The sequence below is a fragment of the Centrocercus urophasianus genome, unplaced genomic scaffold (genome assembly GCF_019232065.1).
Source record: "Centrocercus urophasianus isolate 14NV4802_14NV808 unplaced genomic scaffold, USGS_Curo_1.0 seq_20, whole genome shotgun sequence".
NCBI classification, from domain to species: domain Eukaryota; kingdom Metazoa; phylum Chordata; class Aves; order Galliformes; family Phasianidae; genus Centrocercus; species Centrocercus urophasianus.
Window position 1 is genome coordinate 7,571,985 of NW_024884756.1, and position 142,485 is coordinate 7,714,469.

The following is a 142,485-nucleotide window of genomic DNA, read 5'->3' on the forward strand; positions in this document are numbered from 1 at the left end:
AAATGCAGCCTTTTGAACTGTCCGCGTATTCCCGGATGCCTATTGATAAGGATGGAGATATAGAGGAGCAGCTGGAGATACCTTGATTTAAAAACGGATGGCTTTTATACTGTGGTTTCAGATGTGCTACTGAAAGTGACTGCTGAGAATGAAAATGACCAAACTGCGGATGTTGTTCAGTGCTTGAGACGTACTTGTCTAAAAGCAGCTGCTACGTTATCTAAGCTTCTCCTGTCCTTGAATCATAGAATCATTAAGGTTTTGGAAAAGACCACTGAGATTACCTGGTTCATGACTGACCCACCAGTGCATGTCCCTAAGTGCCCTATCTACTCTTTTCTTGAAAAAATCCAAGAGGTAGAACATGGTTTGTCTTCATGGCTTGCCATGTCCATCTCAAGGCAGCTGTGGATGCTGGCTGAGCCTGCTGGGTGAAGTTCTCAGGGGAGGGAGCGTTCAGTGGGCATAGATAAATGTGTTGGGTAGTGTTCTGGACTTCTTTTCCTCCTGTTTTAAACAACAGGAAAGCAAACATTATGAAAATACACAGTACTCTCAGCCACGTATATTGTAGTTTTACCCAGACTTTAGCCCTGGAGGAGAATACAAGTGCATGGGCACTTGGACTTTGCTTTGTAGACCGGCCCTTGCACTGGACTCTGGGCATGTGATGGTGTTTCCCAGTCACAGCTATGCTCAGTTATCATGGGGGCTTGGTGACGGGTGACTGGGGACACCGGGACACCACCAGTTCTTTTGGGATCTGGATCTCAGTGGCGTTGTGCTTGACCATATTCTGTCTTAAGTCAAGTTCAGGGGTGGCTGGGAGGACTTTCTGTGGCTTCCTTCCCTTCAGTGGTTGGAGCTGTATGAAGCTGTGGCTTTACTTATTATGTTATTTTATATTTTGCATATTTTTGAGGCTTATTACCATGTTGAATGGGGAAAGAACCTGAACGTTTGAGAAGATTAGCATGTATTAGGTGTATTAACCCTTTGGTATTAAGGTATCTCTTAATACATCCTTACTGGCACAGCACAAACAGGTTTCTTTTGGCAGTACTGGGAGTGCGTGATTCCTGTGCTGCCTGGAGGGTACAACAGCTTGCTCCGTTCCTGCGTGCTTGTGTCGGAGGGAAAGAAATGGCATAATTGTAAAAGAAGGAGTGGAATCAGTATAGATGACTGCTGATTGCTGGATTGCTCCCAGGGGAGTGAAACCCTTCCTGAAAGAAATGCTCTGACTTTGTGAGACGGGTTGTTTTCCAAGAGTATTTTGTGAGGATCTGCTACAGGCAGATCTTTTGAAGACAAGCTGTGATGTGGCAGCAAGCTGGTGCTGTGTCACATGCAGCAAACAAAGAGGATCTCCCAAAAGAAATAAGGGCCACTTTGGTTTCCTTGTCCTGCTTCTGCAACAACTGTGCAAACCTAACCTTTGGACTGGGTGGGATCCCAAAAAATTGGCAGGAAGTTTCAGGCGGCAGCTTGAAAGATGAAGATAGTGGGTCTAAAAGGACACCCCCTGACTATCCAGTAGCAAGAGCTGGTTTTTGTTTAAAAAAAAAAAAAGAGGCTGTTTTCTTTCTGTGTTGGTGTTCTGTGCTGACAACCTTTAAAATCACAGAATTGTGGTCTGAAGAACACTGTCCATTTGAAATGTAGTAAATGTAGTCTTTAGGGGAAGAAGGCAGAACACGGCGCAATTTTTGGTTTCACAGTCCCGTTTGACTCCCTGTTTCGAGGAGGATTCAAGAGGATAGTAGAGAGGTATGTACAAAAGAGAGATTTCCCTTTCCTCCTGAGTATTTTATCCCTTTCTGAAGATGTGGACCTGGAATGACTACAGAACTTGGTGGTTAGACAATGACTAAAAAAGCCTAAATGTAAGCAGCAGCCGTGGATCCTGTTTCTGCTGAAATCAGCGGAAGTTGATCAAATTTTGGGCATCAAAACAGTTTTGTTAGTGAAGACCTTATTTCCAGATGCATTGAAATTGCCCTAAGTGTCCTCTCTATAAAACATAAGTAATTGAAAAAAAAAAGCAAGCACAAACCCCACAGTTTTCAGTTTTCAGGCTCTGGATAGCTTGATAGCTGCTTTACAGCTACTTCCCCAAAGCCTGTGTGACTGCATGACCCAGGCAGCTCAGCTTCAAAGCAAGCTGCCTTTGGAAACAGGTCAACCTGATGTGAGCTTACAGGTGGTGGTTATTGTGCCATGGTTACCAGTCATTGCAAGTAATTTGAAAGCTGGTACTGCTGGGAGTATAAAGTAGAAGCAGAATAGATGCACCCTGCAGGCTCTTACTGTAGTAGGCAATGTCCAAGCCGGTGTTTTGCTCACTGGTAGGGAAAAAGAACAGAAAACATACTTAGAGAAACATAAACCCAGCACCTTACCATCCCCAGGTGTCACATGTTGTAAGGGAGGAGGGTAAGATACATGCTGCACACTTGACTCCAGTAAATTTCTTTTTGTTTTGAGGTCCGGTGCACCTTTTACATGGCAGGGGTCACATAAAGCCAAAACCAACCCCAGAACAATCTGGCAGTGGCAACCAAACTTCTTTCCTTAGCACTGAGAAAGGACTGTGCTCTTGGAGCGTGGACGGCCAATGGTATCCTAGGCTGCACCTACAGAAGGGTGTCCAGCAGGGAAATGGAGGTGATCGTCTCCCTCTGCTGTGCCTTCCATCCCTGGAGGCATTGAAGGCTAGGCTTGATAGGCTTGATGGGCTCCTGGGCAGTCTGATCTAGTGGTTGGCAAGCCTGCTCACAGTAGGGAGTTAGAACTAGATGATTTTTGAAGTCCCTTCCAACCCAAGCCATTGTAGGATTCTATGGTTCTGTGACTTTGGTGCTGTTAATGAGGAGAGAGCTTAAGCTGCTGCCTGTGGAGAAAACGTCCCAGTAAACATCCTTCAAACTCCCAAATAGAGTCTAATTATAGCACTTCTCTAAGCTGCAGTTGAGCTTGTATCATTAAGCTCCTACAGGATGGTGTTGCTTCGCGTGACTGCCGTTGTTCAGCGGTACTGAAGTGGCCTGTTTGGTTCCTGAGAATTGCACAATCTGTAGCTAAATCCTGGCGTTCCACAGCACCAGCCCACGGAGTGCTCATTTCTGCTATTGAATTCTTCTGGGCAAATCTTTTGTCATCTAAATTGCAGTCACTGGAGCACGACTCTGCAGTAATCTGATGTTGCTAAAGAGCCATTCCCATTGGGCTGATGCCTGATGCAAACATTCCTGCAATCTAAACACAAATATGCCCCAGTGCTACATTTGACTGGTGCAATTTACTGGAGCTATTTGCTGTTAACTGCTGAAGAAATCTGTATGCATGGCTGATGGTCGGTGCCTACAGAAAAAGAAGTTGCACAAGGCTTTCAGATAACAGATCTTGCTTGGTAGTAAGCTAGTGTGAACTTTATTTAATTTTAAAGCTACCATGAGCGGCAGCATCGTGCTGTGCCCTGCACACTCTTGTTTTCAGCATTCTGATGGTGATGGGGAACATCCAGGAGCTAGGGCTGCAGGTTCTTCTGATACACAGCTGCTGGGCAGCAGATATGAGCTGCTAGTTGTGTCCTGCTGTGTCCAGAGACTAAAACACTATGGAGTCTGGAGGCAAAGGAAGTATTTTCTTTGGGTAGAATCAAGATCTTCCGATGTGTTGCTGTCAAGAAATGTGGCTTCATTTTTTTTCTCTTATTATTAAAAATGTAGGATTTCACAGTACCTCTGCTGTGACAGTTTTGGTGGGAGGAAAATTGTGCCCTGTTGCAATGCCACGGGAACCTTGCAAGCCCCTCTGCTGCCAGTGGTAATCCCAGTGCAGCAAATGCAAACTGGTGCTGAGTGAGGACTGTCTGGCTGCAGTTGTTCTTGTTCCTCTGTATGAGGACGGTGTGGAAAAACCTGGACAATTCCATAGCATGTCTATGCCAATAATGTGGCATTACTTCATTTCCCCTAAGAGGAATGTGAATGTAGTTGTATAAGGCTTTGGGGGTTTGCCTGTTCTCTGTATCATCTCCTATTTATAGCTGTCATTAGTTCTCATTTCAGATGGGCTGATGATAAGACTGTTGTGGCTTGGGAGTTTTTCAGTTTGCCATCTTTGAGGCCAGGAGGGACAGGAAGGATGAGATCCAGCTGGCCTCACTGGATGTGAGTGCAGGATGGAACTCCCAGCGCCTACAAGCAATAGATACCAAAAGCCTATGTGTAACAGTGTGCGGATAAAAGCGTGTTAGGGGTGTAGCGTGCCCAGCCCTTCTCCTGCAGAGCAAGTTGTGTCCAGCATAAAATAGGTCAAGCTGTGAGGGATTACTGAACAAGCTTTTTTTTTTTTTTGTTTTGTTTTTTTAAATTCCCTGGGAATGGAAAAGTGTTGAAACTGTTCTCACTTCATTGAGTTAAGGCCTAGACGCAGAACCAGAGCGAGGAGGAAGAGATTTGTCGAATGGATGGAGAAAAGAGAGATGTTCTGAAACGCTGCCAATGTGTGCTGTGGGGATAAGGAAGGTAAATTTGGAAGATTTTAAGTGGGTGTGGTAGGGCTCTGGAAACGTTTGAAGAAGAATCTAAGTTTAAGACTGTGTTAGATGGGTTTTGCTTTTATGCTGAGCTAATTGGTTGCCGTATTAAAAATTCAGTGACTGGCAGCTGTAGTCTTTTGTACAGTGTTGTTGTTTTTCTTCATGTCAACAAAATGACATGTTGTGGTCACAAAAGGAGTGCGTTATTTAAATCAATGGATAATTTCCAGTTTGAAATTCTGGACCAGTTCGCATAGAGCCTCAATTCCACCCCACAAAAAATCTCCTTTTCGAAAGCCTTCCTAGGAAAATAACTGAACATGTAATCATAATGGTTCATGTTGGCAATGACCTTAAAGATCATCTGGTTCCAACTCCCCTTCTACAGGCAAGGGCACCTCCCTCTGGACCAGGTTGCTCACAGCCCCATCCAGCCTGGCCTTGAATGCTTCCAGGGAGTGGGCATCCACAGCCTCTCTGGGCAACCTGTTCCAGTGTCTCACTACCCTCACAGTAAAGAATGTCTTCCTAATATCTACTCCAAACCTTTCCCCTTCCAGTTTAAAACCATTTCCCCTTGTCCTTTTGCATCATGCCCTTATACATAAAAAGCCTCTCCCCAGCTTTCCTGTAGAGCCTGTTCAGGTGGGGTGTCTTTGTTTTAAAGGATGTAACCCATTCTGACTCTTTCCTCTAACCTAATTTCCTGTCTGCTGGTGCTCCCCAACCAGCACAGCTGTGGTTGTAATTGTTTCTGGTCTCTGAGCTGCTGAGAGCTCGTTTTGGTCCCAGCCCTCTCATCGTCCTGGTTCTATGAACATCATTCTTGAGAAACTCTGAAAGGATGCCAGAATGTGTATGGAAGAAGAAGCAGGTTGCTTTGGTGTACAGTTGTACAAACTGTGGTGAACGAGCTCAGCGGGACTGATGAGCAAAGATTTCTATAAGTACTTGGGTGTGGGTTTGGATTGAGTTTCTGAGCTTGGTGACATACAGCTAAAAAGTCTTGATGGAAGTTTCATCTTGCAATTTCAGCAAGGTTTTTTATGTGTAGTTATAATTATGCTTTTTGAAGTTTGTGTAGCATGTCAACTTTTTGAGTTTTCTTAGAGCTACTTTTAAAATTAGCATTTTGTGTTTTGAGGGGGTTATATACATAGATTTTCTTTAATTGATTAACTGCTTCTACTAAGTTAAATTATTTATCACATTCAATCTTAATATGTTTCATGTAAATTCAGACGTTACTGTTGGCTTTCCTTGACAGTCCTGAAACACTGATGGCTGATTTTAGGGATATTATGCGGAACTTGAGCCACTATGCAATTCAAATGTTTTTTAGGCTTCACTGTTTAATGGGATATCTGTAGGTATATTGTCTGTTCTTGATCACCTATGCTTATAATATTTTCTGGCAGTCAGTGAAATAGTTTTACTGTAGCATGATATTAAATTATTGGGAGAAAAAAAAAATACCCAGGAAGATGAAAATAAGCCTTTGACTGCAAAATTGAAATTCTTCAATGTGTAGGTAAGTTCAGATTTCTATACAAATTTCTGATCCAGCTTTTAGAAGTAGATAGAGTGTCTTTGTGCATCTGAGGTCGGGAATACGCAAGCGTTCCTGATGGGTTTGGCTGCTCTGGTCTTGAAATTCCCAAGCAGTGATGTATAGAGTGTGGTAGGCGGTACGTCATTTCACAATGGTAGATGAGGTATGCTATTCAGAAGTTTAATTTTAGGTTGTGATTGCCCATATTAGGACTTTTTTTTTTTTTTTTTTTTTTTTTGGCTACAGACCCATTATTTAATAAGTTCCATACTCAAGGACTTTTTTTTCAGCCTTCAAAAATTATTTGAACTTTAGTTGTTGCTCTATCGATAGTTATGGGATCACAGAAACAAGGCTGGTAGTGTAAAGAATTTGTCTTAATGGGATGCAGAAATTGAAGTGATACCTCTGGAAAGATTTTGTGAATGTTTAAGATATTTTGGGGGCTTCAGAGAGGTGAACTTTTAAGAACAAAAGCCTTTTTCTCTTAAAAAAAAAAATAATATTTATCCAATGCTTATGTTTAAAACGAATGCTTTTTTGTTTGTTTAGCGGAGTTGACTCAGCTTTGGTTGGTTACCATAGTTCATCACTGTTTTTGCTTTTCCGTGTGAATTTCTAGCAATTCCCAGGCTTGGTTCAGGTTGGGGCCCTTGTTGTAGTGCTTCCCGTAGCTGCCTGGGGAGCTGTGCTTCTCTTTGCTGAATTTGGAAAAACATCAAACGTGACTTAAGCCCTGATCTGATGTCCCTCAAATGTCACTCACTGCTCAAAAATCAAACGGCATGTAGTGGTTGTGGACACGAGTGAGAGTTAAAAGGCTACACTTGTTTTAGATTAGCCGTCGAATGGGTTAGCTCCAATGGTGAGCTAACAGTGATTGTATGAGGCACTAATTGCTAGAAGACATTCTGGAAACTGAGAAAAAAAGTATTTAAAATATGCTGCCCTGATGCGGGGAGCAAGGACAGATTGGTAGTTTTCAGTAGCTGAGGAGTTCCGTTGCTGTGTTGTGTCACTGTAGCTGTGCAGTAGTGGGTTCCTGGTTTGTGTTGTCAGCAGAGTTGTTCCTGCTGCGGTGTTCATTCCCAAGCACACCATCATGATGCCTGAAATTGGTGACTGGGTGCTTGGAGCTCTCAAGAAGGCTCAGTGAATCTTCTCTAGCAGTTGGATGGGAGGGATAAGCACGTGGAAGGATCAAATAGGTGTTGACTTCTGGCCTCACCTTGACTTCTTCAACTGAATTACTTTATCAGCACTGGTTACGTTGATCTTGGCTCCCTGTTTTATCCCCGCTTCTGCCTTTTACCACTGCAATTATGTAGGTGTAGCCTCTTGTCATCAGGTGCCTTGTTACATCTTAAGCAATAAAATAACAAATAAATATGTAACTTCATCAAGTCTGGTTAGAAAATGAAATAATTTGATAGCCTCAGGTAAACAAGAGCAGCACTGTAATGAATTATATGCACTCTAGAGTACGTTATTCATTTCAGATAAAACAGGGGGAGCAACAGGGGAGCAAATTCAACTGCTTGGTTTCTGCTTAAAAGACGTTTGGTTTGGAGAAATGCAGGTAAGGTGAGAAGGAAATTCAGATCAGGATATGAACCTATCTGAGCTTTAATTTGAGGCAGTGTAGGGAAAAAATTTAAAGAAGAGTCTTTTGATGGGAGTTTTGTTTGTAAGCCTTAGTATTGATGGTTAACACCTTGAAAAATTAGCATAATTAGAATAACTTTGAGCTAACTTTGCTCTTCTTTTCTTCCTTTGTTTGCAGGAGGAAATGGCCAAAATGGAGGTCAAGACGTCACTTCTAGATGACATGATAGGGGTGGGAGATATGGTTCTTCTAGAGCCGCTTAATGAAGATTCATTCATCAATAATCTGAAAAAGCGCTTTGATCACAGTGAAGTATATGTGAGTATATGGCAACAAATAGCATCCTCTGGGGACCTGTGTTGTCATTCTTGAAATGTATGTGTATTTACAAGGATATGGATTGACTGAATACCTGTACATAGGCTGTTGCATTAGGGACAGTTTTACCTTTCTTTAATAAAATGAAACAACAACAAAAAGAAAAAACTAAATTTGTCTCAGAACTCTTCTGGGAGCTGTAGACCTTCCTATAGTGGACTACCTGCATTTGAATTTTTCCACCTGGTGATTTTCCTTTTTGTTTTTCCCTTTTGTGCAACATGTCTCCAGTTTTCATAAGAAACAGTTCTGGAACTGTTGGTAACGTTGATTTTGATACTGTTTTTGTCAAAGGAGGATGAAGTTGCAAATAAGCAGCAGGTAAGGTACTTCTAGAGCAGGCTGATGTACAAACAGTATGTGTCTGTAGTGTGCTAGGGCTGCTCTCAGTGGTGCCTGTTGCCTGTAAATTACTGGAAAAAAAAGTTGTATACCTTACAATGGCTTGATTTTAAGCTTGGGTATACATGGAAGTAATCATCAAAATCTTTGGGTATATTAATATCTGAATGCTGATCAGCAGGAGAGTTTGTGAACTGACAGCTGAAGCACAGGCTGGGAATGAAGGAGCAAATTGTGATTCCAATTAAGCCTTTCATTTCCTGCTTCGTCTCTTTGTTCCATTTTTGTTAAAATGTGCCTAGTGTTGCAAAGGCTGTAGGAACTTAATGATCTATAGAGACTTTGCAAGACCTCTGGTAAAAGATAAGTCTTTCAAGAGTGAAGCTGAAAAAAAGAGTTTAAGCCAAAATAGAGCTATGAGCTGCAAGCAATTGTCTGCAGCTTATTACAGTCTAATAGATGTGCTCTGTATTTAATTATACCCCCACTTTAATTTTCGGTGTGACTATATTTTTCCCCCTTGCTAAGCATTTAGATCTTCATGGTTTCATTATGCTTTTTCGTTCCATCCTCCAGCATGGGAGGATCTGTATTGTTTTTATGTTTGCTTCCTCTATTCCTTTTTGGTTTTATTTTATTATAGTCTGTGCTTTTGTACCTCTGTCTTTGTACCTCATTCTTTTCTGCATCTTTATTCCAACATAACTTTCCTACTCAACCACGCCTGTTCTCTCTACAGAAGCACTAGCCTAGCAAAATACAGTTGCATCTATCTGCTTTTGTTTCATCCAGTTCATCCAGTCTGTGGCTTGTGTAACTGACCTGAATTTTAGGGTTAGCACTGCATTCCTAATACCTACACTAAAAATGGGGGATATGGAATGATTCTACTTTAGCTCAAGAAGGAAAAGAGAAGGGAGATGTTTGCCTAAAGACTGAGCATAGAAGTCCTACCTTGCCCTATCTTTGGGTCCTGTTTGGAAGTTTGATCTAAAGCACTGAGGACAGAAACCTGTTTGGTGCCTGTGCAGTCTGTTAATGAGGATTGCCATAAACCACATGGGAGTGGATTGCTCAAGACGTTTTGTGTAAACTGCTATGGACCGCAACTTATTTATCTACATGTTTTTATATACTTTAGGGCAGAAATAAATCAGCTTGACTGACAATTGGGTAATCTGTTTTATTTTTATCACCTATTACATGCTAGCTGACAACCGTCTTCAAGCAGTTCTGTGAGGCAGTGACAGTGGAACCTGTGTTCCCTTCAGTCTCTCATTCTGGCACTGAAGTGCATTGTAATTAGCTGTATTATGTGCTTTGGCAGGTGATAGAGGGTGTCACTTTTCTCTAGCAGCGTATGCTCCTTTGCCTTGCAGGTGGGAAAGACTAATACTTAAAGGAGCTCTGGTGGGAAGTTTGAACTGTTGCCAAAAGCAAAGGATTTTGTGTGTGTGTGTAGCTGAATTGTAATTTGTTGCGAATCCAGCATGTTGCAGTGTCATTTGCCCTCTTTGTCTCTGGATATGTTTGATAGTGTGACGGTTTTTTAAGGTCTTACAGGTACTGTTTGTGAATACGTGCTGTAAAGGCAGAGTGCTGCAGATCTCTGCAACTATTAGAGCATTTGGTATGTTAGTGATGGAAGGCATCGCTATTCACATCCGTGCCACTGCTACCATGCTGCTACCATGTAGGAAGGTTATGCATGGCTTTGCTTCCCAAACCACTCGGGGAATAATATCTTCATTTCACATCAGTTGAATGCCCTGCAAATCTCTTACCACGATCGCTGTCTGAAGCACGAAGGCTCTCGCTGCATTAGCCAGGCATTGCTTTTCAAACTTTTCTCTCCCTTCCCCTTATCACCAGCCACTCTCCTCTTCCCAAGCCTCGCTCATGGAAACCACACTTTGTGTTTCTGTTTTTAGACTTAGAAGAGCACAACGGAGCCTTTGTTCCATCTGGAAGCAATGTTTGCTTTGCCATGTAAAATCTGTAGTTTGCATGCTCTCCTGGAGAAGCTGAGTTAAACTGATATAGGACTACTGTTGGTGCTCCACAAAGACTGCAGGTTTCCTCAGTTCTAACAAGCTACAGAAGTTGGCCCCTCACATCCATTTGGAGAGCAACAGTTTGAGCCTTTGGGATTGTAAGGTCACCTCTTATTTCATTACCCAGTTGTAGGCATTACCAAAAATGGTGTCCAAGTTTTAAAAAAAATGAAGTCAAACGGAAGCTGTATGAGTGGACTGAAATGTTTCTACAGCATCTGGCCGCAGCTTTTGCAGCATCAGGTTTTAAGCAGTTTTCTGTGAATCAATAGCTGTGTCTGTGCTGCATATGTTAGTTTTAAAACCAAGCTGCAGTTATAAACCTTCAAAGGGGTTTGTTGTGGGGAATGAGACCTGTAATGTGAGTAGTTCTGAAAAAGCTTTAAAGTTGGCCAGACGTGGCATAATTGTGTTAGCCAGCCCTACAGATGGATGTGAGTCAGATCAATCCCTCCGTGAACAGCGCCAGATCTCTCTCCATAGCCAAAGATGACAAGATAAATGGGCTCATTCCAGCAGAAAACAATACTATTTTTGTCTTTCCTAGTCTCTGTCATGATAGTTACATTTGACGCTGCATTTTTAATGTCGGAAATCCTAGTGCCAAGTCTTCTCTGCAACAGCTCCCCTTGAAGAGCTGGATCAGACCTGGATTCCCAGTGGTCCTCTCTTCAAACTGAGCACGGCCACTCTGAGCTCCTTCAAGAGGAACCGGTGCTTCAAAGTTGTCATGTGCAAACAAGGAAAAAAGTGTACTGCCAGTCAGAGAACAGACTACAACATGATTGCCTGTTGTTGGTTTTTATGTGTATTTGATGGAAAGTTTAATGGACTTGGGTGTTAGGTTGCATACTGGGCTGGAGGCCGTGCCTGTAAAAATAAACATGAAGGCTGGTGAAGCTGGAGCTGGGCCAGTTATTCTCTTAAAGACCATCAGATTCAGCTGTAATCTCGTGCTTTGGGGGAACGGCTTGTTGGGTAATGAATGTGTTAATTGGGAATGGGAATCTTGGAGTTTAGTCATGTCTGGAAATGCCTGGGGTACGTCTGACCAAGAAAAATCTCATTAAAAAGCTGCAATAGTCTATGATGTTATTTTTGCAGCTCTTAAACCTTTTATTGATAAAATCACTTTCTGTTCTGTAAGTATCAGTAACAAAGGGAGAGTTTCTTTAAGTTAGAGTAAAATGTGATTCATGACCAATGCAGCTAGCACATAGAATGTTGATTATTTGGAGGTCACAGGGAGCAGCTTGTGTGGTTAAAATGTGTGAGCAAGAGACCGCATATTAACTTTCAAATACCTTCATAAAATTCAGCTTGTATACCATGGATGAATTTTGACTCGTTCTGCTACACCTTCTCCCTGAACTTTTATTGTTTGCATTGATTTGACTGAAATGTGATCAGCCCATCCAGCCCAGCTGTTATTTTTCTTTTATACTTCGGAATGCTGACAAATGAGAAAGAGGGTTGGCATCTGTCTATCTGATCTATCTGATTCCCAGTGATAGTGGAGAACTGGGATAAGCTGAGGCATATATATTGCTCTGCAACTGATTTTCCTACTGGATGGGTTGTGTTGGAGGAGCAGTCTGGAGGGACTGGTGCTGCGTGGGCATATCAGCAGCCTTTAGGGCCAGACGCCGCTCTGTTCTGCTGCCCTGCACATTTTTCCCCACAGTTATGTTGTTTCTTGAAGCCTTCCCAGAGAAGCAGAGGTCAACATTTTGTTCATGACAACAAAATGTTTGTTTGCTTTTTGTTCTTGTAGCATAACAGAATCTTTCTCTAATGTCAGCGTTTAATTTGTATTTTCTGCACGTGGAGTTTGTGGGCTGCTTTGGGCAAGAACACTCTTATGGTACTGAACACATGTTGTTTTATTACTGAGCTATTAAATATTTGGCATTCCAGTATAATAACTCAGTGCTAGCTGCTTGAGGTAACATCCTTGTGGCTGCCTTTGGTTCACTGGCCTTGCAGTATACTTGTGTCGCAGGCGGGGGAGCTTCCTGGGATGCTGTTTGGGTGTTTTGGGGGTAGCCTTGTTGTTTCTGGTTTGACTTTACTCAACTGTGTGTGTTACTGATTTCCTCCTTTTTTTGTGATCTTGCATGGTTCAGGAGTTTGCCGAATGGCAGTCAAGCACAGTGGCTTTGTTTCTGCGGCGCCCGTGTCTGATCTCCCAGTTATTATGCTGGGAGGAAGAGGGTGGAAGATAGAAATACATAAATGAGACCGAAGTCTCAATATGAATTGGCCTTGCGAGATCACACCCCTCCATAAAACTTCACTGGTGGTGTGAATAAAAGAGTTCTGTGGTATTAGGATATATAAATGCAGGATGCTGGTAAATTTTTAAATGCAGTATGGTCATAGTGCTGGTTGAAGTTTAGTTTTATTCTCAATGTCATTGCTGTCTGAATTAGGTCAGCATAATGTCACCGACCTTTACAGGTTGTTTTCAAGGCTGGCTGGGGCCCTTGATCAGGTTTTCATGCAGGTTTGGAAGCGTTGTCTGAAGAGAGAGAAGGGACACTCACAGAGCCCCCAATGCTAAACATGGCAACGGAAGTGTAGGGCTCTATGCAATACCTGCTTAAAGAAACAAACAAAAAAAAAATTAAAAATCAGGTGAATGTGGTGGGCTGCGTGAAAGGGTCTTCTTCCCTACACACTGCTTGCTGCTTTGGTAGGGCTCCTTGAAAAAAGAGAGAAGTTGGTGTGGAAAATGTCTCCCATAGAGCCCCAGCAACTTCTGCAGCATTGGCTCTGCCCCAAAATCTTGTTCCTTCACAGAGGCAATGATGACATGTTGGACTTTTAGCAGTGGTTTCGGTGCATGTTGTCTGATATAAAGACACAAAAGATTAATCAAAGACTGGCACAGAGCAGAGAGAGCAACAAAAATGTCCGAGTGCTGTAAAACCACGGTCCTCACACTCAGCATATAGGCCAGCCCTGGCTGCAGCCTGCTGGGAGACTTTCTTTCCCCATTTTTTATCCATACAGATACGTTTTATCTATACAGAAATAATGGAGTCAAAGTACTCCATTAAGGCATGTGTCCCCTCTTTAATGTTTTCTGCTGTTGTTTCTTATTTGCATTGAGACAGGGGTTTTCTTGGCACAGGCACTATCCGATCCCCAGTTGCAGTTGCTTATGAAAACAAGTCTTTATCTTTTCCGAAGCTAGCAAGCACTTATGTTGCAGGATACTTAAATGCTGTCTTTAAATTGCTCATGTCTGCCTTGGGCTGACTTCCTCATCGCATGCTTTACAGGTTTCGCCTATCGTTCCATCCTCTGCAGGGATCCTCTGAGAGGAGTCAGCATTCAGAGTTGGAGAGGTGGGGGATTGAGGTGATTAATCATCTTCATTAGTAATACCATTGAGCTCTGTCAGGATGATCGTGAGGTTAGCAGTAATACTCAGTGAGCAGTGAAGTCTGTGCCCTCCAGAAACTCAGAAGAGAAACCTGATAATCTGTACACACGCATCCTCTTTGAGTACTTGCTTCAGCATGTTATGCTCGAGCACCTTTCTCTGCAGAATGCTCCGTTGTTACTTCAGGGCTCTGAAATGATTGCTGTGTGATTAAGGGCTTGATCCAGGCTGCTGCAGGTTACCGCAGCCTGTTGGGGCTGTTTGCACAGCAGCTTGCAGGACCCAGCCTGTGCTGAAGAGGATCTTGCTATCCTTTTTGACACGGGCTGCTGTGTTGCGGTTGGTTGCTCTGGGATGTGTGCAATTCTGCCTTTGTGTTACCTGCTTGAGCTTTGTTTCTTGAGTCATTTCCACAGCCACAATGTATGTGGTGCATGGCAAGGATATACACTATTACAACATACAGCCTGTTTCTGGCCTGAAGTGATGGGCTCAGGAGGAGGGTGGTCTTGGGGCAGAATATTTTAATCATCTTGGGATAAGTAGTGTTTGTTCAGAAATCCACCACTGCATTTCTTCACTTATACAAAGAGAATTAGAAATGACTAAGTTAGAGTGAGATATATTCAGGAGTACTGAGAAAGGGAACTTTAGAGGGCTCACTCTATATAGAGAGTAAGACCAAATATATCAGTTTGGTTTAGAAGTTCAGGTTACCACAGACTAGACATGCAAAAAATGAATTTTTAGCACTGGCTTCCTTTGCAGTTAGGTGTGTAGCAAAGTACTTCCTTATCTGCAGCACCTCACTGGTCAACACAGCTGCTTCAGAACTCAGCAAGAGCTTTGGGAAATGCTCTATTTGCTGGGAAAAGCCAATTTGATGGCTCCAATTGCAGAAATTGCTTTTGCTAACTGAGGATTAGTGCACGTGTCACATTAATAATAATAATAATTAAAAAAGCAGTGCTGCCCCAGTGTTTCATTCTGGATTCTCTCCAACAAAACCTGGTCACACTTGTCTTTGATCTTACTTGGACATTTTTCTTTTCAGTTGCTTGTCTTAGTGATCTGAAGCTGTCAAAATCTCAGGAACGCAGTTCACATGAGATTAATCGGTGCTGAAGAAATGCACACAGTGTGTATCTGGACTATTAAAATTGGCCTGTGTGTCTGGAAGGGCCTGTACCCCCACTAGCAATCTTACTTTATGAGAACTTTGTTTTCTGTTTCTGTGCTAAACATTAAAAAATGCACAAATAAATGGAGTAGACCTTGCTGGACCTTGGGAATTGAGCCCCCTATAGCGCATTTGTAGAGTCCTGTATCTATTGTGCATTTTACAGCAGGACGTGTTTTTGCAGCAACATCTTTTCCTGGCCAATTGCAGGCTACCATGTGTGAGAGACTGTTTTGATGCTGTAGTTTGAGCTGCCATGCGTGATGTGAAGCAGTGACGGTTTTTAGTGAACAGGTGAAGGCACATCATGATTTTAAACTCTGCAGAAGATTGCGTTGTGTTGGGTGCCACGGGTCCAGAGGAGGTTTCACAGATGCTGCTAAGGCAGCTTCTGCAGCTCCTGTTCTGCAGCTCTGACTACCGCTGGCAGTGTTCCCTGGCTTCTGCAGCTGCAGACTCCTCTCTTCTGGACCATTGGGATATTTCAAGATTAACTCTGACAGAGAAAAAACAGCTTTACTGATATACTGTAGTGGTAACTTCTTGCCCTGGGCTGCTAGGTTTGCATTCACTCCTCAGAGGAAAAAGTAGGCATCAAAGCATCTTACAACTTGCACCTCCAACATCTTGGAGGAGCAGCGTACTCAACTTTGCTTCCTTTTTTCATTGGGTTATAAAGTTTTCTTCTGCTTGGGCCTTAAGCCCTTAAATTCACAGGAAGGTGTTGTCTGTGTTTCTTTGTTCTTTGCAGTTCACAGCTGCAGTGTTAGTGCTTGGCACTATAGTCATTGCAGTGGAGCAGGTTCACTGATTCAAGTGAGAGTCGTAGCATCATTAAGGTTGGAAAAGACCACTGAGATCATCTAGTCCAACCATCCAATGAGTCCTTTTGATCCAGGGTCAGGATAAACACACAAAGGAAGCAGAATTTGCCTCTGTCAGTCCTTGCAGTAAAGAAGAAGCTCAGAGAAAGGTCTATAATCAAAATTCTCTCATTAATGAAAATTGAGGAGACAGCAGATCTCGTCCAAACTCGCATAACAAGGCCACAGCAAAGCCAAGACAGAAATCAGATTTCCTGCCTGCGCTCTGTGCTGTCATCACAAGGCTGTTCCTCTGGGGTTAGTTTTTATCCTCAAACAGAGAGGATGAAGGCTCTCTCAGTCCCTGGGGTGCTGCTGTATGTCTCCCATTGCCCCTCAGCATGCTCCTTCCAGCACTGGAATGTTACTGCTCCTGTTGCTTGCTCAAGGGTTTAAGCCGTTTAGTTTGTTTGTTTATCGTGGAGTTCTTCTGGGAAGGCAGATGTTATGTGGGAAAGCTATTTTCTGGATCTGTTTATCCCAGTTAGGCAGAATCTCACAGACCACTGCTAACAAGCAGTGGTGTCAGTTTTGAGACACTGGCATTCTAGAAGAGGGTCTATCAGTGTATCAGCTCTTGTGCCTTGCAGCACAACTGATGATTTCTCGGCATGCTGTGGGTTGGTGTTTAAAATGGGCATGTATACAGCTTTGTTTCTATACAGTCCTTTGACCTTTTGAAATATTGGTATTTTAGGAACTGAGCTGTATTCGTACATGTCTGACAATAGATAGCTGACTTGAATTCCCAAAATACATCGTCTGGGCAGTACTTAGCTATGATGACATGCTTCTAAATAAATCTCATATGAACGCCTGTATTCACATTTAAAAATGAAGCTTTTCACTTTCACCCATCTTTGCTTTGGCATGTCAGGGTACTTCAAGAATGCAGCAATCAAACTTTATGCTTTTATGGCAGCAGAACAGCTGGAAATGGCAGGTCTTTGAGTTGCAGGGAATTGCAGTTTCAAAATATAATCTTTCAGATCTGGTCTGCACGTCTCTTCTGCCGGTAGTTTTCAACATAAAGTTCAAAATGAGCTGAATTCAAGGTTTGTGAGGAAGTGAGTTAGCATACCCATGTTTTATCAGGAAGGAGTCCTAATGGGATATCCATGCACTTGTGAAGACCAGAAAGCTACTTGTTTTGGGGTACTTGTGTTTGTCCAAGCATCTGTAGGCTGCAAATTGCCAGCTCTGTGTATGCTGAGAGAGCAGGGCAAACTCTGTAGAAAGCTCATTTTGGGGTTTTCTTACAGCTCAGAGAAGGAGCGCAGACACAAGTGGAAACCACTTTCCTTGTTAAGGGGAGGATGACCATGAAACTAGAACAACTTAGTGTTTGAAGGAGGTGTACCTAAGCACACACGGCAGCATGTCTTTGCAAGAAGCAGAAATCTTAGTTATTTTGCAAAGGCACTGATCCACTTTGTGACTGAATGAGCAGCCTGTGTCGGAGAGCCTTTGTGGTGCTTCCCTCATTAAACACACATTTAATCGTCCCTCTTGTGAGCTGCCACAGCTGCTCTGGCCACTCAGATGCAAAGTACCCCAGGCTCTTTCCCCTCCCCTTGCTCTCTGGGTGCCTAGTCCAACCAGCTCAATCCGACTGGCTCTACTCTAGCTCAGATGCATGGGGGGAAGTGTTTTGCAGAAGATTCCTGGCCAGTTTCAAAGGAGAGGAGAAACTATGTGCTGTTTGAAAATGGTCAGCCTCAGCCCAATTAGCTGAGTGTTATGCTTCATTGTAGCAGCAGTTGCAGGATGAGCTGTCAGCAGTGGCTGCTTCTGTTTCATCTTTTGGGCTGCAGATGCTGTGAGGGTGAGCTGCTAGGCTCGGCAGCCTCATGCTGCTTGCTCTGTTGCTGCACTTCAGGTTGTTTAATATCAGATAGCAAGTGCTTAGTGGGCTCACAGCTTGTATGCATATGCATGCTGTGGAAGGTGGGAAGTGTCGCTCCCCTTGCTTTCTGCTTAGGGCTTGGTTTTTGTTTAACGTTTAGGAGAAAATTGCTTTAGACGTGAAGGTCAGATGGGGGGTGGTTATAGCAGTCAGCATTGTTGGTTTGTGGCTCCTCAGTGCTCTGCTGAGTAACTCGGGCTCCCCTCTGCTCCCATTTAGCAAATGCTTACTGTAGCACTTCCTTCCAGGAAAAGCTGTGGGGATAAGTCCAAGTGGCAATTGTGAGGTGCTCAGGTGTTGCAGGGAAGGAGCCATTTAAACTCAAAGTTCTATGCAAGAATTGTTGTTTTTCTTCAGCAGTTCCTATCAGGGGTAATCCTAGTGGGAACCTGTGGCTTTTGTGTGCAGCTGTCACACTTCCAGGAAGCCCTGCTTATTGGAAACCCATGTTTTGCCTGGTGTTCTTAATCATTTGATGTCTGGGCAAAGAGATACCAAATGCTGGGCTTTCACTTTGTGCTTGCTCAGTGCCTGCAGGCAGGATTGGAGGGGTTGTGGCACTTGCCCCGTGGATGCTAACCCACTGTCATTCCACTGGGTGCTGCATAGGATCGAAAGGAAAACCAATGCATTACCCACCATTTTCCTCCAGTAACGCAACTGTGTTTAGCATCTGGAAACCAAAGCAATGCTTTGTGTCTGCTGGGGCACCGTGGCAGGACTTCAACTGGTTTCGGCTTTGCCTTCAAATCTCTCAATTGACAGTACCCTATGAGAGGCCATCAACCTGCAAGTGTCTTTTCCCTGAGTGCAGGAGGGAGTGTGACCGCACACAGTGCTGCTTCTCTGCACTTCTGTACAGCGAAGATCATGCCGTTTGCCATGCAGATGGAGTGGGTCCTTCATGAACATCTATGTCCTCTCCCTTTCTCCTCCAGCTGAGAGAATCAGAGAAATGTTTGTATGGTAGGACTCTGTTTAAAAACGTTCATGAGGGGCATTCCATTGTGCAGAAGTAGCTACAGACATGTTCGATGAGACCTGAGAAGTGTTTCAGTGTGGATACATATTTATTCTTCGTCACAACTGGGCTTTTTTCTTTTCTTCTTTTTTTTATATTTTTACGTTTGTTTGTTATTCTTCCTTGCACGTTAAATAGAAATACAAGAAAAGCAAAAGTATTTTAAAAAGAAAACTCCATGATTTTTTTTTCCCATTGTTTTCCTTCAACAGACGTACATCGGCAGCGTGGTGATATCAATAAACCCTTACAGACCTCTCCCCATTTATACTCCGGAGAAAGTTGAAGAATACAGAAACCGGAACTTCTATGAACTCAGCCCTCACATGTAAGTACAGCGACAGCTTTCATTTCAGGCTGCCCGTGAGCAGATGGTACCAGCTGTCTTTCTCATCAAAAAGTCCGGGCCCTTAAAGCAGTCCTCTCATGATTAGTTCATACTGAAGAGAAGCCAAGAAGAGTTACACTTTGTATTTCATGTGTTTAGGCTCTAGTATGTGCACTTTGGAACATTTTCCTGTAACTGCTACCAGTAGCCTTCATTGCTGCATTGTAGTCTGGTTTCGAGGAAATCTTCTTGATTGATGGAATCTGTAGGGAAACAAAAACTTGGTCCCCTGTGCTGGGTGGAGATGAGCCAATTCTGAGAGGGTAACCACAGTGCCATCCGTGTATCATGCGAATCTTAAGACTAAAATTTATTGTGTGCATACAGAGACACAACCCTGCAAAGAGTGATTTCTATATGATGTAAATTCCAGGTCTAAATGTAGGAATGGAAGGCTGGAAAGTAAGTATAGTGTCGTATTCTGACTTTGGTTCACCTCTGGTACTCCCTCTGCAGGAGCGCACATTGCAAAGAAGTCGAAGGCCTTGCATGTGTCACTCACGGCTCCTTTCCGTGCTGGGAGCTGGCCCCACTGACCTGGCATGCCTTGTGTTATACAGGGCTGGTCTGAATTACTGAGAAGCCTGAAATGTGGTTAGGCCCTAAGACTTTTATTATAGGAGTGGGTGGTGTGGCTGAGAATGAGGTGCCTTGTCTTCAGAGTGTGCATGTTGAGGTAATTGGTTTATCTCGTTAGGCACTGTAGCGGTGAGTTTGCAGCACTCTGCTCCTTTCCTCTACATGGCTCTGAATTAGGGAAGCACACCTGTGTTGTGTCAGGCTGTCGCCCTGCTTTGCCATTACACATTCAGGAGGCCGTATGGAGTGATCTGCAATCAGAGAAGTATCGAAGCATTGCCATAAACTCGAGCATCTTCCTCCAGTGTTAGCTTCTACTTCAACAAGGAGTGGTGTGGAAACATGTCTGGAAGTTATTTTGTTCTGATTTTATTTATTTATTTATTTTTTGCCTTCATCCTTCACCTGTACCTTTTCCAAATATGTTGGCTGAACTGCTGTCACACAGTTACACGTATAAAGTGATCTTCTGGCCCTTCTTGGTCTACTTGGATCTGAACTCTCACCTTGTTCAGGTTTCCTTCAAGTTTTGTTTAGCAAGTGCAGTGGCTTGCTAAGTTAACACAATTGCTTGCTAAAATAACTTTCTGCTCAGCTAAATCAGCTGTTGTATGGTGGAGGATTTTGTAAGTAGGACCTGTGAGTAACAGCTTGTCTGACATTCTGCAAGTCGGTTCTTGGTTACGGTTAAATCAAGTAATACATTGATCTCTGTTTCTCCATCTCTCCTGAGAGGTGGTTTTCCAGAATGAAATTTTGATCATTTTGATCATTTTAATACGTATTTTTTCAGTGCTCAATCCTATCACATGTACATTCAGCTTTGATTGGAGAAATATTTGCCTTTCAATGTTAAGTTGGAAATGAGTTTCAAGGTGGTAAGGGGAAGTGTCAGAAGGTTAGAGTAAGAGACTTGGGGAAAAGAAATGTGAATCTGATCCGATTAGAAAATTGTTTCATAAATGTCATTCATTGCTAATGACAGTAATTGTACAGTTAGGCTCATGTCTCAGGGTGGGAACTTTATTTGGTATTGCTTCTGTATGATAGTTTTACCTTGTACCAAACTATCCTTAAAAATACTGGATTAGGAAATAGCATTTCCTAATTCCACTTTATTTTGAAGAAGCTGCGTTTCCATTTCGTGTTTCTTCATTTAAAAAGATCTCACCTTCTGGTAACCTTGCTTTCCTTTGCAGCTTCCCTGGTTGCTAAGGAGAGCTGTAGGATTAAGAGAGCCCCATTTGTCTCTTCCAAAATTGGTAAATGCTTCTCCCCAGGAACTGGTTCTGCGGTAGAGCCAGCATTGCCCCAGCTTGGAGCCAGCAGCTGGATTTAGGGCTGACAGATCCACATGTGGCAGGCTGCTGTTAAATGCAGGGCCCAGGCACAGCCCGTGGTGCACTTCCATGGAGACCTTGCAGTTGTCCTCAAGGCTGGTTTTTTTTGTTTTTTTTTTTTTCCACAGTCAGAAACTTAAATGAAGAGTTGTTGTGTAGCAGATTGCAATCTGTGGTGTTCCTTCTGATGTGGGGGGAAAAAAACCCACATTGGTTTGTCGAGATCTGCATACTTATTTCTCTTTGATGTGCAAATCTCCATTGAGCTGTGGCCTTTTGAGAAGACATGGTTGTAGGTAAGCCCACTGCACCATGTCAGGGGGCTTTGGGAAGAGACTTCTGGTTCCTATCATGTAATCATGAGCAAACCAAAATTCTTGGTTATTCTTTAGGAAACTAATGCATCTGACCAAGAAAATATGTTTATAAATGAAGTTATATTTAGTGTGTTTATTATTTTAGCATCTCCTTTGCACTAATTATCAATCTGATTCGTTACTTGTGCTAGCTAGAAAAATGCAAATGATTTAATGCATAAAAATACCTTGCAGGGGTTTAGATTGGGTGAAATTCTTCTGGAAACCACTCTGCTGTGTGACACCAAAACACTTAGAGTCATAGAATTACAGAATCACTCAAGTTGGGAGGGACCCTTAAAGGCCATCTAGTCCAACTGCCTTGCAATGAACAGGGACACCTACAGCTTGATCAGGGTGCTCAGAGGCCCATCCAGCCTGACCTTGCATGTCTCCAGGGAAGGCATCCACCGCTTCTCTGGGCAGCCTGGCCGTTGGTTTGAAGAAAATGTGCTGTTGCTGGATGGCTCTTATTCTGCAAGGCCTGCTGTTTCAGAGAGAACCTCCAGGTCTGCATTTCCCAAGTTTTACATGTTGGTATTTCTGGAGCAGACAGCTGAGGGCTGTTCTTGAGAGCTCTGTAGGAGAGATTCTGAGAAATGGGGATTATTAAATCACATTTTGCTCATTTTCTGTTAGTTTCTTATGTTCTTCTCTCTGTGCTTTGAGGCACGTGCAAGCATCTGGATGTGATGGATTGGGATGGGGAGCGCGTGCGTGAGAAATCCTGATGTCCCACTAAAATAGCTGACTGGATGAGAAAGGGAAAACTGAAGGCAAAGGAAGGAGCAGCATCTAATGACATGAAGGAAATCCATACCTGGAGATTTTTTATTCCCATACAGTGGAAGGCAATGTAAATTAGCAAGGTAGAAAGACAAAAAGAGAAATGCAAAACCATCGAAGTGGAAATCACGTGTTTTCTTACCCTTAATGTGAAAGATGAGGGGAGTGTTTGCCTTCTCATTTGCTTTGTGTTTCCTCAGCAGCATCTGTAAGAGCACCCAATGCTTTCAGTGACGCTACTTAACACTTAATTGCAGGTTTGGGGCGCCGCTTTAGTGCCTTTTGGAAATCGAGTGAGGCTGCAGACATGTTTTGAATAGGCAGCCAAACACAAGTTCTGGGAGAGGGTGCTCCTGGTCAGATGGTTTTGAATGATGGTGTATCAGTTAAAAATCAATCAAGGAGTTTAAATTTTAATGTTACATTCCTCTCTAAATTCACTGCTGCTGTTATGACACCATGTAACGCTCCTGGAATGCTTGCTTTCCCAGTCTCTGGCTATTTGCATAGCTGCAATGGGAAGTTCACCAAGCTCTTTATTTATGCATCTACTTATTTCCCCAGTGTTTTGTTACTCTTTCTGGTTTTGTTTTTATCTACAAGGCAGGATCAAGCTTGCCTCTGACTCGACAGCGCAGGGGATAACATTTCAGTGCTCCAACCATTAGCTGCTTGATTTGTGCAGTCCTTAAGTTTCTGTTCTGCTCTTCCAGTTGATGTAATTACCCTTTCAGTTGATGTAATTGCCGTTCTGCTTACCTGGTGGGTAGCCTAGACATGAGAGAGAACAAAGCTGTCTACCTTGCTAATTTACATTGCTTTGCACTGGTGACAAAAGTCGGCTTCTGGAATCTTCAAAGTGATGGCAGTGGGAATTAAACACTTCATCACAGGACTTACTTGTAGCTGCTGTGCCATATCACTTTCCTACCAGGAACAGATCTGCTTTATGGGTTTGCAGAGAAGATGTTGCTTGCATTTCCCATCTTGGCTACCAGCAGGTACTTGCAGGTAACACAAAACATGACTTTCTGCTCCTCTTCCCAGGCTGAAGCTCCTCAACTTCTTGCTTTAGATCTGCAAATTATTTTAAGCTGAGGGGCAAAAAGAATGTGGCAACGGTACTGCTAGCCACAAGTTGTAAGCTACTAAGTTAAAAGCTTTCAGATACATAGAGGCATAAGCTCTTGTAGGCAGGTTCTGAAAATCACTTGCCTTTACATGGGATGCATATGCAGAGACGTCAACCTGATGCCACGAGGCAAGTTTGAGAAACTTAATTAGATTCCCTACTTTGATTGTCATCGTGTTAATAATTTTTGGGAAAAAATCACTTTAATGCTGATATCTGAGTTACACTAACAATAGGCAAAAATTGCTTTCAGCTATTCACATCAGGACTGTTTTGAGCCCATGTGAGCAGCAAATACAGAAGTTACGGTTTTGCTTCTGGCTTTTTTTGCTGGCATTCCAGGACTGCATGCCTTCAGAAATGCTGAGGTTACAGTAACTCTTTCTTTCCTCCTTGATTTAAAGCAAACATTTTTGACTGAACGGATGATGAAGGCCTGCATAGTTGTTGCCTATACATAAAACTAAGCCATCCCCCATAGGCATCAGTGTTTTAAGGTACACGATAACACATTTTATTTGCTGAAGGAGAGGATGGTGGGGTGAGCACCTGGGCCATAGGTTGATGTCCTTCATTGATCAGGCATATCTATTCTATTATTTCCTTCTCTGCTAATCCTTTCCTAACCTCCTTTTCTCTTCTGACAAGCTCTTTACTCCTTATGGATTTTGTTCACCTTGCAGTGTCCCCTTTGTGCAGCCGGGTTGTTCTTATTCCTAGTAATTTCTGAATTCTCCAGAAATTTGGTCTCTTTGGACTTGCTCATGTGGCTCAACAGAGTGTCTGTTTCTAAAGAGATTTATAGGCAGGGAAGGTGATCACTTCAGAGGTTAGTTGGCAAAATTAACTGCTGGGCAGGGAAGGAGCATCTACGGCTGACAGAACTCATAAATAACAGTTAGGGAGGACTGCCTGTATCTAATTTTTAAAACCATATTAGGAATGAGTTGAAAGAAAAAAGGGGAAGAAGAAAACCTGCATAAAGCATTGCAGTCTTATTTTGGGAGGGGTCAGGCTTATGGCTCTTGACCTCTCTAGAGAGGCAGTGCTGGATGTGGCAAATCTGTGGTTGTCAGTCCGTCAAGCGTATAGATGAAATGGGGATGAAGGATCACATTTGCTTCCCGAGTCAGAAGGATTTCATGCCTGAGAAGGACCTGTTGCATTGCAGGCTGTGGGCACACCTCCTGTGGGAACACGATACCTTGACAGCTCTGCAGTCCAGAGAAAATGGAGTTTGAGGAAGGCCCTTGTGATTTGCCCCTCTTGAAATGGCCGTCTCATTTTTTGAAGAGAGTTCTTGAAAATATTTGTAAAGCTTAGAATGCAAGGGAAGATTTCTCTTGCACACAACAATTCTTTCGCCTTTTTCCCGAAATCCAAGCAAGGTTGGTTGGACAGCATATTATGCAGCCAGCTGACCCGAGTGCTGGAGAGGTGAAGGCGGTCTTACTGACGGATAATATCGGGTCGTGATTTTGTAATGTTGCATAGCAACACAGAAATGGGTTTAGAGCAGTTGTGCATTGTAAGGTGGCTCAGAAAATGTATCCAACACCTGAGGAGTACAAACAGCCTGGAAAGTATAAGGATGAATGAATGAGTGTACGGATGAAAGTTGTGCTTTACTGTAATTTCTAAAATGATTGAGAGAGGCACTAAGACTGGATTACACGGTTTGATGTGATGACCTTTTTCAGCCATCCATTTTGTCTGAACTGTTGGTAGCATCGTGGAGGCTAGTCACAAGAGCAGTGCCCATGTGGCCTGTGTGCTCCTGGAGAAGCCTGCAGAACATGCAAGGAGTGGGTGCCTGGAAAGCTATGAGTTTGTAAGGGATGCTCTTAACTGCAGATCTGTTCCAGATGCTTCTGTAACTCCATTGTTGCCGTCATGGTGTACAAAGGAAAATAACGTAAGGGGTTTCTTTGTGGACTAACTGCTGGTTTGGTCTCAGCAGAATAGCTTTGTTTTTAGTGCTGTTTTCAAATATTTACCCATGGCTCTGTACACAGCATACTTCTACATTTCACTTCAGTCATGTTGGGGATTAAGAATCAAATGGTTTTAGTTATCTGTAGCAAACTTTTTTCTTTTTTTTTTAATGTGAGTGCATTTGTCATAGTCTGTGTTTATTTGTAAGCATAAAAACACATGTTTTGGATAGGTCCATGTTCAAGCCAAGGTCAGTAAAATAATAATAATAAGCCTTACTATATGTTGGCTATTTGAAGATGCGTGCTAATGCTCCAATAGTCTAACCTATTGATGAATTTTTTGCCAGGTCCCATTTTTCTCATTTTCCTGACACTGGAACTGCCAGCTAGAGCTCTTATTGTGCCATTTGTATATTTAGAACATAAAGTACTGATATTTAAAGAAACATCAATTCGTACTGTCACATAAAGTCAGATCCTGCTAATTCACACAAAAGACTTGGGAATCCATCCAGCGTTACTGGCTCAATTTGGGGGAATGAAATGAGCCCTTCATTAAATAGGGGAAAGGCCCTGCAGTAATTTCTCAGATTTATAGCACAGTTCTCTGTTGCATTGCCTCCTACAGTTCTCCAAGTCTGTCCATGCACAGTTGCTCTTGAATCTCCTTTCAGTCTTGCAACTAGTTGCCTTTCCAATTCTTCGTGTGCGCATCTACACAAGAAATCAGACCAACCTTTTGTCTGCTCCTTAACAGAAGATGATTTTCCCCATTAGGAAATGGATTGATGGAGTGGTAGGACTTGGAAATGAGAGCACTTTTAACCACTTTAAGCATCTGTCAGTGTAACTGTGTTTTAAAGGAGGTTCTTGTAGCTTTGTTTTTGATTAATATGTTGGGACTTTCTGTACACTGGAATGAGGAATTCTGAAGGCTGTTGCCTTTGATTTTTGAAATCCAGACTTAGAAGTGAAGGCAGGTAGAGGCCCTATTAAGAATGAGCAAAATTCCAGTTTATGTATAGTCTATACATGGATCTAAATTTACATTTTGCTTTTCCTACACTGGCAGCATGGTGCTCTCAACAACTGGGATTTCAAACTGCAATTAACAACAGCTGTCGTTCTTTCATTGGAAATGTCTCATTGTGCTTAGTGGTGGTTTTTTCTCTCTCTCTTTTTTTTTTTTTTTAGCAATTTATGGTACATCAGTAAAGGCCCATCTGCTATGCTGGGAGCCTTTGTCATCATTTCAGATACAGCATAAACAAGGCTAATGTTAAAAGCCTTGAAACTTGAGCAAGATTCGAGCTCTCCTACTGCTTTCAAAGGCCCTTTTTTCATTCTTTCTCCTTCTGCCTGTGACTATGTCCAAAAGGCTTTGATTTCTGCAACTCAGAGTACATCATGGTTAATGCAGTTTGCATTACTAAAGATAAACTTTTTCATGTTACGAGTTAGGAAATATGCAGTCTTAATATTTATTGTCTAGCACACTGCATAATCTTTCCCTTATGTTTTGGATAGATAGGAGAGCTGGGACTGGGGTTTACAAATAGAGGTCTGAACTATAAAAGACAGTTTAATCGTGGTCCCTTCTGTAAGTTAGTTCAAATCTGTGTTTCTCTTGTGTGCGCAGTTTCCTTCTCTCTACCACTGAAATGGCTTTTATTTGGTAAACCCTGCGTGAGGTTCAGAGTGGAGCTGACCAGAATGGCTCCAAAATGATTTTCAGTGAGGATGTGCCAGAGTTCATCAGCTCTCAGGACTTGAGGTGTGCTTCAATCCCTGCCCTGCCCAGGGGTTCCCAAGTGATGCTTCCTTCAGGAAAGGACCTTTGTTTAGCCACGATCTTTAAAATCAATCCTTAAAGCCATGCTTTACAAATGAGGAAGAATTGTTTCTCAGCCACTTAAGTCAGGGTGAGTTATGGTTTTATTTGAGCACTTCGAGCACATTATTCACATGGTGCAACAAACATGTCTTGTTTTGCAGAAAAATAATGATTTTGTGTAAAATGTGGCCACAGCTGGCACAAACCGAATATTTGAGTTTTACCAGTAGGCTTCTCTGGTTTCCAGACAAGTTCTGTGTTAGGTATAGAAATTAATTCCATTTTTGCAAGCCCAAGCTCATGGATTGCAAAGCTTCACAAGGTCCACGAAGAAGAAATAAACTGCAGGAAAAACACTGCATCTATAATTAAAGGTATTTTTAGATAAAAGAACGGAAAACACTTTCTGTACTTCCTTTCAAATATTTAAGAGCTCAAGAAAATCATTATTGTTTTGTAAATGCAGGTGCCCTTTTCCCCCCAGGAAACTTAAAATCCTGCACGCATTGTCACTGCAAACTGGTTTGCTGCAGGTCTGTGGTGTCCTCCCTGTAATGGTGCAGGATCTGGCTGTCTGCCTGGCTAACGCAGCCCGGTGCTGGGGTGGGAGATGCTCTGGGTCAGGACCTCCTCTGCTCAGGGCCTTGGAACTGGGAGTTACCCGTTCTTCTGGATCCGTGGGAGAGTGATGGCTACGGGCATCCAGCTGATGTCATTTCTAGGAACGGGACTATTTGAGAGGGAAGCCAAGCCCAGCTGCTCTGCTGAAAAGTTCATGGTGTGGGGATATTTGCCTTTTTTCTTTCTTTGGTTTAAATAAATATTCCCTTTTGCTGACAGCAGGAACCTGCTCCAAATTGTAGTTCATTGTTTTAATTTCTTTCTGTATGCAAGCCATGCCTCAGATTGTACCTGCTGTATATTGGGTCTGTAAGCATTACTGTGTGTTCAACTGGTGTGCTACTCTATGGGGCTTTCCCCAGTTAACAGACATTAACAGGACCCTGGTCTGTCCTTCTGATTTATCAGCAGTGATGCAGTGATTTGCCATTGGATTCCCATGTTACTTTGGAGGGCCACTGCAGTGGCAGTTTGCTAGCTCATAGGACCAAGCTGTCGAATGGGATGTGAATGTGCTTATTGGGGTTGTTACTGTGCTGAAATTTAAAGGGAGGATCTGCAATATGGTCTGGATTAGAATGAGGCGCAGTTATCTTTGTCTTCAGAGTCCTTTTGTCCAGTGGCTGAAGGGAGGTTACATCGCAGCTAGCTTGTGCACTCCTTGTGCTTGCTTCTTTTCCATCACAGTATTGTGCAGCCCCAGAGGGATGCCTTAAGATGTTGCTGAAGTAGGCAGACAGTCACATGTTGTGTTTGTATCTTCTGTGCACGGTGCAGGGGAAAGACTGCTGCTCGTTTTCCGAAAAAAAAGGCATCTTTTCAATCCTCACTGAGTAAAAAGGAGGTGATTAAAACCAAGAAGGAAGAATCCTGCTGGCTTGCAGGGGAAACATGTCCTGTCCCCAGGGAGGGGAAGGGACTTGTCTGCCTGGCTGGGCCGGCAGTTGTGTTTGAAGTGCGCCTGAGAGCTGCTGCATCCTGAGGAAGAAGGGATCTCCAGAGAGCATTTGAGGGTGTATATTACATTCCCAGTTCACTAGAACAGAAAATGTCTCTGGTTTAGCATTAGGCTGTGTTTTAAAGTGCTTTACTCTTGAAAATCAAGAGTGGTTTTGTCTGCCCCTCTCTCCTGTCCCTTCCATAGATTCTGGCCGCTCCTCACAAATAGCTAGGCTGATTTATTCAGCTCTGGGCTTTGTTCTGTGTCTCAGAATATCACAGCTGCCAGCATGAATAGCCAAGTGGGGAAGGAAATGCAGGAGCTATGCTTCCCTGTGTATATTAGCCACATAGTATTGTTGATAAAACAATTTTCTGTTCTCACTGGGAAAACAAAGTAGGCTTAAAGATGCAGAAGCATTCTGAAGAGGAGAAAAGCCTTTCCATCTGTCTTAGTGCACCTCTTTATCCTGGTGCTTAAGCTCATTTCATTTTTCCCCTGGCTCATAGAGCAGCTGCTCGCCTGTGCGGGGCCGTCCCAGGCACTGCTCCATCAGCTGCTGCTCCATTCAGGCCTGTGGCAGGCTGACAGCCTCCTCTCTCCACGTGTGTCAAAGGGGCTGACAGGAGGCACCTTGTAATGATGGAAAATGGGGCCACACTTGTTATCCATGGGGCAATTAGATTCAACAGTTCTGTGCTATGAGCTAACGATGCAAATAATCTCTTATAGTTGTTTTTCCCCAATGGTGGTTCTTTCAGTGGGCTTCCGTGGTGCTGGGGGGGCTGGAATGTGATGAATAGTGGTGATTTACAGCATAAAGCCTGAAAGCTCTCTATAAAATGTGCTTCTATTTCTCCTGTCCCTGGTTATTGGTTCCTTTTTATATGCGTACATCAGGACCAACCAGTCTGATGCGTTTCCTTAACTCACTGTGAGAGGTGCAGACTGCTTTGTTGTCATCCTGTCGCAGAGCACTTCTGTGCACTCATAAAGGAAAGGAACTTAAAAAATACCCTTCTCCGTTAGACTTTGCAGAAAGATGTACATTACGTTTGATGTGAAGCTCACATTAAACAATATGTAAAATCCAAATTTAGCTGTAGCTCTTTTTTAGTGCAGCACAGTGCGTGCTTTGCAATGATAACGTCCTGACATGTCGTGTATACCCTGTCCACGTGTTTGGAGGCGGCTGGGTAGCAATGAAGTGGTCCTGGGGAATGGAAGGGCCAAGGAGGAAGGCCTTCTGAGTTTCCTTTGAAAGCAGTGATAGGGCTGGCAGGCCAGGATTGACCAGTGGGTGCTTTAAGAAAGGGACTGACTGAGAGTGGAAAGCAACCACCAGCAAGGATGAGACAGAGACAATGGCTTTCATGCCTGAGTTTCAAGTAACGTTAACTAGGGGTGCAGACTGCTGAGGGAAGAGAGAGGAAGGATTGAAGTGGTGGTGGGGAGATGGAAGTGCCGATAGCTGAGGAGCGCTCATCCTCATGTTTTTGGCTTCAAGGAAGATTGCGATGGAAGAGGGCTAAGTTTTTGCTTCGCACTGAGCCTTGCTTTGGGCTGACCCCACTGCTCGAGCAGAGGAGGTGCTGCCCGAGCCTCTTGGAAGCCCTTCTTTGCTGCTTCCCTGCATGTCCACGTTTTAGGGTTTGGACTAGTGATTCTGTGTGATTCTCTGCCGACCCATCAGGCCATCTGGAGTGGTGTGGCCAAAGAAATGGGTGCTATAAAAAGGCAGAGCCTGCAACTTGTGTAGGTGTGGGTGCCATTTTGACTTCAAACTGCTTCTATACTTAAATCCCAGCTAAAAGAGAACTCCAGTAAATAGTTCTGCGTTTACTGTGGTAGGAAAGTGTTGTCATCTCTCGTAAAAACCTAAAAATCAAAGGAGAGTTTATTATAAGGTATGGGAAATGACACTGCTGACACACTCACCATTTAATTCAAAACACATGGGTTATAACTACTTCTTAAATTATGAACTATTTTGAAAATTTTGCTTGGGCTCTGTAATTGTGAGGTGGGTCAGAGCACAGAATGTGGCCTAAAGCTGCAGCTGTACATGTTGGCTTCCAGAGCTGCACCTCTTCACATTGATGCAAGGCAGAGGGGGAGAGGGATTCTTTGCTGTCTCCAGATCAACAAAATATGTTAAGCTCAAATGGCCTTAAATGAGATTATTTAGTGTGTTTGTAGTAAATAAGGAGTAGTGTGACATAACGTTTTTGGAAGAAGTGGAGTTTAAACAAAAAGATTTGAAGCTTTTTTAATGCAACAACAGAAGAAGATAGTAAATATGAAGGACTGTGAAGCAGTGCCGTGCCACTGAAGTTGACATGACAAATGTGTTATTCTCTCTTTTTCTTTGAAATAATGTTATTTGTTCAGGCTCTGATGTAAATGTGCCTAATGCTGTTTATGCAATGCCAGCAAGACAAAGCCTTAAATGCTGTTATTTATATACTCTTTGCCTCCTCAAATTGAATTCTTGGAGCAGTGGTTGAAACCTCAGAGGTAAGTTTGAGGCAACTTCTAATAAGCACCTCTGTGAAACTTCTTCTAAAATGAGTTGACTTCTTTCTTTCTTCGGTCTGGAGTGGAGAGTATCTGATACAGTTGTGAAACTTCTGCTTTGATGTAGAACAGTGGAGTAGAAGCGAATGTATGCCCAGCATCCCTGGCTGGGTTGGGGCAGATCAGGGCTGGCTGGAGTCCCGCTCTCTCCCCAGTTTTTCATGTCTCTTTGTAGCACTTAATTTTCTGTTTCTTTGCTGAGGAGAAAAGGCACAATTTGGTGCTCTTGACTGTGCAGTGCAGGCAGAGTTAATAAATACATCAAGCACTGAAATAAATTTTGATGGGGGATGCTGGGAAACTAGAAATTTGGTGAATTAGAAACGACGAATGGTTTCTAATCTGATGAACTCATAACTCAGTGTATCAGCAGAGAGAATACTTTCTCAGTGCTTGACGCTGACTTCATTTTCTGCCAGGAAAGCTGTTCCAGCAGTGAAATAGAAGTTGATGGCTGGGATTGTCTGAAGGACAGCAGGCACAGAGCGAGCCACCCAGCCTGCGTGTCTGAGAGCACTGCAGAGCCTCACCTTCCTGCTGAAAGCCAGCTTGCAGTCAAACCCATGGCTCCATGGCACTGCCATTAATGGCCTCACATATGTCCCATGAATGCTTATTGCAGTTACATTTCTTTTCTTTCCTCTCTATCTCGCTGCTTTATTTTTCCTTGCAAAAAGGATGATGATTGAAGTTATGTGAATGTGTGCTGGGATGAGCCTGTCTGAACACCCTGCATTGTGCTCTTCAGTTCATGTATACTGCATGCATACAGTTCATGTACTTCAGTTCAAGTATATCTGCAGCAGCATTCAGCAAATATTATTCATTTCCTAAATATATCCTGTAAGAGAGTCTGGTAAAGTGTTTTTGCTACTGTAGCTTGGATTTGGGTCAGTTAAGCAGATGCCAGAAATTGTGTCATGGTCTCTCGGCAGCAGAAAAATCTTTTTTTTTTTCTAGTTCTCCAGTGTGTTGGCCATGGCACAGGCTGACTTTGTTGTAATGCTAAAAACATTACAGCCTTCTACTTTCTCGTAAACACATTTTCACCTCTGGTTGAACTACCGCATTGAAATGCTTCAATCACCACAGCAGTAGTAAGCTTTGAGAGATCAGTTTTAATTCTGGTTCAATGGTAAGTGTATCAAATGGAGTAGTGACCTCTCTTTGTGCTTGGTAAGTGCATAGCCCAGCTGTGTAGGGAGAATTGCAGTTTAGAGTCTGAGACAACGTAAGCTGTAAGGAAAGCAATGGAGGAGCCCTTGTGCAGAAAGGAGGACGGAAGGAGCACAAAGAGTGGGGAATCGATGGCATAAGCATCACTGGCGGGAGCTAGGGAGGAAGGGCAGGGATGATGTGTTCATAGGGAAGGAGGCAGAAGGCGTTTGTGACCTGTTTTCCAACCTTCTTGGAACGCTGCTCACCTGGTGTGCAGGGCTCTTGCTGGATGGCTGAGCTCAGAACATGATGCAGCTTTAAAAAGAAGAGAGAGATGAATCTAATAGCGATGAAGGATGAGGGAGTAGAGAGTGTGCACCTGGTAAATAACTGGGGAAGTATGACATTCTCCTGACACCTCTGAGGAGGAGTAGCCTGAAGGAAGAGCTGCCTGAGCTCAAGGGGCAATGTTAGGTAGTGAAAAAGAAATAGATACGAAATGATTTGAGCATACACAGGTTTAATGTTTAAAGCTTTTGAGCTGTAGCAGTAGTGTCTCTCGAAGAAGCTGAGCATGGATCACTTTGCCCATGCTAACCATAGCTAGTTTCATGTCAAAGAGCTGGCTTTTTTCAGAAAGCTGTGGTTTCCTGTGAAAACTCTGCATGGCTACATTATGCAAAACCAAGACTTGGTATCTCTGCAGTTGTCAGCAGAATGCAAAGCTCCTGAGCTGCTATAGAATAAGTTTCTAAAACATGCATCAAATCTGTAACCACTGTGTATTTCATGTTGTCTTGTGAGTTATTTGCTGTTTTGGAACCGTGGTTTGTTTGCTGTAAATAATGAACTATATCCGATTTGAAATATATACCAACACATCATTTTATGGGGAACAGCAATCAAACAAAGCTCTTGGTCTGATGAATGGATGTTTATTTCATGTAAAACTATGCCTTGTTTTGATAGCAGATTTGCTAGCATATTTCTTGAATTTGCTTAGTGCTGTAAGTGTGCCCTGTTATTTGGGTTTTGCTTTTATGTCTTTTTGTAGATACCGCTTAAGTTTTTGCAATGAGTTCTTGTGCTGCATCCAGAATGCCTTGTTCCATGAGCTGGAAAATGCAGCTGAACCAAAGTCAATGCTATTCTTTCTCTGGCTTAAAATGACAACTGAGGAAAGCCCGAATATAAAAAACACATTTGTATTTCTCCAAAATATATGTTGCTGCATGGCAACAAAGCACGTTTGGATCCAGATTGCAGCCCAGGAGTTTCAGACTTGCAATGTTCTGTGTTCCATTGAAAGATATTGTTGGTGTAGGAAAACTGCTAATTCTTGCAGTATTCTTTAATTTCACAGTATGACTTCACCCTTAGATTGCTAAGAACACACTGGGAAACACTTCTGCATATTTGCGCAGAAATCCAGTAATACCCCCAAATGCTTAAAATGCTCAATACTTTTTCAGGTTCAGAGATGTCTTCATACTTGTCAGGGTAGAAATTGAAGCTTATGATACTGTTAGTGTTAAGGATTCTCCTGTTTCCTTTTTCTCAATATCTTCAGATTGGCCATGTCCCATCGCATTGACATTTTGCTCATTGAAGAGTGTGACCTAAGTTTCCCTCAAACTTCATCAGTTTGAGTTTTCTATCTGCATAAAAACGTGTAGGACAGATTTTGCTTCCCCTTTCCTGGGGAAAAGCCTGAAAAAATGACAATGAGCCAAAGTATCCATTTTGCTTCTGTGGGTCTTTTATTCTGGAAATGGGAAGCCTCAGCGCTTACAGAACTCTCTGCTTGAATATTTTATTTTTTTCTGTGTGGATGTGAAGGACAAATCATACTTGTTGTTGCTATCTGTTATATCTCATTCTTAATTGGCTCTTTTCTCTTGCAGCTTTGCTTTGTCAGATGAAGCGTATCGATCTTTAAGGGACCAAGACAAAGACCAGTGTATTCTTATTACAGGAGAGAGTGGAGCTGGAAAAACAGGTAATAATCCGCTTTGACCTCATTCAAAAGCATTCACAATTGTCTGTTGCAAAGTAATGCTGGAAGCTGTAAGAACTGAGAGGTACTGATGTGTTTTTGTGTCAGGCCACTGTAGAAAATGAATGCGGTCATCTGTGTCGCTGTAGGGGTGATCTTCCCCAGACTCATGTTTTTCCATGCTCTCGCCATGACATAGTCCTGTCACGTGTTAATGAAGGAAAATTCATACCAATAGCTGATTACCTTGGAAATCTCATCAGTCTTTTTCCTGCTGGGCAACAATGTGAAGCATGGGTTTCATCTTCGGAGTGTTGAGATAAATGCCTTTGGCTTCTGTTTTGTTCATGAGTGATGTCTTGTTCTCCTTTGTCTGATTAGTGGCAGCCAGTTAAAATGTCTTGAAATCTTGTGATTTAATCCTTTTCTTCCAGTTCAATGGCATGAAAACATTTGTGTGTTCAAGAAGAGTGTATATTAAAAAAGCAAGTTCCTGGTAATATGATTATTATGGATTCTGTCTAGGATTTCACACATCAGAAGAGTTCTTTACCAAAACTGTTTAATTTTTTATTTCCTCAGGATCAGTAAGTTCTCAAACAGCTGAAGGGCACTTTTATTAATGTATTTATTCAATTGAAGGATGTAAGAGTGGTTGAGTTTCTGAACTTCTCTATTTGTAAAGAGGAGTCTGGTAGGTTCAGATTTGGGACATGGTATGAGTTATTCCTTCTTTATAAAGGTAAGTTCTGAATAGCATAAGAGCATGATTTGAAATCCAAGTCAATAATGAACTCATAATTTGTGATATTCTCTCTTTAATATTTGATGTAATCGTGGATGCTCAAGTTGAGCTAATAGCTGAGGACTTAAGTTTTTAATGCAAAGAAAAAAGAGGAGAGTGGAGAAATTCATCAAAGTGAAGAAACAGATTTGATAGTGCAGTTGCTATATAATGCTTTTAGAACATACAGTGTTGGTAGCCTGAACATTTGGTGTGTTTGGGCTGAGAGAATTGAAACTGAACTGTTGTCATTTGTTTTCTTTAGTTTGTTCAGGTTTTACTCGTTTCACTGCGTGTTTGTATCGGTAATTGATAGTAACACTGTGCAGGAAAACATGGAACTCTATCAAGATGAGTAGCATATTTAAGTGCTGTTAGATGCTAAGTTGATGATTCACTTCCTCGTGTCTTCATTCAGTGAAGCAGAGTTCCTAATAAAGGAAATTGTTTTTATTCTGTTTTTCAGTCATGTTCAAAGCCTATCTTAAGGCCACTGTATGTATTCTTATTGTATGTTATTTTATGATAGCTGATTTGCTGCTTCAGTGCTTTTTTCTCTCTTTGACTGAGTAGCTCTCCTTAGAGGTTTTGACTGCTTTAGCAAGTATTTCATACTGAACTGCTTGGTAACTCCAAGCTCTGAAGGAAAGGGATTTTTAGAAAAGACAGCTGGGCTTGAGGAGTTGTGTGGTTAAGGGAGACGGGAGTCTAGATGGACACCGCTGGTTTCTGCTTGCTTGTTTCCTTGTGTCACAGGCTTGCTCAGTTTTCTTTCCAGGGTAGAATAGACATTTAATACTGGCAAACAAGCTTGATTAAATAGCGAAGAATCAAATCCAAGGGATAACTTGTTTGTCAGTTTTTTCCTGAAATGAAACCCTTAAATTTGTAACAGATCTCTGAATAGCAAGTAATGGGTTTTTTTATGGCAATTGGGTTGAGTTGATAGGGATTCCAGCTGTTAGCCATTACATTGTATGTCAGCTGACGTTGCCTCAAATTTCACTGTCTTACATCATACTGAACTTCACAGATTCTGTTAATAAACAGAGTCCTTTCTCACCTGCTCTTTGTCCAAACCAACAAAAACATAAGGGTTGGATGGATTTCTCCTTCAGAAATCTTCATGTCTGTTTGGGTGAATGGCATCCTTACAAACCCAGTCCAAAAACTGTTCCAGACTTTCTTAAAAGTTTATACCTTCTAATTAGTTTCATTGTTTAAATGAAGTCTTGACTTTCTCTAAACTTTATACTTTGAAACTCGCTGCTTAATGTTATTGATGTTAAATTGCTGTTATTTATTTACTCGTAGCTTACTTCAGAGTTTTAATTACATTTGTATAGCGTTGCATGTTGTGTGCTTGCATCTGTGCTGTTGTGTATCTGGTGAGTTGGAAAATTGGTTGAATTTTGCGTCTTGAAGGTACTTGGGCCTAGTTTTTCAGGCTGAAACCTTCAGATTCAGACTAAGCACTCCATGATGTTAGCTAGAGATGGTTTTCTTTCCTAAGTGGCTGCTTCTCACGAACCTAAACAAAGAAGTAGCTGCAATGTGCTGTATCCAGCAGTGCCTTCTTTAGCTTGGATGGGCTCTAGGAATTTAAGTCAATGGGGGTCCTGATGTCACGGCGTGGCTCTAGTGGCATGGTGAGTTCCTTTGTCCTTCCCAAGCTGTCCACCAAGGGAGAAGAAAAGTGAAATAATATATGCCTATGGTTCTTGTCTGGTATGGTGAAAACAGGGTGGAGATCAAGTCTCCAAATGACTTTATGACCAGTTGTCAATACTTAACTGTGGTTTTGTTTTGCTCTTCCCATACAGAGGCAAGCAAGCTTGTCATGTCATATGTAGCTGCTGTGTGTGGTAAGGGGGCAGAAGTTAACCAAGTGAAAGAACAACTTCTGCAATCAAATCCTGTTCTTGAAGGTATGTTTGTTATGAGCATGCACTACCTCTATCTGTCAGCTTCCCTGATGAGCTGGCTTTGAAAGCACTACCCACTGTTGTTTTGTATTTACTCTGTTTCCAAAACTGTAGGTGCTTTCTGTGAAGGCAGTCACATGTAGTTGTTTGGTTGCAGAGAGATCTTCTTAAAAATGGAATTTTTTCCTCAGGAAGTAAGTGCTTAGGAAGTTAGGTCATATTTCCCATACTCCTCAGGCAGCTCTCTAATGGCATACCCTTTCCTAACCCTGGCTTGATGATGCTTGACTGTATCAAGAGATTTAACTTTGGTTCAGTCCCTCTGATTCATTTCCTTCCAACTTATATTATTGTAGGCCTAGTAAACAAACATTGTCTGCAAAGCATTATTTTTCTTTCAGAAAAAAAAAAAAAAATCAAGAAATGGATGTTAGGAAAAACTAACCTAATCCACAAGGATGCCCGTTATTCTCTAGAACTTATTGTTCCCTGTTGTATGGTGTCTGGTGTCTCTGTTAGCTTGTCTTCCTGACAGCTGCCTTTCCTGCTCTCCTATGAAGGACTTTGTGATTGTCTGGGTTTTTGTTTTTTAATTAGTCAATTTGAAGTGGTTGGCTGCCAGAAACAGGATCTTCATTTTTCCTGGTGATAGGATATGTGATCCTCAAAGCACACAGTTTTATCCTATTGTCTAATAATTGCCTTCAGAAGTGCCTTGGTTATTGTGGGCTTATTTAAGTCTATTGTGTTGAGTCCTGCTTTGGGTTTTGCCACAGTTCTCTGAGCTATTGTAATGCTGAGACAAACTCTGGTAACTGCTGTACAAAGAAGTTGTACTATGGCCATAGAACGCACAGTGTTTGCCAGATTGTTGAGTGTCAACATTTTATTTATTGCTTAGCTATCTATACACAAATGTAATGGTTTGTATTCTATAGGGAGCAAGTATTCATTACATGAGTAGGAACAGAAAAAAATAATCAAGAAAGGGAAGGGTAAATAAAAGCATGTTGAGAGCAGTGATGCACTGGGATGGGTAAAATGTGATCATGACTATACACAAAACACAAGTTGCAAGCAAAGAATTACAAGCAAAAGATAAAATGTTAATATTTAAAGACATGTAAAAATGCAGGGTAAGCCTTTCTTGATCATTGGATCTGTTCCCCTTAATTCTGAATGGAGAGCTGCAATGTTCTGTGGTTTGGAGTTCACAGAGAAGAGCCAAACTGCTCTTATCCCGGGAAGGCAGGCTTCAGATGTAGACAGAAATAGTGTAAGTACTGTGATGGCTTTTCTTGCCAAAGCGAAGTTGCTCCCCAGAGACTGCCAAATTTATTGGATTTCATGTTAGCTCACAAATCTTTGTTTTAATGCAAGAAGAATACTCGAAGCTCACAGAAAAGCGCTGTATCATTTAAAGGTATTCTTTGTTCTGCTTGGTGCGGTGGTAAATGCTTATATAGCTTTTTGGACCAGGAGGCTGCTGAGCAAGCCTGGCTTCTTATATACATTTTAGACAGGAATTAAGCATTTGTGGTTAGATTTGTTTTTCTTTGGTTACGTAGATCAGTTTCAGTCTAGCTGCAGTGCAAGAAAATGACATAAATGTTAAATGTGCATAATTTATCTTACGGGAAATTTATATTTTTTTTAGAAAAACCTACAGTCACAACTGTAAATTAACTTTCAGAAACAATGAACTTAAGGGAAAACTGAGGAACGTGTCTCATGCTTTATAAAGGAACGCTTGTGTTTGATTCCGTGTGGTTATAAATGACTCTACTGTTCAGCACTGTGTTAAGAAAATGCAGCTCAGAGATTTGGTTGTTGAAAAGATGATTTATTGCAGGCATAAAGATTTTAAAAACAATTCTTTCACTTAGCCTTAGCCTTCAGGAGCAAGAAACTTTTCCTTTTGGCTTCAGTTCTTTGATCAAGAATAAATCTACTCATGCAACTTTGCTGAAGCTTAAAAGAATGTATTTATTTCTATCCAAATAACATTGACTTGGTTTGATCTTTGAAGATATGTACACTATATAAATAAGTACTGGGAGTAAATAAGGGCTCCTGTTGGAGTAGGAGTGCTGTAATTAATAAAGCAGGAGATGCGCTCCTGGTTGACTCACCAAGCTTTGAGAATGTGTGAGCTTGAATGTCCTCCGGTCCCGTGTGTGTTCTGAGCTGGTGGCTGCCCATCTGAATATAGCCCTAGGAAGACACTTCTTAGAGAGACTGCTCTGCCAGGAAGCCTGAACTGAAGAGTTTAAAACCAAGCTTTATTCAAAAAGCTAGCTTAGATCGAACTGAAGAGGGTGTTTTAAAATCTTATAAATCAGACTCCGTTTTTTATCATTTTCTGTACTGGGAGATAACATGGATTTCTTTCTCTGAAGTGAAAAGAAAGAAGAACTTCCTATACAAAAAATTATTTCTGTCATCAGATTTTAAATTTGAAGATTCGAACTCAAGATTCACCTTAATCCAGGTGCAATTTTGTCTCGAAATAATTTGAGCCTATATGCTTTTCTTTCATTTTCTTTCATCAGCACAACTGCTTTGGACTTCCATAGGTGTTTTTGAGAAAATGTCACACTTAGTCTATCGTGAGTGAGTGTTATCAATGCAGTGAGTGGTGTATTGTTTCTCAGAAGTCTAGGATTCTTTTAAATGTATAAAAAGTCGTAGATGTTATAGCATTTTAAAGATATATGTATATATATTTTTTTAATTGATAGATGTGGTCTTATTTGTTCTTCTCTTTTGCCAGCTTTTGGAAATGCCAAAACTGTGAGGAATGACAACTCCTCTAGATTTGTAAGTATTTTCTGCAAGGCTAATTTGAATTCCTTATAGGGGAGAGCATGCTGTATTGTCAGCAGGTTTTATTTTACCTTGTATCAGCCATCAAGTCATCTGTAAGGAGTGAATGAATCATTTGGAGAGAGAACATGACTGTAGTTGTCCAAGGACCTGGTGCCTGGAGAGTGCTAGCGATCAGGAGCAATCAGTATGCCATTCTGTACGTTGTAGCACGTCCGGCCCAAATGTGTTCCTAGTATTACTACCACATTCAGACACGTTTATGAAAGATGTATCACCTATTTGTTGGAAATCTCGTTGGTTTCTGATGTGGGCGTAGACATCTATTGAGAATCAAAGGGAAATGAGCAAAAAAAAAAATAATTGAAATTTAGGATCTGACAGCGCGTCGGTGAATGAAAACATAATTGCCGTCACTGCCCTGCTTGCGAATGGAGCAAGGGATGCCCACTGTGGGCCCTGCACATGGCCGCAGAGGCAAGGTCAGGGCTGAAATCTGAGGCACTGCAGGACAATTTTTTGGATGAAAAGGGTAGAAAACGTGCAGCTGTCAGAGATGAGGTCCTGCAGGCTGGAGGAGGAGAGCCGTCAGAGAGAAGAGGCGGCATTTGCAAGCAGGAGTCTTTCCAGGACAAAGTGCAACTGAGAAGGATTTCGCCTTTCAAGTCCTTGCTTATAAACACAAAGCTAAAAATACTTCCAGAAACAGCCAGCTGGCCCAGTCCTTGGGAAATTAAGATTTAATTATCTGATTTAATTCTTTATCTCGAAAATTTGAATCAGCTCAGAATTAACTTCAAACAAGAAAGTACAAGTATTGTCCTGTCTCGTCTATTTCAGCTGCCAGCAGGAGAAGAATGGAGTTTCAGTAGGAACGTAATAAGCCAAACTTGACAAAATAGACAGCAAATTTAAAAATATCTTAGAGGCAGTCAATGTGATGTGCTTGATTTTCATGTTCTGTAATTAAAACAAGATATCTCTTCCTAAACGCAGTAAGGCAGGATAAACACAAGGCTTCTCCTTTCAAGATTGTTTTTATCCTCTGATCTCACCAGTGAGATCATTTCTGTGCGTGGCTTGGGGAGCTGGATTGAATTCCTACCAGCACTCTTTATCTTTCTACACTTCCCTGCTGGGGTGAGCTGTGCTTATAGCATGGCTCAGCCCATTCCGTCGCTGCTAAACGTAGCTGTTGCTGTGATGGGTGCTCCTTGTACAAATTAAAACGATGCCAAGAGCAGCACAAAGTGGAAAAAGTCATGCAGAAGTCAAGGCAACGCAGTGCGTCAGTATGGCTGCAAATGAAGTGGCTTTTGTGGTGACAGCCTGCTAATTGTTGCTTCTGCTCTCCTGAGTTACAAAGCAAAGAGTTGAACGGGAAAAACCCATCACTTGAACAGGGCCAGCACGCAGAGCTGGACAGGCACCCACAGTAACAGTGGTAATCGCTGCTGCTGAGCGCTATTCTGAGTGCTCAGGAGGTTTGGCACTGAGCAAATGCGTCTGCTTGGACATCCATTCTTCCTTTAATAAGTGTGGTAACGCCTACACAACCACAAGCACTGTTGGGTGGGGGTAGTGTTCTGCTGAATGTTTGTGCAGCTTACTTTTTGTTGAGGAAACAAAAAAATGACTGGGTTGCACAAGCCGTATTAAAGCAGTTGGCTTGAGAATCTCTGTGCAAATAGCAAAATTAGAAGCTTTGAATCATTTTCGGGCTTCTACAATTTGGTGTTGTGCACACGAGGTTGCATTTTGCTCTTTTAGCCTGTAAGAATGACCGAGGAACTTCTAAAAATGTCTCCAAAATATCCGTTTTTCTTTAACAGAAGCTATAGTCTTAAACTACGTTGCTTTTGCAGGGAAAATACATGGATATTGAGTTTGATTTCAAGGGTGATCCACTCGGAGGAGTTATAAGCAACTGTGAGTATTGCTCTTGATTTCAGCATATTAACAGCTAAAAATGTTTTGTTCAAAAAGGAAGACAGTTAAATTATTGAAATAAATAGCAGCATTTGTCTGACTGAATCTCATTAGGTGATAAATTAAGCTTTTTAATTTTGTTGTTTTGGTGATGAGTATATGAGAGTAAGTGAAGAGAGACTTGAAAGATGTGAATAATAAATTTTAGAGGGTAGTAAGCAGAGTGCATGGGTCAGCATATTGCCTCTGAATGGATTTAGTGTCTCTGAGGCATATTTCATACTTGGAACCCTGGGCTTGGCTGCATGACTTGATTTGATAAGTTATATGTTGATGGTAGGTGATGTTGGAGATACTCTGTTTTGTAATCTAGAAGTCACACAAAGAATGTTGAAGATCACAATGGAATGATAGTGCTTTCTTGAAATCAAAGCATTCTGATGCTTCCAATGCTAGTTTTGGCATACCTCACCGTATAGATAAATGCTCAGTATGAGAGAGCATAAAAACCTGTTGAGTTAATGAAGGAAAAGGTAGCCCTGGGTTTCAGAATCACAGAAACACAAGGTTGGAAAAGACTTCCAAGATCATCTAGTCCAATCATTTAACTACTACTATTTCCACACTAAACCAAAGTTTTATTACTGGAAGTAAGGCTGCTGCTCTGACAGACCCTTTAGCCATCTCTCTGCTGGGAAGAAAGAAACCATTAACAGAGTGCCAATTCAAGATGCCTTGACTTGCTTTTCTTTCTAGAACTTAAGTGCAGTTTTGTTGGTTGGTATTTTTTTAAGAAGTAGTTCTTTTGTGCTACAAAAGGCTATGCTTGTTTGTTTTCCTTATTTTTCAAAAAGGGCAGTGAGTGACTGTACTAGGTGTCAGTGACCTGGCCTCTGCCTCTCTCCCTGCTCAGCCAAATTCATCTCTCTTTCTAAAGCCTTCTGACCCCAGTGCCATTTTCCTGGTTGTGAAGCAATTAGTTTGCTCAGATATAACATAACTCAGATACAACATAAACTTTTAAAAGCATTGTGAAGAATTACACACACAAATTTTGTAATGCAATAAACTTGAAGCTCAGGGCTGTCACTCTGAGCATTTGTGGCTATCTGTTAACATTGACATTTGACAATCAATGAAATTAGATGCCAAATGTACTCAGTGCATTCTTCAGTAATTAAATGTGGACAAAGTGTAGTCATCAGTAATTTAATCTGTTCCAAAAAAAAAATCAGCAGTCTAGCTGTGGTTTTATGTTTGTTTTTTAACTTCACATTCCAGGTAGATAAATAAAGGTAAATAAAAATGAACTCTGCTTTGCAGACTGGACATTCAGCGATTTGTCTTTGAAAATACCATGCTGAGTCATCTAATTAAAATACTGTGTCATATTAAAAGGTGATCCAAATAGTTACTGTGCTGTTTATCTTCCTTCTAAATCATAGCAGATTGTAATTATGGCATTGCATCTAATTATCTGATGTGATGACATATGTAATCAAGGGCTGACCTATTTTTTGATCTTCCTATAAGATACCTATTTTAGGTATTCTCTTCTCAAGTTTAGGAAGTATCTGATAGTGAGAAGAGGAATACTGAATTTAAAAAATAAAGCCTTTACATATAGACCCTACTGTGAAAAAGATGCTACTGGCTGGACCACAAAATACCCTATACTAACACTGGATGTCTCAGTTAAATACTGTGTTCTGTGTCTGGGTGTTAATGTATACCACCTTGAAGTTCACAGAGTTTCATCATCCAGCCAGCTCATTTAAAACTTGGTTTCAGTTATGTACAGTGTTAACACAAATGTGTTGCCCTACCTTGTATTTTTCCACACTTCCAATGCCTGCAGCGTTGTACTGATTTGGACAAGAAATGTTTCTGTTGTGAGATATTGTCATTCATGATTTACTGGGGGCTTAAATTCTTCTACACCACTTACAATTTACTCTGGTTGTAGTCAAATTTAGGATTTGCCATCTTAATTCGTAAAGCCGTGCTGAAGTTTCCTATCCTTAAAAGGGAAAGGGTGATTAGTTTGTTAATAAATATTCTTCACTTTCTGACCATTTGTTGGTTCAGTGTTAACATCATGTGAAGACAATACCATAATATTTTGATTAAACTTTACTAGTTGAATCTGATGAACTTGATTCCCAAACACCTATGAAGTTGAAGTTGGGCTTTTTGGGTCACGGTGTATGTCACTGAGCTGCATTTCATGCTGTAAAGCAGACGTGTTGAATATCTGGATTATTTTGATGGCAAGAAGGCTAATGAAAACACACCATTATTTTTATCAGGCTGCTAAAGATTAACAGAGACCAGTCAGTCTGCCAGTCACCCTTCATGTTGTGACAGATGCTGTCTTGACCTTCCTTTGAGCCATTCCTATGCCCTCAGTGAACTCTTGCTCTGTAATGACAAGGATTCACCTACAAGTGAACCTTTCATGAGCTAGAGGAGCTAGAGGGCAAAATTACCATGACAGTGCTTGCTGCCTGTGTATTGTGTCCAGTTTGCAGTGAACAAAAACATCCCCTAGCTTTAGTGGCAGCTGGTAGATCTGAAATGTTTATGTGCTGTAGATGGAGGAGTAAATCTTTTCAGTAAAGACAGAATGCAGATAGTAACGTGGAAGAGACTGTAACAGAATAGTTTTGCAGGATTTATTAAGATAGGCCCAGCGTGTTCCCAAACTGAAGATACTTTTATGTTTGGACACTGTAAAATACACACAGGCTCATTAAAAGTACATTACGTAGTCGCTCACTTCTGCCTGCCCCGATTTGTAAGGCATTCATGTAATGTACAGTTATAAAAGAAAAGAAACCAGGAGTGGAAAATTTGAGATGAACGTGATTTATGTAGTCGTTAAGTATATGACTTCAGCTGGGAATTTTTTTTTTCCCCTGTAAAGTAGTTAGGAGTGTAGGTAAGAGTTCAGTGGAATTGCGCTTGTTTGACACTACAAAACCATAATAACTGAGTCATGAGGATGAAGTAAGCTGCAGTATCTAGCAAGTCTGAATCCTCTGAGTCTTCCTTTTCTGCCTGTTTTCTGTGAAGGCCCCAGCATTTCCAGCAAGGTAAATGGCATCTGCGTTGTCTCAGTGAAGTAGATAGTATGTGTACCTTCCCATGCTGCATGGTGTGTACGGGTACCACTGCTGCAGATGGTGCTCTTCTGAATGCTTGTGTGCTCACAGACTTTTCCCCCAGTGCTTGTGGGAAAAGGCAGTTTGTAGGGCTGTGTAATTCTCTTGCTTTCACCTGGGAGTAATATTGTGGAAATAAAATACTTGACTTAGTTTTCCTTTTATTATAACTGCCATGTTAATAGGAATGGGAGTATAAGAAGATGAATAATAGCTCTTCCCCCCCTTCCTCCCCACACTCCTTGCTGTAGAAGATAAGCAGTAGCTTATCCAGCTGTAACACACAGCTTCATCCACATGTGTCTGTCTTGTTCCTAAGATGATATCTGTGTGTGTACATTCCCAGAATCATCTAGGCTGGCAAAGACTGTGAAGTTCATGGAGGGCAACCATCAGCCCAACCTACCAACCACCATCCATGTCCCTTAGTGCCACCTTCCAGCAGTGTGTAGTGCACAATGCAGATTGGGTGTGCTCAGTTTCTCTTGTGCCTCTTGATGTGTACAGTGATTGTTTCGTCTGAAATAGCTTGTGCTACAGTCCAACATGTTTCACGTGGGCACTTGTTCGGACCTTTTCTAAAGTGGGGATCTTAAAATATCTTACCCAGAATGTCTGTAAGCTTTACATTTTCATATTTCACCTGGGATTCCCTGCTGAAACATATCTGGCTTTTTAGCATGATGTGATCTTCCCTAATCCACGTAAGCCCTGCAGTGATTTAATGATTAACAAGCAAATAACAGCGGTGTATGTGAAATGCAGTATATGTAATGCCTGCTTTTGAAAAGCCGTTTTTAACCAGCACAGACAGTGAATGCATCTTTAAAAAAGAACTGATAGCTGCTGCTTTGTTAAGGTAAATACCCAGCTTTGTCAGCAACTGTTTCTGGAGCTTTTTTCCTCAATTATGAAGGCAGGCAGACGATGGAGTTTTGGGACTTTGGAAAGCTGGCTGTTAATTAGTAACCTCCTTGCTTCTAAAAATATATCATATAAATAAAGTAAACCACAGGGGAAAATTCAAGACAGCTATCCGTATAGCATAACATGTTAAATTCGACATCTGCTTAAGGAAACTTTTTTGTATCTGTGGAAGGCATGCATGTAAACTAGGAGGCTTACATTTAATATTTTGCCAGGATGTGTAGCTAAGCTTTTATGACAGCGTTTGAGTCAACTTATATATAGAATGTTTTTCAACACAGCTAAGCCAAACCGCTTCGCAAACTGCATCACTTCAATATCCTTTGAAAACACAGCCGTTTCCTCAAGTGTGTGCAGCCACTGCGGGAGCTGAAGTTGTTTATTTCTTTGAGATTAAAGTTGGCTGCCATCTGTTCCAACACTTAACTCGAGAAGTTGTGCAGCCAGCGTGACTCAGTGCTGCCTTACCTTCACCATTCCTTCCTCATTCCCAGCGTTACCACTTGAAGGGGAACGTGCTTCTCCTTTGGGCTGTGAATTAAAAGTGAGGGAGTTGGGTTAGGCACGGGATGGCTCTGAGTTCCAGCCGTGGCTCAGTGAGGAGAGCTCCAATTTCAGGAGTGGGAAGGTGGTACCAGCTGCTGATGAGACTTCAATGTCTGATCTTTGCCTTTCCAATGGAGCATCCTGCCAAGTGTTGGTTGTCTGTGAGTTAAAATTTAAAAAAAAAGTCCTTAACCTGGAAAAGCACAAGGGAAAATCTGTACCCCACCCCATCATAATGTCAAGGTGGAACTGCTGGTGGTGTGGGACAGCTTCTTGCTTGGGTGTACTTGTACTTTGTCATTGGGCGTAGAAAGAAACTAGGATTATTGAATTATAGAAACACAAACGTTTGTTCAACAAGGTCCAGAGTTGGGTGTGCTTGGGTGTAGCTCCAAAGCTCCTTTCTTTGGTGCCCAAAATGCTGCTCTCAGGCAGTGGTGTTTCGCTGGCTGCTGGCTGTTGTGCACATCACCTGAGTTTTCTCAGTAGTTCGCAGTCTGCAGCCTTTATTTGCATTTTACAATATTTTGCATTTACAAGTGCAGTGCGCCTTACATTTTTTTCTTATTCACTGGTGATCACAGAAAGAAGTAAAGTGGGCCAATATATTCATATGAAAATGTTTTGCTAAACCTTTCCCTGACCTGTGAGGTTTTTGTTTGTTTGCCTAGATCTGCTGGAGAAATCTCGTGTTGTTAAGCAGCCAAGAGGTGAAAGAAACTTCCATATTTTCTATCAGATCCTGTCTGGTGCATCGGAAGACTTCCTCTGTAAGTGTGACACTTGTGCCTGTTCCAGAAACAGTTCCTTAATGGACCATTCCACACGTGTCTTATTTTCTGGGAAATGCAGTATGCTTTCATTTTTCAAATTATTGTTGTCATGTTATTAGCAGTAGCAATAGCAATACCTGCAGTAAATGTATAGTTTGATGTTTTCCAGACACCTCAGTCAGAATGGAAGACATTTGCAATTCTAGACAATTTGCATTCTAGACAAAGAAAGCAGCCTGTTCTTAACCAAACCTCTTGTAATTGAAAGATCCCTAAAGAAAACAATGTTTTAAATAAAAATCGTTCTTGACAATACTGACTCTGGGGGACAAAAGAGCTGCTAACAAGCATGCTGTTACAGTGGTGTTTTTGCTTGATTTATTAGGCAAACTCAAGCTGGAGCGAGACTTCAGCAGATACAACTACCTGGGCCTGGACTCTGCCAGAGTGAATGGAGTGGATGATGCTGCAAACTTCAGAACAGTTCGGGTAACGAATAACAGGGGCTGGGTGTAAACCCCAAAGTACTCAACAGAAGTGCAGAGTTGTTACGCCTGCAGTTTGACCGTTTGCTCTGGGCAGTGCTGGCAGGGTCATCTTTGAGTCGTTTGAGGGTTGTTGTAGAAACGTGGTTTCTAAAAGGTACTGTCCTTTTGAGCAACTGTATGCACTTGAGAAGACAGCAATGATCTCTTTATTTGATTATCTATCGTTTGGTTGGATTATAAACTTAAGTGGCTAAAAAAATACTGCTTTTAAAAATCCATGAACTGTTCTCAGCTGTCTGATATGGATCCTAGAAATGGGCTAGACTAATATGCCAGCTCAATTACCAAATCCTCTGTAACCCTTCATGCTACGAATGTACTTATCTATAAAACGTTTCTAATTTCTGCTAATGCTTCTGCAAGTATGATCCTTTTGAATGTAGTTTCCTTTATCTCGTTATCTGTTTCCTTTTCAGAACGCCATGCAGATTGTTGGTTTCATGGATCATGAAACACAGTCTGTTTTTGAAGTGGTGGCAGCAGTTCTGAAATTGGGAAACATTGAGTTTAAGCCTGAATCTCGTGTCAATGGCTTAGATGAAAGTAAAATCAAAGATAAAAATGGTAAGATGAAATCAGCGATGGGAAGAAAAGCATTGATTGTCTGAAGTTCATTATGGATTTTGTAATTTCTGTAGGTGTACAGTATTGTAGAATCATCGAATCGTTAAGGTTGGAAAAGACCACGAAGATATTTAGTCCAACCATCAGCTCATCCCCACTGTGTGCACTAACCATGTCCCTCAGTGCCACATCTCCATGTTTCTTGTACACCTCCAGGGTCAGTGACACTACCACTTCCCTGGGCAGTCAGTGCCTCACCATTCCTTCTGAGAAGAACTTCTTCCTAACATCCAAACTGAACCTCCCACGGCCCAGCTTAAGGCTGTTACCTCTCGTCCTATCACTGATTGCTTCCAAAACTCACCTGCAGGCAAACATGACTCGAATTTTGTGCAATTTCAATCGCTCCGTGTTTGAAATTCTAAAAATGACTTTTTTTCCCCTTCGTTAATGATTTCTTCTGAAATGTGGAGTGGCACTTTGCATTTCTGTGAGCGCTTGGTTATTCTGCAGCAAAGGCTTTTTGTTTTGTTCTGTTTTGTTTTTGCAGTAGGGTGTTTCTTCTATAGCTTCCTTTGGTGATCTGATGTCGTGTTTGTGCAGTTGATACATTTTGGAGGTTGAGCTATTTTCATTTCAAAGCTTTTCATCAAGAAGAGTAGCCTGTGACAAATGGCAGAAAAGTTTCTTTGCAGAAATATCCAAACAGAAAGTGCTTTCAAAGCTCATAACTCACTGGATCCCGCTTCCTCGTACTGTGCATTTTTTAAAAACTGTGCTTGGGGGAGGAGGAGGGAGTGTGGATGGGAAACATTGCAGTTGAGGAAAACCTGTTTTGGGAAAACACTGAGCTATTTTAAAGCTAATCATTTGGGGGAATAAAAACAGCACTATGAAAGGATTCATTATACTTACACCCTGCTTTTTCACCTTAGAGCTGAAGGAAATCTGCGAGCTGACAGGTATAGACCAGTCAGTGTTGGAGAGAGCTTTCAGCTTCCGGACAGTTGAAGCCAAGCAAGAAAAAGTTTCAACAACGCTGAATGTGGCCCAGGTATAAAGAGGTCCCGATTTTAACAGAAGTAATTGTTTTAAGTGGCCATTTATGCTACCTAAATCCATGACTGCCCAAGTAAAAGCCCCAACTAATAGGCTGTATTGTATAACCACTAGCATAAACGTGTTCTGATTCGGCAGTTCACATGGGCTGGATGTGTTGTTTCTGTGTGTTAATTACTTCAGAAAGATGGAAAATGTTGTGGAGGATGAAAAACTGAAGCAGTTCTGCACAGAGCACATGTTGAAAGTATTGTGGTGAAGCACTCTGTTTTTATTTAGAGCATCTGGAGTAATCTAAGGGATCGTGTGCCCCAGGCAGCCGAAAAACTTTTGCTGCCAGTGTGAATTTATCTTCCTGCAATACTGCAAAGCCAGTCTGATTGCCACCTGTGTCTCATCAGCCCAGGCCAGCAGGAATGCAATTTCACAGACTGCAGTTGCTTGAGTCCTTTGCTTAGGATCAGAATGGGGGATGCAACTTTTGCCTGTGCCAGTAGGGTGGAAGGGTGCTGCTGAAAACTCCTGGCAGCCCACTCTGGCTCAGGAGCCTGCTCTGGCAGAGGCACCACTGCCCGAGTCACACGCACTCTGTTCAAAACTTGTGTCAAGTCCTGCATTTAAAATGTTTTTTTCTTTTTCTTTTTTTCTTTAGGCATATTATGCTCGCGATGCTCTGGCTAAGAATTTATACAGTCGCCTCTTTTCTTGGCTTGTTACCAGGATCAACGAGAGCATTAAGGTATTGCTGTTTTATGCCCATAAGAAAATCAATAGAACGGAATCAAATTAAAGCGGATGAGAAAACTGTTTGCCAGTTTCATTTTACCTGGTTGTATGGTCTTAAGGTACAGGGGAATGTTTGTGTCACAGCTCCAGATGTTGCTGTCTGCTCTGTTGTAAGCTCATGGAAAAACTCACCTGAAGTGTATTTCGAGAAGCAACATATAGCATTTTTGTTTACACAACCTGACGGCCTGCTTGTGAGATGCACTAGTTTTCCTGACTCCCCCATATGAAATGTACAGAAGAGTAACATATTTATTGCTTTGTATTTTTTAAAGGCACAAACAAAAGTGAGAAAGAAGGTGATGGGAGTGCTGGACATCTATGGCTTTGAAATTTTTGAGGTAAGACCTTTATAATAGTAAATGTTTAACATGAGAGCTGTTATTAAACCAAATAGTTTTTGAATGTGTAATGGGAATACATGTAATTTGAATCAAGTTTGTCATATTTAGCCAAAAAAACGCTTTAAAATAGAGAGATGTCTTTGCATGTCTGGCAACCAGACCAGAAACTCATGAAAGCCAAACTTGTGTTTTCACACAATAGGTAAATAAATATTCATGGTAACAAAATAAAAGCATTTTGTTTGTTGTGACATACATTCTGAGCATGAGAGAAGCCTGGCAGTTGTGCCCTGAGGTGTTTTGTGGATGCCTTTGAACAAATTTTGCTCCTTTAAAAAAAAAAAACAAACAAAACACCAAAACCTGCACTTTTTTTTTTCTCTGTCAAAATTGAATGAAGAGTAATATTCCATTTCATCTTGCTTCTCCTACATAAATATTCTGTACTGATTCCTAGCTCATGACCTGTGGCTCTCTGCTGTTTGTTTATGATAGTATTTTTGGCCTGCTGATATTCTGAAACAAAAACAATCAACGAGGAATTATTAATTGGGTTAAGGAGGCTTCATAAATCTTACTCTGCCCATTTATTTTGAGAGATTTAAGCCTTGGTTGGAAAGAACTATTGAAACTGGGAACTGTTGAGGAGAAAGATCAGCAGAAAACTTTCAGCCCTTGCCTGCTTCTCTACATCTCTCTTGAAAATCCAGCAAGCACCTTTAAACAGTGTAGAAGATGGGAACAATTTAGAGAAGAGTAATTAAATACGGGTGGGTGGTGTAAGCTTAATTTCAGAAGCCTAACATCAAAGTGTGTGCAAATCAAAATGCCTCTATGGAGAGGAAAAACAAAGATGATACTTGATTCAAGGGTTTAGTCAGCGAGGTTTGTACTGTTTGTGTTAAACATGAGGGAATATTTTGAAAACACACTGCGAGCGGTCATGTGGCTGAATGCAGGCCTTGGTGCAAGATCTCTGGTGCTGGTCCTTGGTGTACTCTTAGCAAGCTGGAGAGTGCAGTGGTAGTGCTGGTGGCTTGGGGCAGGACCCCTGCTTGCATCTGTTTTCTGTTTGGTTTGAGGATAGGCATGTAGGGGAGGTAGATGCTAGAAGCTTGCACTAGTGCACAAGCCAACCAAGTAATGGTGTTTGGGGGACGGCGCTGCAGAAACAGGGTAAATTAATCTTGTTGCTCCTATGCCACTTTCTTTTTTGTAGTTCAGCTTCTCAGGAGGTCATCAGTAAGTCATTTTCCAGAAGAAAAAAGAGAAAAACAAGGCTTTTCTCTTTTACCTTAAAAGTTAGCCTTGGCAATTCAGGCAAAAAGTGTCACAATAACATAGGAAAGTTTTTGTTCATACTTTAGATGATGAGAATGGGTTCTACTGGAGGAGATGGGAAAGGCAATTCTGAAATACACAAGATGGGAACGTTCTGCTCATGACCTAAGGAATGGTGGGAGTGCTACTCAAGCAGTTTGGTCCAGCATCACATAAATAAGTGGAATTCTTTCTGCACATTGAAAATGGGATTCAGACAGTATGTCAGAAACATTATGCCATATTTTATCGTTGAGATGCCTGAAGGAGAAACTCATTATTTTAGGTTTCTGGAGTTATTACAGTCACGGAGTACAACTCTCAGTATCAGGACTGTGTGGCAGTGCTGTAATTCAAAGGATAAGTGATGGGAAAACAAACCATCAGAAAATCTTGCATCAGCTGTATTTCTAGTATTACCAGTTTGGACATTCCTGTGTTTCCAAACAGGTTAATTTTATAATCAGAAACTGCTGACTTATTCTCAACTGAATCAAAAGCAAAGATACTCTTTCAAAGTAAAAGAAAACTCATTTTCTATGCAGCTGTTGTTGCAGCTAAGATGATGCAATGTCATAATCCTTACACTGAGTAAAATAAGTCAGTAATGAGCACTGCATAAACAAAGTGTAGTTGCTCTTGCGGTCACTTGAATGATTGCAGGTGTATTAATGTCATCGTAGAAAGAGAATGTCAGGCAAATACTTCTACACTGAGCCTTATAACAAATGCTCAAGTCTCACAAAAATTATTAAACATCTTCAGAAAACACTTAGAAACAAACAGTGATTGTTGGGGATTCAAGTGACCACTTCACAGAAGAAATATAGCGTTAAAATTAACTATATTGAACCCATCATTAAATGCATGAGATTTAAATTAAATCTCATTAAATTAAATGCTGGACAAACAAACCAGCACCTTGAGGGAAAATCAATAATAGCTTGAGATCTGTTTTGTAAGAAGTGTAGAGGAATTTCAAGTTTTTTGCTGTGTGGTGCATTTGTAAACATGACTGCTGAGTGTTCAGATGGCTAGCTGAAGTGTAGCTGGTGGCAGTGACTTTTATACATCTGCTTATAAATGGCTCATAACCACAAACTGAAAGAAGTCTGTAGGTTTTAAACTAGTAAGTTGTTTGATATGCTGAAGATAAAAAGGCTTGCTTTAGATGTGATTTTATTCAGCAAGCAGCTAGGCTTATCATTGTTGTCTGTTTTTTGACCTGTAACTCCATAAAGGAGCATAAAGGCACCTAAGAGACTCACAGCCTGAGACATATTTTCTCCCTCTCTGTCCTAATTCACAATCACAACTAGGAAGAAACAGATTTGGGGTGAGGACAAAAATCATAGCAGGGTTAGGAAGAGTTTTTCATATGCTAAATATTTGCAAATGAAGATTAATGCCACTGCAGTAAGTAGCAAGATGCCTGCTTACTGACTTTATTTTACATTTTGCTCTTATTATAGTTACCCATTAGGATCACTAGAGACTAAACTAATGCTATTCTAGTTAGCTGTTTTGCCGTGAAGCTCTTGCTCAAGTTACTGGAATGCCTTATAGAGTGATCTGCTTTTGCTGCAGAAACATGAATCTGTTACAGACTTTTTCAGGAAGGCCATCCTTATTTCTGATCAGGACGATTCCTTATATCATCTAATAATTCCTGCTGTAAGATGAGTGAAAAAACAAACAAACAAACACCAAAACCAAGCATCCTACACTTCACCTAGTGATAATGACTGCAGTCTTGTTTGTTATAAGCAATTCTGGCTCTGAGGGACGTGGCTCAACAGGCACAGTGGGGATGGGTGATGGTTGGACTAAATGATCTTAATGGTCTTTTCCAACCTTTATGATTTTATGATTACCTAATTTAAATGATATAAAAATGGCATTTCTTTCAGCTGCTTTTGAAAGCTGACCGTACTTGCTGTCCCCGGTTTTTCTGCATTTAACTTAAGCTGACGTTTACCTACAGAGTAACTGGAAGGCTCTTCAAGCCTAGCAAAGGCAAGATAATGAATGCTGTGATGATAGTGCTGGCTTCTACTCTTTGGGCTTTGGACACGGTTGGTATTTTTGTCAATCACAAGAAACCTTTTTCAGACAAACCTGAAAGCTATCCAAGAACACAGATTTAAGGACTCAGCTGTCCAAAAATTCAGATTAGGCAATTTAAATCTATTGATAATCCTCAGCCTCTGTGGGTCTGGCAGATTTGAGCAGCAAGCTTAGCTAAATGATTGCAAAATAGGTGCTGCAAAGCTGTGTTTATTCTTCATTTCTCCCATACCCTTTGTGGTAAGCCATTTGCTGGGTCTGAGTGTTTGGAGAACTGAATGCTGGAATGTTGGCATCTCTGTGCAAAGGGTCTGTGGGCAGGTATTTAGGGAGTAGAGTCAATGTGAAAAGGCAGGCTGCAGGGCTGGGGGTGGTTGTGTGATGCTGCAGGAGCTTGGGCGTTGTGTCAGAGCTTGGCCATAAGGGCTGTCGGACTGTCAGTCCACATTTTGTAGCAACCACACATGTCCCGAGCCTGCAGCCTGGGCTGGGGTTTGGTTGGGGTGGGGATTACAGCCTCCTACAGGGTCGGTCGCGACTCCTTCTGCATGGATTGAATACTTAATTTGAAATTGAGGTGATATCCTGTACACTTCTTCAGTAGATGAAGGCTAGAGTATGTAAAACTGAATGTTGTGGAGCAAGTGAGAATATGTCATCCTGCCTGGCTTTTAGAGATAAAGATGTCTGTGCTAGTTGGCTTAAAGGCTTTACTCCAAACTTTCAGGCACTGCTATGTAGCTGGTCCTCCAGCTGAAGCTAATGATTTGGAGCGCAGCTTTATGAAGGTGCCAAACGAGGCTTATTCTTGAGATGTGCCAGAAAGTGCTGTGCTTGGCCCTGCTTTCAGCTGGGTGAGAAGGGGGGCTGGGGTACATGCTGAGAAGTGTATGGGAGGGCTTCATGTGGCCCTCAGGGATCCTCTGAGCGTTGGTCTGGGGCAGTGCAAAGTGCCTCATCTGACTGCTGGGTAAGTGTTGTTGGCACAACAAAGCCGGGTTGAGGGGTGGAGCAGGTCCAGCTTGTTTTGATCCATGTCCCAGAGAACGTGTGAGGACATAGCATGCACCAAATTCTGCATAAAAATCAATGGTAAGTAGAATTATCTCTAATAAAAAAAAATCAAACAAGCCCCCCAAGCAGCAAAAGCAGGTCCATTTCTTAGTCTGTGGCACACTATAATAGTGCTTCTATTTATTTAATAGGATACTAATGTTCAAAAGACCACTAAGATCAACTAGTCCTCCCATGCCTGTGACTGCTCTACACCTTGTCCCTTAGTGCCACATCTACCCTTTTCTTGAACACCTCCAGGGATGATGACTCCACCGTCTCCTTGGGCAGCCTTTTCCACACCTTACCACACTTTATGAGAAGATTTTCCAAATATCCAACTTGAACCTCCCCTGGTGCAGATTAAGGCCATTCTCTCATCTTAGTGCTGTTACCTGGGAGAAGGGGCTGACCCCCACCTCACTGCAGCCTCCCTTCAGCACATAGCAGAGAGCAATGAGGTCTTCCCCAGAGATTCCCTTTCACCAGACTCAACTGTCTCAGTTCCCTCAGCTGCTCCCCATCAGACTGGTGCTCCGGACCTTTCACAGCTTTGTTGTCCATCTCTGGATGCTTTCCAGGCCCTCCTTGTCTTTCTTGTATTGAGGATCCCAACACTGAACACAGTACTGGAGGTGCAGCCTCACCAGTGCTGAGTACCGAGGGATGATCCTTTGTGCACAGTTAGCTTGTTTTTTGTCTGTAAAAGTCCCACATGGTGATGTAAAGAAGCCTGGTCACCTTGCTTGGACAGCTGCATGTGTGCTGATGTCTTTATAGAGGAAATGTCTTTAGAAACACGAATACCATTTCATTATATTAACATATTTGCAGTTGTGATAATTATCTTTTTTAGAGGGAGGCAACCAATAAAGGAAAAGAGTAAACATTGCAAAGATATTTCTGAGATTTTTGAGGCGTGAAAAAAGTGGGAAGGTATTTCCGCTTCTACCATAAGGCTGCACAACAGCTTGGCTCAGTTCCTTTGCCTGCTGGTGTCCTGCTTATTAAATGAAAGGGCAGTTGCTGAGCTTGGGGACATTGCTGCTGGCCTGCTGTTTTTCCCTAAGGATGATTTTACTGGAGAAGCACCAAATAACTAGAAAGAAGACTTAGTAGAGAGAAAAGCACATGGACAAAACGGGCTTATTGGGGTCTTCTGTTATCTTCAGTTTTCTAGGCTCTGGGGACCCTTTCTCCACATCTTAACTCTATCTCAGCTGCAGATATCTGTTGTCCTGCTGCTTTAATAATCTCCAGAACATAATTTCTTCTAGGCACTATACCTTGCACTGAAAGAAAAAAATGGTCTTTTTAATCTAGAATTGATCAACTGCGTCTGCTGGCAAATGTGGAATAGGGAGCTTTGCAGAGTGACCCTTGGGTGAATTCCTGGGTGCTGTGGGGACCTTAAAATACAGTTACAGCAATCATTTCCTTGCATACTATCATGTTCTGAAACTGAAGTTAGTTGCCATTTAGTTAGTCACTTTCTACCTTAAGTATTTAGAGAGGCTTATTTTGTGAAATGCAGATTTATAAAGCAAATCCCATTGGCTGTTTGCTTTCAACAGAGGAAATATTTGAAATGCTGATGCAAACATACACAAGCGCTCTGCTTGAGGCTCTGGAAATCACAAAACACAACCAGGATGAAATGCTGTGGCCCTAGTGCTTGCTGGTTTGATGGGTAGCACAGTGTTCTGCCACGTCTTTAGCAATTGCAGTCTTCTGCTCTGCAAGGGAAAAGTCTGTGGTTTTGATGACTTGTCATTCCCTTATATGTTGGCTGCAAAGAGAACAGCAATATTAAGACTCAGAAACATGCATTTGCAGCTTTGTGTGAATGTTCTCGACTACAGAGTGGTCAGACTTACATGGTCCCCTAATGTGACCTCATCTTGCTGCTGCTGGAGGCAGAAGACTGAGGCAGGTGGACCACAGACTGACCTAATAGGTCACATCTTTATGTCCTCTTTGTGTGACAGATGCAAACACTTTTTCTTATGTGACTTTTGTGTGTGTGTGTGTGTGTGTGCGCGCCATTAGCACTATGGTAGCCTTGCAGAGGAGTTTGAGTTGTTCATAAGCACTTGTGCCCAGACTGTCACAGCACTTCTTCAGTAGGGGATTGATGGCATGTTCTCATTAACCTTAATTTTTTTTCAAACACCTTTTAACTGGGTCACACGTAGCACATTGTTTTATAAGATAAAGTGTCTCTGTTCTCATTTTCTTTCTGTGCACGGTATCCATTTTGCTCATTTTCATTTCCCATCATTTATATTTCTTAGTTTCTTGTCATTTACATGCCTCTGTGGTCATACATAAAAATCTCTATCCCCAGATACCACAGGAGGATGTAAATGAAATTTGCTGGCTGATTTCACCATTCATTTCACCACTCATATCACTGAAGCAAGCACACAGATGTTTTTTCATTGCATTTGCCGTGTGGCTGTTGTATAAGGAGCCCCTGTGGTAGCACATGGTCTGAACTACCTAGGCTCGCCCACCTGTGGCTGAGGGAGCTCAGGAGCTTCTGATGCCCGAGGGGTGCATTGGTTGAAAGCTACCTTCTGTGGCTGTGTGTGTTATACCAGAAGCATCTTTTTCTTTTTTTCCCCCCAATATTGATCTAAAGGTTTATTTAATGTCATCGTTCCTGCTGATTTCAGCAGACAATCTCAAAAATTCAAATGTTTGGGTTTTGGTGCAAACAGTGCTTTTCCTTTAAATACCATGTGTTGTTTTTGTGGTTGTTTTTTTTTTTCATTTTATGTGTTGTTTGTGTAAGGCGTCTGAAGAAGTGCTACTGAACACCTTCTGGTCAGCATGGATGTAGGCTGCCCATATGCATCTTTTGGGATTGGCTCTCAGTGAGAACTGGTGGGGTGAAAGATTAACAAGGAAGAGGAAAAGTTGAGAAACATCCTGCAGATGGATGATACTGGTGATATTGGTGATGTAGCTGAGTCTGTGCACTGTGATGAACGTAATCTTGATTTATGGAAAACAGTGGAGAGGATCCAAGAAAATAGTATGTTCACAGTCAGACTTCATTAGGTAGGGAACCTATTCCTACTTACTAATGAATAAAGAATAAAATGGGGAGCAAGGTGCCATTATTGGTGAGGTGAAAAGCATGCTGAAGCAGGTTTGATTTCTGTCGGTGCATTTTTCAGTTGTCTGAATTTATTGTTGCACCCATTAAAAGGTTGATGGAGTGAACTGTGGGTGGTTGCTTGATCTGTATCTTCTTCAGGTGACATTTTGTTACCCAGCACCTTTAATTTCAGTTGAGAGACTGAGTGTTTTTTTCTTCCTGAAAGGTTATGTTTTGTATTTTACAGTGGCTTCAAAGGGATGCTATGAAATGCTGCTATAAAAAAGCAGCGATTGAAGTGATGCTTGCAGCATTAAAGCAGTGAAATTACAGCCTGGAAAAGAAACTCCTCAGTATTTGGGAAGTGCTAGCCTAATTATTTTTTTCCTGAAATTTTTTTTTGAGTATTGAAATTTACTGTTTGTGAAGGCTCTTTCTCTCACTTGAGGAGGATGTTCAGCACAAGCAGTAAATGGAGTCTCAGGTCACAGAGCCCTCCCAGTCTGTTTCTCCTGGCTGGGTTTTTGGTGTGCTGTCCCTGGTTCCAATAATGCCTTCTCATCTTCTGAAAAAAAGAAAGTTCTTTAGACCTCTTCCTATCTTTACTACAATAATCAAGAAGCCATCATTAGAATAGTGATGGACAGTTCTTTACCATTTGCATGCAACCAGCATATGGTTTGTGAAGCCCTTATACAATCAAAATCTATAGCTCTACAATAAGAGGGAATAAATTCACAGAATCTCCATCTTTTTATTCACATTTGCCCAGAAACAAACACTAAAAGCAGTTCTTCACAATGCTTCTTAAAATCCGTGGAAGGAAATGCCTCTTTCTGAACAGCAGTTAGCTTACCAAACGTCTCTTGGTTTATTCAGTTAAGTGTTTTCAGAACTTCAGTAATTCCAAACATTTTCCCTCATTTTGTGCTTAAATAACTGCTAGTTTTGTGTCGCACACAAAAGCCAAAATCACGACTGATCTTCAGTGCCTGTTTTCCTGGAATAGCAATTCTTGGTGGCTTGGCAATGTCAGATAGAATTTCCGTGCTTATAGTAAGTGATTTCCGAAGAGCTCTGTGGATTTTGGTTTGCCTTTCTGTGACAGGCCATAAATATCACAGATACACAGCAAATGAGGAAAGCACCTAGCAATTACTTTAATATATTGTTAATGACCTTGCAGTGAGGTGCTTTAGCTGGATTTGCAGTCTGCTTTCTATCCTCTTCTGAGGACTACTTGTAACATGTGAAATATAAGCCCTGCTGTCCTTGAAATCAGAATAACGTGTGCTTTTGGGGTAACAGTTCTTCTGAATCAGTGGTGTGTACCTGGCAGGAAGAGGGGGGTGCTCAACCCTTCCTCTTGCCAAGGTGATGTGTCAGTTGGGGGTCTTTTCATGTCAGACTATATCTAAAGCAAAGGCCTTATCTGCATGTGTCACGTAAGTTTTGACTCATTCTTCAAGTGTTCTCTCCCACCTCCCCCATTCCCCCTTCCTTTTACAGAGGTTTATTTATCAAAGGCTGTATTTGTGGCTTTGTGAGTCGAAAGGTCTGCTCTTATTTAGAGATGTGACAGTGCAGAAGAGCTGCTCTGTGTTACGTGCTGATGCGCCTTGATCCCTTGATTTACTTTGGAGTCTTTGGACTGAATATAAACATATGCATCTACACAAACATCATATATACCATCTATGTAGCACTTCATGTTTTCAGTGAAATAGAAATATGATTAAGAAAAACCAGGCTGTTTTGCTATTTTACTTGTACAGCAAATAAATGCTAATAGATATTTTTGCTCTGTGTTTCTTTGGAAGTGATTTAAGTATTGACTGCAGTTTATGTAATTTCTTTTTTCAACAGAATGCAGTAAGTACAACTTGTTTGCAGTGCTGGTTTTGATGCATGCCAAATTTTGACTTTATCATCTAGAGCTGTGCAAATTTGCAATCTCTGACTGATAATTGCAATTGATGTGGGGGGGGGCAGAATTTACTGCGGCTGAGAATTTGGGGTGATCAGCTGTGATTTTGCTTTACCTAAAACTAAAATGATAGAAGTAATCTGTGCTACCTAAATATTTTCTAATCTGCTTGTGTGTTTTTAATCTTATTTTAGTGACCAGATCCTTAATTTAAGGTTTTAAATGATTGCAGTTGCCTGTAGTCATAAAAAAAAGTAATTTGAGCTTTACAGATAATGTACAGCAGACTTCTTTCATATTCTAAAAACGCATAGTAGTTTATTATGCAAAATTTCAAGCTTCCTAAATAACCAGAGGGCTCTTGATGAATAGCAATTCAAATAAAGAAAGGAGGGGTAACCCAACCACAAAGCCCAGAAGGGACCAGGAATAGATACCCAAAATAGCTGCTGATTGCAATTATTTCTGCAGACATAATTGCAGGGAATTAGGGAATTGTAGGGAATTCTTACAATATTAATGACTCTTGTAAGCACTGGAAAAAAACAAAAACAAAAACAAAACAAAAAAAAAACAACCAAGGAGGCTGATGTTTCCTTTTCCTTTGGAAATGATCCTCAAAATGGGCACCTGGCCTCCCAGCTGTGCTCATTTAACATCATGGAGATGTGGCGAACCCCAGCTTTATCCTGCAGGCCCTGGGGATGTTTGGTTGAACCTGAGGGCCCTACCTAGGGCACTTGAGAGTCACTGTTTCCAGTCCTGCCATCTGTTCTCCTGGAAGTGTTTTGCAGCGGTGTCTCGCCTTTGCCACCACCTTTTCCTGGGGCTCTTGTTCCCCATTTCCTTCTGCAAAGGGTTACATTACATGCTTTTCCCCAAGCCAGTTTTGTAGGAGTCAGCCTTTTGAAGGTTTTTTTTGTTTGATAAAGCCCAAATTCCCATCATTTTAGGGGGCAGTTTGTCAAGAGATTGGTTGACAGGGAAGAGGTGAAGTTGACCTCTGTGAAGTTGACCTCTGAAGGCCATCAGATCTTAGCAGCGTGCTCCTCAGTCTGCAGTGAAGTAGGATACCTTGTTTGATGCTGGCTGATCCTGGTTGGAAAAGAGCCAATGCCATTTTACTTACTGGACCTGCAGGAGACCGTGTGTAATGTATGGGGACAGATTAACACAGCAGAACTGCTTGTACCCTGGCACTGTAGTTGTCCTTATGACTCGTCCCAAGGAAGTAGTACAGAGGCATCACCAATAGAGACCTACAAAGCCAGTAATTTCTTCTAGTGGAGGAAGAAAGACTGAGGGAAGGGTTTGGTCTAAGTTTTCCAAACTAATTTCATTCTCAGTAGAATACTGCAAAACTAGGAGTGAGTAGAGCAGTTTGCTGACGTGCAGCTGCCGCAGGAACTTACTACAATTCAACACCAGTGTGTTCACTCTGCAAACGTGTGTCATCTGACAGGACAACAGCTTTGAGCAATTCATTATCAACTACTGTAATGAGAAGCTGCAGCAGATCTTCATTGAACTCACCCTCAAAGAAGAGCAGGAGGAATACATTCGAGAGGTAACGTTTAAACCATCTCTCATTATCCTCTCCTCTCCCCATCGTCTCCATTCAGCCACACTGATGCATGCTTGAACCTCTTTTCAGGGGAGTGGCTTTTTATATGATACTATTTTGCTGTAGTGACATTTCTGAAAATGGAATAAAGTTCCTTCTTCGTGCTCTTGAAGATAACGTGAAGCTTTGACATACCTTTTTTGTTTGTTTGTTTTTGCATTCAGTGTGAAAACTTGTGAAGCATACTCACTGCAATTTGCTTTTTCAGTGATATTTTGAACACTGAAAAATTTAAATTGTAAGATGTCACTGCAGGATGCAAGTTAAGAAATTTTTTTTTTCCCAGTCCTTTACCTGTGTTATCTCCAGGTGTGTTAACATCTCGTCCTGGAAATGTTGCTGATATTTGTAAAATAATTTGTAAAATGTAAAAAAAAATTTGGATATTAGGAATATCTGAACAACTCCCAGAGTCTGGATTTTTTCCAGATGGTCTCATCTAAATTTAGCCTTTTTTCCTTCTCCCATTAAAAAACAAACAGCAACAACAAAACCCCTCAGAGCTTAGAATGTTGATCTCAGATGCTTGCCCTGAGATGGGCTTCTTCCCTTCTAAGCAGTGGGAGTGAGCAGTGAGCAGTGCTGAGCCGGGGCTGGGCAGGAGAGAGCTGGCCCTGCTCCAGGGGAGTGCATGGGAAGTTGACACCGATGGGGGAAAGGAATGGAGAATGGCTTTGGCTGCTGCTCAAGGGCAGCCGTTTTGCGCAGATAATGTTAGCGGGAGACGACTGCGTTTCTTTCTTAATAAATAAGATGTTGGTAAGCATATGGAACTGAATTCAAAAATAGTTAGCTGGAAAATAATTTAAGTTGCCTAGGGGAAATGCTCCATCCGTTGTTTCCTTGTTCAGACTTTTTTTTTTTCCCTATAGGGAATTGAGTGGACACATATTGAGTATTTCAACAATGCTATAATTTGTGACCTAATAGAAAATGTAAGTTATTTACAATAATCTTTTTGAATGATTTTTATGCATGTGAATTTAACCATAACATCTGTACGCGTCCTCACTGTACTTTGCTTTGGTAAATAAAATTTAACCATAGCATCTGTATGCATCCTCGCTCTACTTTGATAAAACAAGCCCTTGTTTGTATTAATAATCTTATTTTGAATGGTAAACATTCATTTTATTGTTTTTTTTCCTAAGTTTAGATGTTTTTCTGTGTCACAAATGGTCAGCAGAACCTACGTGAGAGAAATAAAAAGCAAAACTTAAATGTTTACGCTTAGCAGCAGTGTTTTCATTGAAAGATATCACATGCTGTATTGTAAATAATAGCTTTTTTTTTTTTTTCCCTGTGGAAACCAGAGATCTCCATGATTTGTTACTGATCACTTTAGATACAGCAAATCCTTGTATCTGATAGGAGGAGTTCCTGTGGACTTAGCACAGCAAATTCCTTAACATTCAGGACAGTTTTTAGCTATCCATTTAAAATGTGTGCTGTTTTTACCCGTAAACTAGCTACTTTCATTTAAGTTGGAGTTTCTGTGGTCTGAGTAAAAGACACAGAATTGCCAACTAAGATGAACTTGGAGGATTCCAATCTATAAAGCAGCCTTTCAAAAACTGAGATGCTAAAGGTCTGTTGGGAATAAGGGTGAGGAAAAGAGAACTGGTCAGTGGAGATGGTTTGGAGGGACGTACTTCTGGTGTAACAGCAAAGAGCAATCTCATTTTTGTGTGTTGATATAAATATGATGAAAACAGACACTCATACTCTTGTGTTGAAACTTCAGAACCAAACTGGAATCCTGGCCATGCTTGATGAGGAGTGCCTGAGACCAGGAACTGTCACCGATGACACCTTTTTAGAAAAGCTCAACCAAGTCTGTGCCACCCACCAGCATTTTGAGAGCAGGATGAGCAAGTGCTCCCGGTTCCTTAATGACACCACCCTGCCCCACAGCTGCTTCAGGATTCAGCATTATGCTGGCAAGGTACTTGTGACCTGGACTCTGGTGTTTGGAGAACGTTGGTCCTGTGTGAAACTTTGGTATAGTGGCAAGGCTCTTGAAATTATTAAATTGTGTTATGGTCATGGAGGAGGTTTACCTGAGTCAATAGTGGATCAGAAAATCCAAACCTCTTTTAATCTTTTCAGTGTTGAACCTAAGATACTGGTTTTGGCTGGAGGTTTTCAGAGATCACGCTGCTCTAGCCAAAACCAAAGGCTGGGCTTTTTTTGTTGGATGTCCCATGGGCTTTGGTGATAGAACAATTGTGCTGCTGGGTCTATGAAAACAACAGCGTTGTTTAGAATGACAAAAAGTCACGCGTATCTGAAGGCAAGATATTTTGGAAAGCGTGTTCTTTGTCATTGAGTTAGCTGGAGTTGTTAGCTATGGTGACAATCTATAGCTAGGGTGATGAGAAGGTTGAGTTTTTGTACATGTGAAGGAACTGAGTTTGTTTTGAAAGTCTGTATATTGAAACAGTTGGAAGAGAAAACTATACTGAAGGCTTGTGAATGCTTTTTGCTTCTTACAACATAAGCTATATGAAAAAATAGAATTCTGATAGATGTTTTAATGCCAACTTCAAATGACTTTGTTAATGAATATCAAAACTATTCTTTGTAGAAAGGAGACAAACTTGTTTTTTTTTTTTTTTTAAGCAAAAATAGGTTTGAAAACACTACTGAACTGTTAATTTCACAGACTAATGAATTTTTGGAAACTGTTCCGTTTTCCTGATTCTCTTTAATTCTCCCTCCAGTTTTCAGTATTTTTTCAATTATAAAATTTGGATTAGCTTGATGATTTGTCATTTCAAAGTAGCACTAGAAATGCCATGCTTTCAGCCTTCAAGGCAGTCATTCATTTTCTGACTTTCTATCATCTGTTAGGGATTAATACTTAGATATTTCTTTGGTTGTCAAAATTCCAGGTGAATTTGAAATATCACAGTGCTTTGGGAAAGATTGTAAGCAGATTGTGTCTTAGTGGCCAGGGAGGGTCTTCAGTCATTACTGATATTGATTTACACAACAGAGCAGTCAGTAATTCCAACTATTTGGGGATTGTTTTTCCATCCTCAGCTGAGAACATTTTGATCTGGTCACTAGACAGCAAAAATTTGACCCTTCTGTTGTGAAATCTAAGCAAGATCAGGCAAAGAGCTTTGTCACTAGTGGCATTTACCACACCTGTCAGAAACATGAAATGTGTTCTCTAAACAAAAAGTCATCCAAGTTCATAGTCCTTTGCTGTTGTGTAAAATATGACTACAGCAGTAGAAGATTGATGGTCAGCATTCGTAGCACATATTTGCAAAGAACTAACTGTGAAATCAGAAAGCTGATAAATCTGTATTATCAGCCTGATGACTTGTCATGACTAATCAAATTAAATTTAAGAAGCCAGTCAAGCTCTGAGATCTACATGAAGTTCATCAGGGTGCTTCCAGCATCCTCAGCTGCTGGTCAAGGCTTTGCATGTGTGATTGTTGTCATTGGACTGTTTTCCTGGTGAGAGTTTTGTAAATAAAAGTCCCCTGAGGACTGCATGGATAGCTAGTTGCTGCTGGGATCTTTAAGTTGTTTTGAATAGTGAGAAAGAAGAAAAATCAGTGTTGTGGTGTAGTTTGGAAACGGCCTGCATCCGACAGTCCAAACCATGGTCTGATTAGACTTGTCTCTGTTGTTCAGGTTATGTACCAGGTGGAAGGATTTGTTGACAAAAATAATGATCTTCTGTACCGGGACCTCTCCCAGGCTATGTGGAAGGCCAGTCACTCTCTTATCAAAGCACTGTTCCCTGAAGGTAACCCTGCCAAGATCAATCTCAAAAGACCACCAACAGCAGGATCACAGTTCAAGGCTTCAGTTGCTACCTTGATGAAAAATCTCCAGACAAAAAATCCAAACTACATTAGGTAAATGACCCTGCGATGAAGTCGGTGAATTTATATTTGGCTGAGTTAAATGATGTTTTGGCACTCAAGGATAAGTCTGTTGAAACCTACGATTCACAACGGTAGCTGTTGACTTGCAGGGCTGCGGTCCAGTGTCATTGTTCATTTCTTTTCCAGATGCATCAAGCCCAATGACAAAAAGGCTGCGCACATTTTCAATGATGCCCTGGTGTGCCACCAGATCCGCTACCTCGGTCTTCTGGAAAATGTCCGGGTTAGAAGGGCAGGGTATGCCTTCAGGCAGGCATACGAGCCATGCCTGGAAAGATACAAAATGCTGTGCAAGCAGACCTGGCCCCACTGGAGAGGGCCAGCCAGGTAGGAGAACTCCAGTTTTCTCAACTCTCCCATTTCAGTGAATACAATGATTATCTTCCATACATTGGGATTTTTGTCTTTTTTAAAAACAAATATAATTTTTTCTTTTTTAATGAAAAATCAAGTATTTGAACAGTAAATTGACAAGCAGCTCAAGTGTTTTACTTGTTTAATTCCCTTAGAATCGTTTTGGACTTTGTGTGAGTTCCTTCATTGGAAAACCTACCCTTTTCAGGGATGTAAAAATTACTGTTGTTCAAAGTCATTATAGAAGTAAGCGAGGAAAAAAATAGGCCATTGCTGATGCTGCTAAATGAAAATTGCCTCTTCTTCATCAAACGATTTTGAATCTTTACCATGATTATTCTTGCCTTTAGCTAAATAAACAGCAAGTAAGTGAGCTAGGTTTCCAAGCTGCTTATGTCAAGCAGTGTTTAAGAATTTAAAATAAGCTTTCATCTATTTTCCAGAAATTAATCTATGAATATGTAAACTAAGAAGTTTTAGAGCTGGGGGTCGTGTTTGTTAAGCTCATTTACTTCTTACTAGGACTGGCGTAGAGGTACTGTTTAATGAATTGGAAATCCCTGAAGAAGAATTTTCATTTGGTAGATCAAAGATATTCATCCGCAACCCACGAACGGTAAGTGAAAAATGTCTTCCTACACAAAATCAAGACATCTAGTATGAGGATAGCCTGCTATGGACTGCATAATTTGCCAGCTCGTTCCTATTGATTTTTCTAGATACATTGGTTGGTGGAGAATATAGCCTAAAAAAAGGCTAAAGGTTCAATGTTAGACACGGTAAATTGAGATAAATGAATGTTGATGAAGACTGAAAGAGAGTCAATTCTCTACAATAGCTGTCAGCCTGAGTTTAATCTAGCTTTCATGTGCTGACTTAAAGCAACATATCTTTCACAAACCTGTTGATGTGTCTGCTGGTGTCGCAGGAAAAGGTGTGTAAAGGGGGAACTTGAATAAAGGAGAGATTTTGCTTAAAATAACTGTAATTAACAGGCTGTTTGGTCTTTCTTTGCCTTCTGATTTTCTTCCAATGTCAAACAAAACCCTAAAAAATATACCCAGCTCTTCAAACTAGAAGATCTGAGAAAGCAGCGGTTGGAGGACTTGGCTACTCTCATTGAGAAGATTTACAGAGGTTGGAAGTGCCGCACACGCTTCTTGTTGATGAAAAAAAGCCAGATTGTGATTGCTGCGTGGTTCAGGAGATACGCGGTAAGACAATCCTGACTAAATTAGTGGCAGGGTAAGGGAAGCAAATCTTATTATTGTTTAATGAGTTTTCATAACCTCCTTTCCTATGTGTGGAGGACTGTAGAAAGAATTCAATTTTATACTAGTATTTAAATACTAAAAATATACATTAAAGAAATTTTTAAGTGTTTCCTTTTTGCTTTTGCTTAAATAATTAAAAGCTCCTTCAAGTCCATTAGCTCTGAGAGCAGGATTTTGTGGCCTAGCCTTTTTTATTCAGCTGAACCAAATGCTGTGCCACTCTCAAAGCATATGGCTTATGTGTAAAATAAAAAAAGTTTGGTAATATACATGTGTGATTCTGTAGAATTCAGTAATTCCTAAGTGTTTTTGTATTTCCCCTTATTTGGGATCTTTGCATTTGAGGCTCAAGAATGCTGCCTGGAAGAATCTCAGGGATTTATTTTAATTGTAGCCCATAAGTAACATAGCTCAGTAGTTCACACCTGTACAGTTTTCAAACAGATCTTTTTGTAGACTGGGTCTTCCGTGCCATTATGAGCTGTCTTTTTATCAGTTAGTTAATGGCATGTGGTACAACAGATAGATTGTTGTCAAGTGTTAAAGTCTCAGATGTCAAAGTGCATTTCCTTACCTATGTTAGAAAGCTTGATAAAATATCACCTGAAAGAGGGAGAAAGCATCTTAAACTGGAAGTTGGAGAACTGACAGTCGCTCCTTTCATTTGACAAGCACTTTCATTTGTCATCTTGAAAGCCATTCATGTTTGGTTCGATTATCATGGATAATGAAAGCAAAATATGGATTATTACAAAAAAGTGTAGTTATTTACACCTGAGAAGAAATGCTTTTACACTGTAAAACTCCTCTCTGTGAATTTTTGCGATTGAATACACTGTTTCTACAAGCAACATCAGTACAGAATTGCAATGCCCCCGTGCTTCTGATTTGAGATCTCATATGATCTTAACAAATGGAAAATGTAGTTGCCATACATAACCAAGTCCACGTCATTGTTGATTTCCTAGCTGTAGACCCTTGCTGAGTCTTACCAGTCTCTCTAGCTCACTCACCGTGATGCTCCCTGGTACTGATGGGGCTGAGCATGAAGCCCAGAAGCCATATTGCAGAGTCAATCAACTGTTATTCACTGTTATAGTGGCCGGTAGCCTACTGGAGAGCTGCTGTTTTTTAGTAAGAAAATGCCTGGTGTACTTGGATAATATCCCAACGTGTCATTTAGGAGTGCATTTGTTTTTTTTTAGTTTTGTTTTTCCCTAAGTTAATAGAAAAAGCATAAAAGGCAATGAAAAGCTTAGCCAACAAATTTGAGTATTTCTGAGAGTTTGTATGCTGCCCTACTGGTGGGAAAGACAAATAAAGCTGTTACTGTTAGTATTTAATCCATGTAACTTTTGTGCTGCTGACCATGAACTGTTTCTGTACACAGAGAGTGGCATTGTCCATGTAGCATTGTTGATGGGTTTTGTTTCCTCTCCAGTTTAACAGACAATCTGTGCTTTGATCTGCTTGTTCAGAAATTGTTCATATTTAACATTTATTACTTCTATCCCTAGTGATATTTTCAGAGGTTAGTAACGCAATATTCTGAGCATCATATATTCATTTTTATACAGCAACAGAAGAAGTATCAGAAGATAAAGAGTTCAGCTATTATAGTGCAGTCGTACATCAGAGGGTGGAAGGTGAGTTTCCTCTTCCTATGGCTGTGCCTGTGAGTTACAGAGTGGGAAAGAAAACACAGTTGAAGTGCCCCAAGCCTCCTGGCTTTCACGCTTCTTGGCATGAGTTTGGGTCACTGTAAGCAGGTTTAAATAGTCTGGATCACCTGAGCAGAACATTGCTTGGGTTATGTCTTCAGTTCTCTGCTGTTTGCTAAACGGAGGGGTGAAAGTGTGTCATCCCTGCCGTAAGCAGCTGTCTTGCCATTGCTTGCTTGTCTTCACTTTGTTACAACTTTGCATCTCAGAGGTTTGTACTTTGCAAAGGGAGAATCCTGCAGCCAGTGTTCTTAAGCCAGACTTAAGGAGTGATGCAGTAGTGAGAGGCAAAAATGGGGTTAACAGTTCCCATGAAAACAGTGCTTAAAGCTGTTCAGCATCAGAAAAAAATGTTCTGGGCTCCTCTGTTTTCTTATTAACCTTTCTCCATCCCACAGGCTGTCATTTTCTTCTCTCTTTAGGGAGGAGGGGGCTGCCTTTGATTTTGGAGTCAGTTCCCTTCTTATTGGACAGGGAAGGGGCTTTAGTTACGACCTATAGGTGTCAGCAGCCCTCTCCTGCCCAGCGGGCTTTGAACTCTGTTGTCAATACGCTAGCATAATTTGGTTTTGTTGTTTCTTATGAGTTGTACTCCATCTTTTTTAAAAATGTGAGTTAGAAGTATTCTGACAGTCCAAAAGTTGTTGTGCTGTTTTTTCCCTTGTGTGTTATTTGGAGAGAACTCAGTCAAATCATCATCTCATCTTGAATTATGTTTTTTTCTTCATTTGTCAATGGAGAACATAATGTTTGGTGGTAGCAGTGCTGGGGATAAAAGCCTGGTTTGACAGCAGCCTTAAGTGTTGCCTGCAACAGTGCAATTTACTTGTGATTTATTTCTAAAGGGAAAAGGCATATGCTGTGAAGAGGGGAAATATAGTTGCCATTGTGCAGATAGTCATAAAGAGATCTAGGGTCAAGCTACTTTTTATTTTCAATTGTTTACAGGCTCGGAAACTTCTTCGGGAGCTTAAGCACCAGAAGCGTTGTAACGAGGCTGCCACAATAATTGCTGCTTACTGGCATGGTACCCAGGTGAGAAAGCGGTAACAAATTCTGCACCTCACTGTCTCTTGACAGAATAGGGTCCTTGAGGGCAATGCTAGCTGAAACTATTTTCAGTGGCTTCAACTACTGATTTTTTTCCTCTTTGCTGCTAACGTGTTTTAGCTGGTGCAGGCTAGGAAGCTGGGATGTGCTTTAATATTTGCTCTTTGTGGTGGCTGGTTTCTTTCTCTCACCGTTGGGAACTTGCAGTAACCTTTTCTTCCCTAAGCTTTTCTATATCCCATTTTCAAACACATCGCAGGCACGAAGGGAACTGAGACGACTGAAGGAGGAGGCTAGAAATAAACATGCTATTGCTGTTATTTGGGCTTACTGGCTTGGATATAAGGTACTTCATGCACATGTCATATGCCCCCCTTCATTACCCGACAATGTCAACATTTAATCAGTAGTAAATAGTGAGAATTAATAACTAATACGATTGACTTAAAAATAATAGCGCATGATCATTGGTTCCCTCCATTTCCATTCATGCCATCCTTAAATCTGACAACATTCTGTACATCAGTGTTTTGTAGAGTAGGAAATACCATGCATGGCAGCCAAGTAGTGATTTGCACTAACAAGCCATTAGACCGGATTAAAAACGACTAGACTCCATTATTCTCAAATTAGAAAATGCATTTAACTACTTGTAAATGTGCAAAGCATGGTTTGTGGTGGGGAGAGAAGGTTGTGGTTTTTCAGTGTTTTTTTTCCCTCCCCTAACAAGTGCTTTCAGTGACACTGTCCTAGAGATCTAATTGACACTTTCATCAGGCTGTGTATTCTGCACCCTGAGCAGTCTTCATTTGCAAGTTCAAACCAACGCTATTCATTTTACTCAGTATTCATTTTAATTGGTTTAATTCACTCTCTGGCTGTGATTGGAACCAGTAAGAAAATTTTAGTAGCTGCAATTAAAGCGCGGCTTCATGACCAGATCTTTTAGCAGAAAATGGTGCTAGTTTGCAATTCTAAACTTGCAGCCCTAGAAAAATCCCAGGAATTCCAGCATCAGCTGTTTGTTTTCAGAAGCAAAGTCCCACTGAAAGATTCTTGCTAATCCCCAGCCTGCAGTTGTGGGTTTTGTGAACATTTGAAATGCTTTTCACTGGAGGTCAAAGTTGTATTGGTTTCAACTGGTAAAATCTTAACTTATTTGAAAATTATGTTCTGTTGATTCATTTTGTTTAAAACATCTCCCAGTTATTATTTAGGATGAGGTGGGAAGTGCTGTCTGATCATCTTGCCAACGAGATGTAGAAATGTGCTCACATCACATCTGAAGTAGAATGCAGAGTTTGACTATTCCTGTTTTGATATGAAGCTGTTAGATTTGCAATGGAATGGCAGCACTGCAAGTCAAAGCAAACGTGCAGTTTCCCTCCCTGCAGAGAGACTATGCATCTAACCTGACATTTAGGTGGCTACTGAAGTTAACAGTTTCGTCTTTGTTTACTTAAATGCAACACATGGGTAGTTTATTTTTTATCCACAGTTCCTTTCACCTGAAAAATTGATCAGTACTGCACAGGTGATATTTACTTTCTTGAGTTTAAGATGTTCTTCGGAGTTAGAAAGGACCAGATGAGAAATGGATGTGATAGTATTAATTGTGTTAGAGCTCATCATTTAAATGCTTAGAAGTTTTCAAAAAGAAGAGTATATTATCTTCAGAAATCACTTGCTTTTAAAGAAAAGCTTAGACCTCAAGTGCTCGGTTTCCTTCCTTTTCACAAGACGAAACTTTCTGACTTTGCATAATCCTTACTTTTCCAGTACAGTGTGGTTGAAGCTTTGGTCCCATTCAGATGAGTAGAAGCGTTTTTGTGAGTGCCTGCATCCCATGCTAGCTCCATTACAGGCACAGGCTGGACCTGCAGCTGCACAGTTCCGTTTGACAATGTATAACTTGATGACATTGGCAGAGCTGCTGTGCTTCTCTGATGTTATAGCACTGGAACTCTCTGTTCCGTTTGATTTTTGTAATCACATACTGAGTAACAGAGGTTTGGATATCCTCTAAAGTACCCGATTCTGTTAAATTGCCCATGTATGCGTTTGCTTTGCAAATTGCTTTCCTGAAATGGGAATTATTGAGGAATTGTAGGTGGGCGCCTATCTCTTTGCATGCAGGAAGGCACAATGTTGGGGGGCTTACCTTTTCATTCCATAGAGAAAGGAATAATTTACCAGGCTGTAGAATTTTATTTAAGTACATAAAAATCAAAATCACCTCCAGAATAAAAGCCCTTAGTGCAGTGCCGTCATTGTCATCACACACAGTTTCAGGGTTATGATCCAGCACTTGCCAGTGGAAGAGCTGCTGAGATGGTGAGGTTTCGGTCTTGGTTTCCATAGACGTCATTCCGATCACGGTACTGACTGTTGATGGCAAGGGTGTGCACGTAGGATGAGATGGAAACGTTGGCAGCAAATGAGAGGGCAGATAAAATTCTCATCTGTAAAATAAAAGATGAAATTGAGGCTTTTTGGACCTCGTATGCGGTTTAGCACCAATTCACACCACAAAAGGGGTTTTGGAGGTTAAACACTGTTCTTCCATCTCTCTGTACCTTGATTGTATGTTGGCTGTTCTGTTTGGGAGAAGCCTTTCCTGGTCATTGTGCTGTCTGCATCGGGCTGTCTCTTTTGTTCACTATCTAAACCTTTTAGGCTCGAAGGGAATTGAAACGCTTGAAGGAGGAGGCTAGGCGTAAGCATGCTGTTGCAGTCATTTGGGCTTACTGGCTTGGACTGAAGGTACTTCTTAAACACTCCCTTCTGCCTACATGAACTCATTACAGCGTGGCACCTTACTAACGCTTAAATCAGCAGGTGTGGGGGATTGATACTAAGAATGTTCTTGCACAAAATTATGTTGCTTAACTTTTTCAGTGAATTGACAGAAAAATTTGTAAGCTGAATGTGCCTCATTCAATTTAAAAGGACTCTAGTATGGCTCATAAACATGACCTGTGTTGGCAGAGGTCCTGTCTGGACAGATTACAAGCATTTATTTTCTTCTTGTGACCTCTGCTTGTTTGAATGGAGGCGGAGAGGAACTGCAGACTCTCACTGCTGCTCACGTCACAATGCTGAGCCCACGGCTGATACCACTGAGCTTGTGTAGGGCACGGCATTGCATGCGGTCACCTATGGCTGGTGGCATCATTGACCTCCCAGCAGAGCTGTGATGTGCAATAGACTTTCGTTGTCTGTCCCTTGCTTTCAAGGACTGGTTGGCAAAAGAAAACACGTTTGTAATCTGGAAAAATGTAGTTCTGCTCTGTAAATAGACTATAAAAATGGCAACTTGGGATATTTCAGGTCTGCGCCCAAATGATTTGCATGACACATGACATGATATACATGGTTCTACTCACTGTAGATTTTCAAACGTACTTTTACAGATGCAGTCCTGAGGAACTGCAGAAATCTAAATTGTTGTTTGGCTTGGGTGCCACCTTAGCTAATGGGGTACTGTGGGCTACAGAAGGCTGAAAGGAAACAACCACAACCCGATAATGATGAGTCCAGCTACCATGTTCTCAAATTTATTTTAACAGTGATGAAATGGGTGTAAATACCTAGGAAACTTTTAAAATCGCATATAATATGGGCACACTATGCATATAAAAATTACGTTACAATATATACATGGAAAGCAGAGCTAGAAATACAGAGGAGCCATTGTAAGAAGTCATTCTACAGATCAGAATCACACATTAAGTGCTACTGCCAAAGTGGGTCTGTTTTTGTCATTTTAAAATGAGAACTCAGAGGCTGTTGCATATCATACAGCAGCATTTGAATGAAAACTGATGAATCCAAAACTTTTAAGGCACATTGCAGCCAGAATGTTTCTCTGCCTGTCGTGTGGTTTTCCAGCAAATTTTTAAATGGTGTAAGTGGCACGTTTGCCTCACCTGAAACACACAGAGCTTTCTGAACAAGAACCCACTCTGTAATTCCACTTCACCACTGTTACCACAGGCAATTCTTTTCTGTCTTATGTTGTAGAAGCTTCACCCAAAATATACATAAGTGAAGAATTAATACAAGTGATCAAGATTAATCCAGTAATTCTTGAGGTTTTTTTGTTTTAGTTTTTTTGTTCTTGTGTAATAAGTAGATTTTAATACCATCTGTGGTGCTTTCCAACTTTCTGGAGATAGGCTTTTCTGGAACGCTTGCATTGATCAGTGCTTGCTTTGCAGCCTCCCCGCAGTTCCAGTAGACTCTGTGGACGTGTAGCAAGACCCCGTGTTCCAAATTAATGTGCACGCCTTGCAAGGGAATGTAAAGCACCATTATTAAAGAGAATCTCTGAGAAGAGCCAGATTTGGGGTGATTGTGGCTGCAGTGGTTTCGAGTTTCCATCACTGAGTAATAAATAGAATTGTAGAATCGCCAAGGTTGGAAAGGACCTCCAAGGTCATCCAGTCCAACCATCCACCTACCACCAATATTTCCCCACTGAACTTATGTCCCTTAGTACCACATGTACTCATTTCTTGAATACAGTAGTATTAGTAGTATTAAAATACAGTAGTATTAGTACACTAGTTTTACAGCACCAAACTTCACAGAAAATCAGTGAATAACTCTAGTAATTTTTCTTATGAAGGGAGCCTCCCAGCCTCTCTGGGCAGCCTAACAGAGGCTCATCTACAGCACCTCACCACTCTCTCAATAGAGAACTTTCCCCTGATATCTGATCTAAATCTTCCATCCGTTAGTTTAAAGTCATTGCCCCTTGTCCTGTCACTGTCTACCTGTGTGAAACGTTGGTTTCCCTCATGTTTATGAACTCCCTTTAAGTATTGGAAGGCTGCAGTGAGGTCTCCCCACAGCCTTTTCTTTTCGATCTCACTTTATTTTTCGGTTGCAGTGAATTTAGCAGCACATGGCAAGTTCACTGAAACCGCTGGATTTGCTCTGGGGTAAATTATGCAAAGCCACGATGTTTTCTCTGGTTTTTGCTCCAAACTCTTACCAGGTGTGTCCCCGGCTGCTCCAAACTTGGAGGAAGGCCAGCGGGTGCTTCAGCTCTGACATGAACATGGGCTTCCCGTTCATTCTCACATTGGATGTCCTCAGTTTCACCTTATGAAAAAGCCCAGGAAGATAGAATTCTTTGAATCCAACAGTATTGAGTGTTGTGTTTTCAAAGGAAGATAGTTAAAATTCTCTGTCACACTTGCAGATGACTGTGCTGAGGTCATCTGAGGTAACTTTCTGACCTCTTAATCTGTAGCCTGGTTCATATGTTTTAAGTGTATCCACTTAGAGTTTGCATTTCAGGGAACACTTTGCATGTTTGTCTGCTTTCTGACTGTTTTCTGCCATAAAGATTTATAAGAGTACCAGTGAGAACACATTCATTTTCATGCTCACTTTGGGGGGTTTGTTTAACTTTTTAGGTCCGTAGAGAGTACAGGAAATTCTTCAGAGCCAACGCTGGAAGAAAAATTTATGAATTTACCCTTCAGAGACTTGTATGTATATATCTGTACAAAGCATATGTACATTATATATTAGTTTTTGTATATTTTCTTGTAAAAATAACAGTTGTTTTGTGACCTTTGTGGTCTTTGTAAGGAAGTGTCCAAGCTAAGCAAACAGAAAATGAATAAATTTTCTGACATTGTAAAGAAAGAATAACAGTAATAGTGTTTTGAAGGTGTGGGAGTGGCACTAACTATGCATTTGTCATACTCATGACATCTAAATCTGCTTTTTCCAATATGGCCAGCTTTTTAAGAATCTGTGCTGGTGTTTATTAAAGCTGAGAGTTGCAGTTTGGTAACGGTGCTTTTAATCACACAGCATCTGCTTTGCCATATGTATTTCAGTAAGTCTGGTATTTGAACATTAATAAAACATCTTGCTTCAATTTTATCTCAGATGCAGAAATACTTCTTGGAAATGAAGAAGAAGATGCCTTCTTTATCACCAATAGATAAAAATTGGCCGGCGAGACCTTACCTTTTCTTGGACTCAACTCACAAGGAACTGAAGAGGATTTTCCATTTGTGGAGGGTAGGGCACGTTCTGGTCCAGCCTGTACAGAAATTCAGTGTATGACTGTCAGCAGATTTGTTTCCTTCCTGAAGAGCCTATTTTTAGGAAGCATTTCTTCCCATTCCAGCCAGGATGATTTTCTTTCTTTGGAAGATCATTGTCTTTGGCCTTCAAGGGGTATAACTATCCTGCCTATTTCTTCCTGGGGCTAGGGAAAGAGGATCGCTTCCTGCTATTGGCTTTTAACTAGATATTGAAGCCACATGCCTGTTCCCTGTTAATTGGTACCTTATAGTCCTCGTGTCTGTGGCCAGGGCTGGGACTAGCTCTCAGCCCAACATTGGAAGTACTTGGTGGAATTTTTTACTTATGAGCTGAGGTTAGCTGAAATTTATTTTGGATCTTTGAATGGAGAGAATGGTGAGAATCAATGTAAGTGCTGATGAGACATTTTACTGAGCTCGTGGGCTGTGTTTTCTGTGCATTATCAAGGAACCATTTTCACTTTTGTGCTTGCAAAAGTCATCCTCTCAGCTGTGTTTTGTTCTTTCTGTGTGCTTACATAAGCATCCCCAATTGTGCATCTGCATGTTCTGTGAACCCTTTTAGCTTGGCATTCCAGTCATGCTGTGCTTAAATGAGATGTTGTAGAGATTCTTTTTGGTGTAATTGAGAAGAATGGGGAATGGGTGAGGAGGAAAACACCTCTGCAGCTTGTTACTGTGCTAGAGACATGTAGAACGGAGCTGAGTCACCTCAAAAGCATACAAAGAATGTACAAATCAAGCAATAAGCAAACATTAGTCTGTGGTGCTGCTGCTTCAGATCAGAATTGGAAGGATAATTTTTGGTTTGTTTGACATATCGTGTTTTGCAGTGTAAAAAGTACAGAGACCAGTTCACAGATCAGCAGAAGCTTATATATGAAGAAAAACTGGAAGCAAGCGAACTTTTCAAGGACAAGAAGGCTTTATATCCAGCCAGGTGATTACCTACTCCTCAGGTTTTCCTGTATAATAAATTCAATATCCTTACTATCCTTCCGCACGTTTAGGAAGCTGTGCACGATTTTGCTTTTTATCTTAGGCAAGAAAGAGCTTTTCCTTGTTTCACTGTAATGTTTTACTGTAGGGGCTGCTGAACGATCACGTTCATCATCAACCATCAAATCAACATCAAATCAACCATCATTTACTTCACTGACCTCAGTTTGCCTCTAAGTTAGCTTGCCTGCTGTTGCAGCTGCTCATCCTGTGATACTGAGCACTTCTTTTCCGAAACCATGACATTTTGTTGTTCTGACCCCCCATGACAGACTTGCACAGTAAAAATTTGGAGAAGTTGAACTCATTCTTTCCCCTAGTTTCCATTGTGCTGGTTCCTGCAGCCCAGAAGTGCAAAGCCGACTGAAGGGCTGTAAGTGACCACATCATTCCCAATGAGGCGTGCCTTATCTTCCTAATTAGTGCAATCAGAGTAATGTTTGGATTGGAAGGCTGGGGATTTTAAGTTACGTGCATTGGCATGTATGTATTTTTTTCTGAAAGGAGAATTTTCTAAAAAGTGCTCTACCATTAATTTAAATTCTAGAATTTTTTACTTTTTCTGTTGGAAACTACTGACGAATGTGAAAGGTTCTTTGATTTCTCAGGTTGCTGAGCACCTAAAATCTGTTAACTTTTAGTCTTTCCTTTCCCTGCAGCTAACATTGCCCAGGGAAGTGCAGCAGTATCTGATTTTACTTAAGCAATATGCGTGTTTTGTGCATGCAATAAAATGACAGAATAGAGGTTGGATGTCTTTGAAAGAAGTTGAATTGCACTTTTTAAGAAAATATGAGCTGCGAAATAATGTTTTCATTGAAAACAAAGGCATCGTTCATCTTGACAGAGGTTTCTATTGTGTGCCACAGTTTGAAGAGAGAGGAGCAAAGCAATGTTAAATGAGGCAGGGCCAGGATCTTGCAACAGTTGATGGGGCCAATTCCATGCATGGAGAGGCTCTGCTTCAATGTCTGTGCATTTTATTGGTTTGTTTTCTTCATTTTTTACTGAGGCATTTCCTTTATTTCCTGTAATGGGCTCGGTTTCTTGCCTTCAGCAGATTACTTATTTAAAGGCTGTGTATGTCAGCTTGTGGTTTGCTCATTTATTTGCTTTGTGATCCCTTTTTATGCTGTTGGGAAAAGAGAAAGATGCTGCCCCTGGACTTCTTGTCTGATCAGTGTGGGAAGGAAGGAATTTTGCATCCCTCTTTGGTACTTACACACAGAAAAGTCCAAGGCTGAACAATGCAGTATTTTGCTGCAACATGTAGCAGAGTGATCTCTATCCAAGTGGTAAATGTGATAGAAAGTAACTGTTGATTTGTCACTTGATCAGGGACAAAATCTACAGGGAACCTATGGTTTTGGTGACTATGGTTTCATACTGTTAATTAATAAAAACCAAAACAGAAAGCATCAACTCAGTGGAAAGTTAGAATGCGTTCCCCACTCCTCACCCCTCTCTGATTTAGAAACATTTCCATCTCCTTTTCCCTTGTGAACTGTATTCAGAGCTGATTAACTCCTGTTGAATTTTTTATTGGCCTAAGGGTGGAGGAAATATTGTATAAAGTTTCTGATTAGTTGGAATGATAGTGATTTGAAGGACATGGCTAATTTTCTGCGTGCAGTGTAATTATTGAAGAGCAGAGAGGAACTTCTGGTGATTACTAAAAATCCAGTGCCCTTCCTTTTCTGTCCCTGTGTGCTGGTGATTAGAAAAGGCAGTGCTTTTCCAGATAATGTAGCGGTTCCTTTTGGGCTCTGCCTTGGCAAAGCTTTGCATTTACTACTTAGACTGTAATTTAATCAAAGTGATTAGTTAAAGTGACTTCCAAACAAAACAAGCAGCGACTGATAGGGGAGCTGTCGTTACACGACCCTAAGGTAACGATGGGGTGAGCTGCAAGGACAGCAAGTGGTGGTGAAGGGCTGCTACACATCTAACGAGTGAATCCTCAAGGGGAATTACTGTCTCCCTGAAATGCTGCAAAGAGACAGAGCTGCTGTTCTTTTGGAAGTTGGATTTCTTCTGTTTTCACAAACAGGCCGTTACTGGGAGATTTTACATCAAAACTGATTGCATATACAAAGAAATGCATGTGCCTGGTATTGGTAACCGTTTGGCCCGTTTATTTGGAATTGCTTCCAGAGCAGGAAAATAAATATCCTATTACTGTCTTGAAAGATGAATTTCTCGTTCTCCATTGATGCTTTGCTGTTAATATATGCAAGAGAGCATGACTAAAATGCTTACCATTTAGCACCCCTCTCTCTTTTTCTGGGGATAGTGTGTTGTGGGATATAGCCACACTTCCCAAATTTTTCTAATGGATGTGGTGTGCCTTCATGGCATAGATTCAGTGCTAACACCTCTGCACTGCATTAATGCTGGTGCCACTCATGTTGTCTTGGGGAAGCAGCTCCCATCTCCTCAGCAGCAGTGAGGAGAAATTATGTTGCATAATAAACACTGAGATATTGACATGTTTGCATTCGTCAATGTGTTGCTGTAATTATTCTGTTACACAGTAATGTAGCAGTCTGCCTTGCTGTTGTTTCAAAGAGGGAGAAATTGAAAGCAAAGGTTTCTGGGTCGCTTGGCTCTGGATCTGGGTCTTTTGCTAATGACGAGGTGGAAGATGACTTTCTCTGGAAGATGATGTATCCAGGATTAGGGAAGCTTCCATTTGGAGCAAATCCTGACTCCATAGAGCCTGGAGCAATACCTGTTTTGTATTAGATTCGTATTCAACTCTGATTCTCTTTGTTTTGCAGCGTTGGGCAGCCATTCCAAGGGGCTTACCTGGAGATCAGCAAGAACCCCAAGTACAAAAAACTGAAGGATGCTGTGGATGAGAAGATCATTATTGCCGAAGTTGTGAATAAGATCAATAGAGCTAATGGCAAGGTAATAAAATGATGTTGCTTTATCCAGAAGGGTAGATTGATTTTGTTGTTTTTAGGAAGATTTAATTTCTGTCATGTAATAGTACCAAGGTGGGAAAACAAACAAACAAACAAAAAAACACCGCAACTTTTTTAAGGGCAACACCTGAAGTGTTGGATTTATGTAAATTTTTTATTCTAAACACCCACTGTAAATTTACCTCATGGATGCTAAAAGCTTGCTTGGGCATACGGTTTTCAGTGGCTTTTCCAAGCAAAAATGGCATCTCATCAACTGGCAACAGGCTGTATTGATTCACAACTAAATGCAGCCTTTGTGATAATCTTTTCAGTTGGCCAGTTGAATGAAATAAATATTTAGAAAATATTGTTTGTGTTGAAATATTTGAAAAACTTACAGCTTTCAAATTCATGATAATCACGTTCTAATATGTTTTAAAACCATGAGCGGCAGACGTTGCTAAATGTGCCCACCTTCTGATTGATATCAAAAGCCTTTTTTTGGAATTAAGAGGCAAGTTGATAATATCATTTAAATAAAGCTGTTAAATATGCAGCGTACTTTTTTTCTGGCAAGACAGAACTTATTTTGCATTTAAATTATAGTAACTGAAACAGGAAGCACTGTTCTCCTGTAGTAGATATAATTGTTGTCACTGTATCTGTCTAAATATTCCAACTAGTAGATCTCAGCTTCTAAGATGTGTCATTTATGTATTTGTAGGAGAGAAATTAGGTTGACTGTTGTTGATGCCATATCAATTTTTCAGTGTGGAAGGGAGTAATTAAATGAAGACAGTATCTTTCCTGAATTGGCACGGGAGACAGCGCTCACATTTAATAATAATAATGAGCTATGGGTCTATGTGCTTTAGACAGAGATGTCTTAATGGCTAAGATTTTTTTCTTTGAAGTTTTCCAGGAGAAGAAACTACGTAATTGAATCATCGTGATATTTTACAACAGGTTTACACCAAACATAAGCTGTCCTATTTGAAGCTTTGATTTTAAATACATTCTTAAAACATACATTTTTGTATCTGTTGTATTTTTAAGGATTTTCTTACATGGCTCTCTGCATGAGAAATGAGGTTATTCTGATTTGTGGTTCTGGACTTTATTTCCTGGTTTTTATAACTGTAAGCTGGTAATTAAAGAAACTGTTTATATCTAAGCATACGTGCCAAAATGAGCTAAGCTGCTCTATCTGTAATTAGACACACAAATAAATTTGACCTAATTTTAACTCATCTGCAGTTTTTGCTGAACAACAAATGTTGGTGTTTACTTAAATGGGCCAAACTTCTCAACTCCATGAATGATTTGTAGTCTAAGTGGGTGCTCAGTAAAGCCTAAATTCCCGTTTTGTGTAGACAGTGGTGTGCGATTTTGTATTTTCACAGGCTACATCCAGGATTTTCTTGTTAACCAAAAACAACGTTCTCCTTGCGGATCAAAAGTCAGGAAATATCAAGTCGGAGGTTCCACTGGGAGATGTTACCAAAGTGTCCATGAGTTCCCAAAATGATGGCTTCTTTGCAGTGCACCTCAAGGAGGTTGGTTGTGACTTTGTCATGTAGTGATATGCTTGTTTGATGCGTAGCAATATAAAAATGGCTTACTGGTTGTCTTGTGGCATCTGGTCAAATGGATTAGCCTGAAGGTTGAGACTGCTATTTTTTCACTTTGCCCCATCTGCAAAAATGTTGATTTAAAACTCCTGGTTTCAAACAGGAACAGTTACATCCTGAATGATAATTTAATTGTGAACGTTTTTCACTGTAGCCTCTTTTGGATTAACATTTTCCGTTAGTATAATGAGCCTTTGATCTGCTGCTTAATACCTAGTGACAGTGTTTTCCTTTTTAGCTGCTTGTATAGTTCTTCCTGACACACCAGCAGAATGTTTCTCTCTTCTTTTTGTGATTCCAAGAAACTCACATTATGGCACAGCTCACTTGGTTACTCAGTTCCAAAGAACTTACTTCAGTGCTATATTTACTTCTCAGCGCTGTCAGTACTGCTCTGCTAAAATCATTAAGCTAGCACTTGTCTTCTGGCTTAAATGGGTTTGAGGAATGCTATATATAGTGTCTTTTCATACTGACCACCTTCTTCCAAATGCTGTGGCATTAATTGGTTCTTGTTCCTTCCTGGAAAAGAAATGTGATCTTGCAGTGGCATGGCCAGAAGAGGGAGACAGAAACAATACAGTGTTGTTGGACAAGGGATGGTGACTTTCCTTTAGGCTGAGGAGGAGTTTTTATTATTATCAACAAATTTACTGTTTATTTGAGACTGAATTGTATTTTGAGCCTCAGCACTGCACAGCATCTCTATTTAATTTACAAGACTTATATGACTGCAGTGGGAGGACTCATTGTAAAGCATCCTGCTTTGTTGGCATTTAATGCACACTTCAGAGTTTGGTCATCCTAACCACTTTTCTTTGTGTTCCAGGGCTCAGGAGCAGCTAGCAAAGGGGATTTCCTGCTCAGCAGCGATCACCTTATTGAAATGGCCACTAAACTTTACCGCACTACTCTCAGCCAAACCAAGCAGAAGCTCAACATTGAGATTTCTGATGAGTATGTTTCTTGTTTGCATTTCTTTCATTGCAGTGTGCTAAGAAGTATCTAGTGTTAGAGAAACAGAACACTGCTTCGCAGTTACTATTTTTCTCTCTACCGAGGGCGTATATACAAGGATCCAATTTTCAATAGATTCTCATCCCTAATATTCCTTATGGTTCCTATTTCCTCAAAAGTCAATAGCAAAAATGTCCGTAACATAGTTTCAAGTAGAGCTGTGAAGCAGAAATGCTGCTTGAGAGACAATGAAGAGATGCTGCATTTCAGGAGACTCTTTCATGTGTGAAATGAGAGCTTCACATACTCCTATGAGATGTTTATCAATTAATTAGAATGGACATCGTGTGCCAGGTTCCTGTGAAAACAACAAAAATTCCTTCATATGGAGTTTCGGTCATCAGTTGTTGGCCTTTTGGTGTGGTGGTTGTTAGAGGGCTTTTTTTTTTTTTTGCTTAGTTGTTTCATTTTGTTTCTTGGTAGATTTTTTTTTTCTTTTTCTGTTTTATGAATAGATTGTATCTCAAATTAGAATTTATTTGATTCAGTTTCGTATTTTGACCTGAAGTGAGATGTGAATTTGCAGTGTTTATAATCATGGACTAAAGATATTGCTTTCGTGTGGACTCATGAATTCTGTTCCATGGGAGTCCATCACTTACCCACCGTTGTTCTGCATATAGTCTGTTGTGTGAAGCACCTCCTGATTTCAGTGGTGTTGATTTAGTGGATTTATTCATTTTTAATAAGGAAGAACGTTTGGAAACCCTTAACATTAGCAAAATAATTTTTTTTGCAGGTGAAAATGTAATTTTTTATCTATTGTACAGCACTGATAGCATTCTAGAGCTCAGGCGGTGATAACAATTTGTATCTGATCAGCTTTGAGGGTTTATATAAAGACTGATTTCGCTGTTTCCTTGAAAATGACATCTGCCCTTTTCCAGTGTTCTGCTGCCAGATGTGATTTATCTCATTTTTGCTGAAGTGAGTGATTTTTTAGCCTCTACAAGAGTTGTGACTGTCCCTGCTCAGTTACTAGTTCAGTGATTGCTATAAAGGAATAAACTGGAGTTAAATCTAAGTGTGCAGTGCTCTAGTCTGGCCTTCCAGCCAGGATTAGGAGACCAGTTTGCTTTCTGGAAGTCTTGTATTTTGGGATGTGGTTTGGTTACTTGCTTTGGAGACTAAAACCATTCAAGCGTGTATTGCTCTTGATTTTATCCAGACTAAATAGTTTTCAGTTTTGTTTGTTCTCATTGCTGTCAACAGAGATGACTGTTCAATGCGTTACTCTTGTTGTATGCCAGAGTTTAGTTACAGGCCAAACTAGGAATTGAGGAGAAGGAGAGGCCACGCTTTGACTACTGTGCACAACTTTTTGCTTATAAAACCAAAAGTGCTGTTGATCCAGGAGTGTGTTGAGTCAGTGTTGACACATGTTATTGGAGCAGTGATTCAGGAGCAGAGCCAGCTGTATCAGAAGATGCATTTTGCCTGCCAGCGCTACCGGCACACTTGCTGGCAAGGCTTGGAAGACTGATGATAGTCAGAGGAAAATGCATTGTTGATGACAAGAGGTGGTGGCTCTGAAACCAGCTCCCATTTTGTGGCTGCCTGCATGGCAGGAAGTGCTGAACAAGTTAATTTTGGAGCCTGCTGGGTTGGGCAGGAAAGCAGGGCTGTGGGGCAACATGGCACGGCCGCTTTCTCCCCTGGGCCACGCTGTCAGCTTGATTTGTGGCTTCCGGATGGAGGACAAATTCTTTGAAGTTTTTGGCCTCTGCTGGAGGACGTTTTAAGGATGCAAAAAGGGAAAATCTGCTGTTACAGAGGACTTCTTAGGTCAGTGACTGCTGCATGTGAGCCAGAAAGCAGCGCTGCCCTGTTTATTGCTTTTAATTTGCTCTCCCGATCAGTGAGAGGTGTGAGGCTGTTGGTGAGCTTGTTGGTTTTTTTTAAAGCAGTTCTTCAAATGCACTGAAACTTCTCATCCAGTATGTAACAAGAAGTGTCAAATCCAGATTAACTTTCCCTGGGCTATAGGATATTGCTGAGGAGGAAATGAGTTTTCCTAATTGCCGAGGTTGTGAGAGCTAAGTAGTTATAAGAAAGAAGAAGGCAGCTAAAATGCTGGTTTGTTTTGCAGCACGTTTCCGACATGCCAGCAGGAAGGCACTCTGTGGGCCTGGGAGTCTCAGCTATAAAACAGATTTAACAGCGTTTTCCCTGTTTATTGAGATATTCAGAGACGCTGGGTTAAGGATTCAGCATTCACCTCAGTTTCTGCTGAGCTTTTGAAATGCTGCTCGGCTCAAGCAGTCATCCTCAGCTGAGTGTTTGTGGCTTTTTGTGTGAACGAAGCCATCTCCTCGTGGGATGTGGCTTCTGCTGTGCTCTGCTGAGCTTCTCAGTCACAGGGATGTTGGTCTTTGAGGGAATTAACAGATGTCTGGAACTTACTGCAGTTTATAGATATACAGATATATCTATATACATATAGATACTCAGTTTATCCACTTCTAAGTGGGAGAACTGTTTATTTTTTGTACAAAGAATGTAAGAATGTGTAGCTATGATTTAATTTCCTTATTGTATGGTAAGAAAGTAACAAGAAATTATATCCCTATTTGTTGCTTTCAGGTTTTGTATGTATTGCTTTATCAAACAAACCCAAAACCCCCAGTTTGAATTTTTTCCTTTGATTACAGGGCTGCATTATCTAGTTTTCAAAGGTGCCTAAGTCACTGGCATATTGTAGATAATTGAACATGGGGTATAAATAACGGACCAAAAATGGTAAAATACTGTTAATTATGCTTTCTTCTAATTATATTTTTTAATGTGTGTAGTTTTTAATATGCTATCTTCCAATTATATTTGTTCTAATTATATTGCCTCGCTTAGTACAAATTCCCAAGGATGCAATATCCAGTGTCATAGAATCACAGAATGGCTTGGGCTGGAAGGAGCCTCAAGGATCATCGAGGTCCAACCCACTGCCACAGTCAGGGCCACCAAGCTCCATGTGTGGTACCAGAAGAGGCCGCCTGGGGTCCCGTTCAACCTGGCCTTGAATACCTTCAGGGATGGAACATCCGCAGCCTCTCTGGGCAGCCTGATCCAGCACCTCACCACCCTCTCTATAAAGAACTTCCCCCTGACATCCAGTCTAAACCTTCCCTCCTGGAGCTGAAAGCCATTCCCTCTTGTCCTGTCACTGTCTACCTGAGTAAAAAGTTGATTCCCTTCCTTTTTGTAATTCCCTTTTAAATACTGGAAGGCTGCAATGAGGTCTTCTCACAGCCTTCTCTTCTCCAGAAGCCTTCTCTTCTCTGGTGTCTTTTTGTAGTTAGAGCAGTGAATAGAAGAAAGGCCTTCAAAAAGACTTCCTGTGTATTCCTTCCACCTTTCACTAACATGCGTTTTATTCCCTCTCCTAGGTTTTTGGTCCAGTTCAGACAAGACAAAGTGTGTGTGAAGTTCATACAAGGCAGCCAGAAAAATGGCAACGTCCCAACTTGCAAACGAAAAAACAATCGGCTTCTTGAAGTGGCTGTCCCCTAACTGCGGCTGGTGACTCCCTTCCATGGACTTGTTTCTTTGTAATAGTGCAATTTTAGTCGTTTGGTTTTGCTGGTTTTATCCCTTTCTGGAGCTGTTGATGGCTAATAGCTTTAGAAGCCCTTGGCAAAACATTGGATCAGTTGACTTTTTAATCTTATCCGTCATGCCATAGTTTTAACCCTCAACATGCAGATCTTTACCCAGTGGGGCATTTTTACCAGCTGGCAAGTTACCTGTCATACCTGAATCATTCTCTTTGTTTAGTGGCCATATTTTAATGCAGCATACTGTAAACCCACATATTAATGATGAATTACTCATATTTCTTAGTCTAGAGATCCACATAACAAAAGCCATACATGACCTTGAGGCTTGGTGGCAACTTGTGCCCAGTTTCTTTATACCAACCCACTGTGGTGTTCTGATGGGCTCCTCCTCTGCCACCACCACTGGAGAGATGGGGGGAGCTGAGACCAGGCACCGACCCTTGTAGCTAACACTAGCACCTATGTAGCTCAATCCTTCAGTATGTACAGCATGGGAACACCTAATTCTGCAAAACAAAAGGAACGTGTCATTACCCAAGCAGCTACGTGCATAATTTTTTAGTAAAAAGCAAAAGACAAAAAAAAAAAAAAAAAAGCAGAAATTTTCAAACAGGATTTTTAATTAGGTCAGATATTTGTAATGCCTTTATACAGCAAAAAGAAGAATAAAAATGAAGAGGCCTGTTTCACTCACACAAACACGTGGTTTGAAACATTTTCTGTTCTGCTTTTTTCTTTAAGTGATCAGTTAAGATTAGAGCCTGAAAAATGCCATAGTATTCATGACACAGTACTGCTAGGTATTTAAACTGCTTGGTACCAAGCGAAGGCTTTGGGCCTTTCCTTTAGATATTGGCATGTACGATGTGCAATAAAACACACACGACATTTTGTGAAAAATTATTTATAATACATTTTTGTGTGCAAGAGAGGGTTGGTGCAGCCTGCATAGACAGTTGTAGGGGTTAAAGTGTAGAGTTGTGTTGTTAATTTGCAGTTTTTTAGAGTGTACACTACAGTTTGGGAAGAATACTTAAAATTACAAGTTCCTGAATCTGAGGGTCTGTATATAAATTGGTATTACAGTAATAAAACTGTTTTAATTCTGTGCTGTTTGGTATTCCTATGTTGTAGCCGTATTTTTGTACTCCAAGCTATTTTATATAACTTGTGTGCCTGATGTAAATGTGTGCACAGAAATACAATCCAAGAGCTACGTTATAAACTTTCAGTGTAACTAATTGCACTTAATCTTTATAAGCCAGAAGCGTTAGCTGAAATCCTTAAGAGGAGCTGTGTTTTTAAGATAGAAGCAACTACTCACGTGAAGGGCTTGTTGAATGTGACTGTTTGCTTTGTTGATGTGAGGACAGCGGAGAAACCATTGTATTTTTGCAGTCTGAAATAGGACAGATGAAGACCCTGGGTCCCTGATGTGCAGTGCTGGAAGTCCAAGCATAAATAAAGGAAAGAAAAAGAAAAGTTCAGCGTCTCGTTACTCTCCTGGTGGTGACGTTGCGTAGCGCTACTGGCTGTGAAGGCTCCTCTGTTGCTGTTGGCGCTCCGTGTTCAAACCGTGTGCAGCAGCTGATACTCTGGTATTAATGTTGGCTTCCTCATCAGTCTGAAACAAAACAAAAATAAGGTTGTTCTGGGTTGTATTGCATCTCTCTTTGGGATTAAAGTAGATGAGTTTGCTGTAATGTCAATACAAAGCAATTGTTTTAGCTGGTTACTTAGTGTTGCTGTTAGAAATCTGTACACAGGATGTGGAAAGGTGGGAGTAATCAACAGACACATTTCCCAAACTATGACAAAATCATAGAGTGACAGAATTGTTTGGGTTGGAAGGGACTCTGAAAAGTCACCTGGTCCAACTGCCCTGCAATAACAGGGACACCCGCAGCTCCATCAGGTGCTCAGAGCCCCTCCAGCCTGACCCTGAGTATCTCCAGGGTTGGGGTCCACCTCTACTTCTTCTTTATGATCCAAATTTGAACCCTTTTGTAAAAATTTTACTCGGTGATTTGACTCAGCCACTTAAAATTTGAAGCATTTCAGATGTTTTATAATTACTTAGAAGGGAAGTCTTATCATCAAGTTGTAATGCAAAATGAGGATACCTCAAAGTAATTATTCCACTTAAGCCTTAAGAAGACTGCACGTAACTGCAAGATTTAAATCTCCTAAATCCTGTGTTAAGATTCCTGCCTGGTAAGGACTGAGGGCTTGTAGAACTGTTTTGAAGAACTTTTAACACCTTCCAGTAAGAACCATGACTTTTAAAATGAATACAAATAGAGGAAAACAATCGGTCAAAGCCTTATGTGCTCCTGTAGTTTGCAGGTAGGAAGTGAGAGAGTTTAGATTAGATACACTTGGATGTTTATCTCATGAAATGAGGCTATTGCAGGGTAGCATTAGGGTAATTGACCCATGAAATGAACCCCATCCCAGCCAGGCCCACACAAATCCCTTTTATTTCTCCAATCTGTGCAGCAGGTTGTGATAGCCAGACTAGTGTCCTTGCTTTGTTTTTTGTTGTTTTATTTCTTTTCCTGGAGCTTTACCATTTTGGCCCTGCCTATTAGGCTGTATGTAGTGATAGTTGCCATTTGCCACCGAAATGTCACATACTGTACAGACTGAGTGTTGCTGAACGATTTGGATATGCCAATTGAGCTGTGGCATTTCGATGTTCAGATTTCAGTATCTAGGATGTTGAAGATTAAAATGCAAGGTCAGCTTTTCTTTCTTTTCCTGTGTATTCTTTTATCACCTATCAAACGGATCTGTAAAGAAAAGACAATTACTCCTGTGGTGCTAACCTTACACATCCAACATTTTATTCCTAAATTTCCATTTGCCACCTGAAAGCTGGGCAAGGATGCTTAAAAAAAAAAAGAGATTTGTTTTTTGGTTTCTTGAAAATTTCCAGAATCAAATAAAAAAAAGCAGTTCCCAGACCTATGCTTTCTCTCTATCTGTATCTTCCTTACTGGCTTACCAGCTTCACAGCTTCACTCCTGCTCCCCTGTGCACAGGGGTGAGCTGGGTGTGCAAACTTCAACTTACAATGAGCTAGGAAAGTGTGGGAGCATCGTGGTTGCCTCTGGTTATGATCAGTGATGAAACTGTCCTAAAAGATTTTAAGAAACAGTTTCCCTCTGTCCTTCACCCTAAACCTTTAAGACACTGACATCTGATTGTGAGCCGACTCGTTTCCTCCTGTCCTCCTTCCTTCCCGCTTTGATGTTCTTTGGTAATGGAGAGAGGTGTATGTCTGAAGTGTAAAGCAGCAATTTACTTTCTTCGGGTTATTTTCTTCCATTATCTGCCTCCGCATGCTGGCATCTTGGTTTCAGCTGAATATATAGGAAATGTTCTATTTCCCTTCTAACCAAGAGCTGTTTCTAATGAAAGGTGCTTTGTTCCCTTTCAAGCTGATTTGCTGGCTCTATCAGTATCATCAGTGTTTCCCAAAACTCTGACACAAAGCAAAAGCAAAGCCTGAAACATGAAAAGCTTCTGTTGCTGTGCGTTCTCTCCCTGTTCTGTCTCTTTCTGTTAGAAAAGCACTTGAGGCACAGCTGTGATGAGGTCCCTGCTGGCCTGATGCACTGCGCGGCTCTCAAGCTGCTGTCTGCCTGCCCTTCTTGTAGTCTGCAAGAAAGAAATACGTTGCAGCACAAACCATGTGGTTTTAAACCCCGGTGCCAAAAGGAGGGAGCTCGTGTATACACAGACACAGAGAAGCTCAAAGTAGCTATGGATGCTCTCACTGTGACTGTTACTTACGTGCATGCTGCCATAGGTGTGGAATGGGACCTTGGTGTAAGTTTAACCATGAAGGCTCGGGTTTGATGCTGTCCGATCGAAGCCACCATCACTCGTGGATTATCATCTCGTTTTTAGTAACGGAGCCCAAAAGTTGTGGATGAGCTTTTAATTGCAATGAAAGGTCCTTCTGAGTGATTGCATCCTGTATCTCTTCATGGAGATTTCTTATATGAGTGTGGGCTTGTGATGGCAATTCTCTGAGTTTTCATTAGCTTTATGGCAGTCCTGCAAGAAAAGAAAAAATCAGCTGTTTCTGATATAGAAAAAGCTATTGACTTCAAACCAATAGCTGAAACTTACTGCAATGTGAATACTTCATTGTTCTCAGCTAGCACCCAGCCTGTTACTGGCACAGATGTGTTCTCTCCTGTCTGAATGCAGCGTTTTGGAAGTGTTGTTAGATGGACACCATGTGGTGTTCATCATGTGCTGGGCTCCCAAGAACTGTGTCATTCTGGGATGTGGTTCTTGATCCTTCCCGAGTGTTTTTTTTTCTCTGATGGTAGAAGGTAGGATTTCTCAGGGTAGAATGAAGCAAATGGGAAAAGAAAGAGGACTGCAAGCCAGGAAAATGTCAGTGTGTAAATGAAGAGGACCACATGCATCCATCCACTCAGCACCTTGTGCCAGGGATGCCCTGCGGGGCCAAGCGACCTGCTTGGGACACATGGCTGAAGGATCCAGCTCCCTGCCCAGAGCAACAAAGCAAAACCTTCTCCTCCTTAGAGAGCCAGAGCTGCTCTGAAGTGTTCAGTTTTAAGCTTCAGCTGCATCTTCAGGCTCTTCTGTAGAAATGGGGTGAGGAAACCCTTTCCAAAAACAACGGCGTTTCTTCTTCAGCTGCCAGACCCTGGGATGCTGTGGGTGGGGACCTGCAGTGTCCTCCAGGAAGAGCAAAGCCCTTTGTAGATTGGCTCTATTTTTGTTTCTGTGCTATAGAAGACTTGCACAGTGCTAATCCTGGCCTGTGGCAGTACTGGAGGCATCCCTTGGTGTGGCTTTCTCCTCATGCTTGGCATTGCGTTGCCAGATGTTCCCTTCTCCCATGTCACCCAGTGAGTCCCACAGAGCTTTCATGTGAGACCCATCCCTCTGCTAGGGCACAGGGAATTTCTTTCAAAGTAGTGTGTAAATAAGCATAAAAAGGAAAAAAAAAAGGTTTTGAAAAGGGATTGGAGCAAAATGGGATTCAAATCCAGGACTTTGAAGTGCTCTGTCTTGCTTAAGCACAGGGCCACAGTCCACGTACCCAGTGCAGTTCTGGTTCTGGTAGTGGGGGCTGCAGGGCGAGCTGTCCTCAGTGGTGAAGGAGCTGCTGCCCATGGAGGTAATGCCCAGCACCTGCCTGTGACTGGCAGGGGAGAGATTTCCTCCTGCTCCTATGCTGGCTGAGCTGTCACACCACGGTGTTTGGTGTTTGCACGGGGATTGGTTTGGGGTTAGCACCACAGCATCTGTCCAACGATCGCAGCTTTGGCCAGCTGCGGGGAACCCAAACTGGCAAGGCAGAAGGCAGTGGGAACGTGGACTGCTGTGTGATAGCACTGCGTATGTGAGGATTATGAAAGAGAAGTTAAAGAGGAACACAGAATTAATGACTGTGCAAAACCTTCCCCCCCCCACTGATGTTAAATCCTCGTCGGCTCCACAGGAGCCTGAATCTCTCCGTTCTCATGCAGGTTTCTATGCAGACACCAAACTGATCATTACAGCGCTTCCAGCTGGGATCATAATGTCATTTCCTTTGCTATTTGCTTGGATTCCTTTTTCATATCTTCCCGTCCCCTTCTCAAATTCATTGAACAACTGCTCCGTGAATTTACACGCTACCTACAAAGGCTGTCTGGCGAGGTTTCCTACGATGGCTGGAGCCTCCTGTGCACCGAACATAGATCTGGTGCACACGGCTGGAACGTAGCAGAGGAGCGTGCACCTCCTTTCCTGATCTGCAGATGCAGTATTGATGTGAGCGTGCTGCTGGCACTCCTCCAGGCCCAGATCCCATCCCCTGTCCTTAGGGATGTGACGTACCAATCGAGGCAGCTCGGCGATGCCTGGAATGCGCTACCAGCAATGCACTGTGCTCTGCTTCCAGCGGCACGACATCTCTTCTCCCAGCTCCTCCAAGTAAGTGCAAAGCGTAGAGGTATGGCTGTAGCTTTTGAGTCTGAATCTGCTTCCTACGTGCGCTTGGACAACGGATGCGAGGATGGAAGCAAGAAGAAACGCGCTGCTGGCATGCGTTGAAAGCTGCCTCTGCGGGTCCAGATGTTCTAAATCACATGTGGAGAAGTGTTTGTGGTCAGATCTGTTTGAAACCGATTGTTGATAGCCTCCTGAGACAGCCTGTGACAAATTGTATAATAAAAAAGCTAAAAATAGCATAGTTATTCCCTGGAAAAGCAAAAGTTCCCACAATTCAGCGAGCTGGGAAAATTGTTGAACTTGCTTTGGACACAATGTGCTGTTTTTTTGTTCTTCAGCCTTCCATGGCTCCCTGGGCTTTTTTATGACAGTCCGTCCTTCTCCTACCAGCTCCGAGGAACGTTTCCGGCCCCTGCTCCCATGTGGCAGCTGGATGGATGGCCCATTGATGGAGTCTCCCCATGCGCTGACCTTATGCTTTGTTCCCCGCTGTTCCTGGCCGTTGTGGGTTTGTCTCTGTGGAAGAGATTTGCATTTATCTGTGAGGAGAGCAAGCTCTCAAGGCACGTAAGTGATAGAACCAAGGTGGTGTCCATTCACCTACTGTTGGAAAAGTATCCCCATGACTAGAACTACCTTTTGCGTGCTTTTAGTTTGTGTTTCTTTGACAACAATTACAGTTTGTGCCTTATTTTGGCATGAAATTGCAGCTTGGCACCATGTATTCTGTAGGGCTGTGGTGCTGACTCGCCGAGCATCTGACGCACTGCTGTGCTCTCCTCTTTGCAATCTGGGGCATGCAGCAAATTTGAGGGTAGAATAAAACCAAAGAGACGGAGCAGAGTGCAATTGAGAACGCGGGTGTTTTATGAGTGTTGCAGATAAAATATGTGCTGAGTTGCAGGTCTGAAATTTGGATCCCGCATGACGTCTTGAGGATAGCATTTGTAATAGATTCAATCTGCTGACAGGGTGGCTCTCCATTCCAAACCACCAGTGCAGTTGTCTCCACAAGAGCCTTCCTGCCAGGCGCTGCCTGCAATAGCATCTACTGAAAGATAGCAACTGATGTTCCTTTTTCTTCTGTAAAGATAAAATGGAATGTGTGGTGTGAGGGGAACGGCTGCAGTCACCTCTATGTGCTCCTGCAAGGAAAAAGATGAGGAGCACAGCAGCAGCACCCAGCCCAGCTCTGCACTCGTGGCACTGCTTCCTTCCAGGTTCTGGAGCAGGAAGAAGCAGAGAAATATCTCTCACTAACCATATGAATAATGTAAATACATATGTATTTCTTTGTGGGTTTCCAGTAGGTCCAACCGTCCCATGGGTCCTTCCTCCAGCAATTCTCTGGGTCCGTCGCTTGTAAATAAATGTGGCTCTCAATGTCAGGAAAGTTAATTGTCTGCATAATGTGCAGAAAGCAAAATTGTTTTTCCAAGATTTATTCATCAATTACAGTTTGCCCTGGATGGTGCGGTTTGAACCATTCTCTGGACAGGGGAGAAGCATGTGAGATAGAAAGAGAGGCAACTTGTTCTCATAAATGACCTGCTGCAGACGTGCATGATGGTGTGTTTTAGGTGTTCCAAGACAGGTATCCTATTAATAAGCTAACAAACATGCAAATGAGGAGCCAAGGACTATCACTGTATTTGAGACAGCAACGCATATATTTTGCTTGTAATTAGTGAGCGTTGCCCGGTGTCTCCCGAGTGAGGCTGTTTGCTCACCATCTCCAGTGCTAGTGAGCTGCATAAACCTCTCCCTCACCTCTCCCTCTCCTTTCCTCCCCTCCCATTCCAATGCCAGAGTTCAAGCTAAAGCTAAGTCAGCTGCAGCGAGCCCTCAAGCCGTATTTTTAATTAAGGTTGTAATGGGAATGGCGTGTTTGTTCCCCTCTGGAGAGCATGCAGATCTGAGAGTGCTGTGCAGTGCACGACCGACAAAGCAGCGATGCCAGCTGTGCTTTGAGAGGGTCAACGTGGGACACGGAGGACAGGCAAAGTGACCACACGGAGGAGCTGCTATCTGCTTTAAAATCGTTTAGCAGGACTGAGAGCATCTGGTGGGATCTGACCCCTTGGAAAGACACTCCTGTGAGGAAGCACGGGGCTCTGTGGGCTGTCAGCTCCCATGCTGGCTCTGATGACGCTGTTGTTGACCTTGTCTCATTACTGCTGTTTAACTGCCTTGCTAAGAGGCATTTAATTACTTTCCTATGTGTTAGCAGGGCTTGCTCTTGTTGTAGAGCGCAACGCGAGCTGTGCTGCCCAGAAATACTTCTCGATGCTAGGAAATGAAGGAGGTAAACCATAGTGTCCGCTCTCAGTGCTGCCACCTACAGATTGCCTGGCTCCCCAGGAGGTCTCTGCTGTGCCCTCAGCATCTCTCCCTGAAGGGATGAGATCTTCTGAGGCTGGGAGATGAATGCCAGCCATTGCAGGCAGCAGCTCTCCCTCCCAGCAAGGCCCTGGGAGCTGCTCCTGGGATGGCAGCACTGGAAACAAACAACTGTCTGCTGGTAGGAGCTCCAGAGGATGGATCCTGCCCGGCCTCTGCAGGCAGCCATGTCCTGTGCTGTGCGTGCCCTCCTGGCTGTGCTAAGTGCAGTTAGGAAATCTGAATCCTTTATTCAGCACTGGGAAAAAGCCATCTGCTTGTGTAGTAGCGTATGCCCTTTTATTCATTCATGAGATAAAATGAGATGGACTTGGAAGCAGTCGGAGAGAGAATTCACGTCTTTCCAGGCCATCAAATATTGTTCAATTTCTTATCATCTCAAGCCAAATCCACGATCTGATCTGAAGTCTGGAGACCAGGGAAGTTTTGAACTGTAATGTGAAATGCAATCCTCTTGGCTGAGGTAAGGCAGTCAGTCTGCTCACTGTCACACAAGAGGATAAGATGTACCACCTGGTGCCCAGATTAATGTTTGCTGTGAAAACGAAAACGTGATTCATGGAAAATCATGCACATGGGGAACTTCCTGTTATTCAATGTGAAACTACTTTTATTGTTATTAATTATGCTTGATATAATGAAATGGCTCAAGATATGAATGTGCTTGCCCCCTTTCTCCTTCCACTGTCTCCACTCCTTTCATTTGTGTGGAATGAAGCCCGTGTTTCAGGCCAAGTGCTGCTGGATTGAAACCACAGAGCACCAGGAGGAAATCACTGCAGCGCTGAACATGGGGATGATGTCTCTGGAATGGTTAGTTCACTGATTAAATGGGGTAAAATTTCTTCAAGACACCAGAGAGCCGCTCACAGGGATTCTAAGACACAGGTGTCACAACGTGAGCAGATCTCTGAGCCCACCTTGTGGAAACGTTGGAAAGCCCATGAGATGGCAGTGCCTCAGACCTGGAGACATTATTTGCTGTTTATAAAGGTAAGTTTTATGGCCTAAGGATATCATTCACTTTTCTGCGTTGCTAGAGAAGTTTTCACATGCTCTAGTTTCAGGGGGGAGCTCTTTGGCGCAGCTTTGGTGTAAGGTAACAATGGGCTGGTAACCATGGAGTTGTCATCTTCAAATGGCTGCACAGCAGCACCTGGGTGGTGCCTGTCAGAAGGAGGCAGGCAATAGCCCTGTTTCAGTCACTGCAAGAGAAAAGCAAGGCAGGTGTTGGAGATGAGGGCTAGCAGGAAAAAGAGCCTTGCTGAAAGTCTCACCACTGCGAAATCCATGCTTCCTGCATTCCTTTGATTTCTCTATTCTTTCCCATCCCTATCACCCGCTCCTCTTTCCAAGCCTGTTTCCCCAGCCACAGGCCTCAGGGCACCCATCCCGTCCCTTACTCTGTGATGGGCTTTGCTGCTGCAATGAAGTTTTATTTTGCAGCTGAGAATAAAATAAATCTTCAGTCTGGTGGTGGCAAAATTCACTGCAGCCCACATACTGAAAAGCCCAGGGCTGACTCTGCCACCACATCTTGTTCTACTTAAACTGCTGCTTTTAATAGACCCAAAATGTTTGTGTTACAAAAGATGTTTCCTCCTCCTCCAGCAGAACCCCGTGGGCTCTGTTTGTTTCAGACGTCCCCTGTCAGGGCTGTGCTATGTTAGCTCACAGGGCACTAATGACACCGGGATTAGTGGACCACCCAACAGGAAAGTTTCCCTTTGACTTCAGCTTCAGTGGAAGCTTGCTTGGAACTTGCTGAGAGGCAACTTGAAAGATCTCATGAAAGTGCATTTCAGATGCCAGCTCCTACCTTTAATTAACCATCTGAAAGCTTGACAGCTGGGCTATACAGTGGATATGGGGAGGGATTGCAGATTAATTGGTAACTTTGTGTGGGAGCTAGAAATCTGGTGTTAGAAAAGCACTTCTCTGTTACATCTTTCCCCATTTCCCATTTCAGTGTTCCCCATTGCCAGTTGCATTTCCTTCTCATCAGCTTTTTCTTGGCAGAGATTTCAAATGCTGGCAAGAATCAGTATCTGCAAGATTTTGGTTGAAGACACACCAAAACTTTTGGCTTGGTAATGCTATTGAGTCGTCTTCAAGGATTCTACTCTAAACTTGGGTTTTTGGACATTTCTGTGTGATCTAAAGCTCAATCACAGTTTGGTGGTAACCAAGGCTGCTGGTAGAGCTTGCACCCGACCCCCTGTGTGACCAAATAGCCAACTCTGGCATAAGCAGCCTTATGCTGCTCTCTAGCCCTTCACTCAACAGTCACCAGGGCTTAAAGCCAACCCCACAGCAGGCACATTTATCTCCTTTGTGGAGGGGTTTGACTACCTTCTCTGACCACGTTATTGACCACCACACTGTCTCGCCAGCAGTTTAAGTTCAATCCCACTCACATTCTGGCACCCAAAATGATCGAGAAACTGCTAATGTGCTTTTCTTCTACAGTGTTTATTGTGCTAAAATGTGACTGCCACGCTGGGGCCTCCGGCAAGGATTGTCCCTCAGATGTCTCCTTTCAGCCAGCAGTTCTTGGCCACCTGCCCCGCGCCAGGCCGGCGCTCCGCATTGAAGTTCAGTAGCTGGGAGATGAGGGCCTGGCAGTGCCCTGGCAATGGGGGTGTTCCCTCTGGGTACAGGACCCCCTTCTTCTGCTGCTGGGGTAGGCTGCGGATGTTGGAGTCGTTGAAGGGCATGCGGCCGGTCACCATGACAAAAAACATCACCCCCAGGCTCCACATGTCGGATTTCTTGCCATCGTACGGGACACCCATCAGCACCTCCGGGGAAGCGTAGGCTGCTGAGCCGCAGAACGTGGTGCACAGGTCCGGGTAGACGTTGACCTCCTTGCTGAAGCCAAAGTCGGTGAGTTTGGCCCGGCGGCTGTCGGCAGTCAGCAACACGTTCTCACACTTCAGGTCCCTGTGCACCAGATTGCGATCGTGCAGGTAGCGCACAGCCCCCACAATCTGTGCGAAGATGTCGCGGGCTTCAGGGACGCAGGGCATCTTGCCCATTTTCTGCACCAGCTGCAGAAGGTCGGTGGCTGCCGCCTCCATCACGATGTAGAGCTTCCCATCGCACACCTCGATGAGCTCAAAGATGTGCACGATGTTGGGGTGACGGATCCTGCGTAGAATGGAAAGCTCCCGGGGCAGGAATTTGTACACGAAGGCTGGGGGGGCTTGTCGCCTATCCACCACCTTAATGGCCAGGGGGACTTTGTGTTTGGTAGAGGTGGCTGCTTTCACCTTTGAGAAACTGCCCTCCCCTAAGGTCTGACCCAGCTTGTAGCCCAGCTCATTGAGCGCCTTCTCACCCGCACTGATTTTTGGCATGCTGGGTGATTACAATACGCTTTAGCAAAGCTCGTGTTTTGCTCCTGGGCTTCAAGTCTTAATACATGATGTGTGGCAATGGTTGATCTTCACCTTCCTGTGTACAGGTGCCCAGTGGGGGTCAGGACTCACCCAGCATTGTGATGGAGTAGAGAGTTGTGGGAAAGTGTGATGTCAAGAGTGTGAGGTGGGTCCCCATGGCTCTTCAGTGCCCCTGCATGCCTGTGCACATACAGGGGGAGAACACCCACTGCTCAATCACAGAACTGTTACGGTTGGAAAAGACCTCTAAGATCTTCTAGTTCAACCAAATATTTTACAGGTTTTTTAACCTTTTTCTGCTCCTCACTTGAGTTTTTGAAATAGGGGTTGTCTGATGATGAGAGTTTAAACATGAGTGTTCTGGGACAAGCAATCACCGTGGGGATCCATGCCTATCTTCTACAAGATACTGGTTGTATTAAAATCAGAAGTACACAGAGAGATTTTTTCCATCCCTAGCTACAAGCCACGTGGCCACATGTAAATATTCAGGTTTTGATTACAGCATTGCAGGGAATGGTTTTCTAGGCAGCTTTCTGACTCCGTGAGGCATGGATGGGGAGCTTTATCTTTCATAAAGAGCAGCTCTTGAGCTTCTTGAACCTGGAACTGCACTCCCTCTCTTTCAATCAGAATTGATAAACGTGATAAAAACGAGGCATTCTCTTGCTGTAAGCTGGGGCCCAGAGCAGGAATGGTCTTTCCTCCCTTTGCACCACTCCTCAATTCATATTCACAAGAATAGCTACTTCTGGCCAGTGCTGCTTACAGACCAGTGCCTCCCCGTGATGCACGCATTTCCTTTCTCACTATAAAAAGGAGCCTAAGACCACAAAACGTCCGTATTTCTGAATACAAAGCCAAATGCTATTTTTGATTTTTGAATATATGAGGGCTGCTCCAAAAGCAATGCCTCCTATTTTATTCTGTCAGCCCAGAGGCAGGTGTTGGTGGTAGGGCGGTAGAGGTGGCACCTTCCTGACAACTGTTTTGGTGCTAGAATTCATCTGGGGCCAAGGGTCTCTTTCTGCTTAGGCCAGCAATAACTGCGCTGGGATTTCTGCCTTCTGAATGGTGGATTCCTGACAATTCCATCTAGGCTGTGAATCACAACCACAGTGACTTCAGCAAGGGTTGGAGCTGTACTTCTCAGAGGAGTTGGGAATTGGAGGTGCCTAAACATAACTGAATGAATAAAGCAATGCCTTTTCACAAAGGAAAAGGCTTACACCAGGCTTCCTTTCCTTTCTTGATAGCAGTATATCTCAGGAAAATGCCATCCTGAGATCTGACAGAAGGGAGGATGTTTGTGTAGCTATAGCATAGTGGGAATTTCATGTCATAGGTATGTCCCAAAACTTGCAGGTAAGATCCTCGCTGATGGGAAAGCTCTTTGAAACCCCCAGAATGAGGTAACCGAGAAAAAGCCCTGTGCCGTGCGCCAGAGGTGTAGTACCTCCAAGGGGCCGGGAAAGCAAGGCCAGCTGGCAATGGGGAAACAGCAGATCCTGCAGCAAATGCTCCCCCTCCTGTACACTGCCGGCTAAGCCGGCGGTACACGGGTTTGTTCTCTGCGATGCCGACGGATGACAGCAGAGGCTGTCTTGCAGCAGGTTCAGGCACTTGTTGAAGAGGGTGTAGCCAGTAAAGCACATTACGTGATTGGTAAGTGCTCTCATTTTGTTAGCAGTGTCATTTGCCCCCCATTTGCCAAGCTCTGTGCAGTGAGCTATTCACAGGTAATTGATCTCTGGCCTGTGTGATGTCTGAGCAGTTGGAAAAATGGGCCAGATCCCAGGAAAAGCACACCAGGCACAAGCTGTCTCGGAAGCTGAGACGCTGTGGCTACCCTTGATCCTTTTCTGCAGAATCAAACTGTGAAGTTATCTTGGGTGCTGGTATTAAAAGGACGTGAAAAGCCGAAAGAATAGAAGCAAAAGGAGCTAAGTGCAAAGCCTCACCTCTGAGTGTTTTACGGAAGCCGTGTGCATGCATGTACAACCGCAGCCTGGGGTTTGCCATGGGCCCACAGCTCCTTCCTGGCAGCAACAGCAGCACTGGCACTGGAGAAAAACCAAGGTGCAGGTAGAAAGTTACGTTTGGTGATAGGTTGCTGTTTGTTTTTGTTTCCTTCCTTGCATGTTTCAGGGATTGGTGTTTGCTTGAAATACTCTTGCTCTGATTTTTTTTTTTTTTTTTGCACCTTTGGTAGATGAGGGGATCTGATGTTCACAACAGATGTGATCCTTGCAGCTCTCTGCCCTCAGATCTTACCCATATTAGAGAAACACAGAACAGCTCTGGTTGGAGGGCCCTTCAAGATCACTCAGTTCCATCTCCCTGCCGTGGGCTGGTTACCACCCAGCAGATCAGGCTGCCCAGAGCCCCATCCAACCTGGCCCTGAGTGCCTCCGGGGAGAGAACATCCACAGCTCCTCTGGGCAGCAGTGACAGTGCCACATCCTTCTGTTCAAACACAACAAATCTGTGTAGTTAGTTGCAGGACCTACAAGAGATCTAGAAATTCATCAGGATGCACTGAATGCCAAACAAAAAACGCTATGGACATCCATTTGATTACCTAAGCTTGCTCAGCCATGAAAGAGAAACCTGAACCTGGCACTCCCAGTGTGCCAGAAACATCTCTTCATGCAAATGAGAGTTTAAATCATATGGGGGATATAAAACATGAGGCAAGGAGTTGGGAACTGGTGCATGGCAGTGGGCCACATCACCGTCCCTTGGGCAGCTTCTGAGCACCTCAGTAGGTGCCAAGGGAGGTGAAGGATGGAAAGGGATAATTGGCTGACCTGAAGCATGTTGTTGCAGCTGGCATTGCAGGGCTTCACCTGCCAAATCTCAAGCCTGAAGGCAATCAGTGAGATTGAAGTGAGAGACAAAAGGGACCAATCCCACAGTTTGGGGAGTAGGGGGTTTTCCTGTTGTTTCTGTACCAAAATCCCTTTTGGAAGGAGTGAAGATTGAGATTTTACGCTTTCATAACTGAGGTAAGCCTGGCTTAATAGAGAGCTAGGGAAAATCAGCTGCCTAGGGCTTTTCATCAGCTTTTTCTCTTTAGTGTTGGAGAGCCTGGTTGGAGGTGTCACTCCCTAAGTCTCCTAAGGGACTATTTTGTTCCCTGATTTCTTTCGTGAACTGCTTCGAGGATATATCTCAGAATGTGTTTCATAGCAAAATAATGCTTTGCAGGGGGCAGAAGAGTTGAGCGAACCATAAGCTGAATAAAATAGTAAAGAGCATTAATAAGTTTGGATATAATCGGAGCAGAATGGGGTGTGAGACTTGAAGTGAAGAGCCCAAGAACTGCTGGGCAGAGCTGAATGCAGCAGGGCCCTCTTGGGTTGGTGGAAATGGAGCTGCGTGGTGATGGGGGTCAAGAGAAAACTGGGGAAATTAGAAGCTTTTATTACCACACTGAGTTATGGCAGTTAAATCCAAATACAATTAAGTTAGAAAAGCAGATAAGTGTTTTGTGGTTTAGCTATCCCAAATGAGTGCCTCTGAAATCTCTTCCTTCTACTGATTTACTTACCTGTCTGTGGAGAACCTCATTGCAGAGCATTATGTATTCAGAAGGAGGTTTACTTGTCTGGCACATATTGTAATTAATTTTTGCCCAATTAAGTGCCGCAGAGCTCTGTAGTTAGGACATGACAGTCTATGGTATGCAAAGTTGGAAAGTTGCTAGTGAAAGAGTATGGCTACGGAGATGTGTACAAGGTATGGAAGCTGTGAGAAGCTGCTTTCATGATTTGCTCTCAAGATCCATGCTCAAATGCTTCCTAAGAAGTGCTTGAATCATCAGCCCAGTGAGAAGGGCTGGTTGCTGAGGAGTGAACACAGACTTGGTTGCTCAAGTGGCAGGGTGTATCCTTCTGCAGAAGACCTTGCACTGCATTTGTTGCTTTGTTTCCCTGAATACTGGGCTGCTGGCTGGACTGTCCCTGACTGAATGGTGGGTATTCCCACTGAGCACTGCTCGTGCTAAGGGAGGGCTTGGAGTTTGGCTTGGGATTTTTAATTTTCTTCTGATTCCAGTACAGCTCCCTTCCCTGCTCGTGATCTGAGCTTTAAATCTAAAACAACGTGTGGAGGGTGAGGAGCTCCCGAGTGAAGGTGGCAGTCTGCCCTCAGAAATGAAACCTGCCTAGTTCAGATGCTTCCAGGCGAGTCAGCCCCAGCAAGAAACAAATTGTTTTAACAATAGATTTAATTAGCTGGTGTTTGTACTCCTGCACAGCGTGGCGAGTCCCAGCGCACCTGCTGGCGGGCCTGTCTCGAAGCCCTGGCATCCTCTGTGAAGGAGTGTGTGGAATGACTGAAGTGTTAAATAAGGACATCAGTAAGCGTGGCCGTTCCCTGCAGGCTGCTGGGAGCAGCGCGGAGAGGAAGGCAGCGCTGTCTTGTGTGAAAAGGCACAAAGAAAATAAACACGACTGCAATGCAACTTCAGGGAAATATTTTTGTATCTTCAGCTAGATCGCAGCTCGTGATGTCCTGCTGCTGTCATTTATGCTCTGAATGCATAACACTTTGACAACTGGGACAGCTTTTCCTGAGTGTATGCATATAACGAGATGGTGGGTCATTTTGTTCTGGGGCGTTGCTTTCCTTCTTCCCCCTCCACCCTAGCTCTGGTTTATCTCAAGTCAGAAATAGTTTTCCTGAATGCCAGGCCTGAAAACTTGTCGTTGGCTCTGGTGGTCACTCTTTCACGTTTCTTCTTCCCTCTTCCTGGGTCATTACCTCCCTACAGATTATGTTGCCCCAAAGGCAGTCCTGTTGCAGGGCAACAGCCCTGGGATGCCAGCTGGCTGTTCCGGGCAGCACATAGCCAACACGATCATTTTGAAATACAGAGCATGGACAAATAAATCACTGCATGAGGAACACCAGGCTACGTGTAACTTAGAAGTACTAGATTACAGAAGCAGGCTTTGTTTTGTTTCCCTTGATTATGCACCCTTTCATTAAACTGGGAGGTGGAAAGAAATGGCTGTTTGAGGATACCTTGCTTTGCCATCTCTGGGCGGCTGATGACTTTTTCCTTGCAGAGGAAAGTTCCTAGTCCCTCCTGCTTCTTTTTCCAAGCAAACGCTAAGTAGGTAGCATCTTCTTGGTGCTGTGCTCTTTTTCTTGGTTCTTGCTTGTCTTCAGTCTGTACAAATGCACTGGCTGGTCTTGTTCGGCTCTGTTTCCAAGGGCAGCTTGTGTGATTGCTGCTTATTGGCATGTGCTCTCAGTCTGCTGCAATTTTGGCAAGGCTTAACTGCATGGTCCAAACTGTTTTGTGCCAGGCAGGACTAAAGCTGAGTATTTTAAGGAAAGAATCAGTATTTAAGGAAAGAATCAGTATTTAAGGAAAGTATCATTTCTATGGGCGAGGGAAGAGGAGCAAAGCCTGTTATTTGCGGTATCTCTGCGGAGCAAGGTCTCCTCATCTGAAGTGCTTCTGACAGCGTTGCGGCCTGCTGAAAGTATGCTCTGTTTTGGACAGATTTGGCTCAACTGAAGCAGCAATTGTGGTGCCAGTAGGGGCAACAAGACCACCTCTTATAGCAACGACGTTAGGACAGCAACATCTGCCATGTACTCTGCTTCAGTCTCAAAGTCACTGCAATGTCTTGAAAGCATGCAGAGGCATAAGAGAGTAACAAGATCAGGATCTTTTGCCAGAATCTGTGACAGGCAGAAATAAATAACTCCAAACAATATAGCCATACTCAATGTGGGTCTGCTTGCGCTGGCCATACCTTGTATTTACATGCTGCCATAGGAAACTATTTTTAAATGTTAAAACTTAAATTAACGCCTGCAGGCTAAATGGGTTACAAATGATAACATTTGCACTGTAGTTTGTTTTGTAGGAGTGATTTATTTTCATGGGGAGGGGGCAGGGAAGGATGCAAGGCTTTTGAAGAGCCTTTGTGACTTCTAGAGGAAAAGCACCAAAAATGCTGGGTGCTTGGGAGCTGCAGTCATAGAGACTAGGCAGAAAGTAGACTAGCAAAAAGAAGCCTAACCCACAAGATTCTCTCAAAATGTCTTTCTAATGAATGGGGGTCCAACCTTTTGGCTTCCCTGAGCTGCACTGAATGAAGAGGAATTGTCTTGGGCCACCTGTAGGGTACTCTGAAAGTAATGCCTCCTGTATCTTTCCATGGAAACTACAACAGATACAGTGAGCACAGGGAGATGATTGTCCCTCTCTATTCTGCTCTTGTGTGGCCCCATCTGGAATACCGTGTCCAGGTCTGGAGCCCCCAGTACAAGAAAGACAGAGATGTTGGAGAGGGTCCAGAGGAAAGACACGAAGATGATCAGGGGACTGGAGCATCTCCCTTGCTACGACAGGCTGAGGGAGCTGGGCTCGTTCAACCTGAAGAAAAGAAGGCTGTGGGGTGACCTAATTGCAGCCTTTCAGTACCTAGATGGAGCTTATAAACAGGAGGGGAATCAACTCTTTGAAAGGGTTGATAACTGCAGGACAAGGGAAAATGGTTTTAAGTTGAGGGAGGAGAGATTTAGGTTGAATGTCAGGGGAAAATTCTTTCACTGTGAGAGTGGTGAGGTGCTGGAACAGGCTGCCCAGAGAGGTTGTGGATGCCCTGTCCTTGGAAGTGTTCAAGGCCAGATTGGATGGGGCCATGGGCAGCCTGGTCTAGCATTAAATGGGGAAGCTGGCGGCACTACATGTGGCAGGGGGGTTGGAGATTGATGCTCCTTCAGGTCCCTTCCGACCTGGGCCATTCTGTGATTGTGATAGAGCAAATTCTCAGCGACAAAACATTCATTTTCAACATAGACACCACTGTTAGCTGTGCAGTTTCACCAGTGATGAACAAGAGCCTGCAGACCTCTCTGGGAACAGAGGTCTGAGGGAAGTCTGGTAGAGAGACATGGTAGGATTTTTGAGTTGAAAATCGGGTCACAACTTCACACATAGCATTTGAAAATTTGCAGGTTGTGTAATGGCTGAAAATGGAGTCACAAATATGAACTGATGACTGAAAACAACCTTGAAACCCGCGGGCCACAGGTTGGGCAGGCCTGATCTCATGTCACTTGTATGTTGCACAGCAGCAATGAGGAAACTGGACCTCTGATACTGTCAGATTACTTTCCCCCATGAAATGTATGACATTGGCTAGACATTAGCTGAGAAAACCCTTGAGGGCCGATGAGTAATGAGACATCCTCAGTGACTAAACCTTTCCTGAAATAAGTGGTCAGAATCACTCTAGAGCAACACTGCATGCCTCTGACCAACTGCTGGGTGATGGAGCAAACCACTGCAGGGAAAACTTGCCACTCTCAGTGCGCACTCATAGGTCAGTTTGTCAGGAGGTGTAGATCTAATTCAGAAGTCACCATCGGCTTACCTGCACTGTTGCTACCTGGACAGATCGCCGTGGCCTGTCTGGTCTACTCCTTCCCAGCGTTACTCTCCACAGGTTCCATGTGTTCCTAGTTGAAATGCAGAAGTCCCTTGCAGACTTTATAGTTCTGGTTTCGGAGATGGATTATTTGAAGGAGAAATTCAGGGTCAGATACGCTAAGAAAAACAAATATGTTTAGGAGATTGGTAGTGAATTCTTATGTCTTCTTTCCCTTCCTTTTCCTGCTGGGAAAATGTTCTTTACTTTTATAGTGAAGGAGAATTTCCCAGCTAGCTCCCTTTGTTTTCAGTTTCAGTGTTCTTTTGTCATATCCTTGCTGGCAGACGTAACCTCTGGCTTGGGTGGAGCTGCCGTTTCTCCAGCTCCTCTGAAATTCCTCCTTAGCACTCAATATCAACCACATCTGGTATGTCAGTCCTGCTTGACTGCAAGGTGCTGCTCGGGCATTTTGGCCTCAGGCATGGGACCTGAATGATGAAATCTTCCTGGGAAGTCTACCGTGTTGGTGCCCGCCTCGATGATTGTCAGGAAAGCATGACAAGCTGAAGGCATTGCTTCTCAGGTGCTGCTTTTACTGCTTGTAACCCCTTTCTCCACTTGGTTCCTGGAGCTGATTTTAAGTGTTCTAGCTTTATTTTTGTAACTCACCGAATAGGCAGTTCTGCCTATCTGCGTTTAATTCTTCTGTGTGCACAACTGCTGGTGTTCTACAGGAGGCAGTCAGCACTGGTTTGCTTCCTCACCCCTTTCACTCTGGACTTTGTTACTGGCAGCTGAATTTTGTGGCCCAGTTCTCCCTGCACAGGCCCACCTCTGCAAGCCTTTGGGTGCCTTTAGGGTATCTTTGGGGCTTCATTGCAGCAGTGAGCCTCAGAAAGGCCTCAAAAGTTGTCTTGCCTCTATGCAGACACATTGGCATCTCTCTGTATCTTGGAGGAAGGCTTCAGTTCCTCGCTTTCTGGGCAGAATGTTCTGTGGAGGTTGTACTATATGCTATCCTGGTCTCTGTGAGGTGGTTACGGTTGTAATGTGACTGGGAAGTCCTCTCCTGCCCAGCCTGGCTGTTCTTGTGTTTGTCATCTTCTGGAGGAAAAAAAATAATACCTTTGCATGTTCTCTCAGTATTACCTCCTGCTTCCCCCTGCTGCTGCAGTTCCATGCTGGGCAACTGTTTCTTGTCTTTCTGACATGCCCACAGTCAGAGCTGTGACCCTGGGTTAATTCAAGGGACCCCGACTCTGTGTGCTTAATCTACTGGAACCTGATGCAAGTCCAAACCCCAGCAGCAGCACACCTGCTTGGAAAGCTGCATCTTTGAGACAGACATTCCTGCTTGCCTGGCTCTGCCCCTCACAGAAACGAGTGTGCGAGGTCAGAGCTTTGCCTTCTTGCAACAAGCATGGCTGTTTACATGGATGTCAGGAGGACAAACAGCGTTCTGCTGAACACTTCTGCCTTCACACAGCCTGGCACAGGCTGCTACTACAGGTCGCCTCTCCAGGGATCAGTGAACACTCGACTCTTTTCTACAGCTAGCAGAGAGCGGCTCCAAGCTAAGCACATCCTAGATGTTTGTAAGATTCATTTTTCTACCAAGCTCTTGGAGGGACGGAGTGAGGAAAGGAAGGGAAATCTGGGACAGGTAGGTAGCTTTAACATGTATCAACCTCTTGAACAGAAAACAGGCTCATCTCTCCCTCTTTATCTCCTGTCCTAAATCTCGGTACCGTCTTCAATGACCTCTCTGTCAGATCCCCAGGGTGCCAAACAAACATTGGGTTGGGGTTAATTTAATCTGCAGAACAACTAGTTGCAAAATCAATGTGCTGGGTTTTTTTGTTTTTTGTTTTTTTTTTCTGTGTGTGTGTGTGTGTGCGTGGTTTTTTTTGTTCTCCTTGCTGAAGCTAGAAATAGGTCAAGAAGCAAACCAGCGTTTCTAAGGCAGCCAGAGTGACTCGTACCCACAGGTGTATTTCAGAGGTGGCCTCTCGCTGGGGTTCGTGCTCCCCCATTGCCTGAATCCCCACCGCTTCCTTTTGACAGAAGGAGGAAGTGAATTGTTGGCAGCAGAGAAATGAAACTGTTCACGCGTCCTTGAACAAAGGTGGTAGATTTTTCAATAGAAAATATACCTAGCACGATCTCCCTCGTTGCACTGCACCCACTAAACCAAGCCTTACTTCTCCCCCTATCTGTCTTGTGCTTGGGAGCCCTAGCCCTTCACAAAGATCCTCTTCCATCTGCGTGGTTCCTTTTGTGCAGTGAGTGCATATGGCAGATGACCTTAGTGGAAGCAAATGGAAGTAGCAGCATTGTGTGAAGTTATTTTGGATCACTTATGGAGTTGTCAGCTCTCTTTTAAGTCACGGGAAAGTTAATTTGGTCACAGCAAGACAGCAATATTCACAGTGCTTCAGGTCCCACCTTTCCTGTTCAGTAAGGCTGTCCCACTTAATTTCCTTGGAAACCTCCAGCCCCAGTGACTGATTTTATTTTCTGCAGATCTTTCAGGTCTTTGGTTGGCTATGGTTTGTTTGCTTGTTTGTTTTTTGCACATTCCCAGATCTGCCTTTCAGAAACAACAGGAGGTGGTCAGTGGACCACCAAATGCATGCTGTTTTCCTGGGGAACTTATCAATTTTCGCTGAGAGAGGCTGTGGTGGCATTTGGTAGGCTGGGGAAGCTTCGGCAGCATTTCCCTGACGTGGACTATAATAGGCCGATGCAAGGGGATTCACAAGCTGTCACTGCTGTGGAAAGGTAGAGGTCTTTGTTTTTGTGTGCACCACGTGCCATGCTGAGCGTGAAATCAACCTTTGAGAGAGCACGCAGTCATGGCATACGGGTGACAGTCCACACATCACTCACTATTGGCCTTAATTGCTAGGGCAGCAGAGGAGGAATAATTAGACACATGTGGTGTTCTATTTCCCATTTAGATTGCAGTTTTTCAAACTGAACTGGCTTCCTGGGAAGGCTTAGTTCTTGGAGCTGAAACCTGGGAGAAACCAGGCAGCTGCCACTGCCATGCATGGGCTGAGAACGGCTGAAATGTTCCCCTCTGTTTCCTGTCAGTGATCAAGTCAAGTATCAGTAGTAACTGGTGAACTTTTTCCAGGCAAGGTTGTAAGAAAGTATGTTTAAAAACTAAAAACAAACACCTATCAGCCTATTTTGGAAAATGCAAATGGGAAACCTGCTGTATCGTGGCATCTAAATTGGAGTCACTTGCAGAGGAAAGCAAAAAAAGGTGGGAAATGGCATCGCAGAGCTTTCACCATCTGCAAATGGCTCTGCAGCTTGCCAGTGCAGCTGCTGCAACAAGCCTGGAAAAAGCATTTTCTCATTAGTCCCCTCTCTAGATCCTGGAAGGAGCTCAGAAGACCCTGCTCAGATGCAGCCTATTGTGCTCCATTTGTTTTCTCTCTTTCCTTCTTAAGGTGACTGTCACTTTCCCCCCTGTTTAATTTTTGACCAACCAAGGTCACGCGTCACTTTCATGAGTCAACTCATAAGATCAACTCGATAGTTTTGCTCCTATGTGCTGTCCTATGATCTGGAGCTGTCTCCATCTATTCCTCCACAGTAATTTTTTTTTTTTTTGCTTTTCCCCCACTGTACTGCTCTGTCCTTTGCAGTTTTTTTACAGTCTCAGCTACCCAGAAACGTCTGTGGCCTTTCTCAGATAGGGAAACTGATCGTATCTTCGATGTTTCTGGGAATTTGGAGCCAATCCAGCGTTAAAGAAGAAAACAGCATGAGTCAAGTAAAAAATGGACCTGCATTTTTGCAAGCTGAACTGATTCATAGACTCATGCAACTGTATTGAACTCCAGAAGCTTGGAAACAACTGTCTGTCTGGAGCTGGAAGTGTGAGATGCCTAATTGTGGAGCATCTTCAAAACTAATTTGTTTCATGTGCAGATCTGTTATTTATCCAGGCTGAATCGTGTCACCTAGGTGACTAGGTGCTTTTGGAGCTTACTTTTTTTAGTTCAAGTTGCATTCAGCTTGGGCCTGATCCTGTCGCATCTTGCCTACAAATTTTCTTGGGGTTTTCTATCAGCAGCGGTGAGGGCACTCAGGAATATCTATGGCTCTGCAGAGCATGGCAGTTTCACCTGTTTGACCTGGGGCTGTCCTGGTACAGAACTTATTATTATTTCGTCCATTAGCTCGGGACAAAAACAAGCATGCTCCTTGTGGATCCCAAATACTTGGTAGGGTCAACTTAATATTACTTTCTTTTTATAGAGCCTCTGGCTGACTTTGGAAAGCAAATATGGAAAGAAAAAAAGCTTTTACCCATTTGTATTGTTAATGATGGTTATTATGGCAGGCACAAGGAACAAGCAGCCCAGAATGACATCCCATTGTGATGTGCAGTGTATGAACACAGAGCACTGCACTTTCTTTGCTTTATACTACTGTCTAATTACAGCTTGTCATTGTCAACAAACCATTTTTCCCCTAAGAAATAGGAACCACACATACTGTGTGTTATAAAGGCTACAAAGGTGCTGTGAGAACTGAGGAGATGGGAAGGGAAAAAAAAAAACCATCTTGTCATTTTTGATGAATTTTTATTGGTATGGACAGTTTATCTGTGCAACAGGGAGTAGTTATTCCCATATTGACCTACAAGATTTTAATGAAGGGTACCCATGGACTGGCAACCTCTTTCAAACACCTCCTCACAGTAGTGAATATTAGGATATCATAAATAATTATCTGAAGAAGTTGTTGTTTTTTCCCCTGAAATGAGACATTATTTTTTAAAGAAAATCAGCTTGCACCCCTTGTCCTTTCTGTATTATGTGTATTTTGGAGGTTCTGTCTTGCTCATATGCGGTGCAGTGCATATTCGAGCATAAACAAGACAATCTCAAGATACCAGATTACTTGATGGGTTAACATATATATCAGCTGGGCTGCAGAAATGGACTGTGTTGCTGCTAGCTTGGTATTTGTGTGAATGTTTTGGTTTGTATGTTCTGCAATGTCCTGATCTTCTGTTGGGGAAGAACAAAAGGCGCTGTTTGTTTGCAAGCATAGAGTATAAAGGAAGAGTCTGACAACACAGCTTTGACACCAGTGGAATGGCTGGGTACTGAGGGCTGGGAATGGACACGTCAGCACGGAGATGTACAGGGGGATGCTCTAAAATGCTAAGATTTTGTATGAGTTTGTAGTTTGTTAGTAAAGCAATCACTAATACTTGGGCAGAATTAGCTGAACCAAAGAGTCTGCCTCTAACAGCAGCTTTCAGCAAAAACAAAACAGGAGCAAGCCCCGGGAGACTCAGATCTTGTGTTCATCTCTCCTGTCTCATCTGCAGCACCAGGGGATGTTCGTGTACCTTGATGCACTGCTGAGATTTGTGCTGCAGCTCTCTTTCTTGGTCTCGGCCATGAGGTAAGCAGGTCAGCCCTCGACCTGCTCTTCTTTGGGACTTTGTTCCTTTTAAGTCAGGGAAAGGATCTGCACTGCCATCTGCTCCACAGGCTTTGGAGCAGGCTCTGAAACTTGCATTCAGTCTGCTGAACTCTCGCTGTGTCCTGAAGCACAATATTTTCATTGGGTTCTTCTTTCTGAATGCTCTTATATGAAAGATGAAGCTGAGGGAACTGAGTTTGAATCTGGTCTGAAATAACTTATCTGTGAATAACGAAGTGGACTGAAGCTCATCAAAAAGGTTGCAGGAAGGTGACCATGAGGGAGGAATGACTTGATGTTTTTGGGTCAGCAGTGTAAAATGGAGGTTGAGGAGCATGTGATCTTAGTATTCAGTATGTAGATGGTTTAGATGCTAATTAGTCTTCCACCGAGGGGGGAAAAAAAGAGGTGATTGTTCTAGGTGGCCTTTAAAAGGAATGACAGCATTGGTAGGAAGCTAATAGTCGCAGCTGTAAGTCACATCTGATTCAGCTTTTGTGTAACTTGAAAGGAATGCTGGAGAACATCCTCTCCAAAGAAAGCTTGGAGGTTAGAAAGAGCTGGAATTAATCTATTGAAGAATTCTGGTCAAGAAGGCACAGAGGTAGACTAGCTGTTTGGAAAACTGTCTTGGAAGTAAGTTCAGGCAAGAGCATTTGTCTATTTCTAGTCTTTACTTGAAAGCAGTGTATGAACCCTGAAGTTGCTGGCAAGCCTGTTTTCAGTGATGGAATAGAAGTGTCTTCTTTGCTTCAAACTGTAACAGAAGTTTCTTTCCAGCCTCTGTGAATGGACTTGTGTCACTTCTATCACCGCTAAAATCCTTACAGGCCTTACCTATGGATGATTGATGTTGCACTGATTTCCTCTCCCAAATTCAGGAAATGCCAAAGTGCTGTTAATTACACAAGAGAAAACGATGCAAGTGTTAGAGGCAACCTAAAAGAGCCATTTGGTTTGGTTGTTTCCGTTATCCAGGAGTGCTGTTAAGGATGCTGAGGGTATGATGTAGAAGTATTCAAAAGCCAGGTGTGACTTGGTCACTAACTGCTCTTCAGGGCTGCTGTCACCTTTGGGTCAGAGACACTTCCTGAGGGTAATCTGGTGGGGAAGTGACTGTCAGTGAATAGAGTAAAGCATCCACTTGGAAGATGGAGAACTTGCCTGGGAGAGGTGACTCACATTCAGTAGCATCTTTCCAGGAACAGTATGTATGAGTGCTCTTCTGACTTTCTAACCACGTGAAATTCACACTGCTAGTAGGCCCATGGAAACAGGAAAGGCAGCAGGCCCATGCTGAGATGTGCCTGAGGGTCTGATTGGGTCTGGCGTACATTCAGCTGAGCACTCATCCGGAGCCATGCAAGGGGGGTGTCAACAGGCCTGCTTCCATGGGAGGGTTTTGTTGCCATTAGAGGATTGTGTTTCCATGGCTGTCTGATCTGAAGGGAAGGCTGAGGACCCTGGCCCCATCTCTGGTCCCTCAAAGGCCACCAAAGTTCTGCAAAATACTGTGGAAGAAGAAGGGTCTTTCTGTTTTTCTCAATCATACTAATACCCCTCTCCATGTCTGGATGTTGGAGAAATTGAGACTGATTAATTCCTTTGTGTGAAAGCATGTTTTCCTTCTGCTGTAGCTACCTGTCCTGGTGTATTTCCTGAGGTGTATGCACATCAGAGATGAGCTGTATGTAAATAGTTGCTGTGCTTTCTGCTAGAGCTAAACTACAAGAGCTGACGGTCAAAAATACTCAGTGAGAAGATAAATGATTGATCTTCAGTGATCTTTCATTGTTTCGAAGTGGGAGCTGATGACTGTGCCTTGATACTTGTATACCAGGCAAGATGCTTTCTGTCAAAACTTATCAGCAAATCTCCCTTTGAGAAACCAGTATATCAAATCCTACCTCCCCTTTCCCCCCCAGAAAAGGAAAAAACGTTATTTTCAACATTCCACATTTTAGTGGCTCACAGGTAAATGCAACATGTTGCTGCGAGGTTTTCCAGACAAAGGGTAGTTCCTGACAGGGCTTCTAGATTTCCCTTTGCATTCCAGGCATTTAATTAGGAATAAAGCTAGAGCAGACAGAGATGTTAGGCTTGATCAGGGAGACAGCCCCCTCTGCCTACTGCAAGGGCACTGCAGCCCTGAGGAACACTGCCCTGCTGAGTTTCCTGTGGGGCTGAAGTGATGTCAGAGCTGAGCAACACTGTGCTCAAGTGCTGCAAGGTCTCTCAATCTCTCTCTCTCTCTCTCTTTTTTTAAAACAGTGTCCATGTATGTTTAACAGGCAATCATAGAATTAAATAGGCCACCTGCGGCTTGAGGAGATTACTCAGCACTGATGCCTTCCATCTCCTCTCCCATGGGAATCTGAAGACCTAGGAGAAAAGGGTATCATTCACAGGAAGCTGTGAAGGGCATCTGATAATTGATCACAGTGCATGGAGAAGGCTTTGAGAGGTCCACACAGCTGGTGCCTGTGCCTGATCTGCACCGGATTGCTCTGCTGCTCTGTAATTATAGATCTGCAGCGGTTCTGTGATGTGGCTCTGCTAACTTAAGCCCAAATCTAAATAAATGGTCCAATGTCCTGCTTAGATGCAGGGGATGGGAGGTAGAAAATAACAGTTTTGTGAGTTTTTAGAGGCAGATTTAGAACCAGAAGGTCTATTGGAGCAAGACAGCAGGAGTGCAAATCTGCTTAATAAAAAAAAAAATGGTTTATACTACGACATCATTCCAGTGCTTTGTGATAGGAAAAAAAATAATTAGCTCACTGCAAACAAATTGAAGATTGTGGATGATTAAAATTATAATTAAAGCACGGAAATGACTCTTGCATTACAGATGTACATCTCTGCAGACTATTGGAACAATACGTTAACAGAGTCAATCACTCCCTCATAATAATGGCATTTACAGTAACACAATGGCAATGCAAGGCATTTTGCTGCAGACAGGATTGCATTTTGAAATATATTTACAGCATTAACATCCAAAAGATATGATCTCTGTTGGAAAAATGGTCAACGCTGCTGTTCAATTTTCAGACATTGGGCTTGGTAAGACGAGCAGCAGTGGAGAAAATAAGAGAGGACATGGAACAAGTGCTTTGTAAAGAGGATTTGCTATCAAGGGTTTAGAGCAGGAGGATTTTGATTATGTTACTGTACCAGATAAAATGAAGCTGGGGGGGAACTGCAATTATAAACTTCTATAATCCACAGAAAACAATTTAAAGATAAGGTGATAGAATATTAACAGTAACTTTAGGGAAAGTTTTCCTATTTGTGGTCATGATTATTTGCATTCTTTAGATCTAATGGGGGGATACGGGGGGATGACAAGATACAGTTGTGTTTCAGTGCACAGCAAGAAATGAAAAAACTGAGATTTTCTGTTGCTCTCTGGGGGTGAATTCCTTTCTGACAGGATGGACTTCTTAAGAAGTAAGAGGCCTGTTAGGGCAGAGGGAACCACGAGTTCTTTGATGCCACAGGAAGCCTAAGCTTCTTAATTTCTGGTGTATAGAGCATTGCTTTGGGCAGACAGTGGGGCCAGGCTCTGATTTTCCTTACAAGTAGAACATCAACTTTCCTACACAAGTAGAACATCAGTGGTGGCCCATGCTACAGCTACAGAAACTGGCATGAGCTGCTGAGGTTTTTGGCTGTGTTTCTAGGAATGTCTACCAGAAAAAATAAGCAAACCCACAGTTAACAACCCTTTTGCCTTCCATACAAAGCTGTCAGAACGATGCAGGAGTTGTACTTCAGAATGCTGGTACTTCCAGTAACTGTTTTGCTTGCACCTTCAGATGGCAGAGCTGCCTTGGGAAAATGAAAACAAGGAGACAAAAAAAAAAAAAAAAAAAAGGTGCTGTGGGATCCAGTTGTTTTTAATGCCCTTGAAATCTCTTAGGTGGATTTTTTAAAGGCTAAAGAGATAGGAGAGGAAAAAAAAGAGGCATGGTGCTGTATGCAGAAAATGGGAAAGAGAGCATGAGAGTGCTACTTGAAGAGCGAGGTTCTCTGTAGAATAACAGTGAAAGAAAATAGAGGCAGGAGGAATTTTCAATTAAGATAGTATAAGGAAGCAAATGTTTGAGGAACTAGTAAATCAACGAGATAAGGGTAGAATAAATGTAACTCAAAGCCCAATGTCTTGTTGTAGCGTGTTATAAACATCAGAGCACAGGGCTGCATTTGATGATGGACTATACAGTGTAAAGCTGGAATGAGGCAGGGGCATTTTTTTTAAAGCTTGCTGAAAGATAAATAAATCACAGAGGTTATTGTATCATACTGTCAGTGGGGTTTTTAATAAGTTGGTACAATTATTTTAGGCTTGAACAAACTATAAGAAATATCTGCCCCTGAGGGCTGTTATTTTCTCAACAAATGTGCTGGCAGAAAAAGTCAAACAGAGCCATAAATATAATAGGATGGGAAACTATGTGCTGGGGAAAAAGAATTTGTGATGCCGTTAGAAGTGCTCAGTGCAGGAAGCAGGTCCCAGTGGATGACTTTTGTGGAGGAAAAAAAAGCAAGTCCTACCATGGCAATGACAGTGGGGTACAAGGCACAAAGCCATGCCTCGGTAAATATGTACCAAGCACCAGACTTGTACAGCACTGGAAATAGGCTCTGCAAGTGATCAGTGCTGGGATGAGAGGTGCCGAGTCCCTCCTGCATACCTGAGAGTGAGCTGGGACAGCTTTCCAGGTGAGCATGCAATGCTCATCGTGCTGCTGGGAGCCTTGCAGGGTCCGGGGTGAATGAGGGCTCCATGACTTCATTTTCAGGCCAATTCTGGTGATTCTAAAGAAATAACTCTCTAAATATGGACTAGAGGACTGGAAGTACAGAGAACATCCCTACTAGAAATGTGAGTACTGATGAGGGGCATTGAAGTAGTTTTGCAAAGGAAAAAGAGCATTCATTTCTTTTGTACTGGAGAAGTGTCTGAAGTAAAGATATACAAACGTGGCCAAGCAAGCTTTCACACCGAGGTTTGAAAGGGACGTCAAGTGGCTATGTTTTAAAGTGTTCCTGCTGTCCCAGGCACAGAACGGCTGTGTACTGTAGAGGGCAGTCCGACCTACTTGTTTGCAGGGCACACTGCAACTTCCAGCTCTGCCACAGTTTACTCCTGGTCTACTAATGAGAGCCCGAAATTCTCCCAGCCAGTTGTGTGTTCCACTCCTGTAGATATTCAGTTTGTTTTTCCTTCGTTGTGTTTTTTGTTTGTTTGGTTTTTTTCTTCCCCAAACGTCCCACTGACTGTTCCTTGGAGAAGAGAGCTGCCAAGGCTCCTGCTGTAACCACGCTCTCGTGCAGCAGCAGGCACTGCAGTCCGTGTGGTTGATGCGGCTGCTTTGAGCTGTGCACATGCGTGTCTGCAGAGAACGGCCTGGAGGGCATTTGGAAAGTCATCTCAGCTGCCCCTTTGCTCCAGAGTGTGACTGCCTTTAGCTTGCCCAGGCAACGTCTGCCTAACCAGGTATATGGAAGGGGATGTTTTTAACTCGTGTTGTCTATTTTTATAGCCCAAAGCTTTTCTGGATGGTATTTCTTGTTCAGATTTTATATTCACAAGTGTCACCATGGTTTGTCTCTGAATCTTTTATGCAGAACACTAGTAACTGACCGTTTGGACATTGGACTTGGTCTTCTTTGCTTTTGTGCAGTGGGAATATGATAACACAACGCTCGGGAGGTTGAAAACAGTGATGTCCTCTGACTTGCTGGGGCTGGAGAACACCTGTGCATACTCAAAGCAAGCCCTTTTCTAGATAGTCTGTTACGTTCCTTAATTACAAGACTGATACCCTCCCAAGGGTGAAACTTCTCTGAGTAACTTTTGACATTGCTGTGAGTAACTAGAGTGGATTACTGTGGATATGAGAAACAATACCCCTTTTCAGCGCTTCTTCAGCTGTTTCTAGGAAGAGAAATCCGTGCTTACCCTGACAACGCCCGGTTGAAGTTGCCACGTCACTGTGTGCAAGCACCAATGGCTCGTGCAGGGGTCAGGGCTGACACTGCTGACGTATATCAAGTGTCGAGCCCTTAGTGAGGCTGTAACACTGAAACACAATGTTCAGCTGCAACACTCCCACCAAGGAAAACCAGAGCCCTCTGGTGAGAAGCCCGAGTCTCTGCTGCTGCTTTTGAACACGTACCCTGCTCAGCAGCTTCAGACTTCAGCATCACAACAGGAGTAGGAAGCTCAGGATCAACTGCAGGTGATGTCTGTCACTACTGCCATCCAGGAACCATTCTGTGGCAACAAGACACCACAGACCTATGCTTGTGAGCTCGTTTCAGATAACTTCCATGAGCTCTTGTCTGAAAGAGATCTTGTGATGAAGGAGATGGCATTTTCTCACTAAACAAAGAGCAACCATGCCAAAAGCATAGAGCAGCCCAGGCTGCTGCAAGCTGAAGGTGTTCTGACAAGCAGCAGTAATCAAGAAACACATTGCTGCTATCCCATTCCTGTCTGGGCTGTTTGCTAGATGCAATCAATACACGGTCTGCCAACAAAATGCATGCCAGTGCTCTGCAGGCTTCCTGCAGCAGGGACAGCACACGAGCCTAATGCTGAAGAGATCCTTTCAGATTAGGAAAGATTTTCCTGCTTTACTAATAGTGTGCTAGGTTGATTGGAGGGGTAAATATTTTTGTCATGCTTTTTCACCATGTATGTGATCTTCTTTTTTATTTCTCTCTTCAGCCCACGGAGAAGTTATCACCAGTTTTCTGTTGCATGTCTGCCTTATTTTCATGTTTTGCATGTCTTTACTTTGAGGGCACAGCAATGCATGTAAGTTAAGAGTGTTCTTTATATTACGTCTGAGTCCATCAATACAACTGTAAAAATGGCTCCTAACTTTTATTACAAGATGCCCTTTCCTCTTGTTACATGACATAAAAGTTCCTCACTCTTTTTGAGGTTTTTAAACAACTTCGCAGATTTTGCTATCAAATGTCTTGCCTTGAATGCTGAACTCTTGGGTCTCCAAAATCTGACCACGTGCATTTTCTGAGATGAACGCATCATTTTCACTCTTTTGATCCTGCTAATAAGTGATCTAGCTTCTTCATTTTTGAAAGATGCTATCATCCCTGAATAATAAATCCGGGATAACATCAGCTTGTCAGAATGCTTAGGTGCTGAAGAAGAACTAGCCACCTAAGTAGTTGCTGACCAGGAGGTGCTACGTGTTTATGAGATGCCATACATGGGATGCCAGACAGCCATAATGTCTGGAGAGGTGAAGAGGATGGTTGTTTTAACTGAGCTGATGTTCTCAGCAGGAGTAATTCACCCATTTGTTCAAATAGTTCAGCTTTCCACAACTGGCATGCTTCATTTTCAACAAAGGCATTCCCAGTTTGGTGATGTAGTAGTGAGCAAACTAGCAATAGCACAAGAAATACACACGTCAGTGAAAGCCACCCAGTGCTGTGACTTTTTTCTGCATTTATTGGTTTGTGCTCTGTTCCGATCCTCCTGCAGCAGGGCAAATGCACTGGCATGACTCAGCTGCCTCACGGTGCTGTTACACCTCATACTTTGCTCTGCCATCCTCTCCCCTGTGCCTAGGTTGGCTACGAGTACTTCTGCAGACTTTCTCCTTTCAATAAGTTTCTGATGTTTCATTAACAATTAGCTGTTGAAGCCCGTGTTCTGTTTTGCCTGTTTCCACTCCAGTTCTCCCCCAGGTAAGTTCCCTGTGTTTGTTTTGCCTGCACTGTGCCCCCACTTCCTGAAGCAGCAGTATAAAGTTTAAATCCAAGTGAGAACTTCACAGTTTGATCACAATACTTATCTCTCTGCTGCTTCCTGATCCCATCTGGCCACTTGTTTCTCATTTTTTGTATAGAAATGAGATTGGTTTTAAGAAATGCTATTGCTTATGCAACTTCTATGCTGAGCTTAAGGACTTGAATTCTTTCATGTATGACACTAACAATTCTCCAAGTTTCTGGAAACTCAGCTCCTTTTCACATCCTTGCCTATTCCTTTACTACTTACTGGAATGAGAGCAGATGAGAAGTGTCCAAAGCTGAGCTAATCCCTCCCTGGAGATATGGAAATCTAACAGTATCCCAGTGAGTGTAATTGGGTGCTCGCTGGTGGTTTCTCCATTGACCCACTTCCATCAGCCAGGCTGGAAGCCCTGAGATCCGCGGCTGGGAAGAAGCCAGGGAGGCTGGGAGACAAAGAGACATTATTCTCCTTCCTGCTCTGTTAGATTTTGATTAAAAACAAACAACAAAAAAACAAACAAAAAAACCCACACTGATTTGCTATCACTGAGGGAAAGACATCATGGAGTTTTTGGCTCGACTATTGTGTGTTTAAATGATAATGGGACTACGTCAACACACAACACCCTTTTTTGTTAAAGGTGCCTGCTATTTAATGGAGCATTACACAAAAACTAATTCATCCCTACGTGGTTTCACCTGGGAGTATTTTGGTAATGCACGGAGCAACGGCTTATTAAAATGGAAGAAGCAAACAAAAATAATAATGATGGAAGGGAGCCTTGATTCAAAAAGATATGACTTGCTTTACATCATTGACATTTGTGTCAATGCTGCATTAGCAGTAATCACATTTCTCATTGTCTGCTGCAATGTACCCAAGTCCTCGGTAGAAAACTTCATTAATCAGGGAGGTGTGCTCTCTGTGTCTGTTTTGTTAGGAAGATGAATCACTTGGCTCTTTGCAGATCTGCTGGAGGAGAGGAGGACATGCATTGCGTTTAAATGGAGGAGGATAAACGAAATCTATTCTGAGGTCTTTTTCTTTGATGTTCGCTCTGTGCCAACTCAAAGAATATTTCAGAAATTGTAATTTCTTAACTGTCCTGCATTACCTGATAATGTCGTTCTCATTTTTTGGCCAAAAGAAAGTGTATTTCTATGCTCAAGGCAACAGATGAGCTGTGGCAGGGGTGAGATTACACAACGGAGTGGCATTTTCACCAGCTTAGAATTGGAGTAAACCCATTTAATTTTGTAGTTGTCTTGGTCCTGATAGAAACTGCCAGGCAGCCAGCAGAACTGGGAGACAAAGTCTTCCACAGCTCTCCATGGGCTTCTGGCATGATGTTGGACAGGTTGGTTAATGTTCTTCTGTTTTCCTCATCTGAAAGGCAGCTAACACCGCTGCCTGCATCCAAAAGGCACGTGGAGGTAAGACAGACGTGATTTTCCAGAACACCCAGGCTTGTGAGAGTCAGTTAGCAGGAAGAGCTTGTGCGATGAGGACCCTCACAGGGACACCAAACATGCCAGGCCTTAACGTCATGCAAACTATGGTAGGGCTCTGCTCCGTGAGGCGGTCCAGCAGCATTTGGTTGTCCATAGCAACCTGCAGGCATTCAAACAGCAGCGTGCAAATGTGTGTGGGTTGGAAATGCTGCTGCGGGAGGCCACTGGGAAAAGGCTCTGCTTTGTGCTTGCTGCTGACGCTCTCCTCATTGCTCCTAACCACCCCGTGCAATTCACTGCTTTTGCCAGTACAGTGGCTCTTGCCAGCCTGCTGGTCATTGTCTCAAGGCTGTATGGGTATGGGCAGTGGGAAACCGGCACAGAGGCAGAGCACGCAAGGGTGCACCCAGCCTGCAGAGATTTCAGCAGTGCAGCGGTGCCCATCACGGATCTGGTGGGAGGCAGGGCCTGGTCCCAGCTGCCCAAAGCAGCAACGTGGCTCTGCTTAACACGCTGGGCCACATGTTGGGCCCCAGGCCCTGATGTAATTGGTCTTGGGTGTCCTCCAAAACAGGATAAATTTCGAAAGGCCCAAGGCTGACCTTGGGAGGATATAGGTGGGGCTGTGGGCTCCAGGCAGTGTCATCCTGGCACTCCTCTGGCTCCAGTGACCAGCTTGTGTATTTGAGGCTTGACAGTGCAAACAGGGAGACTTACAGTCTGACAGCTTCGGTCCTTTAATCCCTTTTTGTACCAGTAATCCTTTTTCTGTGAGCAGTCCCTACTCATACAAGTAGTACTCTCAGCATCAGCAGAGGATCTTTGACCTGCCTGTATTTAATGTAAACTAGGATTACTTTTGGCGTCTGTGGAATCCTACAAAAACGAAAAGAAGCCAAGCATGGTCTGGGATTTTGTGGACCCAGGAGGTCAAGATGCAGTTTACATTCACTGTTGGCAGTTTCAGGGATTGCCAGCACAGGCCTAGAAGATGAACTTCCCTTTTGGCTGCAGAATAAACACAGGGTGGGGGGTAAACAGCAAAGGATTTACTGAAGCAGTAGGTGAAAGGGAGGAGGGCTGCTTTGTAAGCCACGGAGTCAGAGGATGTCCTGAGGTATCTGATTTCTGATGTTTCCAGGTAGCAGGCACTGGTTACTGGAGTGCTTTAAGAGTCAAAAGAGAAAGCCTCAAACAGGGAAAGCTAGCACACAAAGAGCCACTCCTGCAGTTTTTTCAGTTTTGTGTGCCTATGGCCGTTGCTGATTTTGATGCCACGGTGGTTTAGCAGCTTTGTGCTAATTCACATGGCAAGTGCTTCCTGGAGCTGGTTAAGGGCAGAGGTGCACACCTCTGTGCTGCCATGGCACCAGTGGGATGTGAGAGGCCTGCATCTGCAGCCTGTGCCAGGGCTGGGAAACTGCCCTCTGTGTGCCCACATCGTGTAATTACTAGCTGAAGTACTTGGCTGGTGATTAGCGACCAGTTCTTTATGACAAGATGTTTCCCCGAGCAAAATTAACCCTCTGGATGCTAGCTTCAGCTGTGCACTGTGCCATGCAGCACAGCTGTACATAGCAGTAGAACCAGTTCTGGGGGGCTTTTATATTGAAAAAAGCAAGTGTTTTGCATTAGCTACCACTGCCACTTTTCCAGATGCTTGAGGCACCATTAACTCTGGTGTTATGCTTATCGCCGATGGAGTGAGGGGAATGGTGGTCCGCAGAAAGCTACCTGCTCTGCCATTTACAACCCCAGGAAATCAGAGTGTTGATCAAAGCAGTGCTCTGGGTGCCTTGCATGTCTCTGCTTAAGTGTTGGGAAACTGGTACCTGATGAGCTCAAACCTGCTCATGAGTCTGACTGTAATGACAGGCCGGAGTGCTGGTGTGACACAGGCTCCACGTGAGCTCTCCACATCCTTTCCTGGCACATCACTAAGCTGTGAACAGACAATATCTACTGCTAATTATGTGTTGCTCTGCACACTGCTAATTAAGGAAAGCTGCAAAGCTGAGATGGGGTAGCAACCATCAAATCTGGTTTGTTTCTGGGGGTTTGAAGTGGCTTGCTTAAAGATAAGATGCAGAGAAGGGTGTTTTCCTTCCAGTCTTTTGCCGAAAGGGAAGCAATGTTGGATGGGGGTGGGAAGAAGCATCCAGACTCGCTATGCAAGGTCCAGGAAGGTGCCTCTTCCAGCCTGGAGCTCAGAGACTAGCTGGGATCCAGAACAGCTGGGTGCAGCAAGGAAGGTTCAGTGGGGCGCACTGCCTCATCTCAGACCTTGATTTTCTCACAAACTTGGTGGCAGAATATTGAACATATTGATTGTACGAATTGACAGAGATCCCAGTGAATGTGGAGATATTCTCAATGCATGTCATCATATATCTTTTCTCATGTGACTTTTTGTGATGCTCAGGCTCTGACTGACTTACGGGTTTATTGGAGTGTGTTATTGTGTTTTTGTGTGTTATTGGCTTTCTTCTCTGAATTCAGAATTACAGCAACTAAAGATCAGTCAGAAGAGAGTGATGACTAAATGAGTGCGTGGGTGAGAGGATGATGTGCCTTCTAATGATCATACAGGAAGTAAATAAACTGGACGATCTGGATACTTCCCATGGACACATCTATATGTCAGTAAGTACTTTCTCAGCTCTCTTCCCCGTGTGGGAGAGCACAATGGAGAGGTCACCTGCCCAGCACAAGCTTGGCCAGTTAAGCATCTCCTGGGGTCTTCTCCAAGTTTCCCTCACGTGCTGCTATTTAGAATTCGATGTATCAGACATCAGGTGGAGGTCAATATCTGCATATAGTGAAGATGACTTAGCATCAGCATATAGACTGATGCTCTTCCATTTCTTTGAAATTACAAAAGAAGCTTGAAATATCTTAATACAAAGAATTGTCTTGCACATTTATAACTTCAGTAGCATGTAGCTACAGAAAATGTACAGAAGGTATCTGTTTGATGCCTTTGGATAGCCATTTGCCCAACAGAAAAGCATCAGGCTCCTCTTCCCTGGTGTGAAACTGCAGTCACCAAGACACCTCATGTGGCTTATGAACAAAGTCTTGGCAAAATCACCTTGACCATGAGGTAATACCATCTCCACCAGGTCTGCCCTGCTCAGAGGAGCTCCTGGGGCCTTGAGCAAGAACTAAATCAGGCTTCTTAAAGTTAACCTGCTGGTAGGCGTGAGATGTCAGGAGGGAAGGAACTGGCTGTTTTGTGGCTGATGACGTGAGCTTGCAATCTGATGTCCTGTTTCACAGCCTTCACAGCAGGAGTTTCTGTGTCATCAGGAGCAGGAGTGCTCTTTTCCTCATAAGTGCAATGTCAGAGCAGCCTGGCTGTGTTACTCTACTAAGCTGCAGTAAATTGGTTCCCACACCTCTCTTATTGCTATGAGTAAGGCTTTTTTTTCCTACTTTTTTTTTCCTATATATTTTTTTCTCTTTGTGGTTTAAAATATCATGAACTGGCTTGGTTTGTTTTAAATAGTACTTTCCCAGAAGTGATAAATCAGAAAGAACTATTTGTATTACTCATGTATTTCATGTTCATGTGTGGGTTTCAGGAGAAATTGTTTCCTTTGTTATCCCAGCTGGGCTGGAACATTGATTTTACATATGGTCATAACATGGAGGTGGAAATGTAAAAGCTGTGGTACAAAACCACTTTGTGTTGCCACTGGCAGTTGAAACATACTGTGTTGGCAGGTGTGACACACTGAAAAAAACACTTTTTATCTGCTGATCCATTTGGGGCCAGCTGTATGGATCCTAGGTCCTCCTCTGAGCACCTAAACAGTAGTGCTGTCATGCAAGACAGAGGAACCTGCAGTGACTGTTATGCACTTGTTAGTCACTGACACAAAGCTGTGCACCTCGGACTACAACTACGGGTGCCAGAGGGAGAAGGGAGAAAAAGAAAAACTTGCTGTACTCTGGAGCAGCTTGATTCTGTATTAGTCTGCAGAAGGCAGTTAGTCATTTATGAAGCACTTTGCCACAATGAGATCTGTTTATTTCGTGTAGGACTTGCTTTTTGCTGTTAGCACAGAGCTGAACAACTGAGGCTGTGCCTACACACTCACGTCCCCAGCAGCACCAGTACTATAGTGCTCTGCTTGCACAGAGGGCAGGGCCAGCATTCCCACACTGACTCAGCACAGCACCCCAGCATTGTGCCTCCCTTTTTTCCACCAGGTGTTACAGCCAAGTCTGACTCAGTAGCAAACCCTGATCTTATTAGGAAGACAGTGATCATACATGGACGGTGCTGGGAGGTCACAGAGGAAGAGTGGTGGCTGTCTGGGGCAGGATAAGTGCCCTAATGTCCTCATCCAGCTCCATGGCAGGGAGATTGAGATGTGGTTTCTCTGCCAAGGGAATTGATATGGGGAAGGAGATATACATTCATTTTCCTTCCTCTGCTGTAAGGAAAACACACTCTGCTGCTTATATTAAGGTTTGAGAAAGGTATAAGTTCATATTATCAATATCAAAAACTTTCATGAAAAAACAGGCACTGCTTCAGAAAAAAACAAAACAAAACAACAACACCCAAATCCCCATTTAAAAAAAAAAAAAAAATCCAAACCAAATTAAATCTTCAAAGGCTTCTTCCTAATCATAAATCCCTTCTGAAGGCCATCATTAGATGATGCAAGCCAACGTTGAACTTCCAGCCCATGTGGAGCCAGCTGGCAGCCAGCATGGTATGGTGGGTCTGCAGAGAACAGCACTGAAAACCCTTCCCAGGGCAGAAAGAGCCAAGATCCTCCTGGTCCTCAGGGCGTGTGGTGAGGCCACAGACTATGTGATGGGACTGCTCATGCAGGAGTCACTCCCTGCAGAGAAGTAGAAGGCATTCATAAACCCTTTTGAACTGTTGCCTCCTTTGACTACAACAGATGGAAAGGGGCTTGCCTTGCTGATAATTTAGGGGTTTCTGAGCCACAGCAGGCAGCTTCCCAGTGCTGGCTGCCCTATGTTGAGCCACATGTATGTGAAGCAAGTGACTCATCTCACTCCAGGGAAAATGGAGAGGCCTGTGCAAAGCTCTGTGTCCTGCTCAAACTCCCTGACTTTTAAGTATTTCTTTCTTGTACTAGCCAACCAGCCATGACAGTATGGCTAGTTCAAGGGCTCACTGCACATTTTTGTTGGTGTGAAGATTGCATCTTTTCACACAGTTAACAGAAAACAAAAAACCACCAGGAGTTACTGTACTCGTTTGGGTGTGCTTGTGACTGGGTTCCTCATAGACGCAGTGGGGTTATTCTGGCATGGCTGCAGTGCCAAAGTGTGAACTGCGCTTTTTAAGTAAAAAAAAGTAAGTATGCTGTCTGATCAAGGAGCAAGGCTATGTGGTCTCCTTTTGCTATAGGACTCACTGGAGACGTTAGGGGGCCTCAAATCTTTGAGAGTTGTTGTACGTCGTCCCTTGGATCTTCAGGCAAAGGTGAGAAGGCACTAGGTCCTATGCTCTCCTTGTCTACTGTACAGGGTAAATAGAAACCTAAATTCCTCTGGAATTTCCTCAGAGAAATCATGACCCCTCTGACCAAACACGGTGTGCTCAAGGTGTCAGAGGTAAGGTAACGTCAGAGGTAAGGCTGGTGAAAGGCAGCTTTTTGGGGCTTCTGTGTACTGTAGAACGCTGTGCACCAGCTCTTGCTGGCAGATTTTTTGCAGGAAGACCTACTCTGGGACTCTAGCAGCACTGAATACTGATCAACTGAAAGAAAAGGCTGTGTGTGTGGGGAGGAAGGTTGGACCAATTTCTCTGCTGGCATAACTCCAGAGGGTGAAATCATAGCCCTATTGAGACGCATAGGATTTTTGCTACATATGAGATTGCTGAGAAATCTTTTAATAACTTAACGCTGATTTTGTTTTGGATTAAAAGCTCCCTATAACCTTAGCTTACAAATGCTCAAATCTTGCACACAGAATTGAAATCTTCAGGAAGCAAATGAGCTTGAAAATGAATTTAGATGCATCAGTGGAACCCCTGCAGGAGAAATCCATTGAATCCACTGAAGGGCTGAATTTGGTAATTGTGGTAAGACTGGCTGAATGGCACAGAGACATTCAAATCCCTCTGTGAAGGAAGGCTTCAGCTTTGACTGCAGCCACACACTTTACCAGATATCCTGTGAAGTGCAGAAGCACAGTTTTGGTGCTGTCTCTTGGTGTGACCCACTCATGCAGCCAGCACTCATTAACATTTTTAAAGATCAGATTATTGCAGGAATTGTAGATATTGACAGTACATCTCTCTTTTCCCATTGCATATTGCTGCCATGGCTTCTGGGCTTCATTTTACTTGTTGTTCCTGGGTATTTGGAAGCCTTCTGGAAGCTCTTGTACCTGAATATGCACCTGCATTAATGACCTCTGTGCTTCTCCTCTTTGAGGAAAACTGACTACACCTCCTGCAAGGAGGTCAGAAAGCTGGGGCTTTCACTGCCTGCAGATACAACTAGCTAGCCCTAAAAACAAAGCGGGAAAGAAGATGACAGAAAAACAGAATAAATTAATAATAACTCTGGTTTCTTTATACATCATAAAGAAGCAGAGGATAAAATGTGGTTTGTTTTGCAGGTCACCTTCACAGCAAATAGGAATCATTCAATCACTGCTGTGTAACATCAAAGTCACTCTCATGGACTGACTACTGGAATGTTGATTAAAAAAATATGAGAAAGATTTTAAATGTTTCTTTGTGAGAGAGAGCAAAAGTGTTCATAAGTGGAGAAAGAGACATCTTCACGCTTTCTTAAAACAGACCTGGAAAAATCATGTATGTCCCTGACAATTAAAGAGAAGATGGCCAGTTCTGTCTTCCCAACTCAGTCCCGGACCCTTACTGATACAGTGGAAGTTTGTGACCTTGTCTTCTTACTCGTCGTGTCAAGCTTTGTGTTGCTTTATGCACTTGGCAGACAGGAAAACTCTTCACAGAAATCACAGAATTTTAAGTCAGTGGAGACTTTTGAGATGACCGAGTCCAACTGCTCCCAGGCGAGGTGAGCTACAGCAGGTTGCCAAGGACCATGCCTACTTGGTTTTGAATATATATTTCCATGAATGGAAACTCAACATCCTCTCGGGGCAACTTGTTCCAGTTTTTTGACCACCTTCACAGAAAATTAAAGAAGAAATCTCAAATGTCTGTTTGAGCTTCTTGTCCTGTCTTTGGGCACTACTGAGAAAAGCCTGCCTGCCTTCCTCCTGCTGTCTTCACTTGATTTCATACTTGTTGGGATGGATCTTAAGCATGGAAGTGATCCGTGAATGCAAACCAGCAACTCTGTACCTTTTCTCCCCATGACTGTATTACAAGCGGATCTTTGAAGAGGCCAAAGCTCGTTCTTCTGAAACCAAGGTTGCGGTCCTGCCTTTCACCCTGCTCCCTCCCTCAGAACCCTGAACTCAGTCATCTCACGGTCACTGCCACCAAGGCTGACCCCACCTTCGCATTCCCGATCAGTTCTTCTTCCTTGTTTTTAAGAATCATGTCCAGGACAGGACCTTTTGCCATTAGCTCCTTGACCTGTGCCACGAAGATGTCATTGGTGCACTCTTGAACCCTCCAGATTGCTTGAGCACTGTTGTATCCAAGGTTCAGATGTGAGGGTGGTTGAAGTCCCTCACGACAACTAGGGCCTGCAAATGGGAGGCTTCTTCCAGTTGTTTGAAGACTTCAGTGTGGGCACAGCTCTGTAACTGCACTCAGACTTCCAGCAGGTCCGAGGAAAACAGAAGGGAGCTGCTGATTAGCAACCTTATGAAATTCCTGCTGTCCCTTCCTTCTCCAGCACAGATGGCAGCTGGACAAGGCCTGTTACAAGAGGAGCTGGACCAAGAAGTCCAGATCGTCAGTCTCATTTACATATTAGAATTTCCAGCCCTTCCATCTTCAACTATCGTTGCTCCAGCTGGAAATACTGATACCAAGCTAAGGTCAAGTAGCTCCCTGCCAAAGAACAGCCTAAACTGTACAGCAGCACTTTCCATCCTAATGCTCCTTTTCAAAGCCACACTTAGCTATTTGGGCTTTCTCATTCTATTCTTTTAAGCTCAAATCCGTAGATGACAGCAGTTACGAAATGCTCGGCCATGCATTCTGCCACAGCAGAGCTCTGCTCCAGCAAATGTCATGCAATGCTTATCTGGAGCAGTCCACTGGGTACAACTCTGTGCTCAGTGTAAAACACGTGGTGCATGCAACAATCGGAGAGCAAGGCGGTGCGAACCATAGGATGATTTGCTTAAAGCCCACAGGAGCTTAGTAAGACATTTCTGTTCCAAATCCTTTAGCCAGTGCAGAGGAGGGGATGAAAAATTCTCTTGGTGGTCTCTCCCCTGCCTGGCTTTGCCACCCTCTTCCTGAAGAACCCCTGCTATGGCTTGAATCTGATAATGCCAGCACCTTCAGAGTGGTCATGAACAACTTTAATGGTCATTTGTGAAAGAGCTCAGACCAAACTCGTTTCCAAGACTGACAGTGTCTCTGTTAGACACAAATATTTTTATCTGTAGACCTGTTAATGTTTTTCCAAACAGCACTTAACAGTGGCCAGTGGCTCTTTCACCCACCGCACTGCACTGACCACTGTTGGCAGACCACTGGCCACTTTACAGCAAGGTGAACTGTTACCATCCAGGAATCCCCCACAGAAGACTTTGATGAGCTCAAAGACAAGCAAGGCGTTGGACTCTCCACAGGATGAACAGCTCTTGGGGAGAAACCTGTCCATGAAGGCTGAGGTGCTACCTTGGTGACTGAGAAGCTGCCATCGCTTAATGTGACTCAGATCGTCACCATGCTGAATATTATCTCTCCACCAGGGAGAGATAATATACCTGGTAGAGTTCAGGGTGTGTTCATAGGTTTGGGTGTTTTTTTGGTGCTGGACAGGATTTAGGCTCGTGGCTTTGCCACAGAAAGGCTGCAAGCCCGGTCCTGCAGAACTGGGGCCCGTCAGCCCTCGCACCAGCCACCGGCGCTTTGTGGAGACCAACGCCATCCTAATGGCGGCACAGCCCTCCCACACGCGTCCCATTCCCTCAGCGAAGGAGACCGGAGCACGCCGGGAGCTGCCTTGCAGGAACCCTCCGTAGCGCGACACGTCCGTGTCACAACCAGACACTAGGACAGCCTGAGGAGGAGCCGAATCGCTTCCCAACACAGCCGTGCTGCACCGCCACGGTCGGCAGGCTGCACGACCGTCCCTGCGACAGACCAGCTCGACAGAGAGAAAGCGCGGCGAAACCACCGAACCCCGCCCGCTTGGGGAGCGCCCGGGCAAAGGGAAAATGGCGGCCACGCGGACCAATCAGCACGCGGCGCCGGCACGCGCCCGCCTGTCGCCCAGTCCCCGCGCTCCGCGTGCGCTGGACGGTTCCATTCGGCAGCGCTTCCCCCCGCCCGGCCTCTCGGGTGGTCGTGCCCGATCGGTATATAAAGGGGCGCGGAGCACATGCTCGCCTTAGTGCCGGCGGGAGCGGGAGGCGGGCGGTGTGTGTTGTGTCGGTGGGGAGAGGGAGCGGTGGGGGAGTCGAGCGAGCCTCCCAGTGACTTCGCAGCCCCTCGGTGCCCGTGTCCCCGTCCCGTGTGAGGGCTGCCGGTGCCCCCCGCCCGGCCCCGCTCTGCCGCCGCCGCCCCGCGGGATGCGGGCACGGCCCCGTCCCCCGCTAGCCCCGTCCCCCCCGCCGGCCGCAGCATGAGCGCGGCGAGCGATGCGTACGTCTTTATAAAAGACATAAAACCCGGACTGAAAAACTTAAATGTCGTCTTTATTGTGCTGGAGATCGGTAAGTGGCGGCCTCCACGCCCCGCCCGGGCCGCCCACGTCCCGCGGAGCCGCGGCCTGGCCGCGCCGTGCCCGCAACGCGCTTCCTCCCCTCCCTCTCTTCCTCTCTCCTTCCCCCCCTTCCTTCCCGCAGGGCGCGTCACCAAGACCAAGGACGGGCACGAGGTGAGGTCCTGCAAGGTGGCCGACAAGACGGGCAGCATCACCATTTCCGTGTGGGACGAGATCGGCAGCCTCATCCAGCCGGGGGACATCATCCGCCTCACCAAAGGGTGCGTAGGGGCCGCGGCCGGCCCGGGGACTCCTTTGTCACCGTGCGAAGGCTCGGGGTTGGAAGCAGGCTTGTGCTCCGCGCAGGGAGCCTTGGCCCGCGCCATTCGGGCTGGCTCCGCGCGCTGGAGCGGCCCGGGGGCCGTTTGCCAAATGAAAGCGGTCCGCTCCAGCCCGGGACTGCCCAGCGCCAGCGTGTGCCCTGCTAGGTGGTGGGAGGGGCCTGCGCTTGTCACGGCGGCGGTGCTGAGGCCCGAAAGAGCTGTTCTCTGGAGCTCTTGTAATAGGGAGTGCGTGTGGCCGAGGGTCCCAGTCTGTAAACTAAGCAGGGCAGGGAGAACCGTGTGCTTATCTTTACAGTCTGAACTGTACCCCGGCAGTCGGCTCCTCAACGAAAGGCAGGAATAGCGTCTCTAATGTATGAAAGTTGCTTTTCGTTGCAGTGGGTTTAGCAGGAATGACAGGCATGGGAGAGCCTTCTCAAATTCACCGTAAGCCCGCACGCTGGGGCTACACTGCAGAGCCTATGTTTGGGTAGGTGCCGCTTGATTTCTCACAGTAAAACCACCCATACAGTGTTTCATGGATGTGGCAAGGTAAACAAACAAAAAACACGGCAATTTAAAAATCCTTTTTCACGTCACTTTGCTATTTACACAGTAGCAGTTGCTTTCATTTGAGTTCATGTTAGTTAATTTATTCTTCAAGTTCATTGCTCTGATACTTTCCCACAGCACTGCAGGAGATGGTGGTACTGCAGCACGTGTTAAGCTCCTTTTAATTTGTGCTTATGAAAAAAAATAATAAGAAGGTTACTCATTGGAGCTGTTACCTGAGCTCCTCCACTTGTTTGTTTCAGTGTAGTTCCTGATTTTTAGAAAGAAACTGGATGACCCTTGCTGCCAAGCCTGTAGCTGCTTCCTCCCATGCAGACTTTATTGTGAAATGGGCTGACTCCTCAGCAGAGGAGGTTCTGGGGAAGCCTGCTTGCGTGGAGAGCACGTGGCAGTGCTGGGGCACTGAAATGTGCAGAGTGAAACCAGGGCTCTGGGCCAGGATAGGGCCTTACGCATAGCTGACATTGAAACAAGTTGTGATACTCCTTAGCAGCATTCTCTGACGGTGGCTTGCTGCAGCTGCTCTGGTAGTTCAGTGCTGCCAATGGGAGGGTCATTGCATCTCTTCATGTTGAAAACTGAGTTTGGCTTGTAGGAATTAAATCTATGAGCTGACATCCACCATCTTTGTAGATGGTTAAGTCATGCCTTCGTTTACATGAATTGCAAGCCTGCTTTAGACTGTGTAATTACAGTCCCTATTATGTGCTAAGTACATTCTGGTTTGGCTCTTCTATTTGACAAATGCCTTTGAGCAGACATACGAACACTGAACACATATTTAATTCAGTTTGGTTTCAGTGTGGGACGTTGCTATTGGAAGACAGGTAGATTTCAGCTCTGTTCAGTAGGGTAATCTGATTCTTTCCAGTGCAAGCTGCTTATTCTTGCAAGTAGTAAAGCTTAGCTAGGCTTTACATGTAAATGTGCCTTTCTGTTGCTGAATTTCCAGTAGATATAGATGCATTTCTCTGCAAAAACAGGTACTGTTGTTGTTTACTGTCCCTGGCTGATAACTCACTTACAGGAAGCTGCTGCAGTTAGCATTTCTAAATTCAGAGTTCTTGAGTTTAGTGTTTTAGGGCCAACTGAGACAAAACGCACATACCTGGAATAATTTTTTGCTGGAGGGTATCAAGATTTGTTGGGTCTTGTCACAGTAGATGTATGCTTTGTTTTTCACTTGTTTCTATTTTCATTTGTGTTCTGCATGAAGACTGTCCAGCTAACTAATTATTAAAGGTGAAACACAGAGGGAATCATCTTTAAAGCATAAGGTGGCACCACCAGCTGAAAAACATTACTCCTGCTTCTGAGTGGACAACCCAAGACAGGCTCCAAACCACCATGGCACTGTCTGTGCTGAGCAGAGGTCACCGTTGCACTGCTATTAGGGTCCTGTTCTGCCACTGGGGCCCCTCCCTGGTGCTTCTGCTTGGAGCCCTGTGAGTTGTTCAGGCAAAGGACAGGAGGAGGGCTCCTTATCTATATTGTGAAGATAGACCGGAACGTAAGGAAGTGGTGACTCCAGATTATCAGTGACTCCTGAGGGTGGAATGTGTGGGGCTTGCGCTTCCTTTGCAGGAAGATCAACACGCCTACACTCCTTTTAGGTCCCTTGCTATGCATCCAGGCTTCCAGTGTGAATTTTGCCTTGTTACCCTTACACGATGCTCCTCACTGAAAGGAACAACTCCGTAGAAGGTTTTATATAAGCCCAGATTCCAGTGCCTGGAGCCATTTGTCACTTGTGCTCTGTCCTGTGAATGTTTCTCTAATCCAAAAATGCTAATGGTTTATTTCTATATGTCACTTGGAACACTGTGTTCAGACTTGTGCCTTAAAATGCTAAGGATCGGTACTGGAAAAGCATTTCCTATTCTACATATTGCTTGCAAAATCTATATTTGTTAGTAAACAAAGGTAATTATTGAAGGTCTTGAATTCTGGAATGATCTCGAAGGTCTTATCCAAACCTTGGCAATTCTGTGATTCTTCCTGGCTCCTACTAGAAGTGTAGCAAGTCCCAGAACTGAGACTTGTCATTGACTGGTAATGTGGGTCCTGCTTTTGGCAAAATGCCCTTTTTTCAGGAATGGGTCACAAGGTTTTCTCTAGCCATGGAAAGAGCAAGTCTCAAAATAGTTGGCTGGTCTCCTGGAGTTTGCAAGGGATTCAGCTGAGCTTTCAATAACTTTAGCTTGCTAGAGGTAAAGCGTGAAGATCGAAATCTTTTAGTGCTGTAAAGTTGAGAACACTTGAGGTCCCTGTGGCTTGTTTAGGGCATCAATTCTGATATGAAGTACCTTTCAACCCTTGAAGATGTCATATTTCTACTTGCTTTTTCAGCAGTGATGTTTCTCTTTGTCTAAGAGATTGCTTTGCTTGTCCTCTCTTTGGCCAGGTATGCATCTCTGTGGAAAGGCTGTTTGACACTTTACACAGGACGAGGAGGAGAGCTGCATAAAATTGGGGAGTAAGTATTACACATCCATGTCATGGTTTTATGTTCAGTTGTCAGCAGAGCATTGTGGTAAGTATAAGATGCGGTGGCTCTCAACACATAAATGCTAGGCCAGCAAAACTGTGTTGTGTGGTCATGGGTAGATAGAATACGGGTACCCCTGACCCCTGACATGAGTTTGCACATTTGTTGCAGTGATTTCTGGTCCTCTCTGGTTAAGCGTATTGAGGTAGATTAGCCTCTGTCATGGCACAGGTCTGGATTTTAGGGTTAGGTGGTGATGGGATGGCCTGTAAATGACAAAGGACTTAGTCGTTGGGCTTGAGTTACCATTTTGATGGAAGCCTTGTGTCTCTTATGCTTGAGAGATGAAGTACAAAGAAGGAAGACAAAGGTAACTTGAGTGAATCTTATCTAAACAGAAATAAGCCTCGTGAAACTGTCTTTAAACAGCTTACTAAGTGAGATGGTGACTTTTTGTGGCTCAGAAGGAGTAAGGCTGTTGGCAGGCAACAGGTAAAATAGCAACATTTCTAACCAGAAGAGTACTTCTGTTGTTACACAGTGCTGCAGGAGCCCTTGTAGTCATTGGGGAAGTAGTACTATGGGATGGCCCCCCTCTTAGACGAGGAATTATCTGCGGATTTTCTTAGTGCCGAGTCATTGCCTCAGTGTTATCATCCAGCGGAGTTTTAAGTCTGACAGGTTGGATTGAGGTGAGTCTTAGTCTAGGTTCTGCCTCCCAGCAGGAGCTGTACTTCTGTTTAGCAACTCAGAATCGTTATTTGTGCTATAATTTCCATGTGGTCACTTAGTGGGCCTATTTGTTAAGGCCCACTTAAATGGGAAAGGATGCTCTGAATTTTATTCTTGTTCTGTGCTTTTCTGCATTACTGTGGTAATGGGGTGCTCATTGCATGGGAATGTGTGGGAGTATTTTTTTTCCCTAGATAGCTAAGGTAGCCATCATCTGGGAGCAGGCTGGGTGACTGTCTCGTGAGTGGGTGCTCGACGAAACTGCAGAGATGAGATGTGAAGGGAGCTCTTTATTACAGTTTGTTTTCTTTTGGCTGTTTGACTTGCTACAGCAAAGGTGTAGTTTCCTCTGCTTGACAGAGATAGGTGTGACAGCTTCACCACAGTCCTACACAGGGGTCAAACAGCAAGCAAGGCCTTTTAAAACCTAGTGACCCTTTCTGAAAGAGAGGGCTCTGGATTAGTACTTGGTGGTGGGATGTGTGGAACAAACCTTCTTTGAGTAGCAGAGCTGAGAAATTTACAAACAGTTCTAGAACTTCCCCGTAATGGTAATTTCTCCTCAGGTTCTGCATGGTATACTCAGAAGTGCCAAACTTCAGTGAGCCCAACTCAGAACACGTTGGACAGAGCAAACTGGTATGTTGAACTTGTCTGAGACTTCCACCATGAAGTGCTCTTTGTTATGAATACTGTGACTCTTCTGGAAAAGTGGTCTTGAACTAATAAGTAGATTTAAGTCAATAACTGGAGTAGCAGGTAACTTCTGTATACAGCTGCAGTAAGAACACAGGAAGAAAATCAATCCCTCTATATGAAATTATGAAAACTTCTCTGATCCATGTTTTTTTTTATATCTCTCTGAAGGCTCAAGGTGAACAGAATAGTAGTTGTGCATCGAATAATATGAGTTCTTGTACTTTCGGGCCACTGGGTAAGTCATTTTTCATTTTGTGGAAGTGAAAGTATGTCAATGAGAATGAAAAGAAATTTAAAGGTTCTGTTACACTGTGTGGCGACCATGTGCTACACTTCAAGTCTTTTGAGTGGGGTCTGAGCTTGCAAGCACATAAACGCAAACATTTCCCAAGTGATGGTTTTGGTGTTTATTTCCAAGAAGAGGAAGAGATCAGAATATTAATGGTACCTGTACCATGTAAAGGGATTGAACTAATTCTGGATCATTTTGGTGCTTTCAGAGAGTTGGCAGCACTTGAAATTCTGCTTATAAAGTGGAGTAGAAAGGAGACATTTTGTTTCAGCCACCTGAGATCTTGGCCTTAAAAATCTTGCCACTTACCAGGGTTTTCCTGCCAGGTTAGCTCCTCAAAATAGATAGAAGTGGTGGTAATCTGAATTCTAATATCTGATCTGACTGTGGTTTTGTAGTATATTCTATTTAAACGTTAAGGCTTGAAGAAGTTGCTTCAAAGTCTTGAGTGGGTGTAAGCTCAGAGGGAACCTTATTTGTGGCTGCCTACACGAAGCCCCATGCCTGGTGTCGTACAGCTAAGCTCTGCTGATGGATGACTGCAAACTGATACATAACTCACTGCTCCAAAGCTCTGTGTAACTTCTAAACAACGACTGTCTGCTTCTTTCATAATGTGATTATCGTTTCATATTGTACTTCACTTATGAGCCTTCTTTGCTTCTTTGAAAGCAAATGCGTCTGAGCAAAGAAGGGCAGTGCTTTCTTAGGCCAGTTTCTCCTTTTCCAAAATGAGCCAAGCAGGCATTTAAACCAGTTGTTATGTAGGCACGTCTTCAGAGGAGATGAAAACAAAATGTGAACAATGATGCTTAAGGCTTCAATACATGAGTGCTTAGTGCTAGCTGACTTGCTTCTGTGACTGGATCTCACAAGATAGCTTTCTATTCTGAAGTCTGGTAATAGGAGATGATGCAATAAGCTGTGTGCAGCCTGTTTTCCTTTTGCTTGTTTCTGTTTGATTTCTGCCCTGCTGTGTCCCTGGAACATCTTGGCGTGCTACCTGCAAGCCAGTGTTTCTGAAAGCATTGATCTAGTTTCATTAGATTCATATCTCCCTCATGTGCAAATAATTGTCATGCTACTTGTGGCCTGTCTTGCTTTAGTTGGAAGTGGATGGAAGGGATGGAGAGAAGGTAAGTTGCAGGCTGGGGCCTTGGGAAAGCCAGAGAGGCTCTTTCTAGTGCTTGGGGTTTGTTGGTTGCTGCAGGCTCTGTGTTCCCTGTTGTTAACTTGTGTAGGGGAACAGTGACTTCAGTCAATGGGAACTTGTGATGACCCTTTTTTTTTTTTCTTTTCTAGGAAATGGTTTACAAACTGGACCCGAATCAAGTGGATTTCCATTTACATATAATCACGGCCACTCTTACGCAGGTAGTGGGAGAGGCAATGGACGAGGACCTGTAAATCCAGCAACAGCTAATAGTGTTCAGCCTCTTCCCCCTGCTGTCAGTAATGGGAGGGACCCACGCAGAGCCTTTAAAAGATGACTATGCCAAATGTGCTTGTACAGCTTGCTTAAACTCTACACTCTACTTGAACACTTATTGCACTTTTATTTATGGTTAACTGTGAACCAGTTTGTCTTTTTTTTTTTTTTTTAACCTTTTGGTCTATGGAGCAAACTTAATGTGATATTTTTGTTTTGCTTAGGGAAGCACAGGGAGTCTTCCCATAAATTAAAGGAATAGGGAGAAAAGGTGGATAATAAAGAGGGTTGAGGGGTAATGGTTTGAAGAGTCTCAATTAAAACTCAATACCCTTTGTCAAATGGAAGCAAATTTTGGTAATGTGTATGTATTGTTCTGTTTCTCTTGGTCAACCATAGAGCCTTAAATGGTTTGTCACGTCCTGTGTGCACATACGTTGACTTCCAATAGTGGGAGTACTTTGTATTGGAAGAGAAATGTTGGAGAAGGGAAAATGCTGTAGTGAACTAGGTGTCCTTAGAATGGGCATAGCTTGCAAAAGCAATAAGTATAAGGAAGTGATGTCGTCAGCACTTTGTGGTGCCTCCTAAGTCAGAACTATTAACGCAGACAGAAGTTGAAGACCTCGGAAGTGTCTTGAGGCCTTACCTCCGATTGCAAAAGCCTGTATACTCTTCTAAAGAAAAATTCTCAGTAATACACCATTATCAGTGTCAAGGAGAGCAACACTGATTATTTTTGCTTTGGGTAGAAGCTTGGATACTCATTCTTGCTTTGCTTGGAATGCGGCAGATCTAAATACAGGTAGCACTGGAGAATACTGTTCGTAGCTATGCCTGGTGTAGGAAGCTCAGAGCTAGTTTTACAGGGCTCTGCATCTCCAAGAAAGAATGAGTTTCAGAAACTGTTCTCAAATGCTGCATTGCATCTCTCTTCGATGAGGCTGCCTACTTTTCCTTCATTCACTTTTCCAAATGAATTATACATTAGATCAAGCTGGATGGGTTGATTGCAGAGGTACTGGCCAAGCACACAGCTGCAGTTCTGATGCTTTAAGCTTTTGTCCCTCTGTTTTATATGGAATACGAGTTATCCCTTGGAGAACTTAACCCCCACCCCAATCTTCCCAGGAGGGAAATAGCTGTGGTTTTATTTCTGATATTACAAATGTTTTGAGTCTAGATATTAAAAGTTCTGTGCCATATTTCAGATCAGGTTTAAAATACAACTTCGAAGCTGAGATGTCATACTGGATTCATCTGTTTAACTCTTCTTATAGCTGACCTCTCAAATAAAAATTGCACTAACCATTTAAAAAAAAAAACAAATCTAACTCTCTTTGTCAAGCTGAAAAGACTTTGTGACAAAAGGCTATTTCTGAATTGCAAGTTGTCTCCGTCATCCTTGTTAGTTGAATATATCCCGAAATTATTGTTGTTTACAAGTTATGTTTGGTACTCTATTAAGATTTGTTGATAGTTGCCTCTGAGGGGCAAAGGTTCCTTGCTTAATTCTGAAATACCAATCTGTCTTTTAAAAGCAGGCAGCAGCAGCAGCAAATATCTGAAGGAAGCTCTAGGGAGGCTTGCGTACTGTTTGTCTCATGTTCAAGTGCTTTCCTGATGCCTGCTGCCAAATTTGTCTTGCATACAGGGGAGGGTGACGCGCCTCCTGAGGACGCTTGCTGGTGCTGATACGGGACAACAGCGGTAACTTGTGAACCTGAAGCACGCAGTGAATTCTGGGGAGGTGGTGTAAAGAAATGTGTAACTCAGGGACTTCAAATTGCTTATGTATTAAGAAAAATAAGACCTTGCATAGAGCGTAGACGTGTGGAGAAGCTTTTATGTGGTGTTGCATTAAGATGTTTGATATGCTTGTGAGAAGGAAGCCAGGAGGACTTCTAAACCTGTGAAGTACGCGTGACATGTTCCAAAGGTAAATGAGATGCAAATATAGTGTAAGAGTTTTGCTTTCAGTCACAGCTGTAACTGTAGTAAATGAGCAGTGCAATTGATAGCACAGTGGTGACTTTGTATTTGTTGGGATTCCTCAGTTGTGGATGTCTGCAATCCTGGTGATCTTGGTTTCTCTACAATAATAAAGAAGGTTGATTATAGTTCTGAACCCATTCTCAGTGTATGCTGAGGTACTTACCTGGTGTTTTCAGCTCTATGCATTTGGTCTTTTTATTTAGCTAATAAATGAAGTTGTTCACATACAAAATAGAGATTACTAATGATGTGAAATTTAAATGTTTGTTGCCAAATGGACAGTTGATTTGCAGTTGGGAGGAAAAAAAGCACAAGAAGCCGGTCTCCATGTTTTCAAGGTTAGTAACGTTCCTGCCTTTGTGTTTCTTGTGTGAAACTATTTCAATTTATTAATGAATTTTTACTTCTTTGCAGGGGAGATCTGTGCCCTGAAAAGTCGCATGGACTTAAAGTAAATAATCATAGCAACTTTTCAAGGTTCCTCTGAGCTTCCTGTGAACCTAATAGAAAAAAGTTGTTTCCCTCAGAGGTATCAGTGTCAAGATAGAGAGCTCTCAACTTGGCAGAGGCATCTGCGAGCCTGCCTTGCATCTGGATCCTGTCACCTTGCTGTATGGAGGCTTGCACAGAAACATTTCTCTGTGTAAACAAGCAGTGGTCATGAATTACTCAGACACTATAAGCCTGTGGGGCCCACTGGTTAGGACTATAGGAAGTTTTTAACACAAGTCTTTAGGTAGATCCTGCGCAGCCCTTCCTTTAGATTATTCTCATTTTATGGAGTGTGGATCACAGCAGGATAAACTTGGAAGATGCTCACTTGTCCAAACTACAGCTTGCAGTGCATCTGGGTATCCAAATCACTAGTGCTGCTGTCTTCTCCTATGCCAAAGGGACTGCTCCAGACTCGAGCAATACTGCAGTGCAAACTTTTGCTATGTGCTTAAATCCTATCTCAGAATGAGTCTTTCTATTACTTCTTAAAGTGGAAGAGCAACCCTGTACTGTGAGGCACCAGTTAGCCTTCAACATGTGCTGAGGCCACGTGATTACATCCACAGGGATAAGGGAGGGAGGAGGGGGTGCTAAGTAACATGAAACCAGTGATTATGCATCACATGCCTCGGTCTTGTGTTTACAAGTCATCTGAATAGCTTTGGCCTTTAGTTAAAACTGCCCAAGCTGCAGTCCTGTGCAGATTTGCAGTATTGCACAAGTGCTATTAAGTGTATGGGCACCGAGTGCTGCTTCTGTGAAGGTGCTGTGGGCTGTGTGACATCTTTTTCTGTGTAAGTGAAGTCTGTATAGGTGAGAAAAGTATTGTGAGGATGCTAGTCGTGGCCTGACAAATCATATCTCTGAGCCCAAATGAGTTTTTGTAGGCCCTAAGGCCCATGTTTTGCTGGTGGACTGGTTGTTCTATGGTCCTCTACAGCTAATGCCCTTCCCGTCCCAAAACCAAGAGTTGTTGCCTGTTCTCATAGAGGCAGGTTCAAGTGTTTCAGCTGGAGCTTCCCCACTGTGTTCTCGAAGGCCCGGTGTTTTCCCTGCTCCTTTTGCATTTGTGAAGTTTTGCCCCGTATTTCTCTAGCCAGGGAGCCATGCGTTTCTTAGCATGACCAAGTGCAATCTGGCAGTGTTCTCCAGGGGAGCCTAGCGTGGCTTTGCACGCCAAATTACCCAGGGGCTTGCTCCTAACCATCTCACATTGATCAACTTCAGGAGATTCTCCCCTTAGCTGAGCACCAGCGTGTCACAGGAAAGTGTGGGCAGCCTGGGTCCTGTGGCAGGGTACCCACATCCCATTTTATCCGTATAAAACAAAGCAGGGGGCAACTGCCGCTGTGTCACTTCAAGAACTCATTCACAGAAGCACTTCCTGACTTCAGCTGTAGTCACGTTACTCACTCCCTTCCCTGTAGTCACGTTCCAGGGAGGTTGAGTTTGTTGCAGCCCTTTGTGGGGTTTGTGCTTTTTGATCCATTCTGTGCTGGGCATCTGTGTGCGTATGTATGCGTGTGAACACAGCATCTTGCAGTGGGGATGGAAAAAGTCCCAAGAAAGTGACTTACTAAACTACAGAGGGTGGAGTTCAAAGGGATTAGAAACTAGGTTTGGAGATGACTAAGGGGAACAGTTAAGGACTGTGTTTGGCTTCATAATTTCTCCAAATTCCTGACGTTTGTCTTTTTTTTTTTTTCCTCAGGAAGAAAGCAATGTAGGTATAAGAGTTGTGTTTATAGCCATGCTCCCAGCTGATAAACAGGGACCAGGTTTGTACATTTCCTAGGGAGCAAGATTAGGAAAGGAATGAAACATCAGGATTTGTCAGAGCTCAGGGGGGAGAATTCTCATGTGCTGGTAACTCCCGTTCAGAGCTAGTTCCCTCCTGTGAGCTGAAATGGGGCGGAGTCTGTGCTGCTCAGGGGAAGTCCAAGGCGCTGCTGCGCTCCGGTGCTGACCGGCTGCCATGTGGTAGGGAAACTGGTATGTAAAAGGAATAAATCAGCTTAAAAATTGATAACCCGAGCTCTAACATAGTGCAGTTGCACGTTGCAGGACCCCGTAGCGATGTGTGAGTTCTCGCTGCATGTGATCACGGTTTGCCTTTGGCCCTGTGCAGGCAGTAGGATCGCAGCTGTGAAAGCAGAGGTGATGGGCAGAGCTGCTGGGAGCTGAACTCAGCATTGGTGTAGAAGCTGAATGCAATGGAAAAGCTGAAAGCCACAGCCACTGTGTAGGCTTTTCTTTCTAAATTGAGAAAATTAGGTACACAGGTGAAATTTGTGTTTCTCTCTCTTTTTTTTTCCTGAAGGGGAGGGAAGGGAGAGCGAAGCCCCACATCCTGCCAGGTGGGCTGTGCAGCCATTTGCATCTGATCTTTTCCACCTGGTGCTGCTCCTGGGCCAGGCCCTTTGTAACGGGGCGGGCACAGGGGATGTTCTCAGACATATATTCCTGCTTGCTTGGGAGACCCTTATAGCTGGGAGGCAGCAGGTAAAGCCTGGAACAGGAGAGCTGGTGACTTTGGCAGGTAGATGTTTAAAACTCTTGGACAAATGCTGTCAGGAGTGGCTTGGGGAGAGCGGGAGTGATTTTGGCACAGGGCAAGTGTGAGGATGCATTAAATGATCTCCTGAAGCTCTTTCCACTGTTATTTTCTATGATTTATGCATTAGCTTCGTTTTTGTAATTTCCTCTTTCCTAGGTTGATTAATGCTAAATTTAATTTTCTGTAATCAACTTGAGCGTGCAACTTGAAGAGATGAGATTTAGGCTGATTGCAGTAAAAGTCTACCTATCCTGTCTAGCTTGAATAAAGCAAAACTATTTTTATCTCTAAATTATGCAATATTTTCATGGTGCTCTGCAGCGTACTTATATTTAGCCTTGGAATGGAGTGCTCTGTTTTTTCAAATCACCTAATACAAACTTTGAAAATGGGTTTTTTAATTATGAGGGACCCACCTGCATGCCATCAACCAAATTATTAGCAAGGCAGGGAAGGATAACCAGTACTGCTGTCAGACTTCAGCTGCATGCGAAAAAGGTTTAAATGCCAGGAACAGAAGTTGCCAAGAAATAACTTTAAACACCAGGTGCTGGAGAAACAAATTAATATGGCTTATTTTTAGAAATAGCTAATGGAGCCCTGATGCTGGCTTTTACAGCAGCACTTGACTGGGCAAGAAAGCCAACGAAAGGAACACAACCTCTTTTTTAAAAATAAAAAGAAAGAAAGAAAAAGATGCAATTTAATTAAAAGCCTTAATTAGGGAGGATAAGAGAACCTGCTCCCTTCTTCTCTAATTTGTGAGACTCCAGTGAGCTGTTCCTGTGTTCTTACTTATCGGAATTGCCTTTGATGTGGTTTGGGATGACCTTGAAGTAAGAAACCTCTGTGCAGAAGCGGTTCCTGAAAGCCTTTCTGCAGCACTTGCAATTGAGTTTCATTTTGGCTGCATGTTGCTGCTGGCAGGGCCCGCTGCTAGGAACGGCGAGCC

At 43.0% G+C, this 142,485-nt stretch overlaps 3 protein-coding genes and 1 long non-coding RNA gene across 12 annotated transcripts; 3 read left to right on the forward strand and 1 right to left on the reverse strand.

Annotated features, from left to right (window-relative positions):
- The first annotated feature begins 1,664 nt into the window (after nt 1-1,664).
- Nucleotides 1,665-86,844, forward strand: MYO1B (myosin IB). Of its 8 annotated transcripts, none has more exons than XM_042822401.1 (32): nt 1,665-1,770; nt 7,882-8,022; nt 19,052-19,167; nt 34,392-34,486; nt 37,091-37,195; nt 39,966-40,012; nt 41,884-41,947; nt 47,256-47,354; nt 47,743-47,846; nt 48,322-48,469; nt 49,405-49,523; nt 50,181-50,267; nt 50,590-50,655; nt 60,071-60,076; nt 61,594-61,698; nt 62,628-62,690; nt 63,500-63,700; nt 65,410-65,636; nt 65,793-65,993; nt 66,543-66,636; nt 67,085-67,234; nt 68,872-68,940; nt 69,964-70,050; nt 70,325-70,411; nt 72,742-72,828; nt 75,492-75,566; nt 75,976-76,110; nt 76,970-77,076; nt 79,916-80,048; nt 81,451-81,603; nt 82,508-82,635; nt 86,079-86,844. In XM_042822401.1, exons 2-32 carry the CDS (start codon nt 7,888-7,890, stop codon nt 86,200-86,202), a joined length of 3,417 nt encoding a protein of 1,138 aa, XP_042678335.1. In that variant the 5' UTR covers nt 1,665-1,770; nt 7,882-7,887; the 3' UTR covers nt 86,203-86,844. The 8 variants fall into 8 exon arrangements, with proteins under 8 accessions (XP_042678335.1, XP_042678336.1, XP_042678334.1 ...); XM_042822402.1 differs by lacking the exon at nt 1,665-1,770 and adding an exon at nt 7,522-7,537; XM_042822400.1 differs by lacking the exon at nt 1,665-1,770 and adding an exon at nt 7,583-7,677.
- Nucleotides 86,845-97,159: 10,315 nt separating this feature from the next.
- Nucleotides 97,160-97,993, reverse strand: TSSK6 (testis specific serine kinase 6). The gene has a single exon (XM_042822591.1). The coding sequence runs from the start codon at nt 97,991-97,993 to the stop codon at nt 97,160-97,162; it is 834 nt and encodes a 277-aa protein (XP_042678525.1).
- Nucleotides 97,994-118,473: 20,480 nt separating this feature from the next.
- On the forward strand, nt 118,474-126,197 carry LOC122162410. The gene is made up of 3 exons (XR_006169551.1): nt 118,474-118,626; nt 122,634-122,769; nt 125,525-126,197. It is a non-coding gene; the product is annotated as an uncharacterized LOC122162410 (long non-coding RNA).
- A 3,636-nt stretch (nt 126,198-129,833) lies between these two features.
- On the forward strand, nt 129,834-141,002 carry NABP1 (nucleic acid binding protein 1). Of its 2 annotated transcripts, XR_006169465.1 has the most exons (7): nt 129,834-129,960; nt 130,093-130,231; nt 133,251-133,322; nt 134,633-134,705; nt 134,934-135,000; nt 136,360-138,819; nt 138,896-141,002. XR_006169465.1 is itself a non-coding variant. In XM_042822537.1 (6 exons), the coding sequence occupies exons 1-6, from the start codon at nt 129,870-129,872 to the stop codon at nt 136,545-136,547; spliced, it is 630 nt and encodes a 209-aa protein (XP_042678471.1). In that variant the 5' UTR covers nt 129,834-129,869; the 3' UTR covers nt 136,548-141,002. The 2 variants fall into 2 exon arrangements, 1 of the variants encoding a protein (XP_042678471.1); XM_042822537.1 differs by having other exon boundaries at nt 136,360-141,002.
- Nucleotides 141,003-142,485: the final 1,483 nt, after the last annotated feature.

Coding starts and splice junctions, on each gene's coding strand:
- MYO1B (XM_042822400.1), top strand. Junction 50,268..50,589: donor GGATCAACGAGAGCATTAAG/GTATTGCTGTTT, acceptor TATTTTTTAAAG/GCACAAACAAAAGTGAGAAA. Junction 76,111..76,969: donor GGATTTTCCATTTGTGGAGG/GTAGGGCACGTT, acceptor CGTGTTTTGCAG/TGTAAAAAGTACAGAGACCA.
- TSSK6 (XM_042822591.1), bottom strand. CDS start 97,993: ATGCCAAAAATCAGTGCGGGTGAGAAGGCGCTCAATGAGCTGGGCTAC.
- NABP1 (XM_042822537.1), top strand. CDS start 129,870: ATGAGCGCGGCGAGCGATGCGTACGTCTTTATAAAAGACATAAAACCC. Junction 130,232..133,250: donor ATCATCCGCCTCACCAAAGG/GTGCGTAGGGGC, acceptor CTCTTTGGCCAG/GTATGCATCTCTGTGGAAAG. Junction 133,323..134,632: donor GAGCTGCATAAAATTGGGGA/GTAAGTATTACA, acceptor ATTTCTCCTCAG/GTTCTGCATGGTATACTCAG.